Genomic DNA, 124,350 nt, shown 5'->3' on the forward strand with positions numbered 1-124,350 from the left:
TAAGGATGGAGTGACAGGGGAAAATCTTTTGCTTTGTTCATTGATTATTATTTATAGAAGTAGCATATGTAAAAAATAGACCTTACTCAGGCTTTTCTGTGAGATTTGGAAAAGGTTAACTGTTTTTTTTCTAAGGTTTTTGTGTCCAGACCTGGGTGTGCTTGTGAGTTAAGTGTATTTTGTGTGTTATTGCTATTTTAACATAAGTGAGAATTATCCTGCTGCTCCTAAAGGATTATTATCCTGCTGTTCCCGAGCTCTCTATTCATTGCATCTGGGCTGGTGTAATAGCTGGCATTGCAGCTCTGCATAACCCTCATAGCAGCCACATGCCTGTGGACTGTGGAATGCGTGTGTCGGCACATCCACCTGCTTGCCCCGTCCCCCACTCGCCTATTCTCATTTCAAGTATGGGTATGAACACAAATTGTTGCACCAAACAAAATGTGACATGATGCAGAGTTTTGCACTTACTTTCAGCTTGTCCTTCCTCAAAAAGTTAGCAATGACTCTCCGTGAACAAAGAGCCCACACTGTAGTCAACACTAGCTACAAAAAAGCTTACTCTTGTTTGCTGGGGGTTTAATTTTAATTGTTACTTTAATTCTGTTAATTTATCTTCAGTGTGCAATAGTTAATAATGGGACTTGTTTGCTTTGGTGCACAAATATTTGGCCCAGTAGTTCAAAGTGAATTTTTATTAGAATCAGTTAACTATAAAAAGCTAAAACTTCAGTGGTGACTGCCAGACAAGACCCTGCAGGAATACTAGTAGAGCACTTGGAGTATTTTCAAAGGATGTAATCTTCATATCTTGCAGAGAGTGGAATGGTATTCTGTGGCAATGGGTGAGATGAAATCGGTTAGGGGTTTTGGTTTGGTTTTTTTCCCTTTATTTTCTAGTGTATTTGTTGGTGTTACTAATTATTACAAGGCTACTTTTGTTGAAAGAATATTTCCTCTTTTAAAATTATGTATAAATTGTAAGAATTACTGTTTACTCATCTATAGAGGTTAAGGTGCTATGTTTTGTTTTTCTTTCAGGAACAAAATACAGTGTTTACATCCTTTTAGGCACGTATACTCCAATTGCAAATGCTAGTGTAGGTATCATTTATGTTACTTTTCTGCTGCTGGGCATAAGAACAAAATGTTATTGGCGGATTGGCTTTACTTCTTTTTCTCTGTAGTTACTTATATAAAGGTATAAAATAATTGTTAAATTTAACAGTTTGAACTCTGGATATGCAGCTACAGACAGTCTGTACCACCGATAAGCAGTAAGTGTTATTAGTAGATATTGGTAGAAAATAGTAAGCCATACGCTTAGCTGGAATACTAGACATAGATTAGTATTAGTAAAGTCTGTAACAATTGCCGTTGACTGACATTCAGGACAAGGAACTAGAGATTAACAAAATTGCAGGCTCCTGCTCAAAAGTCAGGAATGGGAGCTGGGAGATTGTGCATTTTTGATTGGACATTAGCATACTTTAAATATGCGTGTCATACACACAGTAGTATTAGGACCCAGTATTAAGATCCCTGTGTGTTCAAATCCTGCTTTACTTAATTAGGCAGTCTTATTTTCGTTTTTTCTTGAGTACATGTCTTTAGCTCAGGTTGCTTATATACATTAGCTGAAATGAGATGTCAGAGTGAAATTGTTTTAAAGGCCTGGGACAATGATTTCTTCCTGTTCCTCCTCCACCCTCAACCACTACTACACATCCTTTGCTGACATCCAGCCTCAAAAGGATTCTGTCTTACTTGAAGTAAACAAACAGATGATTTCAATATCTTTTTTAAAGGTTTTAAAAAATACTGTTCTTTAGCTTGCCAAGAAATAAACAGAGGTAAGCTAAGCAATTGAGTCCAATACAGCCTTCCCTAATTCAATTTCCACATTATTTTGAGTGTTTGTTGGTTTTTTTTAGTCAGTCACCAATCTGTTGTTTGTACATATCTTCCCTTCTAAACTGTGAATGAACCCTCTGCTGTCTTCTAGAGTGGTTACAGCTCTGTGTGCAAAGATATTCTCCTTTCTATTATTTTCTTTGTCTCCTAAAAGTACCACCCCATATATCCCTTAAGCTCTGTAATCTTATTGTTTTTTTTAAAAAGGGTAATAACCCATTTATTTATTCTTCTGTTTGAGTACTTATTCACTCTCATACTTTCATTTTCCCCAGAATGTAAATACAGGAAAAAAATAGCTTCTTGCTTTTTATCCTTTCCCCGCCCAGAGCTGCCAAATAGCTGAGGTCCTCCATCATTCCATGTCCTAAACACAACTACTTTAATCCATCTGTTGGACACAGGCTACGTCCCAACATTATCACTGGCTAAACCACTTAAACTCTCTTTCAGTTTTTTCGCATGGACAATGAGGTATGAATTCTTACTACTACTTACTAAAGCATTTGAAAAACTTTAGATTTCAAAAAAAGAACATAAAGTGCAGTGTACTTACCAGCACATATTTGCTCTTTTGGTTTATAATATACATCGAAGTGATTTATGCAACTTAGAAGTATATAAAAATAATTGAACTGGTCAGTCATAGCTTATTCTAGTTAAAACTATTGTATCATAGATCAACAGACCTGAAATTTAATTATAAATTAAGGTAAGATTTCTAGCTGCATTTCTATCTGCTCTGAGTTATATTACTTCCCATTTGGAAATAAGGCTGCAGGGCTGTAGCAACTCTTACTATATCAAGGCCTTGAATAGCAATCCAAGTGTTAGTTCCGCGGATTTTTGCACTCTTAGCTTTCAATCTTTTATCACCAGGAACCTGTAAACAATCATAATCTGTGCTCATTTGTGAACCAAATGTCCGAAATGAGGAAATTCAGGCCAAGTGCAGCATGGGACTGCTTTTCTTGGCTATAAGCTGGCTAACAGCAAAGAGCTATGTTTGCTTACCTAAGACTTTTAACAATTCTAGATGGCGATATTCTGTATGCCTTTTAATAAAAGTCTGCTGAAGGAGAGGAGTTTGCTGGCAGTTCCTGAGCTCTGATCCATACCTTCAGTTCACCCAGACATGGAAGTCTAGGAGCAGCAGTCTGCGATGAAAAACAACACAGACAGGTTATAAGTTATTCTAAAGTATTTTTGCCACATTTTTTAGCAGCTGTGGTAGAAACTCATTCAAATGAGTTAAAAAAAATTGACATGTTATGTTTCACTCTAGAAGCAGGTAAGCCGTCCAGCTCTAAATTTGGTGGGATTTGCTCAAAGGCGTACAAAAAAAGAGCACCTTCTGAGTTTTGGATGGCTGAGCAAGTTGAACAGAATTTCTGCAGATTGCACTTGAAAACCGATGCCTGTATCTCCCCTGTCATCACTGTAGGTAGAAGCACACTTAACCCAGCTAGCTTACGGAACTTAAACCTGCAACAGTGTAGGAGACCTGAGCTGGCCCGCTGTAACTACGAGTAAAACACTTGCCCACTAGAACTGCTTCCTGCTTGTATTGCTGTGGCTGGTGCCCACACTGAAGTGCAAGGTGGGTGAGCGATAATCTAAGTTGTGGATTAAGTGCCCCTGTACTTTGGCACTTCCCTTACCTATATTAGAGTGGTTTGATCATCAGGTGATGCCTTCAAAAGTTTAACAACTACATGCTGGTCAGCACCTCTCTAAAGTCAGATAGAACAGACTCAATTTTACAGGTCTAAAACATACCTGTCATTCATAGCTTTTGTGCAGATACCACCACTTCTAACAAGGGCGCTGGGGGGAAATCTCACTCATTTTTTCTATTGCTTTGCTTTGTAGGTTCTGCACAGGTAAGTAAGTGTCTTTGGTTGAGATTTGGTTGAACACCATGTTGAGAGGAACTCCACCTAGCCTGATGAAATGAAGAAGATAGAAACATTTACCTCAGCCTCTACTCTTCTGCCAGCTCATGGTGGAACAGAAAATCTGCCGCCTTAACCTAAGGAAGTTTTAATGACTTTTTATTAAACGACAGATTCAGGAGACAATAAGTAGGAATATGAAGCTTTTGAGTAAAAAAATTTAAGCACAGCCATCTTATATTGTCATCTATGCAAGCTTCCTCCAGAAATGCAACACTTTACTATACACTGCATTAAAACTGTAAGTATTAAATAAACAAACACTTAAACACTGAGTAATTGTTAAGAACTGTATGTAATGACTTTCTCCCTGGGTTAGCATTTAATTAACACACAGCTAAGCCATCTCTGGAAGCCTAGTCTAGATGAGCTTTGTTATTTCCATATTACAGCACAAGAGTTCTGAATAAATGTAGTAATATTTTATTGATCTCAAACATAAACATAATACTTCTTTCAGCAATTAAAATGTGTAATGATCCATATGAACAAAGTGAAAATAAAGCACAACCAAAAAATAACTTCACATTTTTTCCATTTCATTCTTAGTGTAAGCAATAAATACAATGCTATAGCTTCTATTTATCTTATTTACATAGTACAATACTTAAACGTTGCCTGGTTTCCAGCCCAAATGTTTCATGACATGAAAAGAAGTAAGTGTTGCAACATTTCTACAGCCAAATACTCTAGTAGATCACCACAATGAAAAAATATATTGCATAAATGCTAGTTAACATTAAACAAACAAATAAAAAACTGAGGGGACCCTGCAATGGAGCGTTTTATTAATTGAAGACAGTAGCATTAAAAATAGACATTCCCTCTCATAGAATACTAACATGCTGTTATTACAGATACCAAATACAAGACAAGCATTTCTGTAGCCCCTGTAGATTGATACAATAAATCTTCACTAAATAACAAAAAAATAAAGAAGAAATAATAACACGTAACTGTTTGCATGTTCAAAGAAATTTCACAGCCCCACTACCCCACCAAAACAGAGTTTACTTCCATCCCAGAGAATACAGATCAGGACTACAACATTCTGTAAGGTAGAAAATAAGCCATGAGAAATCAGCATAAGGACTTAATTTTAATTTATGGTGGCAGAAAAACATTTTAAGAAGCAGACCCTTCTCTTGGTTGTGTAGGAACTGAAAAAGGTGAGGTAGGAAGACAAAAGAGGGAATTTATATTTTCCAAGGCAAAACGAAATAGGCTAGTTAACCTCAGGGGGTGGGGGGGTGGAGATGTAGTTCTCCTGTGCCGTGTAACCCTCCACAGCCACAAGCATTTTCTTGCACATCCAGCTGGATGTGTGTTTCTTTTCCAAAGTGAAGACAGACATGTGCCTAGATGCATGCTGTAATAGTCCACCTAGAAGTAGAATGTTTTCTGTAGAGAAACGATTTTCCCTCCTAAATAACCATCACAAGTTCCTCTATCAGAGGAGGAGAAATTAGCAACTAGTACTTTGCATTAAATGATAAAAATTTCGAGGCTATTAAATTTGAACTGCCTAGCTGAGAAGGAAGCTTAATTCAAAATCTAATATTCTATCACACTCTAAACAGTCACGTATCTTTCAATTACAAAACCCCACTAGGTACCATTGAAAGAACTATCTGATACGTGCCATAAAGGACTTCAAAGCACTTTTTAAATGGACAGGTATCGGCCTGGGCTTTGATTCTCAGCTGGTACCCATTGATTCTCTAAATGGAACTCAAGACAAAATTGTAAGCAGTCGATAATCTGGTCCCCCAAGTGTAAAGCTGCTATACCAGAGCAGGGATTTTTCTGAACTGCTAATATTTTCAGAACATCACACAGATTTTAAGTAACACTACATAGATCAGCAAGCAGAGTTGTAAGTAACCTCTAATCATGTTGTAGCAGATACCGTTACTGTATTCTAACAATTTAAGAGATTGTGACATCTGATTGCCAGATATCACACTATTCCAAAGTACAGAATCCGACTGATTTCCAAATCATTCCCATCAACCAACCAGACAGCCTTGCAGAAGAACGGAAATCTTGATTTGTGCATCCTAGCTAAGTTTCCATCTCATGAAACTGAATCATTAATAAAACACTTTCTAAATTCAAACTCCAGACATAGGAACTGTAAAAAAAACTATGGAAAGGTGCAAATGGCGTGAACTTACCACATCCTCCTATTGTTTTTCTCCTAAACACAAAGCATTTAAAGTCTTATGAAGTCACAAACTAATAAACGCTGTGACAGCAAGTTAACTAGATGCTAATGAAGCTTATAGAAAGGCTACAGACAAAAATGTTTAAATATGAAAATCAAGTTGTTCATATACAAAATTAAGTATTTAAAACTGAAGTGGTCTCAGAAAGAACTTTTTTTTTTTGACTGGCTTACAAGCCCCAGATATACATTAGCATAGTAGCCTGTCAACTCCAGCATCTATTTTTCTTCTACTTCATTGTGGATTTTCCCCAGCTGAAGTAGACGACTTTGCAAAATAAACCAATAAAACATCTTTCTATTTTGTGATTTTCAGCAAGACTTTTCTAAACTCACCTCAGACTTGTCCTCATTCTTGAGCATTTTTGTCATTTGAATTAAGAAAAATACTATTTCTTTAAAGAATAAAGATTTACAAAACCAGATTGCTGTAAAGACATTTTCCCAAGACCTTCCAAGACAATGTCCTCATTTTCATATTCACCAGTAGAACCAAAGAAACAACTTATAAAATACTGTTCTAAGTAACTGAGAGAGACATTCAGAATCAAGCACTCCAAAAAAATATTTTAAAAGGTTCTAAGCATTATGGATTGAGAATAAGACAGACTTTATATTGGATTTTCCAAATAGTGATAATGACTAACATTAGCTTGCTTGATTAGTCTGAATCTCATACCCTAGCTTTAAAGGTGGTGTGTCATTTGCACTGTGTTCAGTCTTGCCTGCTTCCCTTGGACAAGAAAAAGCCACAAAATTAATCAAGACTCTGCCCCAAGAATGAAGGAATAAATTATCAAGCATATGGCCAGGGAAATACTTCAAAATAAAACAACATGACTACAAGAAAATAATGTACATGATCTTTTCCAGTGGGGTAAATTCCTTAAGCACACAGTGAAGTTCCATCAGCTTCAATTGCGTATTAGTGTCTGGAAGGGGTTACAGTTGTACAAGTTCCTGCTTTTCTTTCTGGCAGTAAGGTCTTATTGATCTCGTCTGTGTTAAAGCCAATAAGAAACTTTGAGGAGGAGGAGACACTCTTGCATATGCAAAAATAGTTTAAATAACATTGTTCAAAGCTTGTTGTAAAATATTACATTGCAGTAGAGAAGTAAGTAGAGTCTCAAGCTTGCACTGGTGTCTCTATGCTTGACTTAAAATAGTGGAAAAAACAAACTGGCCAAACCAAACCATCAATATCTTTAAATCTGTTACCTCAGACTTACCCGATGGGCTTTTCTGGCAGTTAAATGTTGGACACAAAATTAGCGGGGACAATGCATTGCTGTTATTGCACCTGCTTTAACAGTTTTCCTCTGTTTGGTTTTAGGTTGAATTAAGACAATACAGTATGGTATTTACAATCTAAGATTCTATAGGCAAATGAAGTGGCTTCAACACAACACAGTCTTATACAAGCTTCCAACAAAATAAGAAATCCTTCATTGATTCCCTTTGTACAAAAAATTGCCAACTTTGTCTACACAGTAGAAACTGAAAAGGCAAAGTTTGTATCCTTATATAAATGCACATACATATATAGCTATATATATGTACAGATGTCCATACTATATAGATACACAGAAACACAAACATATGTATATATGCATATATATACATACGTACGAAAAATGTGTTGTCTTAGTTTGCATCATTCAGGAAAATAACATATCCCAAGTTAGGTAAAATATTCTGGCCGTGAAGTCATTCCATCAGACTTGGAGTCCACAAGGGTAACCACCCTGGCATATGCTGAGCCTTTGGCAGTCAACCGTACAGCTTTTCAGTTTTTAAAACAACACTCTCCATGTCGTGGTAGCCCTTCCCATTTAAATGTTCGCTGGTGCAGTCGTGATTGTAGCTATAGCCTTGAACATCACTGATCGATGACACGGTGTAGGAAGCAGTGCGTGTAGCATCTGAGTGGCTGAAGCTGTGCTCAAATTGGATTTTGTATTGATTCCAGTGTCTTCTTAAAACAGCTTGGACCTATGACAGAAAACAAAAAAGAAATGCGTATAAAACACTTGGAAAGATGCCGTTGGACTTCATTCTTTGATGCGTGAGTTCCCATAACACGTGTCTAAGCAAATGGGGTAGTAAGGCTCAGTAAACCTGGAAAATGGGCATAGCAACATCTGATCTGTCACATGAGATGTTCCAAAAGATTTACAATTGAAGCAGGCACTATTCTTCAGCAAATTTGGTGTGAAACAATTACATTTTACAATCGTAGTGTACTAGTCGCTCAGGAAAAGTACAAATTGCAGTAGAAAGAGCAGCAACACAATTTTCTGCTTTCTCCCCTGCAGACTGAACCCCAGTATGGACAGATCAGATTTACAGGTGAAAAAGGTCATTTCTATTCACACTCATATTCAAAAGGCCACATCCTCAGCAGCTGTAAATTCTTATGGCCTCAACACTCCATAATTTACATTTGCTATGGTTCTGGCACAAGAAAGCTTTTCTTAATTTCTGACCATACCATATTCAAATTTATAGAAGAACATTTCCTGAAATCCGTATTTCTATCAGGGTGTAAAAAAAAAGCTGATGAAACAGCTGAAGGCCCCAGCTGGTTTACATGTCTCCACTGAAAGGATGTCATGTTTATCGTAGCCTTCCTCTCCTACAATATGGTTAAACACCTGTACGTATTTGATTGATGAAGTGTCACATTCATGAAATGCACACGGAGTTAGTCTTTCAGTGAAGGTGCCAAGTGGGGAATGCTAAGAACGGGAATAGCTTTTGTTGTTGCTTTTTCAAGAGATTTTTTTTCCTGTTTAAAAAAAAAAGTACCCACAGATCCTGAATATTTTATTTCTGCCAAACTTCGTACACAAAGTATTCCTGCCTTGATTAGGAAGGCACAGGCCTTCAGGAAATGCTGGTGGGACAACGACACTCACACACACTCAGCAGCGCACCCCAAGTCACAGGCCTCACTCACAAGGCATGACCTTCATTTCACTTAGTTACACAAAAAAGAACTCAACAGTGGACCGTGATTCCCCCAGTTAAGTGTTGATATTGTGGGTAAATATTTTTAGTATTTTCCATGGGTCTTCAGGATTTCTTTTGTGTTTGCTTTACATTTCCCTAACACAATGGCTTCTTTTGTCTAATTTTACTCTGGCTTTAATTACAAAAAATAAAAATAAATAGAAGAAAAGGGATGTAATTTTTAGACTTCCTGCAGTCTGATATCAGAATCCTCTGTTTAAAGGAGAACTTCATATTTCTCAAAATCCTTCCAAAGGAAATGTAAAAGGGTAAGGGAAGAAATATCAACTGAGTAACAGAAGAAGTTAGTATTCTAGGACAGAGGAGATGCTCTTTTACCACTCAAAGCCATTCCCATCCACTCAAAGCACCTCAACACCAGTCTACAAATGCTGAGTAATCAGATCTTACAGCTCTTCATATCAAAAATCTGTATTTCTTCTGATTCTAAACAAAGCATTCTTGTTTCATCACAGGAAGTTTTTGATTAATTAATTTGTATTGCGTAGCGATATATAGAGCCCTAAATCTTCATACAAGTTGCATCCATTTCCTGTAATCCCTCATAAAGCCAAAAGAAAAGGCAGATTCAAAATTCCAGCTTCTCCAAGAAGGAAGCTTGGAATTTACTTTCAAATATTATCAATCAATCCATGCACATCACTAAACTATGTTCCATTTGTTCTCCTTTCCATAGTCAATTACCTAAATGAGATTAATGTTCTATTACACACAAACACACACACAAAATTACATATTGAGCAATTTTCACTTTAGACCAAGACCAGATGGGGAAAACATCAGCAACTGCACCTAAATAGCTTAACCAAGGTCAAAGAAGTCTATTGGCAGAGCTGGTAAATAAACCAGGACTTGCCAATCTGCAAAAAAGCCTTACACTCAGGTCCTCTCCCACACTTCCTCCTGGTTGCTTCAGTAATGCTTGTTTGTTTGTCTTATTTTCAATTGTTAATAACATTTGTAAACCAGTCCTAAAGGATACCAGTCCCCTTAGCTCAAGCCAGCCATCAGTATCCCTGCAAGACAAGTGCCTGTGGGCTACTTATGGGGTGAAAACAGGCTGTTTAGCTCATGGCCTGGCCGGTGACAGATGGCTATAAATAGTGCTTCCTGCATGGGCAAACAGTGTTTCCTCTACGCCCGCCCCAGTGCCCATCAAGCTCGCTCCGTGCCTTTCTAACTAAGCCATGTATTTCTGGCATGTTTCCCAAAGCCTTTCTGTTACTGCTGAATCAGTAATTCACCTCTGTCCTGCTACATATCTATTCTTGTAGTGTTACATCCTTTCCTTTATTATTAGTCTTTCAGTCATCTCAAAACAGTCCGAGCAATCATGTATAGAAGAAGATGGGGAAAATCTACGAGGCAACTAATTTTTCCCAATAAGTGCAAACAGAATGTTTTTCCCTCTTTCCTCAGCTTTGAGCAGTTGCACAGAGATGTAAATTCAGCTCAAGAGGGGTAGCACTTTCTTATGTTGTTATAAGAAAGGATATTAAGCAGTGCATTTAATGAAAGAAAATAATGTAATAAATATAATTTTATTCCTTAGTCATTTAATAGAGATGCTAGTTCCAGCTGGAACATTCTTGCTTGCTCACCTTATTAGTTAGTAATGGCTCTTTTTGATGAGTTTTCATGAAGGGCTCCTTCCAATCAGCCCTTTAACATACTAGTAGCTTGATGTTCAGTATAACACAGATTAACAGTTCAGTAGCCAAGGAGCGGGGGGAAACCCAAAAAAACACACAGCACACCCTCACCGGTTAATAAACATTGTATAATCCTGCAGATCTTCACTGCAACATTTCTATAGACCAGTGGAAAGAAAGAAAAAAAGCCAAACCCCACGAAGCTTACAAGTATCATGTAGGTCACTAATATCACAATATCACAATATTATCACTTACAAGTATCATGTAGGTTATTAATAGCTCAGTAGGAATCTTTCTACTGATTTATCAGAGATCTGGGACAAGCATCTCCTCTGCCTGTACCACCCCAAAGGCCACTCTAGACCAGCTCAAACCAGAAAATATGGTTAGGTAGTTGAGAAGCATCTTACTGTGTGGGCCATAAGCAGAATCTAAGTGTCCTTAGGGAAGCCCTGCCACAGAAGGTAAAGATGAAGGGTTTGCATCTATGCCCTTGTCTGTAGGAGACTTGTGAGAAACTGCTGCAGTGCATGGTAAAACTGGATTTGACAGACCATCCCTGGTGTGCTGCTCAAGAAGTCTGGAGATCTTAAAGATCTCTTCCAACCTAAATGATTCTGTGATTCTATGAATCTATGTTCCTTGTCTACAATCAGCAGGACATACATACCAGCTATTTTTCATACATTTCTTAGTTTCTCATCACTAGAGCTCTCCACTAGCAGGCCACTTTCTTTCATCTTTTGGCCAGAGTTGGCCTGCAAACCACCACTTGACAGGGTTTGACTCCTGATATTTGATACAGAAAACATTAGAACGTACAGTAGCAGTTGGGAAATGTAAAGATATAGAAAGAAAGAAATTAGTGCTCTTGGCACCTTTAATTGCTAATACGCCATTGGAAGATCTTTGCCCCACTGTCACTCCAAATGTTTATTTCAGTATCAACGTTCACCTTTAAGCCGCAGACTTGCTGCAGACAAGCATTACCACCACTCTCATGCCTCCCATTTTGTACAGCCTCCAACGAGGTGTTGCTCTGACAGGTGGTGATAAAGCAGCATCTGGTACACACAGCTAAGCCACAGATACAGGCTTTGTTCAGGCAAGAGGCTGTCTGACAGCAAGAGACTATAAAGGCAGCAGAACACACATGTGCCTGCAGGCTCACATGCAGCAGCAGAATCCTTTAGAAGACAAAGGAAACACTTTTTTTCCTGTGCAGACTTTTTTCCTAACTACATTGTCGTTCTCCCCATGGATTTCCTTACTAATACAGTTGTTTATAAAGCAGTAAGTCCCTTCTTGAAGAAGGTGTAATTAATAATAATAAAAAAATAATAAGTGAATAGTAGTAATTGAAGCACTGAACCCAAAACTGCTTTAAAAAGCATAAATTTTGACTATATAGAGAGCAAATACAGACATGTATGTTTAACTGACAAAGGGTCTAAAAGTTAAATGCCTAAATTAATAAATGTTAAAATGGCTAAATCCTCCTCCTTCTAACATTATCATGCTGGCAGACGTTCAAGAAGTGATTCATCTGTTACCACTTCTAGGAGTTGTGATCAAGTTTATCACTGAATTTAGGATACTGAACTAGTGCAGTGACTCAGGTTTGCTTTTCTTACACAGCAGAAGAGACCATGTAAAAATATGAGTTTGTAACAATGGAATATTAACAGCTGAAATTCTTACTGATTATATCATAAATTTAAATTAAGGTTTCAACTTGTTTAAGTAATAAAGTAGCCTCACAAGATTCACAAGGGTTAAAAGACAGAACTGAGCAGTGGACAATGTTGTTTCATACAAACTGCAGAGATTTCAAGGTTCCCCCCACCCCCACCCCAATTTTTTACTGGAGCATAACCAATTCTTTGTTAAAGTTTTTCCAAATATCTGTTTTTAGAAGGCATTCTAAACTATAAAATTTGGAAGGAAAGGAGTATGTGAAATTTCAATACTGAATATGGGCAAGTGATCAAATCAGATCCAGAATGCTTAATGGCGTGTTCTGCTTTGAATCAAATATATAAACAGAGACTTGAACCTGGATCTACTTTACATTAAAATCAGATCAAAAACACTGCCCCATGCCCACAGAACTATGAGAAAGCCCATTTTCATCTTTTCTGCCTTCTTGACAAAAAAAAAAATAAAAAAATCAAGACTCATGCAATTCAGGGGGTGGAGGGGTGTGTGTGGTATGGGGAAAACCTTGAAACCCCATAGCAGTTTCATTGTGATTCAGTCAGCTTTGGACTTAGGAAGAGAAGGAAGAGTGATCTGCATGAATCAATTCTAGTATTAGACAAATACTTACCTATAAGTAAATATTACTGTTCAATAACCTTATATAAGCACACTGAATTTTATAATATCCCATAAAAGAAACTAGGGGTTCAGGCACATGAAAACATCTGGTTACTCCCACACATCTGTTTACAGCCATACACTGCAACTGCACTAAATGCAGAACAGACAGACGTGTAGGAATAAGTGTAGGATTGTAATTGTTCCTCTGCCAAATGTGTTGGAAAACTACCAGTTAATTTTTGAAGTTGTTGGTTCTTTTGCAAGCAACAGCCATGTTCATGAATTTGTGTGTATATATATATAGTTTTAGGCCTTTCTACTACTTTGATCTCTGACACTGTAAGGCCCTCTAAGTGTACTCTCTACAGCTTGGGGGCAAGAGTTTCACATAACAATAAAGTTTGTTCTTGGAATTGATTCATGATGGTTTCTTAAAAGTGTACTTCTTATTCAACACAAATTTCTGACCCAAACACAATGAGCTATTAAGTTCTGATTTTTTTGAATGATATTTTTCAGCTGTGCTAAAAAACAGTTTTCCAAACTTCAGCCTAAAATTTTCCGAAAGAGCTGTCATAACACAGCAGTCCCCCAGCACAGCAACATGTATGCAATATGCTCTATTCCTGCTGCAGAAAGACCAATACAGTGACTCTCCAGGATAACAGATGCTACACAGATTCTAAAATAGATGAATATACCTTTAGGATATTGAACTACATTTTACTTTGTATGATATTTGTTGAGAATTTATATCAAAGTGACAAGTGTCTTCAATTCCTTAATCAAGAGACATGTATATTGCTCAGCACAAAAGTCAGTCCTAAAGTACTGAATGATGCCACAGTCCTTTCCAAGCTCTGCTCTTGGCAGACAGATATTTAATTTTTACCTGACAAATTTAGATTTAGAAAATGAATAGGAAAAAAAAATTGAAAGTTACCATCTCCTTAATTACTGAAACAACACAAAAATATATTAAAAAGAAAAATATTATAAACATGTTAAAAGTTGTCACTGTACCTCTCCATTAAAGAAGCAGAAAATTGTAGCCACCAGTAGACCCTGTAAAATAAAAGTGTTCTGCTTTATTTCACTTACATATGGATTTTTCTTTCAGGTTGCAGATAATTAGAGGTTTCCAATAAAATTTGGATACAAACAGCAAAGAAAATGCAGTACAAATCTAAACTTGGGGATTTATTTATAAAAATACATTAATAAAAAGTATTGGGCCAGCTATCTACAATGATGTTTCTTTCCTTTAGGAAATGAAAATTCAGATAATGAGGAAGTCAATTTATAAAAATATTGCATGAAGGTCTTTAAAAATGAGAATAACACTATAATTTCTTTTTTATTTGCTTCACATGCCAGTTGCTATCTAGCTGAAGTGAGCAGAAACTGTTTAATGCTTCCTACCTGGTAGTGCATAAGGATGTGCATCACATAGTCATACACCTCCTCAGCAATCCGGCCTTCTGGTCGCCATGGGAACAGGACAAATTCAATGCCAAGCAGTGGAACGAGAATCAGGGTAGCTCTCACTGCTTTCATGTACAGGTTGGATTCTGCCTTGTGGGTGTCTTTTAGCTTGGTTATGAGAACACGAACGATATTTAGCAGGAAGAAAAGATTCACCTGTTGGAAAAGGAAATGACACTGAAGGTAGTTTGAAAAATAATCACACACACACGCTGTTTTGTGATATTACAAACCAGACAACTCAAGAGAACTCATACTACATGGATAGCATCATGATTGTACAATAAACATGAGTTAAAACTCTTTGAAAACACCTTTAAGTAACAGAGCTGTGGCTCTAACACCCAATATCCACATCCATTCCTCTAACTTATTAAGCAAATGCCCACCCAGATAACCATTCGTCTTCCAGTGTTTACAATCCACGCACCTTTCATTCTGCTACCGCAATAATGGTACACAGGTCAATGATTAGGTTTTTTAAATGGTTATGTCATTCTGTGTTCATCAAGAAAGAGGATTATACTCTTCCCTCTTTGTGTTTAAATGTGTTTCCTCAAAAAGCTACTTTTTTATTTTTCAAATACGATTTTGACAAGTTTATAGAGAAGAAATAAATCAGTTTTTTAAAAAATAAAATCACAGCAAAATGCTGCTACAAGGAACTGTATGCTCTTGTAGACAAACAGCAGATTTAACATTCTCACAGTGGCAAATGGTTGGGTTTATGAATCATCCAGTGAGATTGCAAATGGGGCAAGCGCTGAGACGATGCTCTACATCGTTCTCATGTGCTACTGAATTTATTTCCATAGCTCTTAAGGCTTTCCTTGTTAAGTGGTGCATATCTGTTCGTTCAGTTTGACACACACACAAAAAAAAATCCCAAACAGAAATGACAGCTACGCAGACTAGATCTTTCAATATGTGAGCACTTGTTGTAGGTAACCACAAAACTAATACATACACACACAAACGCGTATGTGTATATACATACACACACAGCCTAAGGATGCCAGTAACCAGAGCAACAGCAACGTTAGAGGTGATTATAGTGTTTTCATCTATCATGTAATAATGGCAGCCCCTTATAGAAACTACAGCTAGAAGAGACTGAGAGCTCAGCCAGTCCCATCACCTTGCCCAAGGGCACAGTGGCAAGCCAGTGCTGCTCAGGGGACCCGCTATGGAAGGGAGAGACCTAGAGTCTGGTCCTAACTTCTTCCAGATAGCTGTCTGTCTGCGTCAATAACTATCTAGAGACGAAAGGGAGGGTGGGGGAAGAAGTCTGTCCGTCTGCTGGCAACTCCCTTCTAAAAAAACTAGTCTAAAAAGACTAGGAATTCCTGATCTAGGAGGTCTTGCTGTAGGACAAGTGCAGACAGGGAAGCCATTTCAGACCCTGTGTGTCACCATGTCCTCCACAACCCTGGCAGAATTTTTTCATGTCAGTTAAGGTTTTCACAATAAACAGCTGTGTATTGTTATAGCAACCTGACCCTTGACAGATATGTGATGTTATTTATATTCTACTTACATGCTATTTAAATCATTTCAACAGGAAATGGTTTTACATAGGAAACTACTGCATGAATTTCTCCTGGAAGTCTCCAGCAACCTTTAAGCTTTGTTTAAGCAACCAAGGTCTTCTGATTCTTTCTCAAGGGATTTATTTAGATTTTATGCAGCCCACAATCTTCATCCAACTTCCTATAGCACACACAGACAATAAGTCCTTCCTCCATTTCTAAATTTAATCCTTCTCAAATCTACTAGCGAAGCATCATGTCTCAGACACCGAGTTTTCAGCCCTCTCATGGTCTGGTAGCATGACCAATTCCTATAATACTGTCCTTGAATGTTAACTGAAGGTGAAAGTTGCAGCAGCCAGGGAGTAAAGCACCACCCAACAAACTATTTTGTTTACAACACGCTGAAACGCACAGATTTTTTCTAATTGTTCCACTTACCCACCAAAACCAAGAAGCACAAAAATAAGCACACAAAGAGTCTGCAAATAGCTATTAGGGTAAACGGAAAAAATGAATGAGGCAAAGCAGAGGACACAGTATGAGTGTCAGTGAAAGTGTGCAGCACCAAGTTTTGATTAATACCTCTTCTGTCACAAAAATCTAGTGAGATCAGGATGAACTGAATTCTTAACTGAAATGATGAAAACAGGCCTTGACTTTAGCAAGGGAGTGAGTAGATTTTTACATTTAGGCAAAAGCAGGCCAGTGGAACTATTCACATATATATTATCAAATTGACTGTGATTGTTTGGAAAGCTGCAGAGGAGTCCTGTTGTGCTAGCTGCAGTATGAACACAGAGTAGAATACCGACAGCTCCACAGGGACCTGAAAATTGAACCAGGCAAATGAGCAAAAATGGAAACGAAGGCAGAGAAGGCAATCATAAATAAAAAGAAATGGTGTGCCTCTACTGGGAACTTGGTAGATTTTAGATTCTGCCTTAAAAGTGTCTGCAAACTTAGCCAAACTTACAAGGCAACAGGTGCTGCAGTTCTGGAATTAAACTCTCCTCTGATATTTCTACTTCTCTCCATGCTGAGTTTGTGTTAAGCAGTACAGTAATCCTTATTAGCATGTTGGTTTAAATTCTGCTTTAACTCTTCCTTGGGAAGATATAAACAGACTGTTCTCAGCGCAGGAAACTGAAATATTCTTAGATACTTGCTGATAGCCATACCTTAGCTTTTAATACACTTATGCAGCTCAGCAGAGCTTAGCCTGCTTAAGCCTGGCTTCCTTGGGCACAACACCTGTATGTGCTCATGAAGGCATGTTATATACCTGACCTGTGAACATTTCCAAGGCTGGGTATACGAATGCTAAGCATTCAACTTCTAAACTCCTAAGTCTTGTACTGAGTCCAGCTTAAAGTTAATAAATAGGTCAGTGACAAATCTTGGAGCTCCTGAACTTCCTTCTAGTACACATTCACCGGGTACACTTCTTCTGCTAAAAGAATTTGCACCTACAAAAGGCTGTCAAAGAAACTGATACATAACAGTATTATAAAGCAAAATGAACATCCCTGTAGTATTATTCATATAAATAATAGCACAACTAAACCAAAATCTACTCCTTCAGTGGACCAATGCCAACTAAATCACCAGTGCACTGGTGCATCTGAAACCTACGCTGAAATCACCACTGCTTTCACTGAAGTTCAAACACATTGCTTTTCCACACACACACCATTTTGATCTTGTCTAGCATAAAAACTAACATCACCCTCTACTGTTTCATTCCCGCACTATCTCTTTAATTGTGGTTGGTTATGCAGACAGTTGTAATTAAATGGTCAACTGAAGACAATTCCAATCAAAATGCAACCTATGTCTGCTCCCATTTCTAGTATCTCTGGCAGTGATCGGAGGACAGTTATGTAAGAGCAGGGATCATAAAAGCAGTGTTATTGTTAACTTTATGTAATGTTAAAATTTTCAGTGATGTTCAAGAGTTAAATTCCTGTTGGCTTCTGCCAGTTCACCCAGTCACCCACTTGACAGTCGTCTTCATGTTCTTTGAGATTTTGCTCCTGCAAACAGAAACAGCATCTTCTCCTTTGTTACCTAATTTGCAGTTTAATAATGTTGCTTAAGCAGCATCTACTAAAGCAGGTCATGCTTAGTAAAGTGTGGAAATTGTATCTGGCAAGCAAGCCAATTAAGCAAACGAGTCCTGTTCACAAAGCCTAAACATGCATTTTGTCTAATGTCTTTATCCCTGACTTTTCTCTTCTGAATTGACATATTACATCTCTTTGTCGCCAGAAAGGATAGAGATTCCTTTAAGGTACTTTCACATCACAGGTAAGATGTGTAGTTGTGTTTAATCTTTGCTATTCCTACATTGTTTTCAAACAAATCTACCAATTGTACTGAGGCAAAAAAAATGCAAGAGAAACACCTTCAGTCAGCTGATGGAACCTATAGGAATACCAAAGGCATACGTATTTGTAAATTGCAAAGAGAATGGCAAAGTTTCTGCCCAAACCAACCCCAAAGAGATGATTATTATGGCTCCAGTAAAAATCAAAGCACATTTAAAGTGTTGCCTTGAATGGAAAGAAGACTTGGCAGTTTGGGACTGATCCAATACATCTGAAACCAGCAGAAATCTGGCCACTGTTTTCAGTGAGACTTTGTGGAGGCCACTGCTTGGAAGGAGAAAATGTTCTAACATTATGGAATCATAGGATGGTCTGGGTTGGAAGAGTCCTTAAAGATCATCTAGTTACAAACTCCCTTCTGCTAGACACCTTCTGTTACACCAGGTTGCTCAAAGCCCCATTCAGCCTGGCCATGAAGACTTCCAGGGATGGGGTATCCACAGCTTCTCTGGGCAACCTGCCCCAGTGCCTCACCACACTCATAGCAAAGAATTTCTTGCTAATATCTGATATAAATCTACCCTCAGTTACATCCTAAAATGAGGTCACTTCATGGAAGATGGAGTAGTCATAACTTACACAAATTTTTCTGTTGTTATTTCAGCAAGCTCTGACTAATACACATTATTTTTCAGCTTTAAAGAGCTTCACTGTAATATATCTGTGAAGAGACACCTGGACAAAGGAAGTAATAACATATAAGGCAATGCAGAAAGGCATTAAATTTTTGGGTGAAATACAGCACCACTGAAGTGAGAAAAAAAACCTTATCCCTTTCTGTGAGAACAGGATTTCACCTTCCATGTCAATGAGAGAGAAGAAAAATTGAAAGGATTTAGAATTCTGTTTCAGTTTACAGATTAGAGCACTAGTTAAAGTGTCTTTCCATGAACGTAAATGGCAGACCTGACTAACGGGACAAGAGATTACCAGCAATAATTCACACCCCAAGGCCTATGGATCTCAATAATTTCATGGTGACTGCTTCTGGGTTCCCATGCAGAGGATCTCAGGCATGTCACGGTATTGAGACCATCTTCAAAATATAATTTCACCAGCTAAATTTCACTGTGAATGAAAGTGGGAGTCACAAGAACCACAGGATTTATTCAGTGGTCTTCCAAGAGAATTCTTTATGTGCAGAACACCCTCCACAAATATTCATTAACAATTTAACAGAAGAGGAAGTTCATATAGATCAGAAACGGAAATTATTTCCAAAAAGTTACTTAATGTTTTCATTCTTAATTAATTTCCTTGCATGAACTGAAAAGCCCTAAGAAAAGTCAGCAGACATCTATACAATATTTTTGACAGATCAGCTTGAAGTTTCTGTTACAATAAAAGAGATGACTGTAATACGTAATCATCAGCTAATTCCAGTCCCATATGGAATGCCTCTACACTGCAGCGTTCTCTGCAGTATGCATTCATAAGTATTAATTACGTAGACAGTTGTGTAAGGAGGTACATATTAGTACCTTTTTTATTATTATTATGCATCTATTTGTATTTAGCAATAATCTATTGCCTGAGTTTCATAGGTTAAATTCAGTCCTAGTATAACTGAAGTACACCGTTGATTTTTATGCAGTGGTATCTTCAGTTACCTAGAACTTAATATCTTCGGTAGCAAATATTAGTGTAACAGAGCTGCCATTAACTTGGAATGTAAAGCAGAACACCGTGATCTAAGTGTTCAGGCGGACTAACAAAGAGAGAAGTCGCCATACCCCAGCAGCCAAAGCACACATTGCTAGGCTAGCACCAGAACAGGGGCAATCACAGATACTTGCAGAACTACTTCTACAGGTTCTTTCCTAAGGGCCTGCTCTAGTTTCTCTCCATCCTGTATTCCCACCCACAGTCAGCCCTGATGTTCAAGACCCCTCTTTCTGAACCTCAGTGAGGTTCAGCCTGGTAGCTGTTTGGCCACATTAGCTCCATGGGACAATGATGCTGGTTGTAGAGTCAACCTGGCAAATGACCTGGGCAGTGAGAAAGCATTCTCAGCTAAAGGAAGGATTTGAATGTGGCCCTCCAGTACTCCAGGAAATATTTAGTCCTTCCTTTTTACTAGCATTTAAGTGGAGTGACAACCATCATTGCAGAACCTGAGTTCCCCAAAGGACCAGGGGTGCAGCTCCTTAATAAGACCAAGAATTATCTACCTTGTGTTTAAGGAACCTACTGGGTTAAGTAAGATTCCTGTGAATGACAGTGACCTCTAAATGTTAGCTTAAGTCTCTTGCCAACTTTATAAGCCCATGAAGAACAGCCAGAAAACAAATAAGAAAAACAAATTATCTGTAAAATGCCTACCAACAAAGCAGCACAAATAGGGCCATGGATGATGTACAGCAGATGAGTATCAGAGCTGATCCAACAACTAGAGAAAACAAACAGGAAAAGAAAAAACATTTGGCATTTTATTATCTTTTGTATTCCTTTCCCCCCCCCCCCCCGCCCCCCTTAAAAAAAATACAGAAGATTTTGCAAAGCAAGTTGAGATGCTACTTACTTATCATTATAATATAAACTTCTAGCAACGGCATGTATGCAAGCAGGGATCAGAGGAAAACCTGTGAAATAAAAACAACATTTTCTTCTCATGTAAACCTAGTTAATAACTAAGGAAACTTGCATCTCTTGCAGGAATCTTCTATATTTTCACTTTGTCCATACTATATAACTACAGAGCAAATTAATTAACAGGGACCAATTCCATTTCTATCTTCTCAGATTTCTTTCTAAGGGTGTATGAAACCTTACTCCCACTGCCTTGCCAAACACACAGAAAGAAAAGGCAAATCAAATTATAACTTTTTAGAATGCAACAATCAGTCTTCATTAACACAGATGTTTTTCGACTGCCATCTGCAATAACGCTAAATAGGTAGGTAATATTAAAAAGGTAATTGTATACACAACCACAGCTTTACCAGTACGATTAACTTGATCATGTCCTCACTGATACTTGCTGAGTAGCCAGAAAACAAGGTCACCTCCAAAATAAATATGAAATCAGACTCTGAAAATCAGGTTGAATCCAAAATCTAAAAAGAATAATCAGATTAGTTGTCTGGGGTCCTTGACACTCTGGTGGTACCTAATTTTCAGAAACTGCTGAGCACCTATGGTCTTTTAACCACATCTCAGCTGTGTCTGTAGTGGGAGAGGCGGTGACCCAGGTACCGGGTCATATTGTAGCTGAAAGTGCCAGCACACAGGCTGAGGAGAAAGTCGGCACTTGCACTTTGTGAATATGCTGTTGTACATTATCTGAAATGACCAGATTCGGCTTGTTAGTTTTGATACTGATATTACTTGGGATCTTCAGCCACAGCTATTCTGTATTTGCTTAGTGAACAATACAGGTCAAATGGAACTGCTGGAAAAATAAATTCTTGGCCATCTCTAACTCAGTTCTGACCCTCCACCCTAGGCATGGCAAGACTTCTTTGAAAACAAACATTCATTCCTGAATAAACATCTTCGAGATGAGGAACAATGAATAATTACTTCTTAATGTCTTTTTTTATAATAGGAGACTATTTTCTCTATACAAAGGAGGAGTCGCTTCCTGACTCCAGAAATGCATGATCTCTCTTTCAGCAAAGATAGAGGTACATACAACTTCCTACATTAATATTTCTGAGCCTGTTAAAACACTACAGACAAAGAAGAGGGGTGTGTCATCGTTGTTCAAAGCTACCAGCTCAGAGAAGCAGAGGTACAGCTGTTTGAATTCTCATGAAAAGGAGGAAGAGATTGCATTGGCCTGAAAATACAGAATGTGAAATTTCATACCCCAGCCAAGAAGGTAATACCACATCAAGTGTTGTTTCTCAGCAAAAACAGCCACCACAATGAGAGTATGTAGGTAAATGCCTTCACACAGCATCCAAAAGTAGTTGCAACCCATTAGATACAGGTAGATGAACTGTGACACTTTGCAACTAACCTGCAGAAATAAACAGAGTACAATATAAATTTTTAAGCTTCAAAAATCTCAGAGCTTTATTTGCAACATGAAAAAAAATACTGCTATTCAAATGCTAATTTTTACTCTGTTTCCACTATTATTTTTTTTAATAGAATTTTCACAGAATTGCAATTCCATACTTTCTGGTGACACAAAAAGTTGGTAATTTATGTATTTTCCTTATTCAAGCATAAGGAACTCGAGATCCTCAAGCATGATGGCAGAAAGCTCTAATGATATTTTCCCTTATTGCAAACACTACCACATTTGACCATTCCTATCAACAGGGGATCCTTAAATTATCTGATGGTAATCACATAAGAAAATGTACTTTAATGAGGGTAATCCCCTTTCAGTTTTGACAATCAGAAGATATAAACTACTCCACAGAACATTTTCTGTTTTTAAAATGCTTACAATACTTCCAATTTTAACCTAATCCTAAGCGTACCTAGGGCTAGTCGACAACTTTCATAGTAGGTTCTGGAAGGAAGCTCATGTTGGCATATATTTCTGTATAGCTTCATTCAAAAGCTATTCTTCAACTAAAATGGTTAAATATAACTTATTGTGGAGACAAAATGTGAGGTTGTGAAAAAGGGGCAATAGTTAACTTGCAGATTTAAACAGAATAGATTATTTTTTTTTCCTTCTGAAATTGCTGTGTTTTATTGATTTATTTCTGGCACTTAGCTTAAAACAAACTAAAAATCAGTCTTATTTTACCATGTTCTGCTACCTTACTCACTTGATGATGATTATTAGCAGCTATCTCAAGCCTGTTTTCCAGCACTTTGATGAGCTTTTACAGTACAACATCTTTTTACTTGATTCAGCTTCTGGAGTTTTGCCCTAACTTTCACAGAATTTAGATTTATCTTCCAGGTCTAAATAAAAATAAAGCCACAGATAGGGATTTGTTTGTTTATGTATTTCATTTTCAGGCTCTTCTGTTGCTATAACTCCTAGCCTTTTGGGAGAGGCTACTGATTCACACTTACCCCAGTATTATCAGGAAATGAGAGAGAAAAATCAGACCCAAATGGACAGCTTTTTTATTTTGCTTTTTATTCCAGGAATATAAGGGTCAGCTTTATGTTCATTCACCAAAAAAAAAATAATTAATTCTTCTCATTTCAACTGAAGATGGCAAAGTTAAAGCCATAGGAAAGTATCTGATCGATCCAAAATATGTTGCAAAACTTCTTTTACTCTCCTTCCTTGGTGAATTCAACTCCCATAACCTCACTGACATGATTTAGAATAAGCTACTTTCTTGCAGTTGCTTCTCTGAAAAAGTGATTTGTAGAAATTCAGATGAGCAGTTCGGCATGCTCTGTCTCTTAGAGTGTTTTTACTACTTCAAAACCTCAAATGAAATGCCCAAATCATTGTTAGACATCTGTTGTACTATGTAACAGATGCATCGTTACTGAACATTTTAACCTCACTGCATACATTTAATCAACTATTCATGTCTCATCTGTTCTGCGTTGCTGAAGTTTTTCACATACAAATCAACAAGGCTGCCAAATATACTTTCACTTACTGGATTAGTTGCAACTAACTCCTGATTGTTGGCAACTGCAGTCAGTGAAATTATTGTTACAACAGAGTTGCAAACAAAAGAGAAAAATAGATTTTTATGCAGGGTAATCCTTTGGCAACTCAAGCTCCTAGAAAAGAGAAACAAGAACAAATGAATACACTGGGGAACAGCTGTGTGTACTTGGGGACAGCTCTGAAATTTTGAAATACTAGAGCTCTTTATTTTATTAAGAAGTCTTACATCAATGCTTTCTTCAGCTCCAGTCCAAATTTAATAGAACGATGTGAAAGGTAACACCTTCCCATAAATGCCAACAGGAGGCAAAGCAAGTACATTCAGTTCCAATATGTTTACAGTGAAGAACCTGCTTTGCAGTGGCTCTCTAAAAAGAGGTTTGAATAGAAATAATACATGTTTCAGAAGATTTATACATTTTTTTTGTTGTTAGTACCTGAATAATTTCCCCATTAACTATCATACCTGACCTTGAAGAAGCTGTCTTACCCTACATTTCTATTCACCCAAACCTCTGAAAAATTTTTGAGGATAGTTTTTTAGTCACATTCTTGTCACTTTTATTCCTTAATCCTATAGTTAGAGAAATCACCAAATAAGTAAAATAACGCAAGTATTGAATTTTATATATAACTATTATAAACAGTAAATAAGATATAATTATAAAATGTGATATATAACTGCATTTAATTGTATTCATTTTCAAGGTTTGCTTTTAATCTTGCAATAAAATTTAAAAAAATATCTTTGGAAGGGCTTGCTTTTTTTTTTTTAAACAGAAGTTTGATAATATTAAACAATACTAGAAGCTGAACATAATCACAGCAAATTTCTGTTTATCTACCATTCTAGAGAAAGTGGGTCTAACTCAGTGCCATTCCAAGAGGCAGGAGTGCTTCTCATTCAATTTTTCCAAAGAAATTCGGTTTTACAGACAAACACAAAACAAGATAGAAAGTCTATATGGATATATAAATAATTCAGACCATTGGGTTATTAAACCCTAATGCTCAAAATTCCTAGAAGTGCAAGTAACATCCATTTCGTTAGGAAAGCAGATGATCAGTTTACAAAGCTGGGTAAAAATAATCCCTTTAGATTTAAGATAGGGGGTGCACAGCACACACACGCAGACTGACAGCTCGTGCAGCGTGTCAGTACGGGCAGTCAGGAGCAGAGCCTGGGTTTGTAGTGTGAGCAGTGCTCAGGGAAACCTCTCCCACATGCACAGAGAAGTGATAAAGGTTGTGGTAGTGTGGTCACCTCTCAGGAAACGCTCTTTGGTTATTTCGGAGAAAGCAGCTACTGAAGCCTCTGTTGTACAGTCTGTGCTTTATAACCACACGTCCCTCCCTCCATTTAGTAGCCAGCAATATGGAGTGCAGCTGACTGACAACATGAAATGACTAACTGGAGGATGAAAATCTACTGCTTACATATGTAACTGCTCTTCACTGTTAGAGAAGTCAGAAATACATTGACAAGATCAGCAGGGGACAAGTCTAAATTGTCACAGAGGAGAAAAAATAAATCAAGTTTTCTAGCCTTTTCAAACAGCATGCCTGGAAGAAAAGATAAAGTACGGACATTGATGAGTCGTTTTCAGTTTGGGAGGGCAGGAGGGAGAAGAACTTTATATTTAACAGAGAAACACAGATAAGGAATAGTCACAAAAGCTGGAATAGTATATTGAAAACTGCCGAGAACACAACAAGTGAAACAAGAAACAAAATGACCCTGCTGAACAAAAGAGACAGCAAAAACTGGCTGTAGAGGAGACTGCGCTTCTTGTATTCTTTGCAACTTTCACAAGAAGAGGGTATGAAGCACCCCACAGATACATGGAGTAAGCTAAGAGGTTCACATATGCGCAGTGCAATACCATGAATAAGGCAGAGGTTCTGCAAATCAGGCCTCAGAGCACTGAGACATATTAAGCCTCAAGTCCCTAAATATGAGGGAAGGAAACCACTCTAGATACCAGAGCTGCCATGCAGCACAAGGACCTACCCTACATAAAACCTTTGCTTGCCAAGTGTTATTTCCCTGAAGAAAATAGAAAAGTAAGTGTCCAAAATACAGAACACAGGTTTTGACACTAATTAAGTGGTGAAGTATATTCCATTAGACTTTTTTAGATTTTATTTTGTTTTTCATTTTAATGCCTAAAATGCATAAAGCTTTGATTATTATAATTGCAGGGGGTTTATGTTCTTTCAAAATGTATTTTTATATGGTGCTTTTTTCCTGTATAGCTTGTATACAAACAGAGGGGCAACACTAGATTCCAGCTAAAGGCTTTGTGTAAACAAGTCATGAAGGACTCTGGAATTCTGTCTGCTTATTGTTAAGATTCAATGCACAGGCAAGGAAAAGCACGTACAGCTAATGGGGCCATCTCTCAGGGTCATCCAGCAGCTGTTCCTGTTGAATATTCAAACACACCCATCCACACCCACCTCCACCCATGCATAAAAGGATTGAAAGGATCACCAGACGAGAAACAAGAAAGCAAGACTGATGACATTTAAAAATGAAGACAGCTTTCAGTAATAAAAAGATTTTTCCTAAGCCTCCCCACCCTCCATCTTCTGTTACCCTTCCTATATTCCTTTTTCTGACTGTTTTTCTTAATGACATAATATCCTTTAATCACTTCTCATAATTATGATCTAAGAACAACTGAATGACCTACCCCTGGATTAAACCATGTGCAACAAAACAACAACAGACCTGCTAAATTACCTATTTCCCTTCCTATTTTGACTCCTGCATGTCTTGGACATTAGGGAAAAATTCATTTCTCCAATATTTCTCCAAAAGAAAAAGGGTAACATTGTCAAAAGCTCCTAGCTGCGTTTGAGATCTGAATTTTACCAGTAAAGTCCACACATGCACATAAGGGGATTTACCTGTTTAGTTGAAATTAACTTAAAGTATCTTAGGAACATCCTATCTATCAATCTGTCATTCAAGAGTTTTCCCACTCTAAGTGAAGTGTTGCTATCCTCTGTGAGCGCTGTCATGTGATTTGACATGACGTTTGATCAACAACAATGCCTTTACTTCGGGGGCGGGGCATTGTTCATTTGGCTTGGTTTTTGTTTGGGTTGGGAGGGAGATTCTTTCAAATAACAGCTCCCCTTTCTCTGAATTCACATTTTTTTTATAGTTTTCTCTTGCCTTGTTTTTCTTTCTTTATGAAAACCACACCACTATTTTAACAGAAGATTTATAATAAACATATGTATGATTTAGAATATATAAGAGAATGAGAAAGCAGAGCCACTGCAAGAAGTTACTTTTATGTGTCATAGATTAATTTTCAGAGAGGAAGATCAGAGTTCTAAGTTTATTATTCAGTTTACACTGTTAAACCAAGACCTCCAATCCACTTGGGGAACACAAGTCACACACTGGATAAGTATTTCCAATGAGACCATTTTTCTGAAGAAAAAACAGAATTTCAAATTAAAAAATAAAATGCACCAAAACATTTTAATCTAGAAAAAAAATCATTCAAAACCCAGGTAGCTGATATTTGAAAAGCTAAAGATATTTTAAGTGTTTTTCCTATGGAGAAAAGTACCGTCTTTCTAGCCAAACCTAAAGATATTCTTCTAATGGTCAGCAATCCAGCAAATGTTGTCTGGAAACTATCAATCAACTAACAGAATAATTTTTTTGGAAACATGACAAGTTCAGAGGCACCCCCACACAATAGCAAAAAAAAAAAAAAAAGTCCACCTGTTAAAGCTATGAATAATTATACAAGCTTCAGCCGATACATAATACATCCTGGTATTAATCTAGATCCTTAAATACCCTTCTGGTACTAAAAATACTTTAGAGGAACTGTACATCCCAAGAGAACATCTTGTAGAGGACTTTCTTTAGCTCCCTTTAAATTTTGTAATTTCCTTTTATATCTCAACATAACCACAGTCTAGAAAATGTGGTTTGTGGGTCTGGATTAATTCCATGTGGTTCTTTGAGGAGAGATGATCCTTCTACCGGAGGGAGAAAAAAAATCCCTGGGGAGTTAGACAAACGTGTCAGTTATAATGGTAACAAAGCACATCACCTACTTTTGCAGTAAATGCCACAAGCCAAGATGAAATTGGCTTGGTTTTCATATTATAGTACAGAAAAATCATGCTTTACTGTCTCTGAACTTTTAAAATCCTATCATATTCCAAATCTTTTTGTTTTCTCCTGAGAGATATATGTCAAAGCACTTTCCCTATTCACATTAGATATTTAGTCTGTTAAACTTATTGTAACATTTATAGCAACAGTATAACCCTTTTTTATACAAAATCAAGCTTCTTATAAGGACTCAGACCCATTTCATCTGTTGATTTTTTGGAGGGAAAGTGACTCTGGAAATGGTAAGCATTGTTTTTACAGGTCATATAAAAAAAGTGTTTAAAAAACAGAAATGTTTTGGTTTGCCCTCATGAAAAGTCAGAAAAAGCTGAAAAGTCATCTTGAACATTGGATTTCATAAAGAGAGGCTACAAAGTTGAAGCACTCTGGTTTGTTGAGTTTTTGTGGAAATGTTGCCCCAGAACCTGGGGAAATTATACATACCTAAATTAGAAACACTATATTCAGCCAGATGTGACTAAAAAGGATAATTTTTTATCAGTTATCTGGTACCCCTACCTAATCAAAGTCCAGAGGCATGAGAAAAGCAAAATCTCAGCTGACCCAACAGTTGCTGGTGCATGTGCTACTCATATTTAAATGTCAGAAAAAAATAAGAGATGGAGTGAGACAGTAGGGTATAGTGGTAAGAAATATGTTAGACCATAGAGCAGATCTACATTATCTGGTGCAAAACGATGCAGAAATTATTAACCTCGTGCCAGTTAACAAGGAAAGCCTACAGTGTGCAGTGTAGAATTTGGCAGAGATGATAACTTGTCTCTCTCAGCTCTGCTCATGTGGCAACGCTCCTGGTAAGCATCATCAACTTCTTCAAAAAAAAAAAAAAAAGTCTCTTTCATGGGAAAGAAAAGTAAGTTCACAAAATGTGAAGTACTAAGACTAATTTTAAAAGACCTGGGCATTATATTGCAATTTGTTGTGACAGTGGCGATACACTGCTCAAACTTTCTTTCAAGAAGGTAATATAGTAACTGTCATTCAGTGGATATGACATAACTGTCATAGACATAACACAGTGAATAAAGAAACAGGATTATTATTCCCATTCCTACTGTAGCTCTTAGCCTTACTTTCTTCACAGTTTATCAGATTTTGTGACTACCTACTTTGGAATGTTAGCATACCTACCATGTGTCATCAGTATTTTGGTTTCCATTTAATTTTGTTGATGCTTGGCATATCCACAATGTAGCTTATTATTAAAAAAAACGCACCACAAACCAAAAACAAACAAACAAACAGAAAATTTCCCGGTCCTAATTTCCTATTGTCAATATATTCTACAATTTTTTGGTTTCAGAGCTGGGATTTTAGGTTTCTGAGACAAGAAACCTAAAATTTTATTACAGTATGATATTCAATGCCAAACCAATATACTGACTTCCTTAACCTTCTTGCTCCACCTAACTTCATTGGGATGGGTGGTGTTTCAAAGTATTGAAACTAGGATTGTTGCAACCACTGATATTTGGTAATGGATTTAAAATATATTTTAAACATACTTACTTAAAATAAAAGAATATGCCAAGAGAAATCAGAAGTGATGCAATTGAAAGGCCATGTCCGATGATGGCCAAGTAATACAAGTTCAGAGCAGTCTGCAATACAAGAACAAAACCAAGGACCTGTGATGCATACAGAACTCTTGTTGATAAAGCACATACTTATATAGCTCTTCTGCATATAAAATGACTATAATATGACTAAGAAAATAAAAATATTACAGGTAATCATGAGTCGAATCTAGAATCCTGCAAATCAACATCTCTACTAAGATCTCTTTCTGTAGGACACACAACAGGTTCATTGAAATCATCACTAGAACTTACCTCTCATCAGTTAAAACATTAGGTTTCTAATATATACCACTATGTTTTTTCTGCATATTTACATAAATCAGGCTATTTAGGCTACTGCCCTGGGTGCATTCCTGTCTGAGGCTTGATTCATCTATTAACACAACTCTTCAGTAAAACATGTGCTTCCCAAATGCATTCACGTATATTTTCCTCATAGAAGATTTCCTTCTTACCATTTGAAGATAATTCCTTGGAAGCAAGCTGTGATTATGATATCAGAAATTTAGTTTTGATTCAGCATTTAAGGAAGAGCATGAAAAGTATTAACAATGACTCAAAAATAGGGAAGACTAAATGGTCTTATTAAAACAAGCCTAGACCAAAACTACAGAATTATGAAAAGCTGGGTAGATACAAAAGGTAAAAATGAGGAACTAGTAAATTAATATTTGGAATATGTACAATATGCTATCATTAATTCTTTAAATTAATAAATATATTAAATTCCACTAGTAAAAAACACTCGCTCTCAGTCATGGAATCTGTCTCACAACATTTCTTGTTGCATTAAAAGTAAGATTATAATTTTGCATATAAGAAAATGAAGATTTTCAGGTTAAACCTTATAGTATCACAATAAAGCATGACTATCTAGATTCTATAGGAAGAATTAGAGCACACATATAAATACTCATGTACTCCAAACTGTATGTATCCTCTGAATTTATTATTCCAATTTAAGACAGACTAACCACAGCTTGCTACATATATTGACTTTTGAAATAGCATAAAAAGATTCCAGGTAAAGCATTAAGAAGGTTGTAAGATGAGACAAGGGTACCTCTTTCTACATGCTAGAGTAAAATGGGATAATGTAAAAATGAGAATAATTAAAAAAAAAAGGCAGCAATGCAACACATTTAAGTGAAACTTTCCCATGAGTTTGGAAGTAAGAAAAAACTATGGTTACCCTCGTAATGCTAAACCCTGGCTACTTATACATAATGACAGCCTTTCTATGACTGGCCATATCCTGTATCACCACCTCATTCAGTGACCAATTTAGAAAAAAGTACTTTAAGGATTTAGAATATTCCCGTGCAATTTAGAACCAGCACAAAACAGTGATACAACAGGGACTGCTGATGGGAGCAATAACAATAAGAACTGAACAATGGACAACCATTACATATATTGTGCATTATCTAACCAGCCTTCCAAGTGAAGTGAAAAGATAGCATTTAATGTGACACACAGAACTGTAGCAAGCAGTAAGGCTTTCTTCAGAGCTATTATTTCATTTTAACAATAGCTTCTGATGCATGACAGAATTGAAATACACTGGCAAAACAGCCTGAGGGAAACTAGCTCATTATTCATAAAGAAGGACCTGTATGCACCTGCTCCTTTCTGAATAATATTCTTCTAGCCAAGTATTAGCAAGAATCAATGAATTATAGCATCTCTTCTAGAAGAATTAAACTGCCGTTACTGTATTCAGTGTCTCATGATTTGAGAAAAAGCAATACAAAAATGCCTTGTTATCATCTATTACCACCTTCTCTCAATATGGTTTCTAGGTAAATACCCTAAAGCACACTTGACAGCAGCAACGTGGCCAGTTAGGATCTCTACTAGATGCCAGTATTCTTGACACAATCTGCTAAATAATTTTAGCTCTTTTCCATGAGATCCAAATTAATTAACAGTCTATCTTTACCTGCATTTTATACTATTAGTACTTGGGCATTTACTGTTTCAATTTACTGCTTCTTCCCACAACTGAATTTTTCATACACATAAAGAATATAAGTGGACATATGGAGTGAGAGGGTGGCAAAATATACAATTTTGCCCACTATATCCTCACATATTACGAAGTATCTCAGCATGAGGGCATTTGGAGGCTTCCCTCTTTTTTTATTATTATTTTTTATTTTTTAAATCTGTCAGTGGTTAGGAATCTTCAAGATAACGTGAGGTCTATAAAAGTACCATCAATACATACACATAGGCATGTGTGTGCAGAGAGTCTACCTTTAATAAACAGAAAACAACACTCAAAGTATTTTGCTGCCTGGCCTGTGATAATTTTGGATGCTTGCAAAATTTCACTTAAATGAACTCAAAATATAGGTTTTTCATTCATGTGCACGGCTTAATATTGCAGAAACTGAAAAAATGGCACTTGGGAGGCAGGGCAAAAGGTATACAAAGGAAAAGGATCACAAGGAAAAACAAACCCTATCTAACACTTCTTATCATTTACTTTCCTTTGGCCTTCAAAGATCCTGTGGTGAATCCACTCAACTATAGCTTGCCTGCACTTCTGTAAAGAAGAAAAAAGTTTAGCTCTGCTTTTCACATGGCGGGTGGAAAAAGAAAAAAAAAAAATCAAACATCTGAACTCTACTAAAAGCTGCCTTGAAGATGTATTCATCCCAAATAAAACTTCGGTTATGCCCCAGCTGAAAATCTCTCACTATGATTTAATTGGATAAACCCATGCACTCAGCACGTCTTCCAGAGATGTGCAAACCTCCTGCAGTTCTGCTCAACTTGGACCCTACTTCAAAACTAGAGCAAAATGTAAAGATCTGTTCTTATAAATCTTACCAGTAGATGACTGTGGATGACCTAGACAATACCAGCAGCTATAAATTTAAAATACCCATGAACAAAAATATGATCGTATTATTTAATCAGTTGAAATCGGCTGTAAAAGATAAAAGCAGGTGGGTTGGGGTTTATTGAGTCTGTTTTGCACGATTCATCCTTTTTATTCAAGATGCCTTCTTCATTTACCATGTTGATGTTGCATCAGCTCTTCTGCCATTCAACTTTTGAAAATTGTGAAATTTTTCAGATCAGTTTCTTGACACTGGTAACATGCATTCATTCCTTTCCTACCTTCACTTTTTCATGTGTATAGATATTACACTGGGTATAGTTTGTCCATGTCCTGTTGCTTTCTGGGTGTCTAAACCAATTCCCACTTGGATCACAGATCTTCGTAACTTTTTCTACAAAATAGATGGAAAGAAAAACAAAAGAAAAACACAAGAGTCAGCACTGACATTCTGCTTCCTGATCCCTAGTATCTAATGAGGAAAGACTGGCAAACAAATGACAGCTTTATTAATATGACTAGAGAGACATTGCTTGTTACTATGAATTCTGAGAAACCAGAGGCCTCTTGCTTGGCAAGGGCAACTGATGTGTTTTTCTTAAGAAAACAAATAGATGTCCCTCCTCCAATCCAGTAAGTAAAAAAATACATCAAACTAACTGTTTGAGAACTACCAGATGAAGTGACAAGAATATTTAAATGGCCTGTTGTAACATCCAAGATCTAAACTGAAGTCTAACATCCTACCACTGGAAATCGGAATTGGACAGGCAGGAGATCAACAAAATCATAGAATCATTTAGGTTGGAAAAGATTTTTAAGATCAAGTCCAACCGTTAACCCAGGACTGCCAAGTCTACCACTAAACCATGTCCGTAAGCACCACATCCATGTGGTTTTTAAACACTTCCAGGGTCAGTGGATTCCACCACCTCCCTGGGCAACCTGTTGCAATGCTTGAGCATCGTTTCAGTGAAGACATTTTTCATAGTATTTAATCTAAACCTCCCCTGCTGTGACTCAAGGCTATTTCCTCTTTCCCTGTCACTTATTATTATATGGGAGAAGAGACCGACCCCTACCTGCCTACAGCCTCCTGTCAGGTAGTTGGAGAGAGCAAGAAGGTTCCCCCCGAGCCTCCTTTTCTCCAGAGTGAACAACCCCAGTTCCCTCAACTGCTCCTCATAGGACTTGTGCTCCAGACCCTTCCCCACCTCCATTGCCCTTCTCTGGACACGCTCAGCACCCCTACATCCCTCTTGTGGTGAGGGGCCCAAAACTGAACACGGCATTTGAGGTGCGGCCTCACCAGTGCCAAGTGCAGGGGGACAATCACTGCCCTGGCCCTGCTGGCCACACTGTTTCAGATACAAGCCAGGATGCCGCTGGGCTTCTCGGCCACCTGGGCACACGGCTGGCTCATGTTCAGCAGACCGTCACCCAGCACCCCCAGGCCCTTTCCCACCAGGCAGCTTCCCAGCCGCTCTGCCCCAGGCCTGCAGCGCTGCGTGGGGCTGGTGTGAGCCCAGCGCAAAACCTGGCAGCTCTCCCTGTTGAGCCTCATGCAACTGGCCTTGGCCCATCGGTCCGGCCTGTCCAGATCCCCCTGCAGAGCCTTCCTGCCCTCCAGCAGATCAATACTCCCCTCCCAACCTGGTGCAAAACAGAGAAACTCCTCAAGAACCAAAATGTAAAATATATCAGAACACAATGATTTCTATCATCAAATAGCAAGAGGCATGAAAGGACCTTGGGAAATACCAAATGCAACAGGTGACAAGAGTGGAAGTCTATGACAATTTTCCACATGCTCACAGATACAAAGTTTAGCCTACAGAAACAGAAAAAGATTCACCTGTGGGAGAAACCCTTGTCAACTTCAACTGCTAAATTCAGGTAAAAGAATAAGTCATATTTCTGATTGTCTCTCAGAGAGAAAAGGTCATCTCTAAGAGGAAAAAACAGTGATCTAACTTCAGTTCCTACTTCCTAATCTACAGAATCCCTCAAGGACATATTTCAGAAAAGAAAATAAGTAACTTGTTAATTTTCTGTGTGATAAAGGAAAAATACAAATAATGAGTTTGGAATTAGTGACATTCTGGAACATTAGTGACTTGAGTGGGGCAAACAGGAGGCATCAAGCACCCAAAACCTCAATTTATTAATAAATATACTGATGTAGAAGCCCACACACACTTACCTGAAGGGTTGAAATCCTGAAAGTAGTCAGGACAGCGCTGTACTGACACAGTTCCAGCAGCAACATCACTCCAGCACAACCAGCCATCCCATGTCCTGTTACAGTAAGGACCTGCAAACAAGTAGAGACCTGGTAATAAAATAACAACCCTTCTTTCATAATAGTCTGTCAAAAGTAAGATATAAGACTGCCTAAGGTAAGTTTCTCACTTGTAGCAATATAAGAAATAGGAAACAGAAACATAAGATTTAGCAGTAGCTGATTAAAACTCCACTTAATAGAAATAATTCCTTACATGTACATTTCTTTGAACACATTTTAAAATCCATCATCATTCACCTTGAAAAAAAATCTGCATCCACAATTTACAAACCTCAGATCTAGAGCACAGCAGACAAAAAAACCCCCTAAATCAATTATTAAGCTTGCAAAGATCATTTTACTGAATGTATTTATATTTTGGATGCATACCAAGCCTGTACATATGTTTACTAGTTCATTGAAAACACAGTGGTATCCTAGAAGCCATCAGAAAGCCTGGCTGGGAGGCAGCCACAGCTCCTCTGCCTCAGGCAGAGCTGAGCCTGCAGCACTCATTGTGGACAGACACTTCTCCAAGTGCCCAAGGGACAGGGAATCCCAAAGTCCATCAAGAGCCTGTTTCAGTGCCTCATTGCACTCAGACAAATGTTAACATCTAAAATAAACCTCCCTGGAGAATGAGCTGGGATTTTATAAACAAATCCTTTCCCAAAAAGAACACAGAATGACTGAATACAAATTTGCAGATGTTTTTAGTATCTTCCTTCATTTTCCTTTTTAAGACTTAATAACGCCCATCTCAAAGGCTGCATTTTTCAAACACCATGTAATTCCTCCTCATCTAAAGTTTTTCCTATTTGTTCAGATCCTTCTGAAGCTGTGATGCCCCAGGTTGGACATAAGCTTACACTGTCATATTCATATCCATTTCTGACCCCCAGACATTCAGTTCCTCCAAAGAATTATTTCAGAAGAGAAAAAAAGTCATTGTTAAAGAATGCAATTGCCTCAAAAGCCATTCAATGTTTCTATAAGTTGTAAAGTCAGAAACAGTGAATGCAGCAACAGGTAGAGTTACTGAGGCTAGCTCTGAATGAATTACCAGAAAAAGCATTAATGACACTAACACAACCCTCAGAGCAGGGAAATTATGTATATCAAGTTATTTTCAATTTTTACAGGCAGGTATGACAAGGGATACAGAGATATTATAAGAGTATGAAATGCAGTAAAGTGGCAAGATTAATCTGTCACCATTTTTTAATCTGGACATCTATTTAAATTAAGATTTTCTTCACTCATCAGAAATAAAAGCTTTGTGTTGTATAAGAACTGGTTCTATGGGAAGGTAATAAAACATATCACTTATCTTCCTGAATCCCAAAGTGACATTTCTAAAAAATTCTACAAATACTGTTACAGCCTGAAGAATCATTGCTACCATGACAAAAAAAGAAAATAACTAAAGGATCCTCAATCAGTGTAATTATACCTGTTGACCATTGGCCTTTGTAAAACCTTGTAAGAAAATAATCCCTACCTTCTTTCCTATGAATAGGATCTTGCATAATTTTCTGGTAACATTCATACTGTGCTGTCATAATTTTATTCCGTGTAACACTCAGTTGAGTGAAGTCCTCCGTCGTATTCTGATGCCCTTCGGATGGTATAGCAGTGGCAAAAAACTGAGAGGAAAAAGACTTTTTTTTTTAGCAAGTCATGACAAACTCCAATACAAACTTCTGAAAGTTCCATCTATTGAAATACTGTATCTTAAATACTGTTTTACTGAAGGAAAGTGATCTTCAAATTTATTACTGACAATATGATTTCATGTTTTTCTGGTTAATTCAGCAGTTCTCCTTACTACTGAATCTTGACAAATATCTCCTGAATGAGCATAGGGGAGTAACAATATGCAAGATTTGTAAAACATAATGGAAAAATGCATAGAAAGCACTGAGAAGTCAGAAGCATATAAAAAGCTTTGGCAAAATCCAGTAAAATATATTGAAGTTACATTAGCCTAAAAGGCATTTGAATCCAGCCCAAAATGACCTTCTTTGAAAAAAGACTTTCCATATACTGCATGCACTGAAGCTTTTGGCTTGTTTAGAGCTATTTGGTTTCTTTATATTCTGGCAAAACATAAAAGCAACCCTCAGAATACCAAAAGGTCGTCCATTTTTATGGTTATTACAAATAATTAAAAAAAAATATTTAAGAAAGTGGATCTTGATCAAAACCTGAACCTCTTAAGTGCATTGTTTAAAGTAGTTAACATTTTATGGGAAGCTACTAAACATGGAAAAACAAAGCTGCAGATTGAAATACTGTAGCACTGCCATACAAGGGGTGAAATTAAGATTCCAAGGATGTCCTCTGAACCTGAGTTGGCTGTCTCCTCCACTCTTCCTGGGGTCTGCATAGTACTGCTTATGTGTCAGTTGTCAACTTACTGTAAAGTCCTCTGCTAACGGAGGATATGCTAGGTTCAGCAGAAGTAAATACTATTTCTGTTCCTTTACCACAGGAATTAAAAGGAGAACAGAAGGTAGATAAGGATCCTGCTGTGCAGAAACTACATTTGAACACAATGTTAGTTGTTTCTGCATTTCCATATTAATAATTTCTCTACACACGTTTGAAACTGGAAGTGATCTAAAAAATTCATAAGACTCACCATAGTAACCGATAAGAAGAACAGCAAAAATGTGATCCAATTTTCTGTCATCTTTATATCTGGTGCAGTGAATTTTATATTGTAGTTGAATGAGCTCAAACTGCAATGGGAAAAAAAAGTAGGAAGGAATTTAGTAATTCATGAAAGTCAAAACTGATAAGACTTCATATTTTCTTTCTGAATTAAAACAAATCAATGGAAGTCCTCAGTTTTTATTCACACATAGTGATGCCATGTGAAATACATGGAGATGTACAATACGAAGTGGAAAAAATGTACTGAATTCACTGACAGTGAATTCCAACAGCAGGGCTTTTCCTGCACTCATGCCTCCATTATCTCAACTAACACCAATTCTCCAGGGGGTTTGTCTCAGTCGGGTAGCTGATATCAACTCTAACAGATACGTAGCAATTAGCCCTGAGATACAAGCTAACTCCTTGCCATCTCTGCCTTTGGGCAACCATTGCAAACTGCAGTTCAGTTTCCTCCAAAGTAGACTTAAACTTTCACAAACACATACATCCACACAATTATTTCCTGTTATCTTCCTACCTGCTGATTGTTGATTTTGTCATTTCTGGAAGAACTGATCTAGTAGGTAGCCACTTTATCTTGAAGTTACAACTTTGCATGGATGACAATGACAATGCAAGAATTAATTGTGGGCTGTAAAATAGTTTCTGTATCTGCAGTAGCTGTTAAGCTAGTTACTGTATCTGTAGCTGGAAGAAAACAGAGCCACCCAAAACAGTTACAATTGTCTTACACTGCAGACAACTCTTGGAATTGATTCTCAAATTGTAAAACACACCTAAACCATAAAATAAACAAAAATATTTTTTAAACACCTAGACCATCTATTTAGCAGACCTAACCCTGCTGTGACAACTCCCTCAAAAGGAAGGGAAATGCGTAATATCTCATGCAATATTTCACTGTATCCTGAAATATCCCAAGAAAGTCACAAAGCTGAGCCTGGAATTAAGATAAGAGCTTCTCTTCTGTTTGCATGGTAGCAAAAGACTTCTCCACATTTAGATTAAGTTATTACAACTAAACCACCTTTCAAAATCTAAATATCACTGTACTAGCATTAACGAACTTATTACCAGCCAAAATGAAGGGGACCACATCTGAGTGAGTTTAGCTCCCTTGTACAGATGAATTCACTACAAATAATGCGCTGCTACTTAAGATACAAAGCCCATGTACCTCAAGGATCCCTTATATCCCTAGCTCAAAGATTCCACTGCTATCAAATCAAGATGGCTGTCAGGACCTACACACAAACCTGCCTCCTGACTCAAGCCACGTTCTCCCTCTAAAACTGCATCAGTAATCCTCCCTTTGTTTTTATCACTGGCGTGCAACCCTCTAACGCTGGTTGCTGGAAATTGCACAGAATTCAACAAGGCACTGAAATTCAAATATGCTGTTCTGAAGGCTCTTAAAACACTAACAGGAAGACATATTAGCATACATAAATATATTTTCTATTTGAGCTAATACTTCTCTGGAAAAATCTATGTGCGATGAGAACTACAGTGAATACATAATAGTAAGAACCACTGCCTGCTAACTAAAGAAAAAAACTAAATATCTATGTGTAGCGGCTGAAGACTGACAAATACAAATGGAGATATCTAAATGAGCAAAGAGGCAATATGATTTCAATTCTGCACAATAACTGGGGTCAAGGGAGATTATTTCAAACCTACCACAAGTTTCATTCATTTATACTTGCGTCTGTTTACCTAATAAGGAGGGGGGGGGGGGGGGTGTGGGGGTGTAGGCATGGGGGTGACCTGGCCTTTAAGGAAATTGGATTTAACTACTTGGTTATAAAATAGTTTAGTAACCTTCTTTTTCCAAAGTATGCCAAAACACACATGCACAGGGTTACAACTCATAAAGTATGTATGCAAGACAAGCAAAGAGACAAGTCAAGTAGAACATAGGAACCATAAATATACCATTTAGTGTATATTTTTCTACATATGTGTAAAAGAGTTCAAAATAATTTTCTCTATAATAGTTCTAAAAATCCTTATGCTAAACGAACATCAGAAGGCAAATTTAAAATGCATATTCAAACAGTGCCCTCTCTTTGTCTTGTTTATTTTTATTTATCTATAAGATACAATATCATATAAACAAAAGCAGAGTTTATCTGCTTTGATTCACATTCCATAATTATTTTTGTTTCACAATATCAAAACTCACCCCCTAGCTGTGTTACTTTGATGGTCCAAAACTTTTCATACCTAGTGGCTTTGTAGGTATTTCCAATCAACCATTCCAGTATCCACTCCTAAATTATTAGTTCTTCCCAGGAGATAAAAGATTAAGTCAGGTCTATAATTTGCTGTATGCTTTCCACCTCATTTCTCACAGTTGCTAACTGCAAAAAACTTACTGCTTTTGGACTTAATCACCAAATGCAGGATGAAGGTCATTCAGATGCCTATTTGGACATCAGGAAAGCATTTCTTGCATCACTACATTAATTCATTCACTCAACATTTATTCCAGTTAGTTTGGACAAGAACTTTCACAGGAAGATTAAAAGCTTTCTTAAGAATGGATGGCAATGTAGTCCATTGATTGAGGTAGCAAGCCAGTACTGCTGAGAAAGTCAGGCTGTTTTTATTAATCAGCTGTTCTGATAAGATGTAAAACAAATACAATTCTCAGAAAATGTTCTCCCTCTCAGATCTGGGATGTATTAGATGCACAAGGAAAATAATAATAAAAGAGACTCATTCTTAGGTTTCTTTAAATAATAACTCTTCCCAAGTTGATGTTTTGCAATTAAACATCTTTGACAATTCTACTGTGGGGAAGAGAAGACAACTGTGTTGGATTGAGATTAATTTCAGTGTACTGAATGTTAGCTTGAGGGAAAGATAGTGGAAGCTTAGACTCTGTAACAGTAGGGATTTGAACAAAAGCCAGCAGGACCGTGATTTACAATGATAGGTATTGAATGAAACTGTAAGTCAGCAGACACAACAGTACAACTCCTAGCAGTTCTCTTGCTTAAGTATTTTCCCAGTAAAAGGGAACATCAATAGGAAGAGAATAGGGAATTGCAATAGTAAATCAGATCTTCAAAATCTCATTTTTTATTTTAGTTTATGTTGTATTGAAGACTGGGGTAACTTAAAAAGAACTGGAACTGCCTGTTTTTCCTCTTTATTACATTCTCTGTTAACAAAATTAATGATACTCCAAAGGCCTATATCATGTTTGTCACTGACAGCAGTGACATCTACTGAAGAAGGAATTCAGAAGGAACTGCAAACTGAACTTAGCCAAAATAGTCACTGGTATGGCTTTAACAGATGTTCACATTTCTCTTCCTCCTGCTTTCTCTATAGAGCCATCCTGCCTCATCAGCTGTTTCTACTTTTAACCTCTTCCCATCCTCCCAAGAACAAATGTCATCCATGCTGAGCTCCAGACACTTCCCATTTCAATAATACAGCAAAAGAGTTAAAAAAAAAAGTAGTCAGCAAGAAAAAAAATAGATTTTTGACCTTCAATCACCTGACCACATTTAGGCAAAAAAAACCCAACAACACACACAACAAAAAAAAAAAAAAAAAACAAACCACACAACCCAAACTGGCAGCTTCTGCCTTAAGCAGTTGCCCTTAAGTCTGACTGTAAGCAGACTGCAGCTCTGTAGGAGTGGAATAGGAGGGACAGTCTACTTATGTCATTGTATGTACACTCATACACATGCATAAACTTTTTTTACTAATTGGTAATCTTTGATTTGCGCAGGAAAAGAAAAAAAAGCCAAACAAACAAAACCAAAACCCAAAATATTTTCACTATAAATTACATATCTTGCAGAGTGCTATAATCTTGCAACACTGAAGTTGAACATGTGCAAATATAGATGTATAGCCTTCATCTCTGACTGAAAACGGGAGTCAGAATAGGTATTTTCTTGACCAACCCTCCCCCCACTCCACGCTGTTGTTCTAGCACTACCTGATTTTGTTTTGTTGCAATCTCTCTCAGAAACAGCTATACATGCTATTTTGTTAATCCTGGTTCTTTTTAGAGAGGCACACACAACTCAAAAGTATTTAAAACCCCAGGCAATGCTTGCTTGTTTCAGCCCAAGACACAGGCAAAAAACCCAAGCTGGAAAGTGTCCAACCTTTTTCAAGTGTCCCTGTTTTGAATTGCTGTAGTACACTGTTAGAAAAAAACAGTAGTCTCAAATGGAATTACAAATAGAGCCTTCACTTACATCTCCACTCACATAAACTTTATGGGAAATACTCAGAGGGGCAGATTCTCTTCTAACTAAAAGAACTTTGCAAATGGGCAGTACCAGCCCCACATTTATGCACACCAGATTCATTTAGTCCTGAAAGCAGACTATAAAATCTCCACATTTACCTTGGAGAACAATGCAGGGCAATTTGGAAATCTTCCTAGTCTGGTAAAATGTCCTAATTTCTGAGGGAACCACATCTGCCAGGATTTGGACCAAACTGCTCTGACGGTATCACATAACAGCTCACAGCTGTACGTGTGGGAATTACTCCATCCTCCTCATAATCACAGAGTTCAGAAGGCTCAAAAATAATAGTATTGTGACAAATTTAAGGAACTCTGGGTAGCACAGTTTCACGACACCTGAATTCCCTACTCACCAACACTCTGAATTAAGACCCAGGCATCAGCAGTTACAGACTTCTAAAACAGGCAAGAGAGGAGATCAAAAGAGTTTGATCCTCCCTGAGACAGTATTTGCAGCACAGAAGCATAAGCTCTTCACACCTTCCAACAGACTTCATTGCACTGTTCTCTTCATTCAGTTAGTGGCAGGCCTTGGTTTTTTCCCCCCAATGTATTCACCTTCACTTGAAAGAACTGTTATATTACCCAAAAATGTCAAATCCATATGTTGCTGGATCTTAAAACAAACAGAATTTAACTTACTATATTGGTTTAAAACACTGGTACAACCCCATTGTGATGTCAATGGAACTGCTATAAGAACACATCTCTATCCTTACTGCAGTTATTCTTTCAAACCCCCAGTGTGACTTCCTCTTTTCAAATCAGACAGGGCACACGTCAGGAAAAATGGAACAATAAAAATTAAAAGAAATGCTCCTAATACATTTCTTTAGACATCTAATTCTCCCAACCCACAGCATTGCTCACATGCATGGATACGTTAGAAAAAAATGCTATACTGAAGCATTCCTCCTTCTACTTTTCCAGGAGTTTTTCCTAGGGAGTAGTTGTGGCACAATGGCATTTACTCTCTTCTTGAGGATTAAAATAAATAAAGACGAAACAGAGTGGCATACCTCAGTTTCACTGTTCTATTATTTTGTAACAACTTAAATCATGCTTTAGGTGGTCATTCAGCTCAGTATGAGAAAGTAGTCTCTTTTTCTCGAGCCTCATGCTATGTGCACATCTCAAGGTCTCGGGCTTATTGCAAACAGAAAATTAGGTCTAGTCACAAAGACATTTCACATCTTTTATTCTTTCTATTAGCATGCAGATTTTTTTGATTTTGTTTTTGCATCACTCTAGCTGCTTGCCAGAGGCCTTGCAGAGATTGCAGAACCATCTGTAGGTAAGATTACGCAGATTAAATTACTCCTGCCTGTGTACTTTTTCCTGTTAATAGTTTTTGGCTACCGTTCAGCTATGTTTTGTCTCCTGCACCCAACAGACATTATTAGCAGTAACTGGCAACACTCTAGTTCTAATAACACTTGAAATCATAAGAACCTATCATAGAGTGACAGCGGTGCTAGTTTTTTCCCAGGGAGGACGGAACCCTCAATCTTTTGTAACACTTTCCTTCTCTTCAATTCACAGGTTTGGATGACATTGTAAATTATCCTGAGAAGAAACATAGGCTATGGAGGTCCAATTAGAAACCAAACTGACCAGCCAACCAAAAACCAGAAAAAAAACACCACAACAAAACCCTCCAAATGAGGGTTTGGAGGAGGAAACATCCACAGGGTTCTTCCCCTGGAATAATCTGCAATTTCTGTTCTTGGGCCACGTCAAGCCTCTCCACAAACAGGCTGCAGAACGGTGGTTTTGTGTCTTTGTCCATCACACCAATTTTGGCTCTTAAAAACAGGATTTCTACTGGTTTAAAAAAGGCATTTCTTCTTTGCTTTTACATAGACGGGTCTTCTCTTGGCCTCCGTGCTTTCAATGCCTTTCCTATAAATTATGAAGGCTCTACTCCTCCTTCTCAAATATGGTGACCTCTCTGTTAACTTAAGAGCATATGAAGCCAGCAGTAGCAGATGGTGCAATTGCATACAGAAGATAGGCAAGGACTCAGGGCTGTAGTTACAATTCAGCAGGATATCTAACTGTACCAGATAAATGCATCATATGAATGTTAAAAATATCAAAGCAAAGCAAAATTATTTAGGATAAGTAAAAACCACAATACTACACTTCCAAAATAATTTCACAGTGTTTTCTTGATTATAGTATTTTCTGCCTAAAGTACTGATTATTTTTTCTAAACAGAAACCTCTCTCAGAGCCCGACAGTGCACTACAGTGTAGTTTGCTTCTTTCTAACTTGAAATGAGAAAGCAAGAGCTGGAAGCTAACGTAAAACAACTTTTACTGCAGAAATCAGTTCCTCAGTAACACGTGCCTTTACATACTTTATCAAAACACAAAAACCTCAGGATATTTCCCTCATTACTTACATTTTTTAAATTATAGTATTTTTTATACTCTCTCATACAGTGATACTAACATCCAAAATGTTTCCCTCTTGAGGAACTAGTTGTTAAATAATGGCCACAGAGATCCTGGCAAAGCAAATCTTTAGCACAAGACTGACATGGCTTATTCTCAGAGATGCAATTGTGATTTCCAACAATTTATAGTTATCAATGCCTCCAGATTTTTCAGTGACTGCTATTTGACTGTCATTCTGTAAGTACTTGTTATGCTTATTTTACAAGCTTTACCTTTTTCACCCCATAGCCTTAACCTAAAGTGTACCTTGATGTCTAAAATCCATCAACATAGGTTATTAGGCATAACCCTCACCAAATTCAGTCCAATGTTCTGTAAACCATGGCATTTAAATTCTGTAGCACTCATTCAAGCACAAAGAAGTTTAGAAGGAAGGCTGCTCTGATGAAAAAAGTTATGGGTAAAAAGTTAGAGTGGCCACTATCAAACACTCTAGAAAAGTTGATTAATAGAAATGAAGATGAAAGCAGAATAATGAATTATTAAATTTCAATAACTGATTGATCAAGATGATTTAGTGTTGGTACTTCTCTTTTTTCTACCGTATTGATTTCCTGCTATAGTAATTAAAAAATGTAATTAAAAACTTATTTAGTAAACTTTCCTGAAATTTCTCTTCCTCCAAAGCAACTGCTATGCTGTGACAAGCACATTCCAATTAACATGTTATTTTAAATACAAGGGGATTGCTCATGACGTTCTCTCTTTTCCATGGATATCATGCTATGAAAAGGTTGGAGAGCTCCCACGTTCTTATTAGGTATATTTTAATGCCTCATTACCCTTTGCCGATCTGTATTCCTCACATGTTCAACAAAAAGAACTCTGTAATTGAAACTGGAGCAAAAATACCCACAGACATAAACAGCAAAACTTCAAGGGCCAAACCCCAAAATTCATAGGGATGCATTACTGATGTGACTTCAAAGTGTTACTGATGTGACCTCAAAGCCATTTACTTAATATAGCAAAGCATTGCAAGTACACCACTGGAGCTACTGGATCTTCCTGCCTAAGCCCAAATTCTATTGTTTCATTCCAGAATGCATATTGAAAACAAGGAATGTCTTAAAACAAGGAATGTCTTAAAGATTTTAGGAGAAACCTTCAGGAAATCATGAAGGACGTTGGGTGCAGCCCTGAACTGAGAGCAAACAGTTCTGTTGACTTCTTTGCTATGACTCTAAGGGAGAGAACAGAGGACCCTATCCCACACGCCTCAGTTTAGAGAAAATAAAAATGTTTTCCGTCTTGTTTACTTAGCATGCACCTGCTGATACTAATAATAGAAGTGTAGGAAAAAAAAAAAAAAAAAAGGAGTATAGTTCTCTAGATACAATTATATATGGACAATGCTTATTTATTTATAATTTAGTTTTAGGTAGTCCTGTAAGGAGCAGGGAGTTGAACTCAATCCTTATGGGTCCTTTTCAACTTGAGATACTCTACGATGTATTTGAAATATATGGTATATACCTCAAAAAAAGATTTCTCCACCTCCAAGCAAAATTATTAGTGTTTACTGTTCTGAATTAAAAAACAATGGCAGTATGAATTTATGAATTCATCAAGACGACCTTAATCCTAGTATAAAAATCCTTGCTCAGATATCTGATTCCCTCCCCCTCCCCACCCCCTCCAGAAACTGATGCTTGAAGGCTGCAGAGAGTGAACTGCTTTTCTCTGTGTCCCTTTTGGTCAGTGTTTTTATTTGAATGACTCTGGTGCTGTTTACCAAGTAATGACCCGAAAGAGATCCAAAGGTTTCTTTGTGAAAATGTTTAGAGCATGAAGTCATTTTCTGAACTGGCTGAGTTTTGAAAGATTTTTGTTATTTCTTCATTGACACATGCTAAATTTACAAGAGTATTTCCAAAGTTCAAAGACTTTTCTCAAGGTCAGAACAAGGCAATGGGAATGGGAGAATGGGTTAACCAAAATGCATCAGGACTTCTGGTTTTTTCAGCTTACCACTCAAGCTTTTTCTCACTGGCCCCAACCCCAGTTCAGCAGTCCAGTATATGCTATGAAAAATTCACAGGTTTTACACCAGTTTCTTCTAGATTCATATTTAGAAATGTAAGTATTTACACATAAATATACACAAACATGCTTTCATTCCATTATAAATAATATTTATGATGTTTTACAATAAAATTTTAATGGAATTATTAATATTTCGGTGGACCATGCCACACCAGCAACTCAGAGCAGGATGGGGAGGGAGCAGGTGGCCAGGAAAGGGAACTGCTTACGCCAGCATAAACACAGTGCTGCTGCAGCCACTGCATCGGAACCAGTGTCCTAACTTTGGGTTCACCATTGGTCAATGACTTGAACAGAACTGATGAACCAAATATAGGTGCACTCTCCATGGAAATGCCAGAAGCACTATGGTCTTCTGATTTTGTGTTGGAATTCTTTCTTTTACTGTTTTGTTCTTGTTGTTTTTTTAAAAAACATAATTCAAAGAACTAAAATATTCCCAAAGCAGTTTTCTTTTCACTGGCAATAATTTTGGTCTGGCTGAGAATGAAATTTCAGATGGGAAGTTCATGCCAAATATCAGCATTTTCTCTCATGGGATATTTCTGATGTATTTACTATTCAAAAAAAGTTCAGGTAAATTTAAGCAGCTTTAGAAAAATTCAGCTTGGTATACTTATTCTAAAGAAAATAAACCACCAGCTACTTCAAAGCCTTTACCAGGTCAAGCTAAGTCACCACAGTTCAGAACATTTCCTCTTAAATTTAAAATTTTACATGCCAGAAGTCAAAAGTGCAAGATCTGGAATATTTCACCCTTTGAATATTAGACAATACATGTTATTAAAACTACTAATCCGACCTGTAGCAAAAGCCAACAACAAGCAGCAGCCAAAACCAATCTTTTGAATTCTCATGGTCTGAAGTTTGTCTCCTTTGCTTTTAATTAGCTACAGATATTTCCCATCTTTCCTATGTTTTTTCATCTGTTATATCCCTAAAATGGCATTTTAGCAGCAAATGTTTTAAATTGGGTTCACACAGAGTATGCTAGCTATAAAGGAATTTGTGAGACTGAAGAAAGTAAAAAACAGAAATAGTTAAAGCTAATCTCAACAGTGTGGAGAGAAATTACCTTCTACATATGTCTCAAAGTCTCTAGCTGCATACCAGTACATGTTCATCTTCTTGAGACCCACACAGACATAGGTCTTGACTGCCAAGGGGCTATACTCAGTACAGTGAAGAAGAGCAAAGGCTTGCAAATGACTTATAATGACAGAAAAGAATGGATGCATATAGTCAAAGGACAGATTAAGAACACAACACTGTCAAAGCTTTTGTCTTTACATTTATAACCAGAGCTTTTATTTGTATACATAACTCTCCTCCCCACAGACTAGCTGCAGAATTCATCTTAAGGTAGCCATAAATTAGGCAGTGGTAAAAGGTTTTTCTGTCCTCTGCCTACATCTCCTTCAAGTAAATACACGTCAAGACACCACTACAGCCAATGATATTTTATATTAACATCATTTTTTCGTCCATCTGAGCTAGCATTAGTGTTGTCAAATTGAGGAAAATACCATACATCAATGTTTCAAAGTGTTCTAAATGGGAAGCTTCATCCACACCCTACCACACCCACAGAAATATTGACATAAGTGTAACTCTGACACAGACTGAACCGTACAGGAGTGAAGAAACACTTGTTTTGCTACAGTTGCTGTCAGTTTAGGAGTTAATTACAGGATCATAGCAGTTAACTCACCTGCATAGCAAAATGAGAAGCAAGACCCTTTGAACAGAAAGCAAACTGTTACCAAGTGAGTACATTAACATCTCTTACAGTATTTGCCCTATGCATTCCTCATTCTGATTTGAAAGTGTACATGGAGAATACAAAACAGCTGGCACCAGTATAAACATGAAAGTCTCAAATTTTTATTGTGTTACACGCAATCCCCCAAAAGGCACTGATGACTGTTTGGACATGTAAAGCCATATTCAACTGACTAGAACACATTTATATGGTGATCTTATCAATTAACTTTGACAGTGCACTTACTTTTAAAACCATAATTTCTCTTTTACATGAGGACAGTCTTTAGTCTTGAGCATGGAGAGTACCCAAGTAGAAATCTTTAGCACTAACGGAAATAATACATTTTTATATCTTTTATGAAATACCACTTAGGTAAAAATTCTTCCACCTGAAATTGTATACATCAGTCCATACCTGAAAGTAAGAAACTAAATTTTTCTAGTTTCCAGATTTGTCCATCACTTGTCTCATGCAAAGGCTTAATTCTTTTTTTGTAATACCAGAGATAAACAACAGCTGAAAACTGGACAGGCCCAGGTCTAACAGCCTTATATTTCAGTTGACATCCCATTATATTTTCATGCTGTTAACAGAAAAATTATTCTGTGCCATTGAAAAAAAAAAAATCTACTTGCAGACTTTATGCTGCTGGAAAAGATGTTAAAAGTTAGAAATATGAAAAACAGTTGGTGGGTCATCTAACAATTTAGCTGGCATTCAATCTGTAAGCCACACACATATCTGATGGTCAAGCACTGCACTATTTCACATCCTCTGAACAAGAATACAAGGACGATCATTACTAGGATTTCAGTATTATTGCATAATTGCATTTCATATTACAGTCTTCTTACAATACATTCCATCTGTTTCACATAGCTGTGTAGTAACACCGCAGCAGAATGAAATGTATCATTGCACATTATCACATAAAATCCTCTGCTCTTTGTGAAGCAGAGATTTTACAGACAGTGCCAGCTGCAATCTGTAGGAAGCAGTGTGAATGTTTCCATGAATTCAGTTAAAGATCATATGCTCAGGGTGTGGCCGTGGGAAAGACTAGTGTATCTTACACACAGTCCCTAAAGTCCAATTAGTGTTCCTTTAATTACAAACAGACTTTTCCATATCCTTTTGCAGTATTCCACCCCAACTTACCTGAATGCAAACCAAAATAAAATATTAACCATGAACATTAAAAATATTACATAAACTGGACACAAAAATCACTGCCTTGATAAACTCTGGTCTCACTTGGACAAGGTACTTCATGAACATGAAATATTACATACCAAATGTAATAAAACATTACAAGCACTATAGCTACAGCAGAGCAATGAGTGTCAAGAACAGCTATTCCAGTTGTATATAACATTTAAATGTTATTCATACGTCATTTACACATTTAAGCACACTGTCTCCCCTCCAAATGTAAAAATAATAACAACATAAAGGCAGAAACTTGTAATGGAAAATCTCGGTTAAAGTTTGTCAAAATTGCAAGCAACCAAAATTTCCACTGCAAGCATGGAAAATATTAGGTGGCTTTAATATAGGTGTCCATATTGTCTGCACACACATCCTGCATTTATCTTCCTGGAGGGGAAAAAAAAAAAAAAAACCACAAAAAAACCCATACCAGAATTCTCATACTGAATTTGTACTCCATTAAAAAAATCTCTGGCTGAAACAAAAGGCATGGAATTTGATGTGAAGCTTTGATGAGGGATGAGGTCTATCAAAATTAAGTTCAAACATATTCAATTGAGTTTATAATTCTACAGACCTGTTCCTGCCATTGGTCTGCTGGTGTCTTGGGTGCAACTGCAGTCACTAGTTTTGTTAGCTGACTTCAATAGCAAAGCCTGGACGTCAAACTTTCAGGCATCACTTTACCTCAGACTGAGGCACCAAAATTCACTATGAAAAAATAACCTTCACATGTATTTTTTTTTTATATTTTCCTGCACCTTTTAACTGAATAAGACACCTTAAAAGGCTCAATCTTTCCACACACATGCATTTTATTCAGAGAGTCTGGACTTGCACCCCTCAACTGTTACCCTCTCAAAGCTGTATTTGCGTATCCTGTTCCACCGAGCATGCAAAACTTCAAATTCATCTTACTGAGAAGTTTTGTTCACAGCTGCTTGCTTGGCAGGGATTTTGTTGGGGGGGGGGGGGGGGGGGGGGGGGGGGCGGGGGGAGCTGCAGAGGGGAGGAGAGAGAATTTTCCAAGCAATGGGGAAAAACAGTACAAAACTTTCATCATCAATGGCCTTGACATTGCTGGAGCCAACGGAAACAACATCACTAAACTGATTCCATGCAAGGGAACCATTCAGAAACAAACAAACAAAACCCCTTCTGCATTTATTTCTATCAAGGTAGCTTATGCCAAGCTTCCTTTGGTGAAATCCAGATTTTGCCTGCATTGGCTTCCTCCTGCTGTTGATAGAGCAGGATATTTGCCAAAACACAGCAGGTAATGAATGTGATGTTTTGAATTAATCAGCATATATGGTGGAGAGAGAAGTCTGTTCCCTTCTGAAGCTACAAGAACAGCTATCTTTCCCCTCCCCACCCCTCACCCCCCCCCAAAAAAAAAAGGAATTATCAAGTGCTTTATTGGTGAGGTACATAACTGGACCAAGAGCAATCATAACATTTCTGTACTACTTCTTAACTGCATAGAAGCCTTGGTGGCAAATTAATTCCATAACAGGTATGTCTTACTGACCATGGGAATAATTTTACAGAAATAAAAATGCTTGGCTATTGCTACAGGTCTACACCACACATAGAATAGGTGACATTTCATGAGCTAACTTCTTATTGCGCTAACATCTCCAGGTTTCTCAAAAGAAATAAAAATTTGCAAGAATAAAGCCTGGTTGGTTTTCTCCCCACCCAGTCAATAAATATATTTCCCTTTCTCAGGAGAGCATCAGAAAACAACTACTGCACTAGCATATTTTATAACTGCTCAATGATGAGGACAGTGTACAAAAATCACAAAATCCTCTTTATTTTTCACTTCTTTTGCAGCATCCCAAATTTTTACTGACTGTGCACTGCAAAACAGTTGTTGCACATCATTCCAAAACTAGTGGCATTTTAATGACAGCATTATTATTCTAGATATCATATAAGCATTTTATGGACTAGGAAGCAAAGTACTTTTTGCTTTGTCTAAGCATAGCATAAAATTGATCAGATACAGATCCTGGTCAAGAGGGACAATGACAACTTTTGCTATATTTGGTTTGTCCTATTCTAAAAGATATGAATTAAGATGCTGAGATACCAGCAAGCATTATTTACAACGACCAGACTAATTAATTCCCATGTCGTTGCTATCAGACAACTTCTGATTTTGATGTCATTATCAGCCCTCAGGCTGCCTCGTTACACCACTTTACAAGGCTATGGAAAAGCTAAAAAAACCTTTGAGGAGTGTTTTTAAGACCAGACCACTTTAAATCTGAAGTGGCCATCACCCAGAGATCTGAACTCTGAACCCCACTTGGCTGGTCATCTCTGAGGGTCAGACATTACAAGAAGGATGACCCTAAAACATCTGTTGAAAATCAGACAACCAAATTGATGGGAAATTCAGACTAATCCAAACGTGGGAGCCAAATCAGCTACTGAAACTATATAGTGCTACCGAATGTAGAATGATTACACTACGAAGAAAATTGGTTCAGTTCTAAAATCAAGAAACAACACAAAAAACCCTTCATTGTAGTTTTTCCCTTGAGGTCACAGAGAAACACCAAGAAAGAACATAGCGGGAAGATTAAAGTAAGATAATTAAGAATACTGATCCTGAATCAGAGAGTTGAGTCAGTTGTTCTCTTCTGTAAGGGTTTTGTGAAAAAATTCTTAACCAATACCTGGCTCTTAGAGCGATGCCTATTGTGAGAAGTGTTTAAACCAGCTTAATGTCTGATGGACAGTCCTGAGAATCTAAATGTCTTTCAATTGCTAATACAGATATGATTTTCATTCTCTGTAGGAGTGAATATCAGTGAGAAGTGTAGTGTTTAGACTCAGTCTACTTTGATTTATGTTTTTTGAGAGGCCTACAAAAAACTGCAGATAAATGTTGAAGAATATAAGGAATAAACCCCCTGATGTGTCTGGGGAAAAAAAAATAGAATTTATGTGGTTTGCCCATCACATCACATGTAGTGTCACATCTGAAGTTTAACTATCCACTCAGCAATTAGCAAGGGATTTACCATCCATTTCTGTAGAGATTGTCATCAAAGGAACTGCAAAGAAAGTAAAAGCCCATTGGCTAAGTTACAGAAAACCCAGACAAACAAAAAGTTAGGAAAACATCACCCAATATTTCTGCTAATAAATTCTCAGTCACTTATTTTCTACATCAGTCTTTCATCTGTAACTGCATGTATCTGTCTGTAAGATGGTCTTAGACCAAAAATCTGTTCTCAAGCTATCATTTTGACATTAATGTCTGTGGTATCACTGGGGACACTTCAGATGCTGAGTTTAAAGGAACATCTCCGACAAGAAATTCCCAGTGTTAGCAGTTATTTCAGGGAGACAACCTACCTTAACGTTCTCTTTGCACCTAAGAAACACGAAGTAGGCTCCTCCTGTACAGTGAAGTGAAGGTAAGATGGTTACCTCAAGTGACCTCCTGCACCCAGCTCTACCTCTTTTATTTAGATTTTGAAGAACTTTCTCAAACTAACAGTGGTTTTGAACTACTCTGCAGTCCTTTTAGTTGGGGAAATTTATTCATAATGGTCACGATACACCAAGGATTTCTCAAATCTCTGCCTCAAAGCAAAACAATAGAACTGAAAGGGTGTTAACTTCAGAAGCTAATTATAGCTTTTTAAGTACCAGCACCACTAACAATTTTACTGTCCAAAAAATACCCTGGGGACATTCACAACACGTGCTGGTGCAGTGAAAATAGACCTGCCTAACATAATAATGATTCTCCTTTCATTTTTAATTGATCTTTTACAACAGCAAAAGGTGAACAACACATATGAATATTGCAGAAAGTGCAAAAACATTAGAAACAAACCCACTGCCTCTCATTTTTATTTTTATACAAACTGCTAGTAGCATGGTCAGTCCCTAGTACCAACTCCACTTACATCACGGTTGCAATCTGCAGACACACAGATGTAACTACATACATCCTGCATCTTGCCAATGCAACTGCTCACATGTGTAAGTAATGAGAGAGATCAAGACCAAAGGCTAAGTTCACCTGCCCACAGGTAGGCTCCTAGTGCCCTTTGAGATGCCCCGAGGGTATAAGAGACATTTGCCAAACCTGGCCCCAAAGTCTCCAGGACATCCTGGAGGGAGGCAGCCAGACCTGGTGGGCTTCCCAGGCAGTAGCAGATGCCTGTGTACTGGGTAAACACATCCCACCCCAAACATGTAACACTAAATCCTTCCCCTAATAATGGCTTTCCTATAAACAGCTTAGCTGAAGGAGCAGGAAGAAAAAAGAAAGGAAAAAAAAAAAACACAACAAAAAACAAAATGAAAATTTGATGAAGAATAAAAAAACACACACAGCATGTTTATGTTTTGGGTTTCCTAGCAGTTTCAGTAAAGTCACTAAGTCATTACATGCCCAGAGCAGAATCAAACAATTCAAAACCAAAGGTCATGTGAAAAGGGGGTCACACTTAAAGAGTGGGCCACCTCCAAAGACTTCAAAGTAAGGGCAAATTGGTAAGTAAAATTTTCAGAGAAACCCTAACAAAAACCAGAAGAGCACTATGAAAGTTTTGGGTGAGATTGCAACAAAGAGCTGAAACATCATTGCCAGAGTCCAGGAGACAGCTGGAAGAACACTGCAAATGCAACTTGTACAGTTTTCCAGCAACTGTAATCTATTACAGTCACTAGGGCAGATGAGTACTGTAGGCTGTTTTTAATTTGTCCTGTTTGCACAGGCTTTTTTTATAAACAATGTATACCAGAAACATGGATAAATGCAGAAATATGGAGTAATTTTTACAGGAAACAGCTCCTCCCAGAGTTTAAGTGACCAAAAGGTTCAAATGATCTTGAAAGTAGAGAAAGGAGGTAGAGGAAAGGATGGTATGCTTTCACTACAAAGATTTTTTTTTATTTAAGTATCATCTGTTGAGGTTAGACACTTGCTTCTGAATATAATTGACACTGCTGGGCTTTGCTAACAGTCCTAAAAATGGCAGCTCTGAAGGTATAATCTTATAAAAGCGGTACACCAGCGTCCTCATCTACTTCCCAAAAGAGCTCGAAATAAATGTATGTTTGTAGAGACAATATTTGACAAAGAAATACATACTTAAGAAATGCCATATTTTGCTCAAATAAGATCAGGCTGTAAATCTAGATAGTGCCTTGAATAATTTATAAATTCTCTCAAATAAAATATTTTTATCACAAAAGTAAGAGCTGAAAAAACCAATCAGATCAAGCATTAAAAAAAAAAAAATTAAAAAAATGCATCCGCATTGTTGTATTAGGTCTAAGTTTTGTTCAAGGTCTCTTCCATGGACCTTTGGTGCCTGTTCAGCTGGAAATTAAAGGCCCAAGAGATTTTTTTTGAAAGCAGTAAGGGATATCCTGAGTCCCAGCCAGCAGCCTAACAATGCAGCTTTGAACAGCCAAAACTGTGTGAATTGTGTTATGAACATCACTCATTACCACACCGTGTGCTTGTGGAGCCTTCATATAATTCTATTTTAACTATTAAAAGTATTTTATTTATGAAAGATGCTGTACTTTAAGTTATAGATTCCTACTCTATAAAAATCAAATTATGATTTTGAATTACTTTTTATTTCTTGATATATTCAGGTAGTCAGCTTTGAAAACTGCACTGTGTAAATGTGATGTCTGTCTTGGGAACAAAAAGGTAGGCTGTGAAAAGTCTATTCCATACTTCACTTTCATATTATTTGCATTTCACATCTGACCAGTATAATATGCAGTGTTCTTTATGGTAACCTGATCTAGGCTTCAAGGCAAAAAAAAAAAAAAAATCCACAAGAAAACCAGAATTTAAAAACCCACCTGGTTTATATTAAATTCTCACTGAAAACCCATGTATCCCCACTCTATCAGAAAATAGCTCAAGTGCATTTCTCTAAGCAACATCCTTTCTCTCCTACAGGACTGTGACATAGGTGGAGCTGATCACTGTGGGATTGGATCAGTTTCTTGGCAAAAGTTGTTATGACGTACTTGCTGCTACGTCCTAAGGTTTGTTAGCATTCCTCATCCTAGCCGTATCTACAGTATCTACCATATCTCACAGGGCTAACTAAGGAATAATTGCAGAAAGCTATTATCTGAGCTAAGGATTTCAGAATTTTGTTCTTCAGAGCATATTTTTGTGGCATTAGCTGAATTTATGTCCAAGGGATGCAGCACTTCAGTAACTTAGTGTTATTTGCATATTATTTCTTGTTTGTACTAAAAAAACACGGAAATAAGAAAGCAGAACTGCTTAAATTATAAAAATCTACAATTTCTAAATGCAAGCCTTAGCACAATTTATCTCCCATGCAACTGGTAAAAGTGCTATGAGCTGCTGAAAACAGTGAACATTTGTTTATAACTCCTGTCATTTTTTGGTACATCCAACATTAATTTGGATTGGATTTTTTTGACTTAACTGCAGAGACAGACTTGCTGAGACAACTGCAAATGCAAGTCTTCACACATTTATCACTCTCCCTGTGCTACTTCTCGCAGCTTGGTTAGACATTGGGAATTGACTTCTCAATGTCATTTCTTAAGTGTTACTCCCCTTAAGTCCTTCTGTGGCTTGTCAGCTCTCTCGGCCAAGGAGAAGCCTAGGTGATCATGACTCTTCCCTGAAAAGTTTCTTCACTACAGGAAATGTGATTACATTTATTTTACTCTTTTCCACACTCCATTGGCCTTTAGGCCACCATGAGAGAAAATTCACTGAAATGTAACTAACATCTTGAGGGCATCAGAAATTATTAAAATACAGAATGCTTCATGCTTACATTATTAATACAATTCTCTTCTCATGCTGATGTAGGAAGGAGCAAGATCAGAGTAGCTGGTAAGTACTGATCCTGTCCTCAATAATGCTAGATGCTCTAACGGTCTTTGTACGCACATTGCATTAGCATTCTTGGAGAACTGAAGTTGTAGTTTTAACAAGAGTGCTGCCTAGCTGGCAAACATTAATTTTGTCACTGTGACAGATAACGTTTATGAGCAGGTAAAGTTTAGAAAAGTAAAAAAGAAAGGTAGGGAGCTGTTTTTGATCAAGGCTTTAAACAAAACACAAGCATGCCTTCCTTTCTGTGCTAATTCAAGGAGGAGGAGGAAGTCAACACAATTAATGGCTGATAATTATAAAAATACTGTGTTACTTTATATAGCCCAGCATATAGCTCACATAAACACTAAAGATCTTTCATTCAACTGCTTTCAGTCACTGGCTTTTTTAAAAGCCTAGATAATATTATACTATCTTTGTTAGCTAAATTTGTAGTTAGATAAAGATATGTGGGTTTCAGAGTAGTAAGTAGTTTCCAAGACCACCAAGGAGAATTTATTTTTTCTTCATGCAAAGCATTGCAAAAACAAATTCAGTTTCTTAAGGTAACACATACACTTTTTCATTTCAGGAAGCACCATGCACAGGGTTCAGACAGAAGTCAAATGAAGGATGCTAAAGCACTGACCTAGATCTGTTTCAAGATGGGAAATCCTCCATTTTGAGTGTAAGGTTCCAGTTCAATTATACCTGTGAAACAGGATTAAGTATTCTAAAATAAATGAAAAGCATGAGTTGTGCAGCAAAAATATCCCTGTGATATTCTGATCCCTGAAACATGTCACTGCTAACAAATCAAAAACAGCTGTTTCCACAACATTAATTGGTCTTATGAACAATTTGTTGTGGAGACAAAGTTTTAAAAACTGAAGAAAAAAACCCATCAGGATTGGAGAGAAGGTGATGGTGGGAAAAAGAGAGCTCAGCCCCGGTATGTGTAAACAAACTTGTGTGTTTTCATTAGTTTAATGGCGACTTGGCACATTTATCAGTTTTACAACATTTCTCAAGCTACAGTTGCAAAGTACAAATATGTATAGAATATGGTATGAATATATGGTATGGTTTATAGAGACCATCAGCGCCTTGAAACTGCTTAAGCCAACAAATTTCTGGTCTTAGCGTTATAAAATTTGTCCAATAGCCACTTAAAATTTGTAAAAGCTAGGCTACTTAGGTGCAAAAGCTAGGAGGCAATTCACAAATTAAGAGCAAAGGAAAACAAAACCAAGTTTATCAACAAATATAAGCACATGCTTAAACCACCTCAGACCCGAGAACTGACTATTAGTAGCAAGTCCTCTCTGACATGACTGATTTTGGAGGCACGTGGTTTCCATTATCCTTTTTTTATTGCAGCCGATCTGCAAATTAAATGGACAGGAAAATTCTGTTCAAGTTTATACTGGGCGGGGTGGGAGGGTACTGGGGCTGAAGCCCAAGCATCAAGAATTGACAAAGAAATTCAGTTCATCAAATATGTAGCAGCATAGTTGGATAAGCCATGTAGCTTTCTATACACTTAACATTCTTCCAAACACAAGCAACTTCCTCCATATTATTGATTGCACACAGGCACAATAATTAACCTAGTAAGTTCAGTTTTGTACTCATCGTTGTTTGCTGAATTGAGGGTGACACAAAGGTGCTAGCGCAGGTCTGCTCAGTGCAGAAAAAACACTAAGTTTGCCAAGAGCTGGATTTTCTCTTTCTTATTCACAGTGAATATATTGTCATCAGTCTCTCACCTAATAGAGGAATCTTATGAACATTATTCCTATATGCAAATATTTCCTCAGAACAGCTGCAACAGTGCATAGGTGCTAGAGAAGTAAATTTTGCCCAGGAAAATACATGTAACTACATAATGATAAATTCTAAGAGCACCCTAATTAATACATTCTGTAGTCACAAGCTGTGCTGACCAATGTTTTTTCCCTCCCATTCATCACATAGATAAAAGAGTTTTTCTTTCTAAAAGGCAAATTAATTTAATCTTATGTGATCATCAGGCTGTATTTTAGGAGAATATGGATGCTAATGTCATAAATAAAGTTTAAATCACACATCTTACTAGTTTACCTGTTATAGAATCAAAGAACCATGAAGGAGTCACCACTGCATCATAGGTATTTGTCCATACAGGTAATGTATGTCAAATGTGTTTTTCTTTTAATGGTTATGTTCACCAATTTATATCAGTGAAAGATGAGAAACAATCCCAGTGAGCTCAATCCTACTTCCCTGAGAAAAAAAACAAAAACAAGAAACAGCACCAGCTGCTTGGCAGGACTCTGCTAGAATGATAACATGGTCTCTGAGCGCTCTTCTTCAACCCATGGAATTAATTACTGATGAACACTAACACAGCAATAGCACTGACAACTTCATCACCTATACTGTCTAGCAAACAAGCTGTTTTCTCATGGTAGCCACTGTTTTAATACAGAGCTTTGCCAGAGTTATTTTTGCATTTATTTTACTTCTAGAGTAATATTTGAACAAAGTAGTCAACTGTGTCTAAAACTATGAAACATTTATATCTAGCAAAGATTTGTTAGTAAGGAGAATTTGATATAGAAATAGCATGTAAACTCATTATTACATCTACCTGAAACTAAACACAGAAAAAAACATTTTCTTAAATAATATCCACACACTAAATTCAGGTAATTTTCAGTAGTGCTAGTCGTAATTACAAAATTAGTATAAACAGGTTCTATAGTTCATTCTCCAAAATTCTCATCACTCTCCACTTTAACAGACTGTTGTTCATAAAAAAATGACACAGCTCTAAGAGAATGGAGAATGATCTATCTGAATAAAAAATCATTAGCAAGGGAAGGAGATAAAGCCATTTCTTACACAGCTCAGAAGAGTGAAAGAATAGAAAGGAGATAAAATTGTGCAAATATCTTTATATAAAAAATGACAAGCGAAGAACTGCAACCTAAAAAAAGCTCAACCCCAAAACAAACAAACAATGTCCCTCAAAAAAAAACAAAACCAAAACCCACCATACCAAAACCTTAAGTTCTGCTGTAGTTCTGTATTTGTGCAAGTATCCACACTTTTCTGGCTAATGTTCCAGATTTGTTGGTCTGGAAATTTGAAAGGGAATCCCATGTGAACAGGCTTTCTGATGTTTTAGATACTCCCAGGTTATAAGCCTACAAGAAATAATGCAAGAGCAGCCTTTTTCCATACTATTTTGGTACATTCATTCCAACTCCAGCAAAAGAGTAGGAACTGCAGAGGCATGTGAACTTTAAAGAGAGAATGATCAGTAATAAAACTCTTTCACTCCTCCTCACCAATGTGCCATAATGGTACAGCCTGAATTTTGGGGAACATGCAAGAGGACTCTGATTTCATTTGGTTCACTTCACCCTTTTCTAGTTTGAAAAAAGTATTAAGTGGTGCTATTTAAAACAAATGCCTGACAGGAGTCACAGCTTTTTCTAATAATAATAACAGGGTTTTCTAATAAAGATCAAGGATTTCTGTCTTTCTGGAGCACTGTGTTGTAACTTCACCCACAGGATTTTCGTGCTTACAGATATAGCTGGTAAATAAAACAGGATGTTACAAAGATTACCTTCCTTACACAAAACAAGGGAAATTGTTAATTCATTGAAAGACTGGGAGAAGGGTTCTTCTATCAGGAACAATAACATGCTTGTTACATTTTGGAAGAAAGAAAAACAAACCACCAACTCTAATTTTGTGTTAGTTACCCTTAACACTGGCTACAAAAACAGAAGTAGTTACATTCCTGCAAATGATCAGATAACTGCAATTTCCACATGTATGTCTTGCACTTCTTTGAAAGAGATGCAACCTAGAAACAGGTCTGATAACCACGCTCTCATGCAATCAGGATAAAGTCAGTCAAAAGGTCTACTGCAGGAAGAAGGTTTCTGGCTCATCCGCCCTTTGTATTATCCATATAGGTTTGCTGAGCAAGGATTATTCTGTGCTGTCTTTTATTACAACATACACTCTCAGGTTATATGTGGAGAACACAGTAAGTTATTCCAGAGGATTGCAGAGAAGTAGGAATCCTTCTTCTAAAGATCTGGGGATACAGACAGCTTTGGAAAGGCAGCAGTCCCAGATTCTCAGAGCACAGAAAAAGAAATGAAGATATATTTCATTGCCCCACAGAGATTATGCTAGATGAAGAGTCAATAGGATCAGGCAGAACATAAAGGAAATGAGAATAAAAGAATTACACTTCAATTTTTTTCCTTCTGTTTTTAGCTAGAAAACAAGGTCTAGATACTGGCAAAGTCACAGGAGCAGCACTGTTTTCTCTTTGAAAGCTGAGGTTCTCCAACAGCGAGGCAGGAAAGTCAGCTGAATCTCTTCAAACAGACAGCAGTTGCTTGATAACTTGGTGACCTTCCTGTTAAGCCCAAAGGGCCACAAGCACTAAATCCATATAACCCGTGACATCTTCAAACACTGGAAGTTGTTAGCCAAGTGCCCAATGTCAGGAAACAACTGTCTGTCTGTGACAAGCTGAGTTCATCCCCCTCTATGGGACTGGAACTAATTTATTTTTTACTAGAGACTCAAAAGAAAGATTTGCAGCCATCAGTTGCAGGTTACCCCATTGGAAACCCAACAGAAATAATTTCCAACCACATTTGTGGTCTGTTTCATGACATGATGTACACCCAGGAAAACTAATGCTCTTTCAAATGGTCACCCTCTAAGAAAACGCAGCTGATTTAAAAAATCATCACATGTAATTCTTTTGACATCTTCAATGCTCTAAGCATTTAAGTGTTTGCTTTAAAAGGTTACAAATGGATTCTGGAAATCCACATGTATTTGTTGGAGCTTTTTCAGTTCAGAAAACTGCTTACATACATGCACATGATATCACGTGGTAGTTTAGGAGGAACATATTAACTATTGTGCTGCAGTTAATGACAGAAATGTTGTTGATTGGCATTAATTAGTTGCCTTATTTTTACATTAGGCAGTGCACACTCCCCTTCCTATACCAAGCAATATATTAATATTTTTTGTTAAATTTGTAAATAATATTAGGCAAGGTAAATGTTTTCTGAGAACCCTTTACATCTCAGCTTTCAAAAGGAATAATGGTGTGGACCCAGTGGACAAGAGACATTTTCTCCAACACACACTTTCTCTTCAATATTTTCTTGCCAGTCACTAGCTTTACCCCCCCCTTTATAACTCCTTTTAAATTGTTACTGGATTTGCACATCTTTGGCCTTGTCTTGTGCTCTGTGTATCATCCATATCGTTTCACTAAGTGGAACTATGCAAGCATACTACCTGTGACTTCAAGGATTTTTTAGAATTGAAGACTCAAAAGCCAAATGAAGTCAGAGAGCTGAAGAAAAACAGTTGGTCTCTAACACTTCCAATAAGCCATTTGTCAAACTGGACAAAAGCTGCACAGTCTCAAAAAGCTTTTCATGAGTAGCATGAATTCAAATCCCATCCACTGACATTTCATGTCAGTTAATATGTTTCTCACTGCAAAAAACAGACTCACATGTCTACTCCTGTAGTGGCAGATTCCCTCACCCCCCTTTGTCCTTGCATGCAAAAGAAGGCAGCACTGAGACATGCTGTAGGATATACAGCTGCCAGACTTCCCCCTCACAGTTCTGCTAACCTCATACTGACCTACAGTACCCTTTAGTTTTCCATTTGTTAGACCCTATTACATAAATATAGCCTGTATTCCAAATTAGGCTGTGTTTATTCCAACAGAAAAAAGATGAGTCTTGATTAAAGATTGAGACATTTTCATACAATGCTGAAAACATATGCAGTTTTCATCAGCATCCCAAATCCCTGTGGATTGGTTTCTAGTCTATTCTACTAATCCCTGGATCCCAATCCCAAATTTGCGTCTTCTCAAATTTGACTGAATCCTTTTGCTTGAACTCCTTATTTCACATTAGCTGGAAACCTTCTTAAATGTTTGCAATTGTGCCCATTAGTGGGTGTTCTTCAGCTAGAAAATTGTTAATTTAATCACACATAACAGAAACACTCCACAGTTGTTTCAAAGGCCCACTAGGTACAATTTCTTATCTTCCTCTTTTAATTCAAACTGACTTTCTGGATTACAAATGCTGGAAATTATGGAAAAAATACCCTGTCTGACAAAAAGTAGCACTCAAGTTGTTTGCTTTACAAACATCAAAAGCAAAGTATTTTTCTTTTAAATTATCTGTCTAGACTTTCAAATTCAACAGCCTATCATAAAATCCTGTGATTTCGTTTTGTTAAGTACACTAGACCTATGTACAAATGTGGAAATGCGCTCTGATAGTGAAATATTTCCTGGGTTTTTTTCTCATTACCAGTGATGACAAATAGGTATTGAATACTTACAAAATATATAGATTTATTATAAATATTGAAAAGCAGCTTTCCACAGAGCTATTCAATAAAATTCGTATTTCATTAAATTGAACTTTCTTGGAAAAAGGGTAGTTTGTAGCCTTACAACACCAATAACAGGGTGCTGAAAAATGAAACAAGCTGGTAAATATTAAGCTTGTTCATAACAAGATTGCACAAGAAAATATACTGTAATGACCCTGTCTTGAACATCCTGTAATAGCCCATTGTTCCTCTGTATTACTCTCATTCAGCAATTTTTTTTAATAGCTGATACTTGGCAGCAAAGGAACCCATGTAATGTGGGATCGCACGTGTGCAAATCATGCCACATCACAGAGGTGAGAAAAAGACCCTGGTACACTGGGAGGAGTTTTGAATGGACTGTTAACTGGATGTGGAGCCTTACAAAACAACCCCACACCTTCACATAACTTGAATAAGACAAAAATATTTACCTACAAATGTCTGAAGGATTTTTAAACACTGAGAAGATAGGAGAAGCATTTTACATATGAAGGGCAACAAATGACAGGAAGAATGGGAATGAAAAAGGAAAATCATAGGTTTAAAATTTGAGAGACCATGGAGTCTTATTATTCATCTATTTAAAGCTAGCATGGTAGCAGAAATGGGAAGAAGCCTTCCCTGACATAGATGAAGAAGAGCTGTGGTAATAGCCATCTTCCATGCGTGACAACTGGATGTTTCACCTTCACTCTGTACGAGAAATTATGAGCTAACTCAGCACCACGGTTACTGGCATCTAACTAGATCATGTACTGAAACCCCGCATCTGCTCTTGTTGCTAAAGTAAAATACTGAATAGAGAGTTAATATCACATCTGTACTGTAAATTCATATCATACACATAACTCCAAACACAGATTTCTCACCATCTAAAGGAATCTTTCAGTTTATCCAAGTGGCTCTGTGTGTAAAAGAATGGCTTTTGACTGACCACAGGATACCTGACTCAGCTTTGTCTCTGCAATTAGAAGGTCATGCTAAAGGCAACATCATCCCATTTACTGATTTGTTCGCAGTTTACTTTCCTATGGGAACTACATTTTGAGGTTCAGATTTTTTATTCTCTGTGCATTTGTCATTCCTTCCATCATTTAATCTTCCTTGCTTCCTTGCTACCAGACTTCATCTTTTTACTGTTATTTCATGCTCAAAGAAAGAGGATTTGGACAACTGTTCTGTTTAAAAGCTGTAAATGTTTAAAAATATAAAAGCTTGGAAATCTGGGAAACACAAGGGCTAAAGAAACAGCAAAAAATAAAACAAACCTCCAACTTAAGAAGTCCCACATTCCTGCATGGTATAATGCTATTTTCAAACACTTTGGTTTGAGAAATGTGCATTCCCTGAGGAAGCCGAGTTATCACAGATAACTATCATGCCAGTCCGTCTTCATTGAACAAAATGTATTTCACCAGTCTTTTTCCTCCCCTTACCTAACCTGACTTAGAAAACTTATTGTGATTGGTCCCTACAATCTGCTTTGAATCTGGGTTCTTTTGGTGCTGACTTCACCCTAACTGTATACACTGAATATTACAGATGACAGTACACATTTACATGCTCTGGTGCCCCAGTGCCCCCACAGAGACAGCATAAGTATTTTGCCATCCTTCCAACAAACACTGAATTACTGCCATGTCCTTCACTGGGCTGTAATGTGACTCTAGGAAAAGCTTAGCATGTCAGCAGACTATTTTATCTCTGCAGCTCTAAATAAAATGTGTCCAGTTGAATTACGTTGGCTGAATTCTACCCTTGGATTGCATGCATAGTTTTTAGAAGAGGGATCTTCTCTAGAGAAGAAAATCTACTTGTACAATCTCTTCTGAAATAATTGGGAAAGACATTTAAAAAAAAAAAAAAAAGTGCTTAGGCCCAGCAGCTACCTCATGGGTTCATGCTAAAAGGTTAAAAACATCTGAATTATATGTTTCTATCTAATTTCCTAGGAACTCTGAAAATGCTGAGGTAGAGCATCCAGCATGCAGGGTGGGGGGACATAAACACTCTTGTAAGACCATGCTGTGACTTCCGTAATCAATCTAAGAATGACATAGTCAAGATCTGAAAACTGCTCAAATCACCTCTTTTAGCCAGAAATTAAGCATTTCCAGTATGGGAAACTAAACATAAATATAAATTAATATAAATGAATACCCAAGGATTATACTCCAGACAGAACTGCTTGATCTTCAGACTACAACAATTACTCTACTTTATACAAAACCTACATTGTAATAGCAAATAGAAGTGAACACTTTTTCTACTTCTACTTTGCTCACTGGTGTAATTTCTGCTAATGTTAATTACACTTAAGACATAACTACACATAAGACTTAAGACTTAATTACACATAAGACACAGAAAATGATAAAAGGGATATAACCTTTCAGATCTCCCTTGGTGAAAACTGATGGAGTATGAGATTCCCCAGCAACATGGGGTAAGGAGAACATTTCAATAGCAGAGTTTAACTTGCTGGGAGTTCTTACCTTCATTTGCATATCATTTTCCAAAGTTGTTATTTAGGACTATAATTTTCCTTGTTTGTTTTCAGTGGAGAGGCTTTTATTTCCTGATGCGTGTACACAATTAACAGATTTGAAACATTTTGTTAAAAATCTTTCTTCACCCACTCCTCCTAAAACAGGAAAAAAATAACAAAAACCAAAAAAACCCCACACTACACTGGCATGCACATAACCACAAGAAAGGCTACAATTTAGTTCAGTGTTTAAGTGCCCACTTAGTGTTAAGCATGCGCTTTTTTCGAGTCCTGTTAGTTACATGGAAAAAAAGAACAGTTCTGGTAGCCTTCAATGTATTATGGTGCAATAAACAACACATTTAATAAAAGATTAAGAATGCAGACTGGTGGCCATGCAAAGAGTATTTGAATAGCACTCAGGAAAAGGCCTGAATCTGGCTTTCCTGAGCTTGTTTAAACTAACTTTTCCCCAACTAAATATTAAATCAATTTTAAAAAGGTTACCAATCTTGATACTGTGTTACGGCACACACATCTGTTGTTCCTCTTCAAGGAAGATGGTTATGAATTTCAATACATAGTCATTTATGGAAAGGGTTCTCACCCCCACCTCTCCCTTCCAAGAAACTAGACACGTGAAGACAGACATTTCTCTTTGAGAGGAAGGATAAGGCAGAGGTTAATTTCATCTGCATGAGCCAGTATAGGATAAGTTTTTGGAAATACTGTCAAACCACATTCTTAATGCCTGGCAAAGTGACTCATCCAGAGTCATCACAGGAAAGGAAGTTGAATAGAATAAAAAACGGAACAGGATGGGGGCTTAAACAGGAGAAAGAAGTGAGAGAAAGGAAACTGGATTGTTTAAAGTGGCCTGAGGTTACAAGTTCTATAATGAGATTATTAAAAAAAAAAATGTATAAGATATCTAAATATCTTATATTAATATATTTTATATATATTCTTATATTATATATATTATATATCTTATATATTAAATATGTAAATATATATATGCATGAATGTCTGTGTATATATAAAATTACATGCATATATGCATGTATTTATAGAAAACAACTACTTTCTACGTGAAAAGAGACTTGTATTTGTGGATTGTCTCCCAAAGCTGCCTGCTGAGGTATTTGTTTCAGTACAAGGTGGCATTAACACAGCATGGGAAATAAACAAGTATCCCCTCTAGAAACTCATGATTTTTTAAGAACCATGCTCTTATTCCACACAAAATTGAATCCACAGAATATGAAGTTACACACTCGTAAAAATCCACCACAGTGCAACAAACACATTGTTATACCGTTCCCCAAACAAACACTCTGTGCAACAAGGCTTTTTCTTTTTTTCCCCAAAAAAGCACAGCATTGACTTTTTTGTGCTAGCAACTCAGCGCAATGTGAAAAAGTTTCTCTTCTCCAAATTTTTTTACTGTGAAGCTTTGGATAATTAACCACCTATCATGTCAATTTTAGCTAATTCAAACAGAAAACAGTATGTAGACCATTTCAATAGATATGCTCACTTGCAGCAGCCTACTGCAGAGCACCTCCTTGGATTCATCATAACCAAAAACATATTACTTGCACAACTAGAATTTCCACCGACAAAAAGAATAATTTTGATTCCCAGAGGAGATGATAAAAGCATTTTTTAATACCATAAAGGCAATATTCAACCAATTCCCACCTCTTTAAGTTTCAAAAGCGACACCTGTGAGTAAACCTCCTCATTGTATAGTCCGACACTAACTACTATGTAATTTTTTATATTCAAAGGGATACACAGGAAGATGAATACACCCATTAAATCACGTAATTAAAAAAGAAACTTAAAAATTAAAAAGTCAGGCATGGTCAAAAAATTGTTCTGGAAAAATATATTAGAATAAATACTTCTAAATTCTACATTTCATCTCCCAAAGAAATTTATCTCTGTTTGTGAAATATTCCTTATTTAATCCCCAGAGTGACACCTGCTGGATTTCACTAACAGAAACAAAAGGGCAGATATCCCCATTCTAGAGAATATTTCAAGATAATAATTGCAAAAATGTGCCATTTTACTAATAAAAGGTTGCATGGTATCATATTTTTTGCTCCATTTAGGGCAGTAAATTAACACATAGATGCAACCATAGAGAAAAGCAGTGTGATGTCTAAAGCTTACTCATTTCTGAAATACGTATTTTTAAATTTCTACCTAGGAAGGATTACAGAGCACAACTTTGGGAGACAGACTATATTAATTTCTGATATCATTAATATGAAAAATATTTTTAAGGCCTAAAACAAGAATTTTGTTACAACAAATATGTTTTCAGTACATCTTTTGCTTCACTTTAATGAAACTCTACCAGCATTGCCAGTAGTAAAGTAACCAAAAAAATTATTAAAATTAATTTCCAAGATCTTACCACTGTAACAGGGGAGAAAAAACTGAGGGGGAAATCTAAATGGTAATACAAAGAATGACACTTTATGCCCACACAAGCATCAAGTTGTGCAGTTTTTAAACTCAGAATTATCAAATAATATATGGAAAAGATGATAGCATTTTTAGGAACTAAAAAGATATTCAGCCTAAATAAAGCTGATGGCATACCACAGTATATAAGGTAGATGCTTTGATCATAATAATTTTTTTAAAAGCACTAATCACTGTGTTTCACTCCTTGTACTTGTTATTATAGGGGAAGTCAGACTGGTACGGACTTCATTAAACAAAACTCTGGTTAATTGTGTTTCAAGTACTTTTTAAATAAGGCCTGCATGATCCAGGCATAAATTCAGAAATACAGCATTGTTTTATTTTTCTAAAATGCAGTTAGTATCTTAACGGTCAGCTACAGCTCAGATAGTGGCCAAAAACTGTCAGAAAAGTCTTGGGTGACATCTACTCTATATTAAAAGGCAACAGCTTCAGAGACACATGTAAATTTACACCGGTTGAGAATCTGTTGTATTTTCTTGGAGTACGTTGTTTCTCTCATGGAAAGTCTTATTTTAATGCATTACATTCAGTCAAGTGCATTTCAAATGCATCTTTCCGAGGAAAAGCCACTCCAAATAAATCACTTCTGTTCTTTTCGACAGCATATACTGTAGCAATGATTGAAAGTGTTTGCACAGTACTAGGGCAGAAGAACGACTTTGCTGGGAAAATGTAAACAGTATAAACAAGCTTGGAAGACTAAGGCAGATATGCATGAAAGATAACTGTGGAAACAAAACTTTGAAAATGCAAAAGTTTAACCTTCCAGTTTTGCCCAGATTCTAAACCAGGACAAAAAGTATTGCTAAAAGCAAATGCTCTAATGAAAAGAAATTTAATTAAGAAGACCTTATATTGTACCATACCAGCTATGGGATTCTTCATAAAGATAACAGGTAAGTAATAGGCTAATCTGCTGCTCTTCGTGCAAGCACATTACACTGAAAACATCAGAACTGGGTGAGTACAAAAAAGAAAAAAAATGGTTTGTGAACAGCCATGGAAAGCTTTCTCCTATTTCTTTTAAATATTAGAAGGAAACAGCATTCAAATGTATTCAATTTAAAATACTAACACTCATGACTCATGATTTTCTAAACAAAGGATGAGGTTTAGGACTATAATTTACTTTGAAAGGCTCTTTAAAAATGTGCTCTTTTTAGTTGATACATCAGAAATAATACAATTCAGCATGATATAGACCCACGTATATAGTACATATGAACATAGAAATAATGTATTAGACATTTTTATCACATATAGAAACTCACTTAGAGTTTTATTTTACTGCTTCAAAGCTATTTGTTTTGTCAACTCACATCTGTTTTGGTAATAGAAGTATTCATTCCTTCCTTGACACAGTATTATCAGGGATATAGCTAATTCCAGAGCTCTGACAATTTGCTACACCAAAGACTTAAAATATATCCCAGTAACAGGACAGTTACATGAGCAACCAAGAGACTGTTTTCAATAAGTGTAAAGCTTAACTGAAGAAACTACTACACATGAAACCCAGTGACATAGCTACACATGCTTTTAGAACAGAGGTGACCGTTAACACTGAGGTAATGCCTACAGTGTGTGTACACTCTATAGGAATGACAGCTCATCAGAAGCACAGAAGGAATTCTGCTAGCAGATCAACACTATAAACACACTGGGAACAGATGGGAACAACTTCTTAATGAAAAGTTCTGTTTTGTTTTCCTAACTGTAGACTTGAACTTCTCACTGGAGAAATTCCTTCAATTGCTTTCGTAAATAGCTTATGTTATGTTCAGTATTTACTACAGAAGTGACTAGATATATACCTTTAAAATATCACTGTGTGCATGTTACTATTAAAAACATATTGATAGAAGCAGTTTCTTCCAAATGACTGTGAACTGGTTTGAATCTTTGTATCATTTCAGGACTCTTGTGGGCCCAATGCTACCCAGCTCTTGCACATGCTAGGAATGCTGTTGGAAGCAGCTGATTAACTTGAATGCATAGAATATAGAACTAAGTTAGTAATTATATTGGTGACAAAGCAAATGTATGACTGTGCTTTCTTCCCTCTGTTACATTCTCAATTGTATCCTAGTCTAAATCTGGATTGCAGTACACAGACAGCCCCCAGAACAACACTGCATTTCTGGAATAGGCCCTTTTATTTAGCCAGGTAAGACATTAGTCACCCAGAATGAGACGTACAGATTTCTGTTTTTCAACCTGAGCATTCAAAAATTATAAATGTTATCAAAAAACAGCTGTCAACAGACTGCAGAACGCAAGTGACTGAATGGGTGATGCATGCATAATTCCTCCAACAGAAAAATACCCACATTTAGGAATATCTTGCCCTTTGACAGTCAGTGGAAAAATTCCCACTGGCTCTCAGCAAGCCAGGATTTCAACAGTTGTGTTGTATCAGAAAAAAGCCTATTCAAAGGGACAAATACTACATTTCTTAATGCAGGGCAAGGCTCCAGCTGACCACGAATTCAGAGTACAGTAACATTTGAAGTTGACAGGAGATACATCATGCAATTCTTAAACTTGTAAGGCATGTTATATGTTCAGGTACTTGGTTTTGTCCACTGGAAAGTGCGGTCACACTGTTCTACATCACTATCTTGCTACTGCCTTTACTTAATGTGCAAATAACAGACTCCTGCATCAAAGCTGCAAAAACATACAAGCCTGACACATCCTATGTGGGCAGTCCCACCACAACCTAAACCAGTTACATAAAGAACATAAAATAAGAATCTGAATCATTTAGCTGAAATACTTCTGAAGACGGTTTTTCCTACCATATTGATCATTAAAACAACATGAACACTTTTATCTGAAGTGTCATCTTGTTTGATTTAATATCACCACATGCCTTTTGTGCTGAAGATTTTCAAAGTCAGACAAAGACTTTGGGATTGCTCCTACATGCAATGAAGTCAATGGGAGTTTAAGCAGACTACAAAAGTAAACACTGTGAAAATACAGATTATTTTTAATTGAGACTTTCAGACAGTATTGCAGCTTGTGTACTTTGAAAGAAAACACACAGATTCAAATCTGGTCTTATTCATATTTATCCAAATCTAGTGTGTCTCCTTTCAACCCACTCAAAGGACCTTGGATTCAGAGCACAACAGTCAGGCTTTTAACACATCATTGATCTGAACAGGTTTAAACAGTTATATGCATTATTACTGCAAATGAATGAAAAGGTCCCCAGTATGCACAATATGACTAGAAAGACTCTGCATTGGCGCAACTGTAAGCACAGAAAAGTCTGGCCCCAAAGTATCTGGCCAAAGTTTATTAAGGTAGAGAGCAAAAAACTTCAGCTATTTATTATTATTAATTCAATCTCAGCCCCTATAAAATGCATGGATGACTAAAGGAGTCATTCTAGATCAAATCCAAGTGTGATTTATAGCCTATGCTATTTCTTAATTATCCTTCAGAAACAAGGTTTCTTTTCCCCATTCTACAGATCCATTGCTTACACACACACAAGCAAATGACTAGATGTAGTAATCTCAGTAATGCAACCGTATTTGTAAAAACAGAGGACATCGCGTCAGTTTTGGAAAGCTGAAGCGGCAAGACTCTTAACAGTCTCCCAGCTGATACTGGAAGGCACAGAATCACACACTTGCCACTGTTCAATAATTTCTCCAGGAAATGAAATAGTGGACAATTACCTTTCGATAAATCAGTTCGATCTTTGTGGCAAAAAAATTCAGTGATACCCCAGCACACTTAGAAGCTTCAAACTCAAGCTAACTTTTTCTGAAGCAAACAAAGTCCAAACAAAACAGAAGCTTTAACTTTTTAGTTATGTAATTACAGCGTAAAACCTAATTATGAAGTAACTCAAGCATGAGCTCTTTCCGTTGCAATAACGTCATAAGATTAAAGGAATAATCAATAAGAAAATCTACACCACTTTGTCACCTCATTCAGCCTCTCTTGAATGAGCTCCAGTTGTACCGAATTAGTCTTAAGAACCCTTCTCAAACCAATGAGCCTCTAATTCTCTCCAGATGCAAAGACAGAAATTTGGTTAGCTAATATTAGAGGTTCTAGACAGAATCCTTTAAGTGCTGATTAGGGTATTTTTACCTCCCTTTCTACCTATTTATCGTTGATTACTTCCTCAAGGATATATTATAGCAACACCAGTTATAAAATCAGCTCAACATTTCGCTCACTAAAAATAAACGAAGCTTTTCCTCATACCCCTTTCTCCCTGCAGATTTCATATCACATGCTGAGGTTAATGTAAAAGCACGCACACAGACGTAACTATAACTGCATTCAGATGACACAAAAATATTGTTCTTGGGTAAAACAATGAAACCGTTTTGATCAGTACTCACCACAGGGAGTTTTTTACGATAATGGTTTCAGATAAATCAGTTTGATTTCCCTTTCCCGCGAGGGAGAAAGGAGATGTATCGTTCCCTCCCACCCCGGCCGAATAAGAGACCTAAGAGAGCCTGATCCTCCCGCCGGGTATAATCCAGTTGCCGAGCCCGGTGGCTGCAGGGGGAGAAGCGCCGGTGCCCCGCTGCTCTGCGCGGAGGAGCGCGGCTGCGGGCAGCGCCGGGAGCGTGTCAGATTGTAAGCGAGGAGCGGCGGCAGCAGCGAAACATCAGAGCTTCCTGTTACATCACCCTGACCCCGCCCGCAGCCAGCGTGAAGTTACTTTTCTTTCTCAAATGGCATGTCCCAAGGAAAGCGGGCTGCGCTGGTACTCTCGGCAGGACGGGCAGCTGCCCGGGGCCCGGCGGTGCCCGCTGCGCCCTGACCGCGCCGCTCCCGCCGGGGGCAGCCGGGCTGCCCGCACCTTGCCCCAGCCCGGCGGCAGCTGGCCCGCCCCGAGCGGGGGCTAGCGCCCTGCCACGGGTCGGGAAACACTCACCCGCTCAGCTGGGAAGGAGACCACGGGACTAGTCCTTTCGCGTATCGAGCCAGTGAGAATCGTCCTCCTCCTCCTCGAGCTAGACCCAGAGAAATAAATCAGTTTGGACCTTTATTCAGAGACAAGTAATAATATACAATAGCTGCATTCCTTCTTAGCATGACTGAGCTGACCTACCTCTGCCAGAAACTGCAGGGGCTGCACTATGTCCTGTACTGTAAGTGCTAAAAAGCTCCACAGAGAAATGCTTGTATTCCTCAATCATAAAACCAGATTAGTCAGAATCAAATTTTCAAATTCAAGCAAGTGCATAATTTAAAGTGCCACTTCATTTTATAACCAAGGCGGGGGTCACACACCCAACTGTATTTAAGTAAATAAGTCTTTGAAATACCAAGGGTAGAAAGAGGCAGCAAGAATATTACTATCGCCGCAAAGATCCCTCGGCCGCATTTTCTTAAATGCCAGTGATTTGGAAGCATGAGTATGAGCTGCCCAGTTTGAAAACTGCCATATCTGAACATAAAACAATATCAATGGTAGTCCTTCTACTAGCTTCAAATAATTTTGTATCAGGACCTAAAAGTGTTTCTTTGGGAGCATTTAGCACTTGTCCTTTGTACAGTTGATGCCTGGGCTATAGACAGAATCTGTGCTCTCCAAATCAATAGGCAGTTGCTGCATGCATGTGACAATACTATGCTGAATAAACGGGGAGTTCATGGAGAATTAAGCTCAAATAATATTAAGACCTGCAACACCAGTGTTCCTTATGGAAGGCCATAAGGACCTCCCAAAGGTTGCGTTTCCATAAATGCTCATCAAAACAATAATCATTTAATTTGCTAATGGGACGAGATAAAGTATTATCTTTGCTTCTCCCTACCTGACACTCATTCACTGTTTTTACTAGCAGAAACATTGATGGAACATGTGAACTGGATGAGGGAGTTCATCTAGCCATTGAAAATCTGTTCCTCAAATATGAAAACAGCAAGAAACTAAAAAATTAGCAAAAAACCAAACCAAACCAACCAAACAAACAAAAAAAACAAACAAAAAACAAAAACACAGCAACCACCAAAAAATCCAAGCCAGGGTCAGGAAAAATCTGAAAAGGGGAAACAGGGGCAGGAATACTTTAAATCCATATGGCCACTGGTAAGATGAATTGTGAAATCACACTGTAGGATTACTAAAAGAGCAGGCATATGACTTTAATACTAATTTGGCACATGTGAGTGCTGGTGCTTCTAGGATCTTACATCAACAGGAGAATGTTTGAATTTTATAATCAGCAAAGAACTGGCACTCTAAACTTCTAGGCAATGTAAACAGATACAAGCCAGGGATTAACTTTGATTCTGAACAGTGCTGGAAATTAAGTTATCTGAAATAAACGGTGCCACCTCAGGTAGTGGAATTCCATCAGAAGTGAGCCTAGTTGCATTATTTTAGACCAGCTATGTCTAGGCTATAGACTACAACAGGGTACATTACACATTGTAACCTGGAAAATAATTCATGTATTCTAGCCAAGCACACATGTTCAAAACAGCCATCTGAATTAGTTGGAGAGATTTATTACGTAGGCGGTGTTTGATATGGCATGTCAAATTTTGTGGAGTTGTGTGGGTTTGGTTGTTGTTTTTTTTTATTTTCATTCAGAGGTCTTATATTCTACTTATTTAGCGATCATTACAACTTTCTTACTCCTACTCCACCGGTATTTGAGACATCTCAGCTGGTGTAATTTGCACTTCAAAGACGCAGAAGGCTCCCACACTACTTCACCAACCCTTCTGGCTGAAAGGCACGTAAATTACACCAACACAGGCTGCCTCGGTTATCAACAGTGTGGGCGTGTTCTACAGCAGTGTAGAAGGGATCTAAATGAGCACAACTTACTGTGCTTTAACCAAAGGAGACTTAAAACCATGCGAAGAAAAAAGTCAGTCCCACCACTTACCACAAATTTTCATCTGATCAGAAACGTTCAAGGATAAATATGGTTTTGCAAAAAAATGAGGCTAGTCACCATCAGCTATGAGAATCTCCCTCTAGCCTTGCCGTGGTGACAAACGCCTCTCCCCTGGCGACAAAGGGACTGTCGGGGCAGGCTGTTTTCCCCCAGATTTCCCTTCCGGGCGGACAGTACCGCACCGCAGTGCCCGCACTCGGTCATGCCAGGGCAGCGGAGGCGCTAACCGCTGTTTGCGGCAGCGGCCTGATTCCCTGCAAAGCTCCAGCCGGCGGCGCCCCGCAGCGGCAGGCGCGGTGCCGCGGCCCCGGGGCAGCCCGGCCCGTTCCCCCCCCCTGCAGCGCCCCCGCGCGGCGGGTCCGGAACGGCGCGGGGTCCGCGGCGCGGCGCCGCGCTGCCACCTGGCGGGCAGTGGTCGCCCTGCGCCCCTCGCGCCCCGCTCCCGCCTGCGCCTGCACCTCATCCCAATCCGCCGGCACGAGAATTCGGGAATGCCGAGAGCATCCCGTCCGTACGTCACATCCCCCTCGAGAGGGGATGCTTCAATCGCGCACGGCCAGTGGCAAAAGAGTAACCTGAAGAAAAAAAAACCTTGACAAGTGACATGTAACGTGGCCTTGCTACAGGTTCTAAAGAGATGATGGGATAAGCAAAACCAAGGAAACTCCTCACATACATTGCCTATGACTCAAATAGTAAGAGTTCATGTGCAAACACTTAACAAGCATAAATGCATGTTCCACTTCACTTGAACCTGGCTCTTCCTCAAGATAAGACACCGCCAAAAGCAAGCAGTGAGGAAACATAATCCTTATGTCCACTTTAATATGTTTGCAAGATGGAATCTAGAAAGATTAAGACTATCTCAAAATGTAATTAAATCTGTCAGCTTTAAAATAGTAGATGGATTAGAGATGCACAGAGAAAGGCAGCTCAAATGAACTGGAAAGAAACGATAAGCAGGGGAGAGAAAGTAAAAAGGCAAAAAAGGAGGGCATACTAGTAAAAACATGAAGAAAAAAGGATGAATAAAAAGACTTCAAATTATTTCTCAAAGGCATTTTGCTTCATCAATGTATGGACTAAAGGCACATACCAAGTTATTGCAGATCGGACGATAGGTGAAAACACATAACACCTCTGTAAAATTCTTTTGGCTTGTTGGCTCCTATCACACAAAGTGGGAGAAACTTCATGGCACTCTGCCTATTTCCTCTGAAGCAGCCAGGCCAGATTCTGGAATGAAACAACTGGATGAATGGACTGGAGTTAACACTGGAAATATACAGCCACTGGAACACCTTTAGCATAGCTTGATTTTCTGACCTCTTCATTCTGCCATCTCAGTCACTATCTTTTCCCTGCATTGTGTCTGTTATCCCCCCTTCTACGTTCAACCTTTAATTACCTTTAAGAAAGACACAGATCTTTTTTCTTATTCTTGCATTTGGGTGTTCTACAGATATTGGGGATACAGGGATGAAAAAAAGTGAATGAAGGAGAAGGGCACACAAAAAAATTCTTGTGGATGTGATGCAGATCAAATCAGATCAGATCACACTGCAGTTTGGACTTTCTATGGGAAAAACAAATTCAATGCACTGCAGAGCTGTACAAAAACCAGATAGGAAGGCAGCTGGAGCACTGGTACATTGGCCAAACCTAGTACACCCACCAGGAAGAGCATGTACTCTCAGATCAAATTATAATATTATTGATTATAATCAGATCAGTTTTTATACAGTCTAGTCTACCACATTCCAGTCTTCCTTCTCACTGCACTAAGTAATAACTCTAAAAGATGAATCATTTTGTAATGTTTTCTTAGTCAATTGAAATAGAGGTACTGTTGAGATGCTATAACTAATCTTTTTCTGTCTCAGCAATGACATAAGAGATCCCTCAGTGGATCACTTATTTAATCACTGTTATGACAAAATGAATGCACAAGTAGTTTCTTCAGTGTAATGTAAGTAGGGGTTGGGAGAGTATGGGGGAGTACCTGTTAGTCCTGTCCTAGCTACAGCAGTTCTGGGAGAAGAGAAGCCTGCACGGTCCAGGGGAGCAAATGAGCACTCTCAGTGAGCAGACCCTGTTAGTTTGCAGGACAGCTCAGCAAGCAGGAGAATTAGCTGCACTGCCAGGTTTCTGTAGAGACAGAAAGCACACCAGAGTGGATTTTGCAGGTGTTGAATCCAGGCAGCCAGGGACAAGTCGCTGGACCAAGAGGAAGCCTGAAGGAGAGATACTGACATGGAATGACACAGGGAATCACAAGGCAATCTGTGTACAAATGTATCTATTCTTTCCTGTCTATCTTTAATGTCTATTGTCTCATTCAGAATATTCTGTTTTAGAAAGTTCATCATTCTAGTTTATGATCTAATAAAACTTAGGGAGTTTAAAAATCTTTGTTAGGATTCTCGGTGGGACTGCTTAAATAAGCCCCATGGGCAAACCCCCTCCCCTTCCTCCCAGCCCCTGCAAGGATCCCATCAGAGTCCCACCACAACTGAGAACGAGCCATGACCAGGTCTAGAGCTACAGTCACAGCTGGGCAGAGGACACTGTCTCAGAAACAGCTTTGGCCCCATCACCTTTATTTGGCCTTGATGCTGAGGAAAAACTCTCCTTAAAGGAACACTACCACCAATAACAGTTTCATATAAACACTGGAGTTATCTGAATGTTGCATTCCTGCTGTTGCTAAAGAATGAGTTTCATTCTCTTTTACAAGAAAGCTCTAGAAGATGTTTTGGTTTAATGTGAATCACAGTCAAATACTTAAAGAATCATGCTAGGAAATAGCGTGTTTCTTTGCAAAAGGATTTTAACGTGATGTATAGGATAGTACTGCATATATGTCAGACATCAGTGACAGAAGGCAGCTGTTGCAAATGTGTTACTTACCCAGCACTTAACATTCTTTCTTTTCCCTTTAATCTGAAACCATTGATTCAGAATGTCCCTACTGAGTCACTGAGCTACGTAGAAACCAAGTTACACACACCTCCATGCTGTGTCCACCCCCAGGTACACACACAATCTAGAAATTACCTTTTAATTCTGGCAGCCCATGGGAAATAATCATGACTAAGAATGGAAGATTAGGTATTTTTTCTGCCTTCCTCATAAAATTTATAGAAAAGGTGCAGATGTTTGCGCACTTGCCTGCACTCCTAGGCAGGCAGACACAAGTCAGTGTAGAAGCAGGGTAAATTTGGCATTAGTGTTCAGCCCACCGGCAAGTCCTAACTCTCCCACACCTAGCGTGCTGAAAGCAACTGCTGAATTCTGGAGGCCATGACAATACTGTGCTAAGGCAGCTGCTATGCCACAAGTGGAAAGGCCAGGGAGCAGTTTAAACCACTGCTCTCCACTTGTCTGCAATGACAAACTTCCACTTGTATTTAACCTACTGCTCTGCATCTGTGCAGCGCAACCCGCACCTACAGCCTCAACTCCTAGTGCATGGAGTACAAATGATACCTGGAGAGTAAGGTCAATAAAAATGATGGAGTAGAATGGGAACATATCAAACTGGCACTGAAACTGGCAGGTAACCAATGCACCAAATGAATTCTGTGTAAAGAACAGACATTACTAGTTTTCAGCAGTCTATGGAGTTTATAGGTTTCCTGTCGGAACTGCACTTGCCCGATTTACAGATACTGCATTGTAAGTCTGTGGTGCTCATCACTTTATCTGACCGGACTCTACATAAATCTTTTCTGGTGTACATTTCAGTTCTGTGAGCACTTTACAAATCAGACTTAATAAAATCTAGATTGAAAAAGTCATGAAAGGATTTAGGCACCAGAAAAGAGATTTGGATAGAATTTCTGTACAAAAATCTGTGACTTTTACTTACTCTCCCACTCAGATATTTCGAATGCATAAATGCTTTCATTCTGAGCAGTGAAGCTTAGCTTCTTTGTGGACTTAGTCCAAAGTTCATCAGGCATATAAAACATAGGTTTTCAGAAAACACACACGTAAATAATAGCACTCAGGCAAAGAGGCAGCTTAGTCCAGTTCCTTCATTGATGTTTCTTGCTCCTTGCTGCAATGTTTGAGCCCCTCACATCTACTTCAGCTACTTATTTCCACACTACCTCTCACAAACTAACTATCTTCAGTAGTTTTAAGCATAAAGAGAAAACATCATACATAAACAACTTACAACATCAAAGGAGACAGGGAAGTTTCAAAGATATCCTGCTATCTTCTGTTTCATAGGCAGCAAGGTGCTTCTAAAAACCTTAAGAGGAAACCAACTATGTCATCTTTTTTTTTTTCTTTCCTTTCTTCTAAAAAAATGTAATTATAAAAGATTTACCCAAGACCAGAGAGGTGCCTTGAAGAAGGGTAGGAACTACCACTGTTTCATGTCAGTCTTTAAAAAAAGCCATGAAAGCACAGCCAAAATAATCCTCAAAGTCAACTGGAGAGTAAGCATAGTGTTATCTCTAAAGCAACTGTATTTAATTCTATGAAAGGAATTTGTTTTGGTTTCTGTAAAACTTTGATATGTATCTCTGGAAAACTTGCTAGCCATGAGCCTAGTTCAGGAACAAGGATAAAAATCTATGATCCCAGCAAATACATTTTTAAATATTTGCAAATATATCACATTACATTCACAACTTTAACGCTCTCTTCATGGGTTTTGGTGGGTTAATTCTGATCTCACATTTCACAATAGTGTACTTATATGTGCTTTGGTGGAGTTAAATTTAGCTTGCATAACCTAAAATAAATCTTATTAAAACAAATCTAGTGCCTATTTCCTCTTTATAGCAATAGACCTATCTTTTAATCTGATTGAAATAATCATGCTTGACAAGTGATTACTCTTTGACAAGCATTATGCTTTCTTTAGTACAAAAATAGATTTCAAAAAAGAATAATGGTGTAATAAATTAAATTTGAATCTTGGCTACTTTTTAATCATTGTGAGTTATACGCCCACACCATCTGTTCTGTCCTGTTTCAGTTATGACAATTATATACAATCAAACTAGAATTTAAGAACCTTTATCAAAGTAAAAAGTAATGTTTATTAACATGAATGAGAAATACATAATAAAAATATAAGCAGCTTAACAACATATATTCAAAATAATCAGTACAGTAAATATATTTTAATGGTGTACACTAAAGTTTTCATTCACAGGTGAATAGTGGTTTACTTCACGTTGCCATAAAAATCAAAGTTGTATTCCTTCAGGGATGATTTCCTTGCCTAGAGCCTTTACGGACTGTTTCTTTCTTTTCTTCTTGATTTTTATTAATCTTCTTTCACCTTTTGTTTTATTGAATCCTAAAGGTAAAATAAGGACAGTAAGATTATATGCTGTATGACCAACACATCCAAGATTATCAGAAATAAGAGACAAGTCTTGTTTTCAAGAAATATTCTTAAAAAAAGAAAAAAAGAACATTTTCTTACCTAAAGCCTTCACATGCCTGACCAATGCCAAGTTGTCTTATTTCTGTTCTTGTACATTGTATTTTACTGTCCATCTTTCTCTCGCTAGCTCTGTCTCTTCTGATTTCCATTTTCACTTTTCTAAGACTTTCAGCTATTACATTTTATCAGGCCAGTACTTACTACTAAAAGTTGCAAGAATATTTCAGCTCGCATAATATTTACCTCTTATGATAGTCTGTGGTAGTATCACTTCTCATACCTTTCTTGCAGATCCTCAAACATGACTTTCTGGAGGTGAAATTATTTTCATTCCCACCACAACCACTATAACTAAATGGGCGACATCTTCCAGTTGAGTAGTGGTAGAAAAATCTTAACTCTTTGGCTCTACAAAGTCCTCTGTCCATAGGGGTCATACACAAAGAAGGGATAGGTGGTGGCTCTAGAAATACCAAGAGAAAAAAAAAGGTTAGAGACAACACTGCGATTTACCAGTTTTCTGTTATGTTGATATTACATAGGCGATTTGAAGCTGACAGAACTTTGAAATTCACATGAAATCTACAGGCAAATTTAATTCTGCTTTCCTGAAAATCCAGGATACTTTACATAAGTATCTTTTTCTTTATGATTACAAAAATACCACTGCAAATGTTATTTGCTTTTTTAATTCCAAACGCCAGCAAAGGCTTACCTGAAAGCAAGATTTGTTTCCTATGTATTTAGTGATAAAATTGCCATTTCTGTAATAGGAGATAGTGTTCAAATTCAATTAGAGAAGCTTCAAGTAAAGTATTTGGCGAAAGTGAAGTGAAAAAAAATTAAACTTTGACAGCCTTAAAAATATGGTAAATATTTATGATCATAAATGAAGTGAATTTTCCCAAATACTGTTATACATTCTAAAATCAAGTAGAAGGTAAAAGTAACCAGCATTTTCAATGTAAGATTCAATACCTTAATATTGGGTTTGTTGCATGAATACAGAAAGCTTGACCTAAGTAATAGAAGTCACTCCATTGGAAAGCACTGAGCCATTATCAAGAAATAGCTTGTAACTCGCAGGATAACAACGGCTTGAATGTGAAAAGGAAGTGCACAAAGTGACTGAGATGCTGGTGCTTTAGTGCTGCTGTTAGGTTTTTACCATTCCAAGGAGCAGGCTGATGGTTTGTTTCTTCGGTGTCGCTGCAAGTGAGAGTGTGAGAACTGAAACACTGGAAGATGAACCTGAGGTATCCGAAGTACTTGGGCACTCGAACAAGTTCAAGAAGTAAATCCGTGCCAGAATTCCCAAGCCTGAAGAAACTCCATCATCTAACACCCTAGAGTGACTCATACACAAAATTAAAACTGATACAATTGCTGCAGAGGATGCAAGAAAGTGAATGGGAGCCATTACATCACCAGTTAATAAGGGACCTAAACAGGTGCCATTTTCCTTCAAGAGGCTGCAGAATTGAGACAGCTGAGATGTAAATGTGAAGCTAGTCAAGATGGCCTTCTTGAAGTTACAAAGCCAGGTAGAAGTGGTTCAGAAATAAAAAACAAATAAAATTTTAGGGAATAATTTGGGTTACAACAAAGCTGAAGGCATCATGTTGTCACAAACCTGGGAAACACATGAGATGCTGAAATCAAGAAGTTATGAATTAACTTGGGAAATTCAAGAGACTGGCAAAAAAACATCCAGAAAGAACATGACGTGTTTTACACATATTGCACCTGCTGAAAAAAGGTTTATCTGCCAAGTAAAACAGCTGAACTGGCATGGTGAAAAAGTATGAAAAGTAGCTGTGAAAGAAATAGAATGGTGTTTTATGCAAAGTTAAGACAGCAAAATGAAATTAGTAATATATCTGAAGCTGTGTTAGCAACATCATACTATTCAGAAAGAATCCTGAAACACAAAAACTAAGTCATGAGTTGTTCTTTTAAGATAAAGTTAGTTTCAGGTTATAAAATGAGCACTACTTAATTTATTTTTATAACTGTGACAGTATTGCTCACTCTGGAGATGATATTAGCTTTCAAAACATATGTTCAGCAACATTAAAAAAACACGCTTACCTATTTTAACCTGCTAATTTCTGAACTTAAAAAGCAGAAAGGCTTGCCAGTGATAAAAGAGCCAAACAGCATAGGTTTGTTAACTATATAACAGAATTTAAATATATACTTTGTAATGTAAATTACTTATCTGGTATGTAGAATTTTCCAGAGAGACTCCACAGTCCCCTTGTGAAAGAGTTCTCGCAACCACTGTAAGCTTTAGGGGAGCCATGGAGCCAGGGCTATGGTTACTGGTGAATAAGAACTACCTGTGTATGCATAATGCAACTGGCAGAGTTGTGTCCGAATGCTCTTCAGAATCCCTCTTGTATTCTCGCTAAAAATTTTGTTCTTCTTTGTGTATATCATTGGTAGATAAATGCCCCAAATACCAAACACTATTCATGTTTATCTTCAAAATATCTGCATATTCTTTACACTCACAGAAACAACCAGCCCATGAAGAAAACCTCTAATTTTGCCATATAGCAGTCATTTTTATACAACAAAAAAGTATATTAAAATAAAACAAAATTACTTATCATAATTTCCTGTCTGCTGAGGATCATACAAATTATGAATTAATTTTCCAATACTGATCACTAAAAGGCCTGTTAACTTTAAGTAACTGTGAACATAAAACATGTACTGTGTCATGTCCAGCCCAACATCTCTATTGGCAGGACAATCTATAACCTCTGAGCCAGCATGTTAACCCAGTCACAGCGAGAATTAGATCCAAGTAAGTTCTTTCTGTTCAGTCTGAGCTGCTAACACTGCACTTATGTATATGATGCTACAGTAAGTTTAGATATTATGCCTGTTCTTGAGTGTCTCTCTAAAGTGTTTTGGTTTTACAACCTCATTTTTCTAAGAGTTGTTAAAACGTTTTATCTCCCACTTTTTCTATGAAGGAAAAAAGAAAAAGAAAGCAACAAATCCCACAGCCACAAAACTGCACAGAAGGGAAGGGGTACACACTGAAAACAGTAAAAAAAAAAAAAAAAAGAAAAAGCAATACATGTCCTACTATCAGAATTGTTTTCCCCAATCTAGTCATTACAGGTCTATGAATTACAGATATCAACTTTACTGAGAGGTTACTTGAGATAGAAGTACTGGTTTAAACTTTTTTTTTTTCCTTAATTTAGATTACAATTTAGCAATATTTTTTCCACAGTGCAAGCAGCATTACTCATTATGTTCCATAACTCATTACATGTTAACTTCAAGAGGATCATACGAACCTAAAAATTAATAAATGTCATTACATGGTCCATTCTATGGCCTTTGATGCAACTTCTACAGAAATCAACTGGTTATTGACGTTGACAACAATAAGCATTAAGATTCTGGCTTTACTCTTGTGTTCATACTATTCAGTTTATCCAAAATTTCTGACTGAAATAGGTTTTAAAATCCAATAGCAAGCTCATAAAATTGGATTTGCTATGTATATTATTTGCCAAAAATATGCTACATAAGTCAGCTCATGAACAGGCACAGGAAAAAAGAATTTACAAAGGACAAATGAAAGCTTTTAAGCTGATTTAGTCAAACATTTCCAGGTGTAAAGTTTTCCTCTGGAAAATGCCGATACAATGAAATAAAATGTGTTTCTCAGAAACATGCCAACTCCATCAAAAACTTTTGAAGGAAATTAGACCTTGGAACCCATCTCAAGTGGAGCTTGGGAACTGGAACTCATGCCAGTGGCTCTGCAAGAGCTTCTCAAATGGATTTCAGGCTTTGCAACAGCAAAATAGATCTTTCTGTTACGTCACAGTGGTAGACCAGCTACTTTGCCTGTGCTTGAGAAGATGGACATCAGCCACTCCATCCCAAACAGTTCATCCTGACCTCATATTGTGCAAGGCCAGATTCTTGTCTCTCACTGAGGGCCATTGGGAGTCACAGTGCATGTTTGTGAGAAATGGCTCTACCTTGCAACTTCACTTTACACCTCTACTTCTAGTAACAGCAGGAATGGAGGCTACATTTCCCACATCTCTGTGGAGAAATCAACTGTCAGTTTTGGCCCTACCCTTTCCTCCCCCTGCAGTAGGATTGCACAAAAGCATAGGATTTTAGCCCATCCCAGCAGCCTGAAAGGTACAGGCAGATAAACAGAATAGCAGCAGGTGACTGCACAGGGCAGGTTAGTGCAACACAAAGGTTATACAGTGGCGAAGAACCTACGGAGTCTTCAGACTTTGCCCTGAAATGCACTGGCCCTTCCAAGGTCACGTTTCATATCCAACCCAACCAGCTACACTGACTCCACCCACCCTTTTTCCCCAAACCTTTCTTCCACCAATCTTCAAGTCTTCTCTTTCTCATCCTCGCCTCTCCCTCCAAAAATGTGCTTTACCAGAGAATTCGCTATTGCTGACACAATCAAGAACCCTTCTATTTCCTCTGAGAAAACAGTGAATCACGTCCCTTTGCTGGTATAAATCAGTTGTTTTGGGGATTTGGGGATTCATACTGTGAGTAAAAACCTTCAGGGAACACGTATGCTCTGATGTCCCTAGACTTCATATCAGGCCTTAAATCATTCAAATATTTTTCAGTAAAATAAGTTGCCAAAAGCTTTACTGTTTTATATTCAGACATTTTAATAACAGTGCACTGATGCTTTGTATGTGATACACAAACAACCCAACTATCGCAGAAACTTACCTCAGCCCAACAATACACGTGGATCACAGTGCAGGCAAAAAAATAACATACAACACACATTTAAGCTTTACTAGACATACCATTCTAAGCAAAGAGCACAGGAATGTTAGTTATCCTAGATGCCCATTAACTTACAGATCATATAAACCACAGAAACCTTCATGAATCTCTAAGCCATCACTCAATCCTCAAAAGTACAAGTAAGTGTAAATGCAGAAAACCAGCAGAAATACTTGGTAAGAATGCTCAGGCTTTTTCCAACTGTTTCTTGTTTCTTCTTGCATAACTGTGGATCATAAAAATAACATCCCTCAAATTCAATTACCCTTTACAGTGTGAGCAAGTACCAGCAATCTATAGTGGACAGCATCCAGCTGCAGAAACTGTTAAAACCCAGCCCTCTACAGTAAAGGTCCAGATTTTCATTTGCATTATAATACATAGTGCAAAAATACCTTGAAGCAGACACAAAATGAATTCATGGTCACTTTGTTATATTCAAACCAAGAACTGAGTTTAATATGTCCTTAGTGAAAATAAAAATGTATTATAAATCTTGTTCCGAGCCATGTTCCAAAATCCAAATATGGTCCTTTTTTAATGGGAAAAAGGAGCTTTAAATCAGTTGCCAATTAGATACCCACAAAAATATTAATTTTTACTAGAAGAACTCTGCATAACAGCTTTTGCTCTTTTTGTATTTATCAGACCTTCAGGAAGCGCACATTTTCAGAAAAGGACAAGATGTGGTCAGTCTTCCACTTCGATATATATGGAAGACCTGTAAGTAGCAATATTTCTTTGCTTTGACTTTCTCTGCCTATCAAAACATCTGACATAGAAGCCCATTCTCTAGTTTTAGATATGTTGCAAAATGAGTGGAAATGGAAAAGCAATCCAGAGTGCATATAAAAGACGAAGAGTTAAGATCTGCAAAAGTGAATTCTTACCAAAAAAAATGGGAAACTGGTTGCGCTCCTCCTTTGGGGAACTATTGTTCATAGAGTTGGACTTCTCATTTGCAGCAGTTGGCAACAAATTTACTAAAAGAAAAAAAAAAAAAAGGGTGAAACAGTGACATATTATCTAGACACAAGAAAGCTCTGAGAATAAGCTATGATTGGTACCCATTTGCTTAGCTCCATGTCAGTATTAATACTACTAGAAGGCAATATTTCTTTAGGTCCCAAAAGCATAGGAAACTGATGTGTTGAGGCAGCTTAGGGATGGATTCCTTTTTCTTCTTTAATTTTACTGATGTAAGATTTAATTCAAACATGGTTTTGTAAGGTTCTTTTTTATTAGTAGCAGATATTCTGCTAGTTATTCTAGCCTCTGCGATTGTAAACTTTTTTCAAAATATGTCTTATAACAAGAAAATAGTTATGAAGCTAGTTTTAACATTACTGACTTCACTGTGCTTATGTATTTCAACCAACATACATATCTTCAAATAAACAGGAAAATGAGTGGAGCCAAGGAGTGTCTGCATTAAAAAGGTAATTATGAAGAGCAAATGCAAATGCTTACCAAAAATCCCAGGGAATTGGTTGGTGTCTTCCACTAGGGAACTACTGTTCACAGTGTTAGGATGCTCTTCAGCTGGAACAATTGGCAATAAATTTACTGAAGCATAAACAATAGGAGAACAATAACGAAAAAACACACAAAAAAAATTAGTATCAATGGTTCAATATCACTAAGGTAAAAACTTTGACCTACTTAAACTATGGCAGTGGCCACTAATTCTCTCTTTGGGGATTTATACAAATTTACCTGGAGGTGTTATTTCAGATTAAAGTCAGAAAAAAAAAAAGCATTCTACAACTTTTAGTCCAGAAGGTAAAAGTGGAATCAGAGGCCAGGAAGAAATGATTCAGCAAAGGTAGGGGGAAAGCACATGGAACTATACGTATATCTTTTTTAAAAATCTTTTAAAAAGACCCATAGTGGGTCTTTCCTATTCTAAATGTGAATAAGCTCAAGTTCCCCTCGCCAAAATAACAGATTAAGAAACAGTCCTGGAAAAAAGCCCACTAGAGACAAGCAAGACAAAAGGGTCTGGAGGCTCTGGGTGGGAAAACATATTTGCCCTATGAGTAAAATTAAGTACTTTGTGAAGGGGAGAGGAGTTCTAAAGGTCACTGTCTTCTCATATAGAACAATTCATAGCAACCAGTAGGACAAGGGACTGGATGAATGATCTAGGGCCAGTCTGAATGGCTGTTTGTAGCCAAAGCAGCACAGCCAAATAATTCAGAAGTATGGGACAGGTTTCCCAGGATTCTTTGGTGGGAAGCTAGTAATGCACAACAAGGAAACAGTAAAAACAAATTCTTCCTATATTGGCACCTCTTTTCATTACAAGACTTGGTTTGAAAGGAATATATTCAGAGGTATGGGTTAAAAAAATACATATTAGCATTTTATGATATTATAAAGCCAAGCAGCTGACAGATTTTAGACTGTCATGCAAAAAGTAAAAAAGTGGCGGTACTGTAATACTCATTAAAGTTAATAGTATGTACAAACTTTTTTAGTTTATATTTTTCATTTTTGTATTTTTATTTTATAAATATATAATTAACATTAATTTCAGATAAAAATTATTGCCACCTCAGGATACCCTAGGTTGCTTTTTTTTCCATGCGAGATACTTTTCAAAACACAGTGTTGTTTATACAACAATAAGACTAGGAATAATGAGGACAACAACTTACAGCTGCCTTGGCAGGTAGTCTGGCATTCTTCCAAATTCTTGAAGTTGTTCTGGTTTCCTAGGCACCCACCATACTTGAATACTTCACATAACTTTGTCTCTTTGTTATAGAAATACCTGGAAAAATAGCCTCTGCAGATTCCAGGGTCTTTCTCATCAAAGCAGAAATTTGGCTTTTCTACGAACAATGGTAAATGATGAGCGGGGGCGGGGAGTGGGGGGAAAGATTAAAAAAAAGATAAATACATATTCCAAAACAAAATAGAACTGGAGGAAGTTTATGAAATAAATCTGTAACTTCAGGCTAAAGACCAACTGTAAAATAACTGCTGCTTTATTGTACTGCTTTTGTTCTATATATAATACTGCAATATTATGCTGAAGCATTATAGGGACATTTTTATTTCTTTTTTTTTCCTCTTTTCAAGTAGTCAGTAAATTATATCTTAGAAAATGAGGACTAATGATTCTTTTAAGTGTCCTCCCTCATTGAAGCTCTAAGATGAAAATTAGTTTTTACTCTGAATCAAAACAAGACTTAAATCTCAGCTGGATCATTTGAATCTAAGTATGCATTCTTGTCATTTATGTAGTCTTTTCAGTTAATATTAGCATAAATTATGCAGAAAGCAATGTTAAAGTAGAAGAAAAAAGGAAATAGCTTTTTAAAAAACAGAAAAAATCTAACAATGCATTTTGTCTGGAACTATCTACTGTTATAAAAGGATACAGGAAACTGGGAGACGGAGTAACTATTCTAATTATCATTTTTCAGCTCATAGTCTGCAATAAGTAACTACAATATCAACCAAGAATAAATTTAACAAATCAATACTGCATAATTTGACTGAATATTAAGGCATGGTATCATGGCTTCTGGCAGAGAAGAAAAATACATAGCCATACAGTAATACCCAAATATCAAGTTCTCACCATATTCTATTTTTTCTCAGAATTATTTCCTTAAAAGAAAATCAGGGAAACAATAATGCAATATATGTGGTGGTATTCTCAAATTCTTGCTAGTAGATGCTTTGAAATATGATTCTTAGCTAACTTGCAGAGAAAAGTATATATAGCTATCATATAAGACAATCAGATCAGAGCAACATATAAAGGCCCTCCTTACCTGTAAAACAATAGAATATTGAGACTAGAACAGTGTGTAGAGTGCTTCCATTTTAATAAAAATTACTATAGAATAATTACTTTGAAGTCCTTAACATTTCTGGAGTAGATTATGGAGTTGCAAAGAAGTCAATCCTATTACATGTATTTTAGCTAAGTATCTATTAAAAACATTGCCAGGACAACAATATCATTAAATTCAATTGATGCACATGATATATAAACATTACAATAGCTCATGATTACTGTTTTCCAAGAAATAATTGTCAATATCTTGTATTTCAATTGTTGTAAAGCTTCAGCAACAGGAAAATGTCATTTTCAGAGATTGCATGTAAAATTGAACCATTAAAATGTTCTTGCATGAAGTACACAAAATTAACTCTTTTAAGCACTCCTGGATAGCTTAATTTTGATTTTTTATTACAAATTTTGTTCTTTGCCCATAAGTATATGTATTCTACATTCAGGTATTTCATGTTTCTTACTATTCAAATGCAGCACCTATTATGTTCACAGATTTACAAATCTAAGTTCACATAGACCAACAACCGGCAAGTGGTGCATGATCCAGCAGTGTGCCCTGTGGCCAAGAAGGCCGATGGCACCCTGGGGGGCATGAGGAGGAGCGAGGCCAGCAGGGCGAGGGAGGTGATCTCCCCCTCTGCTCTGCCCTGGTGAGGCTCATCTGGAGCGCTGTGCCCAGAGATGATGAGGGGAGTGGGGCATCTCCCTGGTGAGGAAAGGCTGAGGGAGCTGGGCCTGTTTAGCTTGGAGAAGACAAATATCTTAAGAGTGCCAAGAGGATGGGGCCAGGCCCTTTTCAGCAGTGCCCAGCAGCAGGACAAGGGGCAACAGGCACAAACCACAACACAAGAAGTTTCACCTGAATATGGGGAAAAACTTCTTTACCCTGAGGGTGACAGAGCGCTGGGACAGGCTGCCCAGAGAGGCTGTGGGGTCTCCTCCTCTGCTCTAAGTGAACTTTGCTTTAGCAGGGGGTTAGACTGGATGATCTCCAGAGGTCCCTTCCAACCCTGACCATTCTGTGATTCCATGAAATATAAAAGGTATGGGCAAGGCATACTATATGCTTTCAGGTGAGAAGGGAAATAAGACAGGTTATGTAGACAGGTAGCGTGCAAGAGTCTACCACAGTGGTGTCTATCCCATATATCATCTATTAGAAGCCAACAGACAATAGAGGACACAGAAACAACTCTTTCATCAAACATTGCATAATATTGTGATTTCAGAATAAGATTATGATATTAACTGAGAAAGGAAGGTGGGTAATAATAAGGGTATGAAAGTAGACTACAGGATTATGACTGATTCTTAAAAACAGCTGTTCTTCATTTAGAAAATCCTTATATTAAAATGGTTCTTGCAGAAAAAGGAAATTAAGTCCAAATAAGTTGAGCTCACAGCTAACTTTTATAGCCACTTCTGGAGAGGTCATGAAGGCAATATAATCATAACTACAAACTAGTATTATACTTCTAAATGCCATGTCTTCCTCCAGAGACTCAGTATTCAAGACTACATTACTGGAAGCAATAGTAAATATGTAATGATGTTGATGACAGCCACAAGCTGTATTTAACAGGGTATGTTCTGTTTTGTCATTAAAAGCAGGGAACTAGGGTCAGACCTTAAAGGAAGTAGTGCCAAATGTCTGCAACATCTGTAGAAAATCAACTTTAGTAACTTCCACAGCATAGATTCACAATTTTTTTTTCTTTTTTTATGCATTAAAAATGGAAAAGACAGTAGAAAATTGGAAAATAAAACAAACATCTCAGTATGAAAATATTCTGTATACCATTCTGCAAAGACAAATAATTTAATTATTCTATTTCAAAATGTACCTGGAAATATGGGTATTTCTGCGAGGAGTTAAATGCACACCAATTCAAGAGGAAGCAAGTGGAAGGAGGGATGAAGGAGGGTAAGCAGAGAAAGAATTGCTGAGTTGTGAAATTTACTCAAGCTTGTATTCAGGGAACTCTGGCTACCAGCATTGGGCCCAATTCAGTTAAGTCTCTAATGTGCAAAGGGGAAGGGTGGAAGTCTTCAAAAGCTGAAGGTGAAGTCTTCAGAAGCTCTATTGTAAGTATCAAACAAATATCCTTGTTAGGAACACAGGTTACCTCAGCAGACCAGCAGTGTTTCAGACAAGCGATTCTCAGTGCTCAAGCACTGGCTATTTAGGAAGTCTGGGTATCAGGCATTTACTTTAACAGAAGTTTTCTCCTATTTTTGCTAACAGTGAAGAAAGCATTTAGTTTATTCTCAAAACATACAATGAGTCCCACACCATGGCTAATAATACAATGCTTGAATCTCTGCAGAGTCCTTCCTTTCCCTTTACCAAAGAAAGAGGAAAAAAAGTGTCATGATGTATTTATTCTGGGGAGAAGACATAACAGCTACCATCTTCAGTGACCACAGCTGTCTTCAAAGTCTTTGACAAATTACAGAAGTAGTAGTTTAGGAGTAAGAACTCACTTTAGTCTGACATTGTTTGTTTTTTTTTTTTTTTAGGAGAGAACTTGGAACAATACATAAAGAATTTAACAAAAGGAGCTAAATCCCTTATCATGTAAGAGTCTTAGATTATTAGGTAAACATAATTACCTTTCTTAATTTTTGCTAACATCATCTTCTGAGGCAATTCTGCAATATAAATAAATAAAAGTATTTAGCAAAAGCAGACATGTTAAGTCTCACCTGTGATACCAGGGTGCTTAGCAGTGAGCAATGAGCACTGAGGAGGAAGAATACAGCATCTCTTCCCCTTCTTTCTTTTCTTCATTATAGAAGTAGCACAAAAGTTTGTTCTGAAGAACTAAAGTGTCATTTCTTTTGTATGAGAAGACCTGCTATATTGGTAACTTGAGGATATGGGAAGTATTGGAGTCAAATTATGACAATATTAAACAGAGAAATTCCTTTTATGTTACTGGAACCAGAATACTGTATTATATAATCTCACTCTTCAAAAGAAAAGTAATTAGCAGACTAATTTAACCCAACTCCTGTAGCTACTTACTGACACTGCTAATAGCTTTGGAGCTGATCTAGTTAGCAATAAAGACCTCTCGCATGCTGTCCAATTCCCTTTGCTATGCTAATGTAGTGTCTGAATAGTTTTCATTATGCTGTTTGTGATATTAAAGCCCACTCGGCCAAGCATATCCAACTATTTTTAGGGTAGTATAGATGATAAACTTGTTTGCATAGTTCTTTCAGTGTATGATCAGTGATGATGAAGTTGTTATTGTCATTTTTAATGGAGAAGCCTGGGTTTTATTGTACTTGCTGGAGAAGCTGGATATCTGAATTCAACCCCACACTCCTTTTTGGCAATTAAAAACAAACTTTCTTCCCCTTCTAGAAGACTGCCTAATCATAAAACTACAAAGGAGTCCAAGGGGAGACCAGCTCAGCCAATGTGTAATAAAGGCTGAAAATTTTTTGGCAGCTGAGAGAAAGAAAGTGGCCAAGGATAGCTTATACATTTTCTATTACAGAACTATTTTGCAAGCCATACAAAATAGCAGCTTCTGAACTTCACCTGAGTCATCTTAAAGGGATCGCTTCATAGTTCGTGTCTTGTACTTGTGCTTTTCTTAACTGCATTATGAAATGCTAGTTTCTCTAAAACTCTTCGTTACCTATTGACCTCTTGCATATGACAGAACAGATAGAACACAATTTTACCAGCTTTTTTATTTTTCTTCTGGAAACATGCCTGTATTATATTTTCAAAACAAATCTATCTGGTAGTAATTCTGTCATGATACATTTTCCTTCCATCTCTGGGACTATGCAGCTGGCATCCTTAAAAAATATTATTCATGACATGCACTTTAGGGTGACATATCATTTGTTTGAACATATTTCCAGTGCTTCCTACTAGTAGGAGGCTGTGCCTTCAGCACTTAAACCCATGACCTAAACCATGGCCACTCACATCAGGCCATTTCACTAATTTCACTCAGCTGTTCCCTTCAGGCCAAAATCAGCAATCATACTTTAGCAAATGATCTCTACTCTTCTGGCACAGAACAGGAAGAACTTATTGTGAGTTTATACAGGCCTAGAATATTCTAATCTTACTTTCATGTCAACCATGTCTTTTTGCTTCTGGTTTCAGCCAAAAACCCAAATCCACAGCTGAGTTAATTTTTTCTATGTAAGCAAACATTTTCTGAGTTTTTTTCTGAGTATTCTGAGTATTTTCTGAGTAGATCTGTTGTATAAATTATAGACCTTAGAATTGCTGTCATGTCCCATATTAGAAGCTTAAGTAGCCTAGGACATATATCTCCTGCCTTGAAAATTAGGCCTTTTGTGCTAGTGATGACATTTGTGATTCTACTCACATCCAGTAAACAACAGAGCATATAGGCAAGCTCCTCTTATTTTCTTCCTTGAAGTGGTGAATATTGGGCACAAAAAAAACCACAATGCAGCTAATTTCTAGGAGACTTGAGTCAGAACTAGGCATCTTGAATCTAAACACTGTCTTAGAGAGTCTTAGAGTGACCAACCTGTATGTAGTTGGGCTCCCTGAAATCTTGTACTGACTTCAGTCAGTTCTGGGAATTAGCCAATTCTGTCTTTGATGGCTTATTCATTCAAAACTTTTAAAAGTTGTTCTGATTTAAGGAGCTTGGCAGTTCACTCATGTTGGCTCATTTATTATTGTGCTTAATATTGGAAAATCAGACACTTAACTATTCACGTTATTTCTTCTGAATTTGTATATATGTCACATAACTTCCCTTTAGCTTATTTTTAGCAGTCTTGACCTTAACATTCTTCACAGTGATAAATGCCTGAGTAGCAATTTGATTTTTCTTTGGTTTTAAGTGTTTTCCTGTCACTTATATTCTCTTTTCAGTCTGATTTCTGCAGTTACTAAATTGTGGTCTTCCTGCAGTAATAAATACTGGAAACATTAAGTAAGACAAATATAACCATATACAAGAAGACTGCACAGACTGAGCCAGATTTAACAAAAAGAACTTAATGAATTATATGGGGGTTTACTGAATTTTACTGGCAAAAGCAGGTTAACTTCTTAGTTTCCTTTATGGCTGATGGTCAACAGCATACTGTGTGCGCCACCAAAACATTCTATCTGCTGTTATTCATTCAGAGAATACAGAAATAACAAGCCTTTATTGCTCCAGTTCCTCACAGCAGATTCAATACTTAGAGTCTTGGATCACTATTATGCATACACCAAACACTGTGCTTGGGCTGAGTACCAAGATGTAGACACTAAACCAGTTCTCATTTTATATAACTTTCAGTTGGAGTTATGCCAATTATATGCCAGTACAGAATGTGGTCCAGGAAATCTGTTCCAGATTTTGGACCTGCTCCAACATATATGGCAGAGTAAAAATAACAATATTAGTCAAAATACTAGCATTAGATTGAAGAAATAATTGACGATCTTCACTCATCGCACCTGATCATGACTTTTTGACACCTTTCATTCCAAATTCTGTATCTATCAACCCCACCTTTTTCAGTTTACCTTCTGTCTTAGCCTTTAAACTGGAATTTAGGACAAACACTCCAAATTACCAGGAAGTTGCATGTTTTGGAAGAGATACTGGCAGCTGCAGTCCTGCAGACAACGCTGCTCCAAACACGGCAAAAATGCTGTGGGTCCAGCTGAAACCCAAAGCCAGATACCAGATGTAAAGCACCAAAAGCCAACCTGGTGACAGAATAAGACACACTAGCTTCACATCCTAGATCCCAGGTCTTTCTGACACTGAATGCTAATCAAGAAAAATAACTTTCCACTTTTCATCTTGAAAAAGATTAATCATAATTTTCTAAACAAAACACTGTAGAAGTGAAGAAAATGTATTTTAAGGAAGGTTGTTCTCTTAGAATGACATTCCCAACATTCATTCTTTAAACTTATATGTATGTATTAACTGTTGGATTCAGCAGCAAGTGTCATCAACTTCTGGGTTGAAAATTTAATAAATATAGAAAGTAACTTTTAAGCTGGTTAACCATAGGGGGGAAAAAATCATTAGTTAAATCCATTATACAAACTTATGACTCATGGAAGTCATATGACAAAGGAAGAATTTTAAGTCTAGAAAGACCATTTGTCAGACAAACATGATTACTATGCAAAATATTAATGCCACAATTTGAATAATTTTTAACTCCTTAAAATTATGTTAATATGTTTTGAACACTCACAAAAATGTCGTCTTTCAATTCTGATAGATATATCTTCCAGATAACCATATAGAAAAAAGTAGTATTAATTAATACTCAAAAATCTTCCCAGTCTGGGTCAAGTAGAGGAAGGACATCAGCTTCTTTAGCCATAAACCTTTACAGGAGTGATGATTACCAAACAACAAATGTAAGTCTTCTACACCCAGTTTGGTGGGTGGCAACCTTTGGCCCAAATTGGAAGCAACACCAACTCATGCCTTTTAAGCTTCAGGCACCACAACCCTACCCTCTATACTGACAAACACCAAAAGTGGCATTTTCTGGTTGGAGAAAATGACCCAGATATAGAGATACCAGAATTATCACTTAGGCCTTGATACAAGAAATCTGAAATCTGTAACTGATTTTATAAGCTGTGCTATAATCAGCACAAAGCTATTTGCTCTCCTTAAATATTGTAGGGTTCAGTTCCCAAACATAATGAACAGCTAGAACTTTTGATAAGACAATTTGTAGAAATGTAAGAACAAAACAACAGGTAGAAAAGGAGCAAAACATTTTTGTGTTAGTTTTGTATACTGGTTAAGCACAACCCTGAACTTCCATTACCTGTGTAATGAATTTCTTTGTATGATTTTCTGCCAAGAACTGTCATCTGCTCCTATCCAGTAGTTTCTTATGATTATTTAAAAACTTAGTACTTTAATTCTATCTTACTGCTGTATGTATTCTCTTTAATCAGGTGTGAAGAATCTAAGACAAAAACAGTATAGTCTGGAAAAAGAAAAATATTGGAAATAGCTTTTATCCTAACTGAATTTTAGAGAAACAAATACCAGTATATGAGCACCAAATTAGTAATCTGCACTTCTAGTAGTATCTGAGACTTCAACATGAAAAGAAACTGAATTGCTTGTATGAATGTTCTTTCCCTTCTCGGTCAGTTCATTAAGAGTTGGCTGGAGTCCCATTTCAGATTCAAGTAGGACAGAATTTCACTGACTTTGTGTGTGCTTGCATTTAGGGCAAGATATTTCTATTCAGGAAGATGTTTTTCTCTATGCCATGTTTTTTTCTTTTTCTTTTTACTTGAAATGCTAGATTATGTTTTTTAGTAACTAAGGAGTTATGATTTCCATATAATTTTTCCTCAATGGGATGTCATTTCAAGATATACCTGATTTTAATATCATTAGCACTGCTTTTACTTATATGTGACTCCTGAAAACAGAGCAAGACTGTGACTGACTCTTGTCACTTCTTCCTTGGAGCACATCTGATCTCTGAGGCTCATTAGTGAATCTTGCTGGAAGCTGTCAATGGCAGAATGGGAGAGAGGTTACCTACTTGGATGTCTAGAATAAATTTAGTGACACAAACCATAGTAATTTTTATCAGGAAATACAGATGTGTTGTGAAACAGACAATGTAACAGATTTAAGGCCTGATCTAAATACTACATAGATGTGAATTCTGGAAGGGAAGGGAGATGGGAATAGAGACATTTACATTTATTACAAACAAAGCACAATGCTATAAATGAGGTTGTCTTATACATATAGTCTGTTTGGGTCAGAAAATCCAAAAAGGAGCTTCTGGAATCAATTTTCTGAACTGAAATTTCTCAAAGTATTTTTTGTAACATATATAAACTTGCTGTGCTTGAAAGCAACCTATACTAATCCTAGAAGGTACAAATTTATATCCTGCAAAGCAACTCAGTACCTATAGCACATCAGCATTACCAGCATCTCAGTACCTATAACATACCAGCAGTTTCCAGTTTTATGGAAAGGCCCAGGGCTGGAATAAATTATGAAAATAGGGCAAACAAAGTGACACCTACAGAGATCTGCACAGTTGTAGGGTGCTACCAGGGCACATATCTAACAGGCAGGAAAGATTAACAATCTGATTGTGTCACATATTCTCAGAATAACCTGTAAACTGTTCTCTACTGCAGGATTGCTCAGTATCACTGTCTTGAGCTCAGTAACACTTAATGACGTATTTTGCTTCTGGGCATGTGTGTCGTGTATGTCAGGCATACGTGACTGAAAAGTATTTTCTATTGAGAATTAATCCTTCTGTCTTACCTCAAAGTCTAAATAAATGAACATCCAACATAAGAATTCACTTGGGGAAAAAACCACATAGTTGGTATACTATCTGAGGGTTACCACACACCTCCGATGAGCTTTTTATTCTGGAAATTTTTTTTGTATTTCTGTTACCCCCCCCCCCCCCCCCTCAGTAGCTCCTTCACTCTCGCTTCCTGTTTACACAGCCAGACACATTCCATCTAATTCCCATGAGTGCAAGATCCATATTAGGTATCCAGAAGAAATTCTCAATAAGACTTTAATTCCCTCAGTCTCTAAAAATATGAACTTTTCAAATTTCTAGCTCCACTGGCATTAACTTCCAATTTAAGAATCTTCTTTCATACGCTCCTGTGAGGAACAGGAGTTAGTTACTTTCACAAGCCTGAATGCCTTAGTTAATGACAAGGATCACTTTTAATAGCAAAAACAGCATTCACAAGGCACTTCTGCATATTCTACTGTGTATCATATTTTGCATCTCCTTTTCCGCTCTCTAACGATTAATTGATGAGGTTTCAATAAAACAGATCTTTTATGACAAATAGCTATAATTCACATTTTTAGTTAGAATTATTTACTACTGTAGTTCTAATTACATTGAATCATAGCAAATGTCCAAGATTCTGGACAGCTCCTATCAGCTTCTCAAGTGAAGGAGAAACCTGGGATCAAAAATTATGTTAGATACTCTGAAAGCAATAAACAACATCTGTACTGCTCACCAGCTTAGCCCAGCCTCAACATCAATTTCCCTTTAAGAACTCATTTAAAATGGGGCTCTAGCTAGAAAATAAACTTTCTTGCACTGGTGTCTCTATTCCACAGGTCCACTAAAAAAATTCACACTTTCCATATCCTGAACTTTTTATTTTGCACAATTTATTTTAATTAATGCACAATAATTCAGATGACTACAGCCTAGTGTAATATTTGGGAATATAATTAGAGGCACCACATTACTGTGTTAATAGGCACTGAAGAGGGTTTCTACTTCCAAAATTCATACAGTTCGTTGATGAGAAATAACAGATGCAAATGAAGAACTGATAGAAGGATAAGAGAATGGGTACTGGCCTGTTACCACACACTTCCTCTGACATTCTTCCAGCGTTAGAAAGTTGTTCTCATTCCCGTGGCATCCACCATATTCAAATATTTCACACTCACGGCTTTGAATATTGAAATAATAGCGCATGTGGATTGCTTTACATGGACCTTCATCTGCTTTCATGGCACAGACTGAATGCCCCACTTTCAGTGGTGGCAAAGCAGCACCTGTAATATAGAGAAGGAGAATATCTGTTATTAAGCTATTTAGCTTCACTACACAGTGTAACTTCAAAATGAGATTGCTCGTGTCTTCTGCTAGAGAGGCACTGCATAACATCTGTCTGTAACACTCTGAACACATAACCATAGACGTAAAAAGAAAATCATCATCTGCATTGGAACACAAAATCCATTCAATCAAACCAAATGTGTGGTTTCAATTTTCAATCAAAATAGCTCACATTAAAAATTTCAACTCCTCATCATAAACCTCTAAATAGCTATGAAAAGTGGCTTAGTCACAGGAGCTACTGAGAAATTCTGAACAACGAATACATCGAGAAAATCCTAGTAGCTCCTAAAACCACAATGACTATTCCTGCATGAAAAAAAGCAGAAAGAGGGTTCTTTGTGCTCAGGTCCATGCATTTCTAACAGTGATCATAGCTCATGAAAACATCTCGTAGTGAACAGTGCAGGAAGAACTAAGTAAGGCAGCCCTGCAGAGGGCACCATTCCCCTATCAGATTACACTTTACTGGTACAATCATAAGGTCATCATATTGTCTTATTTTATTTGATGTCACTGTTCTTACATTAGAGCTTTCAAGAGCTAAGTACCCAACTAGAAAGTTAAGGCAAAAAGAAACTGTATCTTTTCAAACCGTGTCATTTCTATGTATTCCAATATACATTACTAGGTCAGGGAATGTTTTCTAGAAACTATCAGATATATACCGTGAAGAACAACACTAGCAAACTTTTATACTGTCAACATCTATAAGGAAATTCTGACTGATGATGCAGTTTGTGATACTGTTCCCTTATCAATATATGGTTGAATATATTTTCCTGGTTTGCTTTTTCAAGGAACTATTTCACCCTAGAGGATTTTGAAAGACTTACAGAGCTTGTATGCTTGCAATAGCAGCCAAAAGAACAGACCTGAAATTTTCTATTCATTCATTCTCCCAGAGCTTACCAGAGCAATGATGTCTCTTAACATGTATATGAAAAGTATCTATCCATGCTTTTTGCAGTCATCCAGCAAACAGGATTTTTTTAAAAAAAAATGAATGAGAAGAGTTTACATGATCTGTTTACACAGCTTCCTACTAGTAACTAGATTAAGTTTCCATTTTTAATTACAAGAATCCACAAAAATCAGGCTTTATGACATGGAAAAAAGAAAATCTGTATAGCTACTACCTACCTGCTCAGTGGATACCTAATTTTAACATATAAAATTGCCCTTATTATATTATTTTTAAATTAAATGCACAGCTGATATAATCCTCATAAATACTGAGGTCAATGGAAGTTTAGCAATTTTATTCCATTTCAGCCACTTATAACTATTAAACCTACAGGAAAGAAACAATTTTCAGCACTAAAATAGTTTATCTCATAGCATTTAAATCCTTGAAAAATTAACAAACTTTATTACACAATTACCATCAACACAAAAATTGTGGCACACAATTAGGTCTTCCAAAAATGGACAATGTGATGTTAAAATACAGATTAGGATGGCTAATTCCAAAATTCTCGTTCAATATTCAGTCTCTAAAACAGATTTCTGAATTTTGTTTCTTGCCAGTTTCCTTATCTGAGTCTTTCTGAGTCCCTGAAGAATTAGGATTTAGAAGTCAGAAGAAATTGCAAGTTGGACCTCAAAGGTCTAAATTTCTCCAACAGATCTGGGAATCCTTTGGAAGGGATTTAAAAAGGCTCAACTTGAAAAGTTGAGAGGATACTGCATCACAAAATGAAATTTTGGAATTCCCCCACACAGTAATAGGGGAAAAAATGCCTTCAAAACATTAAAGTTCTCAGTAACTTTTGGAAGAACTCCTGAAATGGTAAAATTAAACATTCAGAGTTCCACAGAAACTGATCCAACTCAGATGCAGTTGGGGTGAGCACTGGCAGCTAGTTTATAAAACATGTTATTTTCTTGGCAGACAAGAAATGAGATCTACTTGACCTGTGTCAGTGACCCAGTTCAGTCTACAAGAGTTTTTGAAAACTTACTAGGTTTCCTAACTACTGGAATTTCAGACATAAGGTTATGTCAGCTTGTTTTTTGCTTGCTACATTATGCCACATGAATGTTGTGGGCTATGAAAACAGAAATAGTGTGCAAGCGTAGTTGCAAAACTACACAAGGATGATGAGCAAATGGCTCAGTAGAGTTTATCTTGGGAACTTTCTGGTCTCAACTCCTTGATTATTTCCCATCAAACCCACAGAACATTGTTTTGCTTACCTCCTAAGGCCTTTCCTCTGCAGTCACAGTGACACTGTTACGAGTCAAATGTACTGACATCTGCTGCAAACAGACTATCTGTGTCACGCTTTTTGGCAATCAGACATTTATTTTCTTAGGAGTGTTAGAAAGTTACCATTCTTTGACTAAAATCTGTACCCTGTGAAACCCCCAGGGGCCAAACCCTCCAACTCTGAACAATAACCAAGTGACTCGAAAAAAGAAGTCTCAAAGGGATTCATGGGAACTGAATCATTCTTGTGTCTGGGAACAGTGAAAGAACTCTTCCCCATTATTTTACACCTGGGAACACTTAACCCACACAGCTGATATAAAATTAGCTCTCCTTCTCAGGTTAGAGCAGTAGACGAGAAGGCAAGCACGTTTGGCCCGTAGATCTGCATGCATACAAATCTGCCTGTACTCATGTTGCACATGGAATATACCCTGAGAAAATCAATTCTCTAGTATAAGACCTTCTCCTCTGCTCTTGAACAGTAGAAGAAATTGTTCCTACTACATTTTGGGTCCCGTGTGAAGAACACAGGCTATAACATTTAGAGACAGTATCTGTCTGGAAGGTCAGTGAATATTCTTCAATAGAAATGTGGAAAGGAAGTTGGAACAAACTTTCATGGAGTTTCTTATTCAAATTTTGGCATATTTCTATGGGATAAATACCTTGAGACCTTTTCTGACAGCTGTCCAAATTGTTCTTAAAAAAACTCCAGTGAAGTAAAATTCCCAGCAGTCAGTCAGTTCCTAGCAACCTGAAGCAGTCAGTTCCAGGATTTCACTGCCCTTCTTGCAAGACAAGCCTTTTTTATAATATACAGCCTAAATATTCTTTATTACATATTATTTATTTTGTACTTCCTTCAGTGCACAGACAGAATAATTTAAAACCATATATATAGCAAATTTGTTTTGATTTTCTAATCTAACGTTCGTGTCTTGCAATTCAACACTGATGCAGGACAGAAAGTGGCTTCCTGCACTCTCAACCTTTACTTTGGGGTCTGCAGGTTCAGCTCCTTCCTAGGCTGCTTGAAGCCTTTGTAGTGCAGTAGTCCCCTAGCACTTACTGCATCATTTCAGTAGGCCACTTCTGCTCTACTTTCTTTCTGATAGCTTTAGTCTCCTTTTAATTATTTCTATACTAAATAAACTCCTTTCTTCCAATCTTTTTATTATCCTTGCTTTCTAACCCTTTTTCAACTCTCATTTGGATCTCTTCATATTGATCTGAATTACTGTAAAGGTACGCTGCTCAGAGCTGAACAGAATCCTTTACCTGAGGCATTACTGGTGCCAAATAGAGTGGAATAATTATCCTTTTTTTTTTTTGCGTTTTTTTTTTTTTTTTTGCTTAATACAACACAGAATTACTTGCCTTTTTTTAGAATATTGCATTATTTTTGTAATGCTCTGCAACTTGCTTTTACTTCCTAGTAACTATAACCCTGTTATACTGGTGCTTCAACAGTTATTTTCTACCTCATATTTATAAATGCATCAGTTCTCCTTCTTATGTATAGCATGTTGCATTTGTCATTTTAAAAAGCAAATGAGTTTAATCTTCCACATTGGACCTGACCAAGTTGGATATTTATTACTCATTGAATTTAGGCATCTGGTCCAAAGAAATTTAGTCTACAGAATTACAGGACTGTACTACCCTAGACCAATAACACTGAGTTTGTTTTGACAGAAATACATCAAGTAATGGTTAGAGCTGATGCTCCCTGTCACACAAAAGTTATTACTCACCATACTAAAACCAAAATAAAGCAAAACAAAACCTCCTCTCCTCCCTCTCCTCACGCTCTTCAACTTTTTAATACAATGACTCCATTACATCAGCTACATATGTTTTCATAACAGAAGGCGCTAATTGTCCGCTGCTCTGTCTTAACAATCTTTCCACCCCATAGTCTTGTGGTAAGTCCAAAGTAATGCTGATGAAATGGCTCACAATGAGCATGAGTTTAGTGCAGATATTTTATGTCACTACTTTCTTCCTCCATTCCTTCTGTTTTCCTACTTTTGGCAGCTGTCAGAAACAGGATACTAGCCAAGACTGTTTCTACACAGCACAGACATTCTCACATTTGCTGTCATTTACATGGCAACTTCCGCAACTCAAGGCACTGTATTTAACACATGAAGAGCTACTATTAACTAACGCAGAAATTTCATTGAGACTTCTAATAACCTCCAGTTAGTCATGCTGTAGCCCTGAGCACTTGGACCTTACATGATCAGTGCACAGCACTGTTACCGCTTTACCAGTAAGCAGTCTAATATTACAAAACCAGAAGTGGTGAATAATGTGTCTAATCCTCTTACGCTAATACAAGTAAAACCAATACTTTTTTCCCCAGGCTGTAAGCATAATATGACTTTCAGACTTTTAGGAATAATCTGCAGGGCTGGTTGTTAAAAATACATCCTTTTAATTAGAAAGTGAACTAGTTTCTGTATTATAGCTACAGCACACTAAATATGAAAGACAACAGTATTATTGTAGAGCTGCTTTTCAGAACAGAACTATATAAATTAAATGGGAAGAAGTAAAACTGTAATATTTCTGACTTTTTGTATAAAATACTTTCTGGTTTTGTTAGCTTAGGTTATGGATTCTCAACCTTATAAGAGTTTCTGTGGTTATCCTCAATTATAAAGATATGCTGTCATTTTTGCAGGCTTTCTTGTAAGTGTCTCTCTTTGATAAGTGATATCAATACTAAGCACCTTGTCACTAATGAATAGCTGTTTCTTCTCTCTCCGTCTTTGTCAGTTTGACAGCTTCCCACCCACACGCTGTTCAGTGCTCTTCCTACCCATGTGTTTCCTACCCTTTCTTTAAGCAGTCACATTTATTCTTGATAAATTTTCACAGTCAAGTAAGAAGCATATTGAACTTGTGAGTCATTTTCTTCAGGCTTTGGAACATCAACTAAAGTGCTCCCAACCACATATGGTATTATTGAACAATATACAAACTAGTGATTTTACATCTTTTATTTTTGTTATTAACCTTACTTATTGGTGGAAAGAATTACAGGTTTTGCCAGAAGAGAACAAATTGAGAATCCTTTTTTATTCCACTGGACTTGACTTGCAACCTTAATTATTGCTGTAATTTAAATACTAATAGACAAAAAAACCCTCAAATTCACAAAGCGTTTGTACCCAATGTGATCAAAAAGTATGATATTATAAATAATGGATGCATACAACCTATTTTATCCTTTAATATGTGAAACTAATTGAATTCTAAGTTGAAGTATGTCAATATTTTATAACCATCTAACTCAGAAAATAAATGCTATTAGTGAAATCACAGCCTACAGAATTTCTACTGTTATTCACTGTAATTCAACAGAGATCAGAATTTCACTCTTAAGAAACCACAAATATGATTTTAATTACCAACTACCTAATCGTTTTATAGAAAAAGAGTACTGCAACAACAATTTTTTTGTAAACACTCCAAGCAAGTCTTCAGTTGTCACAAAAACAGAGTCCTAGTTTAATTTCTAAGCATCACTTTTGGTTGTTTTTTACTTTGGCATACAAGCCCAAAAGTTCAGAACTGTTCCTCATCCTAAATCAGTTACTGGTTGCACAATCTTAAATAACTGGTTATAAAATAACCAGAGATAAAATAATGCCGATTAATTTCCTTAGGATTATCTTCTTATTGTCTTTTACAAACAAAGTAAATAGAGGAAAAATATGAATCCAGTAGATTCCTTGTTCTGGTGGTGAAGTGTTATTTTAACAAGCAAGACAATTTGGTCTTCATGAACTTCAAGCAGACTAAGGATTTTTATAAAACTAATAGTTGCAGGGCAGAGTGAAGATAAACATGACTTTGCCCTCAAACAAGAAGGGCATTTATATACTTCAGAGAGAAGTACATAAATGAAGTATGTAATTTCATTGAAATATTAAAGAGAAACAAATTTATTCTGTATGAAGCAGTCTCGACTACATAACTATGTTCAGCATACACTTAATGTGGAACAGTGTGCATCTTAAATTGTAGTGACTAATTGTGACAGTCCTAGAGCACTAGTTTCATTTGTAGTATAGCCATGATTATGCACAATTAATATTTTTGTCTCAAGGAACAGTGATGCAAAAGTCTGATATAAAGAAATAATCTGGATGAAAAATCAGACAAGACATAGACAGATCAAGTAGAGTGCCAACATCACTAAAAGTTTTCTCTTAGCTGCATTCCCAGCTAGGCTTCAAAATCAGACTTTTCAAATGGGAAAAGTATCCACTGTGTAGTTCTCTGTAGCTTAAGACAGACATCACAATTTTAAATAATTGTTCAGAGGAGAGAATAATATTTTAGTACAGCACAAAAAGTGTACTTTTCCCTCATCTGTTGCCTCAGAATTTTCTGGGAGGAAATTAAAAGATCTTTCACAACAATATCCAGTATAGAAGTTTGATCCACCTCACTTAATTTCAATGAAGTTAAAGTAAGCAATGATCTTACAATGGTAAGAATCCGAGAACCTCCCCAGTTCTAACAGTCACACTTCTGACATTATTTTTATTAACAAAAATCTCTAACTGATGAGGTTTTACTTATCCAGCACTCTCAAGTCACTTAGGGCTATACAAAGAGCTTCTTCAAGGCCCAGAAAAACAACTAGGGTAGTAGTTGCATCATCATTAGACCAAACTTTGTAAATTAAATGTGACTTGAGCTGTGCACAGGAGAGTTAACATGAGTCTACAATGTTATTAATCATGTTTCTGCTCCATTTGCATGGGGAGATAAAACCTGAGTTTACCAGCTGCATGTTCTTTTTGCAAACATTGAACTTTTCCACAGGTCGTAAAGAGCTTTAAGGGAATAATCTTGATATCTAACATAATGTTTGGTTAGGATTATAAGGTCCAAAAATCATGGGAAACAAAAGCCATTAGAGAAGGCAAAATTCTAAGCATTGCCCTGTTAGTTAGGAACCAGTGCTTAGTAACCTTGTAGCTTAGTTCCAGTTTCAGAAGTTTCCCAGAAAAATCTCAACTATGGAATTGCATCTACAGTGCATTTTAACATAGCAGTTCTTGTTGTTTGAGATAGTTTTGTGTCGTTTTGTAACCTCTTACCCAGAACATCCTCTTCGCCATCATCTAAGTCAGGAGTTGCATGCCCAGTGATACAGACGAAGAGCAAGATAAAGGTTAAAGGTAAGGAACATCCCTTCTTTCTTCCTTTCATCTTTCCTGTATAACATATAAATGACAATATACACTTTAATCAAATTCTTTGAATGCTCTTCAAAAGTCATTAGCAGGGTAGCTCATGGTCACATGTAGGTAGCTATACAAACTGGAAGCTTTGGAAATAATGTGAGCTATGTTAATATAATTATATTGTTAGCACAACGAAAAACAAGACAGGATTTATAGTTATGCTCAGCTGATTTCAAGTCTCCTATCCCATCTTCAGTACAGATCAGAGGCATTGCTTTACTTTCAAGCCACAATCGAAATCACCTCCCAGAACACATAAATGATTAAAATCTAACACTTCATACTCTTAATGTCCTGATCAGTTTGACACATTGTATAATTGGCTGGCATGTCCAATCCTTCCAAATAAGTTTCACTCTGTCTGCAGATCCTAGATTCATTTCCACAAGCATAGGCTTCTATTTTTAACAAATATTTCATCAATTTATAGTTACCAAGTTCCCAGACTTCTGTGTAAGTTGCATTTCACCAGAGTCTGGATTTTTTGCAGCATGGGCTTCGATGCTTTAAGAAATATTTTGTATCTTGTAGATCCCTTTAATATTAAATACCTCACTGAAGTGCAGAGCTATTATTTTTCGCATAGAACCAGTACAACCATAGTCATTCCACAAAGAAAACTTTTATTCCATGGCAGCCGGCACATTCAAGTTGCCAAAGATGAGGTTATGCATGCACATATGAGATTACCTCTAGAAAAGTTTTGTTTTAACTTTTTTAGAAATACATATTTTCCAACTAACTACAAGTTCCGTAAGGGTTTTAATTAGACAACAGACTCAGTATCTCCTTTAGCTACCAACAGATAGATTCCCAATAGATACCCTCTTTTCTTAAAGTACAATACTAAGCTTTGGCTAAGTTAATTAATATTAATTTAATGGAAATTAAAGATCTAAGGACTAGGACGTTCCTAGCCTTCAGACACTGTTTTGTCTTTAGTGGTTTTGTTAACATGCCTGTGAAGATAGTATGTCTGCATCACCTAAAACAGTGAGGGCAGGACAGGCTATGGGAGTAGATGACATGTCACTGTGCTTAGGATACAGCTTTATAGCAGAAAGGCTAAAGACATGATGCTGAAGTAGCAGGTGACATTAATAGAAGTCATCTTTAACAGATTAAACTTTTCTCTGTCAATGAAGTTAGAATAAATCATTACTATGGTACATCAGAAAACACTAGCAAGCAAAGATGTCTCAAAAAGGGGAAATATGCATTGTTTTCCTTAGAAGTTTTAATTTGTAATCATTGGTATAGTTGTGACCCTTCATAAAGGAACTTGCAAATTATCCACAACCTCAGATGCTCATGGATTAATTCCAAGTTTGCTCCTGGGTTCTTCTTTTCCATATTCGAGTTTTTCCAAACATGACAGCAAAACTTTTACTAGTTCAGGAAAACTCTACTTAAATTTGCTTTTGGATGACCCCAAGCTGAGGCCTCAATTCCATCTTCCAGGAATCTACAGAGTATAGATTTAGACTGCAAAATGTAGTAATCCATTTTTACTCAGTCATCAAATAGTTCCAAAACCTTGTTCCCAAGTAGAATAAAAATATAGGGAACAATCAGCCGGAAATGGAAAACTTCAGTAAGTTTCTCTTTTTCGTATGAAAATAGAATTTTGTATATCATGAGCTACCATATGTAATTGCCACTGTGACATTATGAGGATAAATTAGTGCATTTGTACAGAGAACAAAAATCTACAGTATTTCTGTTCTTCCACTGAACACCTACATTTCCCTCAAAAGAGTACCTTGTCAAAAGTAGGGCTTCTTGATGCTTGGGCAATTTCCTAAGAGGAAAAATTTAGGCTGTATAACTGCCTATCTGCCTTACTGCAAATTCTACTGACCAAACACTATCTCCTTTATCTTCTTGCTAACCTTTCCCTAAGGTCACACATTCCTAGAACATTGTGTCAGGTATGGGTGGAGGTGGGATGAGGGGGGTGAAGGTTTTAGTACTGAAATGCTTAAATCCTTCTGTAGTTTATTTCTTATAATTCCTAAAGGAAGAGTGAAATCTACGATCAAAGTGAAATTTGCACTGTTTTTTCAATTAAAAAAACGAAACCCTCTAGAAAAGTCCAAGTTTTCCAATTCAATGTTCAGCTGCTCAGTAACAAAAACTTAAAGCTGTAAGCCTCTTCTGACATTGATTTTATTTCTTTTTTTTTTTAATATATTCTGTTTATTTTTACTGTATTTATATTGAAAGCACAATTCAAGATACTTCATCTATGATGTTTGGCTCAGTAAGAGATCAAATTGTGTACGTTTGTGAAGGAGACTCTGTCATGGGAAAGATAGGAAATATTTTGAGTTTAAATAAGTCATGTTAAACAGTCTGATTTATTTAGGTCAAATTCTGAAAACCTCTGGGAGGAAATATAGCCCCTTACTCCACAAAGGTCCTAATTTAGGACAGCCAGGAATCAGTCCAGCATTAATATTGGCTTTTCTTTACGTCAAAGTGTCATTAATGCAAATTTCATAACTTCCTAAGACATTTCCTTATGAACTGGAACTCTACTGCTCCCAAACTACCTACCTTTTGAACAACACATTTTTATATCTATAACAGACAACATCTGAATTACTTGACAAAGGACATCAAAGGTCTATGGGTAATAATTGGCACTGATTTATTTACAGGTTTAATTAAATACTGTCATTTGTGAATAATGCTATTAGGTTCCCTCAAGCTGGAATATAGATAGGCAAGGCAGACCACAAGCTATCAAAGAAGTTCCCAATAACAAATCCTTATTACCTGCTCTTATAACTTGGGCCTTTTCTATCCTGCCACCTAAACACAGAAATACAAGAAACCTCTCAAGATCATTTTTTTTTTGCTACAGATAGACATGTATAAAACTCAGTGTGTTCTCCATGCAGTTTGCAGCCCAGTCTCTGGAGCCAGATCTTTTATGTGTGTGTGTATATATATAAATATTTAACTTTTTTGTTTGGTGGTTTTGGGGGTTTTTTGTACTTACCAGTCCCTTCAACACCAATTTCTATAGTTACCAGAATGTTTAGAAGAAAGCATTTCTTTATCATGTTATTTATCTCTAACTAGCTAACTGGAAAAAGCAACATAAAAGCCAGCATTTCCGGTAGTAGCCAAAACAGACAGCTTTAGAAAATGGCATAAAGTGACTTTGTACAAGTGACACTGTACAAGTGACTCATTCACACTGACAGCCCAGGAAATGGAAGTGCACACACATGCACACAAGAAAGACAAAGGATATAAGTTAACAGAGGAATGAACAGCAGGAGATAGGATGTGCACACTCAGAGGCTGAGTTTAACACAGCCTAAAATTAAAGATAAAAAGGTCTAATTAGACGGATTACAGCACCTCTGATATAAAAGCAGACCTTTTTCAGTTCACTATACTTCAGAAACATTATATTTGCCCTATGATATCTTGTACTACTTACTAGGATACTTGTATGACACAAATTTACTGAAACGTACCTGTAGCATTGTCTCCCAGCTGGCAAAGTCAGTGAGTTCCCTTAAAAAGTATTTCATTACATGTGTTATTTTACAGCTGTTTGAAGTATCATGCCTTCTCATTTACTCCAGAGTCAGTATGAAGAATGAAATAAGTATGATTTCTATCACCTCGGCTCTGATGTAAACTGAACAAAGAATGATGCTACATGCCTTAGCTTTTTAAGGCCCAGAGTCAGTGCTGGTCTGTCATTTAAACTGGCTTCTGCCAGAGCAAAACCTTGCAGGGTCACAGTAACACCATAAGAAGGAAGGCGGCCCACTGTGGATCCTCAGCACACAAACATCACTGATTTAAAGCACGAGCTATCGAAATCCCGCTCCCACCCCCAACTTCTCTTCTTCCTGTCCCCTACAGTAGCAGCCCTAATAGTCTGTATCAGTCCTGAGACCAGAGAGTCCATCAGATTCCTCCAAGAACTTCAACATCCCTTCTTGTTATAAAAGAGAGTTTTAGTTGGTTACTTACCTCTCACCATTTAACATAAATGTTGGCTTGCTGCTGCACTATTCCAGTCTCTTAAATTCCCAAGTGAAAACTGGGAAGTGAAGTGAAAATTGGACAGTAAAGTAAAAATTTAGAAAAACAAAGGTCTTCATTAGCTGTAATGCTAAAAAGTTTTATGACCTGATGTCACTGTTTCAGATTTTAACTCCTGCATCGGTTCTGGTTTTATTAAGGTTGTAAATGCTGCTTTACAAACACAACTGATACATTAATTGAAAAAAACACCATGCTGTGTTTTGAAAGTGAAACACAAAAAAAACCCCCAAATTAGTAAGCCTATCACAAGAACACCTTTCTTTTTTCACATAACTATAGACTTTTCTTGCCTTTTCACTTTCCTTTATCAACTTCTTTCACTTGTGCTTTAAAACTGTTTTTCATTTTCCCAGCTTAGCTCCAGGACCTATTTATTCCCTTCTCCTAGTCAGCTCACACCTGGGATCAGGTACTTTTGCCATCCTACCTCCACTCAACTTCTCTTGTGACACAGCTCCAGATCCTAATTTCCGCCACCATTGAGTTCTTCTTACCTAGCTCAGTCAGGGCCTCACATCCATGATACCCATCACGCAAGAGCTGGAAACTGGATATATTCTGGGATGCAGAGAGATGGTGAGAGTATGCCTTGGCAATAGTGGCCTGCAAGTAATTTTTGTAGCTCCCTGGTCATGCAGTGCAGTACACCTGATGCAACAGTCTAAGTGAAACATCATCTTGAAATTAAGAGTAATTTTTTAAAATAGCTGTACTTTTTGCAGGAACGCTGGATTTACCTTCATCAAATCATATAACTACTAGTGATACCTTTATAATGAATGACTGATGATTTTGTTGCTACTTCTACTAGTCACAGGGAAAAAAAAAACCAAAAGAAAACACATGGCACAGGATCCAACATTATGAGCTTATCATAAAGGACATATTGAGAACATCATTTAAATTTCAGGTTTCACCTCACAGAAGATCGATTCAAACAGAAATAAGGAAATAAGCCAGTTATTTATTTAAACATGGCAACTGCATCTATCCAACGTGACAATCTGAGGTAAATCTCCACTCCACATATACAGCCTAATAGGGAAAGGAAATACTCTTTTGCTCCTAACAAAATATTTTTAAATGTAGACTAAACTAAATCACTAGTTTCCATAATTTCATAAATCTTAAAAAACAAACCACCAAACCTAGCACACTCAAACCTGTACTACTTGGAAAGAAACTACATCTTTGTAACAAAAATATTGGTCATTTAGTCCTACTCCTAAATAGGGAATGCCTTCAGCATCCTAATAATAGGTACTCTCAGAGCACAAAAGCTACTAGCAAAACAGATAAGCAGCGATATTAGTTAGGGTTTTAGGGACACAGTGTATCAGTCCCAACATCAGCATTCTAAAGCCTTTAGCCTGTTTTTTTCCTAGCAACTTGGACTGGAAAAGTATAGAGCATGTTTTCAAATCACAACTGTGCTTATTGATAAATAATCATGTATTTAGAGGTCAGCTAACTTACCACAACCTTCTTTTCTAATGGAGAGAGTAATTTCAGTGCTGTATATTCATTAACAACTCATTTATGTGTAATTTTACATTGTACATGCTACAGAAACACAACTACTTGATTTCACTAAAGTGAAGCTGTCAATTGCTGAAAATACAACAGGCAAGCACAGGAGGGAACTACCTGCCACACTGATGTCTCTCGTGACTGATTCTGAGCATACCTGTTAACCTTTGGAACGTCATCATGACATTGATCACATTTTGCACACATACCAAGGGTCAAAATACAAGTTGCCTTGCCTTGTCAGGCAAGTTTAGATCACCCTGTCTATCTTTCAGCTGGAGACACCACATACATTTTTACTGCAATAGATGTTTGAGCCTTGGATCATCACGCCGGTTAGAAATGCTGTAATTGCCATCAGTGGGAATACCCCCAGATTCAGACTGCTTCAGATTATCACCCTGCAATTGCTTAAAACCAACATAAAATAACACAGCCATAGAAAAGAAAGGGCTGTATTCCCTTCATCTCCCACCATAGATCATGCTGCTTACTCTGGTGGCAGTGCCAGCTTCCATGGACCTAGAGCATTCATCAGATGAGTCTCAGAGCACAGAAAACTTCAGCCTCATCTTTCTGCACTACCTTTTCTCTGACCTATGAAAGCATAAATCATTGTGCAGAACCTCATTATGTTAGAGACTGTACAAATACAGAGGAAAAAGTCAAGGAGGAAAATGTTTACAGAAAATGCTAATTTCTGTGAAGTTCATAAAAACTGTACCAACTAAGTATTTCCTTCATATAATACTTGTATTTCTGATTTACTTGCTGCAATAGCTATTTTCATTATAATTGTTTTAAAACCAGTTCTTTTGGAACATTCAGTTTTCTGGAGGAAGGTTGAACTATCTTGCGCCCAGATCATATCCTGGGTCAGCATGTTCAAAAGCTTAGTTTCGGTTTTTCACTAAGCAGTAAATCAAATCATCCAGCTAATTTCAGAGGTATATTCAGTTGTGAACAGCACACATCAGGGAAGACGGAAACAATACTAAGGATGGAAAATGAACAGCTGTATTAACGGCAACCAGAAATAATTAAGGAAACCAAACAAAGGAGTTGTGAGAGAAAATTAAAAGGACTAAAAATAAGTCTATTTTGCTGTGAAATAACTATGAGAGGAAAGGAATTATACAATTCTCCATATGGTTTTGTTTCATTCTTTCCATTGGGGTACTCTGTCCCTACTGCAATGTAAAAAGAGTTTCCTAAAAGAAACACACAGAAGTAGGTAATTTGTCTCTTTTTTTTAAGACAGTCCTCCCTGGTTTCAGTGTGAAGAGGAGCTTTAGATATGAAGACTCCCATCAGCTTGTAGTTTTTGGAGAGAAAATATAACTGTTTGCAATGTAGCCCAAACAAAGAGCAACAGAAAGTACTGGAACTAGATTTTGAACAGTTTGCTCTGAAATTGTGGGATATAAGTTCTTGAGGCTCCTAAGCTTTACTGTTGTTTTACTAGTTTTTTACTTTAAAATTTATTTTCTTGTTCCTGTACACATGCTCTGACTGCCTCTGGCAGACATTCTCAGAACATACTGAATGCATACCAACAAAACCACAATAGTTACAAAGCATTTCAAGCAGCTGCTACCTAATTTTAAAATGCAGAAGAGAGTTACTGCCAGAATCACCTTTTTGAAGTAAATGTAGATGCTAGGCAGCTTCCAAGAATGTGCAAGACAGTGTCAATGTCTCCTTTTTCCCAGAGGAGATTTAATATTCATGCTTCCAGAAACAATCCTAATCCCATTGATATACCTGAGAGAGCAATCTGTGTTCTCTGCCTTAAAAGTAATTCAAATCCACAAAGTCAGAAGAATAGCATGAAGGCTATTGGTACCCCTGTACTGGAGAACAGACAATCTGAGTGCTGGTATCTGCTCCTGCTCATGCACTTTACTTGGAAAGGTTATTGGAGAAACATATAAACAGTCCTGGAAGCTAGGTCTGGAATCCAGTAACTCTCCTTCTCTAACTGTGGGTTTGGTCTAGCCAGAGGTGAGAATTCAAATTAACTAAAGGCTCTGGACACATTCTCCGAAAGCCTGGTAGGAAGCTTGTTCTTTTACACCTTTGTTTTGTCCTAGGCTCACTATATCTTGGACCACTTTTCCCCCCAATCTCTTAACATTTCCTCTCTGACAGAAAATCTGCTTCCTTTTGTACTCTCTCCCTGATTGTCCTTTAGATTTGTCACTGAACCCTAAAACAGATACCGATAATTTAGAAGTTTTTACCATTTGACTTTCAAAATTAACTCTCTGATGAGATTAAGGATAGATAAATTCAATGCCATTAATTGCTCTATCTGGCTTGAGTCAAGATAATTATGAAACTTCAACTTACAGTTATTCTGCATTTAGAATATTAGATAGATGAGTAACAAATGAGTTTCATTAGCAGTATTATTAAATGCAGGCACTCCACTAAAAGGCTAAATGCACTTTAAAGGTCATATAACTACACCGGACAGCTGAAACACATTAAATCTACAGATTACAAACTATGCAATGCACAACATAAGCATAAACACACAGGTTACTGAACGTTAGTTTGAAGCACACTGGAAATTCTCCAGCATAAAAGTTACAAAAATTTCAAGAAATAGATTTATCAAGTTATTGCCCATATAACTACTTTTTAATGAACCCTTTCATGTGAGACACACTGACAGGTGAAAAGGCCACAGTAGAATGTGTTTTAATCATCATAACCTCCTCAACATTGCTCTGTGTGCATTACACACAAAGTAAACTTGATTACAATTCTCAAATTCACCTTAAAAAATAAATTTACTGTGGATATGGATACTTGCTGTCTTCAGAGACAATCACAAACTCTCTCCTAACAGAATTAAATAATGAGCAGAAGATTACAAAGGGAAAAGGCTGACAATTTTTCCCAAGTAAGTGCCTAGCAATTCCTACAGCATGCCTTTGCCGTTCCTATCTATACTGTCAGCTGGACTTCCTGTCTTTGCATCTGTCCATAAGACATTCAGGAAGGAAGGTTTATATCTTTACATGTTTTCCATGAAGTACTTTGATGACTAATTTATAGAGTACTGAGTCACATTGACCTTCTACATACTGCCTCCATCCAAATTGTTATTGTTCTCCCTACTCCGCTTTTCCCATTGTTATGCTCCTTTTCCTCATTTAAGTTGTATTTAGGTTTTCTAAAACAGTTATTTACCTTTTAGCAAACTTTTTTAAAAGAATACAGGCTTGTATCACTGTTTTTCATTACATAGTTACTAAAAATGAAGTTTATGTCAATCCTTCCAAGTAAAATATTACCAAAACACCAATAATATTCTGGGGTTTCAGAGTGGGTGGGGGTGGTGTGTTTGTTACATTGGCAGCGCTGTAAGCCTCATTCACAACCCTCCTCATTGTTCTAGGGGTTTTTGTTTCTTGAGAATTTCAATATAGATTGTGAGTACAATTCACTTATAGTAGCCTTAGCTTAATTTGATTTTCCTAAAATGTTCTGTATTTCTCAAAATATTAATTGCCTCAAATGTTACATACTTTAGCAGGATTTGAAATAGCCTGGCAGACCACTGTGCCTGAATCAAGCCTCCCTTGGAGTTACTGTAATGGAGAAATTGTTTTTTTTTAAAAAGAGCTTGTTTTCAAACTCCAGCTATTGTTCAAAATTAACATATTCACCTTTAGGATGGCTTTTTTTCAAGGGACTGTCTTGGAGCTCTAAATACCTTAGTCTGAGATTCTGACAACCAATTAGTTGTATTAGGTGTTATTCCTAATCATTAAAGTATATTCACTGTCCTACTGTTTCAGATTTACAGAGAAAAAGTGTCTCCCTTTTTGCAGCACTCATTGCTGGACTTTGAATCTAAACATCTGACTACTCCATCTACCCATTCTAAAGAAAACATAGCAGTAGATAACTCCTTTCTGACAGCCAAAGAAAAAAAAGATATCTCTCATGTAAAACTGAAAGTCTGTTACAAAGTACTTACCAAACTCCTAGCAACAGTTCTTGAAGAAAGAAGGAATTCCTGAATCAGTGCTGAATATGATCCTCCCCTAGTAATTCACGTTGCAGGGGTGTGGTGTAAAGCTTCAAAGGCAGGACTGCAACCCGATCTTCCCAGAGCAGGCTCTTCTTGCCTGTGGATTAATCGGCTAGCTGTTCCTGCTTCTTGTAGAGCACATGGGTTCACTCTGGGTAGAAGTCAGACATCTGAAGCAGCGTCAGGGACGCTTCCTGTTTAGTTTTCTGATCTCCCTGCAGTTAGAGCAACTGTTTTCTAAACAGCACTAGCTAAAATGAAATGTGTTTTTTAAAAAAATGAGACACAGTCTATATGATATTCTGTTCCTTGTATCTTGCAGGCTTTAATACGGTTCATGAGGATGCCACATTCATTGCCTACTCAAGAGATACACATTGTGGCTTAGTGTTGGGTTTTGTCTGTTTGTTTTTAAATAAAGCCATGCTATTCACTCTAGATCCAGGCTCCATTCATCACAGTATCTGGAGCTGTACTACAAAGGCTATTCTGCCTTCTATTAGAACATACCAACTATTTACAAATCACACTAGTATGTGCTACAAGTAAGTTAAGTGTCATTAAGTGTACCATGGCTGAAGACAGGGATGGGGACTCTAGTTGTAAGACTGAGACCTTGTAGCTTGTAGATGTAGAGACAGACAACCAGCATCTCAGTCCTGGACACATGGGATGAGAATTTCCCAGATAATGAATTAAACAGCAACAAAGACAGAAATAACAGCTGAAGAACAGTAACTTACACGGTTAGTAGCTGTAACTAATTGCAATTATTTGTGGGCAAAGACAAGCAGGTGGGTTAAGTCACTTTCTTTGGAGAGTTTATTCATCTGCTTGTCACCATGCTGAAACAGATTAGAAGTTTCTCATAGTTAACAGATTAATTCTCTCTGACACAAGCTGAAGCACTCCTGGCAGCTTCTTAGGTATCCTGTCTGTTGTTCCTGACTGTAGGAATGTTTGCAATACTTCAGGGCAAAGTCAGTAGTGAAGTGGAGTCTACTGACTATTAACTGGGTCAATAATCAAATGGATTAACTGCCCTGAAATGGACTGGAAGCAGTCACAAAGTAAAGAGACAGTTTAAATGCTGAGAATGGGGTTCTACCATGCAGTTACTAATTACCAACTCATAGCTCAGATAAAGCAAGGAGCAGTGCAGGTCAGGAGAAGTCAGTTAAATAGAAATGGTTAGTCTGTCATTTGTGTGACACCAAGCCTCTGATAAACGTATTTTGGGGGCCTGTGTATTAAGACTTAGCATCTATCAATGCTATCCATAAATCTCTTTGAGGGTCACAAGTAAGACAGCCCAAAACAGAAGTACTAAAATGACACCAAAATTTAAAGAAATCTCAGTCTGTGATTCTATTACAATAGAAATAAAACCAACTAGATTTCAAAAAAAATACATACTTCATTTTGCTTTTCTTAGGATGCATCTATGTGGGTAAAAAGAGATGGTTTCAAATTGGCTCCACTCCACAAGTCATTTACAGATAAGCTGCTTTATTTTTAGTCATATCGGATGCTGAAAGGTCTGAATTTACCAGTCCATGCAAATATATACTGAATCCAAGTGCCTTACCTGGTCAAAACTTCAAGTGCAAGATCTCACTCAAGTCACTCAGATTTGGGGTGCAAAATAATAAAGTAATTCTGGAAGAACAGGGCACAGATGAAAAAAAAAAAAAAGAAAATGCTACAGTTTTAAAACACATTTGTCTTCTTATGGTCAAACAAGTTGAGAATCACATACAAAGAAAAGTACTTTGGGGAACATATAAGAGAATGAAACCCCGTAGTTGGATTAAAGGTTAGATTAAGATAGCTTTAGTAAATGATGAAACAGGATAAGAGTAAATATACCACCACATGCATGAAGAACACATATTCAAAAGAAAAATTCAAAGGAAACAGTATTTCATATTAAGATTAATATTTTTGCTTTCTATTCTGTTACTGTCTCTCCAGTTTCCATGTACTGTCCATTTTGTTGTCAGGAGAGCCTCTGGACTCCTTTGCATTATAACTATAACATAAAAGGCTTCAGCTAAAACTGGAATCAGAATTTGAAGATGGGAAAAAAACTGTTTTGAACTTTTAGTGGGATCAAAGAATTCCATTCAGCTATGACCTGGCCTAGGCCATCACAGTAACCTCTGGCTCGCCCTGAAACCTGCTGATAGCTTAAGACAGTTGTCAATAGTTAAAGATCCACAGTGGAAAAAGTCCCTACAACTCTAAAAAACATTTTTTGTTCCTTTTTAGAAGGGGCTCTCAAGATGAGCAAAATTAAATCTGTGAGCTCTAAAACACTGAAAAACACTTTTCTAAGGTCCCATGGGACTTTAGAAACCTCTCAAAAAGTAAAACTTGCGAATCATGAAACTCACCAACCTAGCTTCTCCTTAAGAGATCACTGAACTGGTTATTTTTATTAAGCTTTGTTGCTGTTCTGAAGAACCCAAGAATCCATACTTAGGAATTTTCTAACCTTTGAGTATGTGCCATTATCATTATATTCTCTCTTCATGTTTATTTATAGCATGTGCTATGTGAATCAATTGCCAATACAAAGATTACCATTAGGAAGATCACCATTTTGCATGTCTTGTGAGGTCAACCCACAGAGTCAAGCTCTGGCCAGTTATGCAACAGTAGGAACTGTACACATTATTGAATCAGTGTGAGAAAAGACCATTTACAGTACATACATCAGAGGCCAGCTACCAAATTCTGCTTGTTTTTCAAAGATTCCACTGGCAGACAGCAGGGTCAGTACAAGCATAATATTCCAGAACCCTTTACAAGATGCTCTATGCTGTCTTATTTTGAAATTACTTGGGTTTGACAGTCAAAAGAAAATCCAAGGAGCATTCATATGATTCTTATTCTACAGTCAAAATAGCTTTACTCAGGGATTACAACCCCAGAACATCACAGATTAGAGAAGGACACAAAAGGCCCAGCTGGAAGGTCTGAAGTACAGCAGAGAAGACCAGTGCCACTGAATGCATTCCAGATCATTCTTATCACTGAGAACTTCCATAAATAAATTTGACACAAGCACAGTTTATACTGCATTTCTGTAAAAATAAAAATAATAAAATTTACTTACACTCCATTTTTCATGGCCTCTATACCTCACTATAACTTATCTCATCAGTAAACAGATGTATGTAAGAGCACAACTAAAGTTAACTGAAACAGAGATGTCATTAAAAAAAAAAAAAGCGCCTTGGACAAGGCTCTGCAGAGTTTCAAGCTAAGAATATTGGATTTTAGCCTTCTGACAGTGCATAGAATTGCTACTGAGAAATTAGGATAACAGGGAATAAATAAATAAATAGATAGATAGATAAATAAATAACTAAATGGAGAAAGCTTTATACAAGATGTCAGCATCATTACAAGCAGACACTGCTTGAAAAGGCACACTGGCTACCATCTGATCACAGGAAGAATCCTTTAGCTCCATGTTCTTAACTGGTAGTTCTCACTGCGGAGCTTTCTGTTAATAGCTCCACTTTTTCCAACAGCAAAAACAGGAGAGAATGTGCCATCCCAGTACAACCCCTAGTTTGGAGCTGTCTTAGCTCCTGGTCTGCAGATTAAGGCTAACTAACAATCCTGATGGTAAAATTCTTAGGATTTGAAAAATGCTTAAAACCCACAGGTGAAACTCTTTCTTGACTCACACCAGTGACTTCAGGTCAGATACTCCACCCTCCTCTCTCCCTTATCAGCCATAGTACTACCACAGCCTACATTTCCACTGCAGTGTGGCAAGCTACTACTAGTTTTATGCTGGGAGCATTGTTAGTGCCAGCAACACATCAGGAAAATGGAAGACAAGGGTTCATAACTAACCTAATAGCTTCAGAGGACTGGGGCAGTATCATTGTCTTCTGGAATGTCTGTCATCATTCTGGGTTGGAGGTCATGCCAAGACCAAAAAGAGGGAAAGACAGTGAATTTCAAATTCTCCTATACTGTGCCTCTTTATTTGTATAAAGTGGATATTCTTTAGCAGAACATGTCGTACTTAACCTAAGTGCTAAATACAGGGTGTTCAGATATGAAAATTATACACAAATGCCCAATTTTGTTATTGTTTTACTGTACCTGAAAAGAGATAAAGCAACACAAAGCTATATGAAAAGTTTTGTGTATGCATATATAACGTATGTATCATTACTTGGAACTCTATCATCCCTGAAGTGAGATTTACTACATAACACAGTTGGAAAAATACAAAAGCATTTGCTTACACAAGCTGTTCTTCCAGTCATAACACAAATGCCTCTCTCAGTGGGGGTGTGACATTGCTTGATATTTAACATAGATGTTTGTGATGTTTTGTTGCCCCCTAGTGATATAACTTCATTTTTCCACTGCTTAGGTCTTTAAAAATTTTCATAGTGGTAATAAGACCTTCTGGTCTGCTGCCTTCAATACACTGAATCATAACTTTACACTTCTACTTGGTGCTTGAATTAGATGAAAAGACACAGGTATTCCTGAATCCTTATAAGGAGCAAGATAGCAAGTTTGCATAACCACCAGCATAGTTGGCTTGTCCCATTTTGCTTAAAGTCAGAGCTAAGATATAGCAGTCACTGCCACCACAGAGCAAAAGCACCCAAGGGCCTTTTCCTCAGCACAGAAACTAATCATCTTACAAAGTGCAATGCAAATGTGACTAAGGCTTAAATTTTTGTTCTTTTCCTTGTATCACTAGTCAAACTTGCCTTTTGTCAGAGGACAGACGTGACAAACTTTCACTTTTCCTTATTTTCAGTTGGGTAGTTGTTTCCTTTCCAATTCTTTTAATCAGTTTTCTCTGTACATTTCTTTTTGCTTATGAGCTTACGTAACTCACACACTTGTTTCATCATTCATTGATTTCTTAACAGTAAAAAGGTAGGCAACCTGGACCATGCTTTAAAGTTCAAATCCTAAAGAATTAGTTCCTATTACTACATTTTCGAAAAGCCCAGAAATAAGCTACTTCTGTACTTTCTGATTATTGTAATTGTACTACAGAACATATAATGTAAAGTTTTGAATAATGTGAAGATTTCAAGCCTCGGTTCTAACCAAAAACCTTCTGGATATCTGAGGAAGCAGGGAGTCAGGTCATTACCAGATATCACTCATTTTCAGAGCCAGAAGCTATGTGAGGTTTCAATTTCATTCTAAAACTCACACTGACTTCAAGCAGAATAAGGGACTTCTTACATAAAATGGCAGTAAGTATTTTTGTCACCTTAACACAAGGAAGGTTTCTTAATTCTTTTTTGGTCTTTATATCAATAATTTATTAAAAATTGAAAGAACTTGCCATCTTAAAGTTGATTTAGATCAAAGTTTGATCATATCTGAATCAAGATATAATAGAAGTATTACCTACTGAATTCTATTGTTGTTGGTAACTAATAAAAAAAAAGGATATGAAATGCTGCATAGTCTTGTTAAACAAATTGCCTCCCTGGACAAAGCACTTGTTTTGAAATAATTTATTCCCCACTTGGCTCAGCTAATGTCTAATTCTGAAACAGATATGGGTAAATTAAACATTTATATAATTTTTCTAGATTAGATATTTATCATGTTTTGCATCCTCAAGCAGTGTCTGTTTATCCTCCCAATCTAAGCCTTCCTTTTCAATCCATGTCCTTTAGCATTCATTCCAAATGCGAATAGAGTCTAGAACTGACTAGTTTAGTCACTGGATGTCACTGCTGCAGCTCTAAAAGCTTAGTATTTTATGTGAAAACAGAAGGCAAGTATATTTGTATGTATTTTATTCCTTCACCATTATTAAAGGATTGTATTCCTGCTGAGGTTGAAGTCAGAATGAGTTTTATTACAGGTTGAGTATTTAGAATTTTTCAGGCCTGAGGATAATTCATGCTTTTACAGGAGACTATTCTACTATTGGCTTTTTATTTCTGTTTTTAAAATCTGTTTCTATTTTAATTTTAAGATGTGCTCTTTCTTAGTTCTTTGTTTCTACTGCTTTGATAATAGTTTTATTTATGAATTTATTTTTATATATACACCATACACAATTCTGGTACTACGTATATACATATATATACACACCAGTACCAGAATTATATACATATCTGTGCATATGTATGGACATATAACATAAACATACAATCTCTAAAAACATTCCAAAATAATTTTCATGGTAAGTTCATATAAGCAATAAATGTAAATGATTAATTGTTATAGAAATAAAACACCTACTCTTTGCCTTAACAAGCCTGAGGCAAAGCTAGACAGTAAGAGAAATGCCAACCTACATGTTCATAATTTTGAAAATTCAGTAACTTAATCATGTGCATCAGTAGTTTACAAAGTTAGTCTTACTTCTTACAGGGGCTTTTCCAAAACCCCTTGAAGTGTACTACGTCAGCAGCAAAGTTATCAATAGAAATACACTATCACAGTATTCTTTAACTGTTTCCACCTCTCACTCACATGAAACAAAATGAAATTAAATGGAATCAGGTTTTGGACAGACAACCGCCAAACAAGCAGAATTTCCTATTCATTGGACTTTCTGCTGATTTCTCAGAGAGCTGTGAGCATGCCTGTGCTTCCTTTGACTTGACAAATGAATAGAAGTGAACGTTATTTTCTCTATGGTGAATTTTACTAGGAGACACTAGTTGTAAATGCCTCTATGAACAGAACCCAGGTCACCTTCTGTGCCATTATGTTTTTTAATATGCCAGTTTCTCACAGGTTGAATCCTCCTATATTGTATGACTGGGGAATAAATAAAGAAGGTACAGGAAGTGTTCAAACCATGACATAAGGAACAACAATAGGATTTTCACAATATGCTTTCAGAAAAGTATTTTGAGGGTATAAGTGAGCAAAGGAGATGGCAACTAAGGCACCATCCGCTGCCAGTTCTGGGATGTCTGAGAAGCTAATAATGAAGCATTTACCAGCAAACATGCCAAACCTGTATCCACCCCTCAAGCCTCTGCTGCTGCAGTGTCAGACCTGCTTCCTTCTGTCCACCCCACCTCCACGCTGTGCGGTACCCTCTTGCCAAGAGTGGCTCCCAGCATCCTTGCTCCAGATGTCGTTTTTTTCTATCACCTGCTGACTCCTAATGTCTGAATCAGACATACAAAGGCAATCCAAGCACAAAAGCAGGAAACCTACTTCCAAACCCTTCTGGACTGCTAAAAAAGACAACAAAGCATCACCAACAACTACTATGATAAAGATCCACACTTCCTGGGGTGGCTGCTTCCTCACTAACTCACTGGCTTCCAGGCTTCCAGCCTGCCAGATGTTTATTTGGAGAGGAAAACACTTCTCTAGGAGATACAGAGGAGGGCAAAAGTTGTTCGGGAAACACTGCATAAGCTTTGGCTGTCTTCAGCTGCTATCCAGTATCTAAGACACATCTCTAAGCTCAACAAGCTCTTCAAGTGTTCTCATGAGAAGTCATTAGATGATTAAAAACAGTCTGTTGTTCCTGTGTGATAGCTATTGCAGTGGACATGCTTACCAGAGAATGGAGAACAATTACCTACACAGTGTTCATAACTCCTAGAAAACACCAAACAATTGTCTCCCCTTTGCCATGTTCCTGCTCTGCAGGAAGCTGGGAACAACTTGTGTTTCTTTCCCAGGTGATGGAACATTAATCCATCTTCAGCAAAGCTCATGCTACCTAGCAGTGATTTTAAAAAAAAATAAAGATTTTTTAAAAATCTTATTTCTTTCAGTATTCTTACTACTTTTTCCAGTAATAGAGAATAAATAGTAAATAGTGAGCAAATTAGATACAAATTGGATTCCTTCAGGAAATAAAGTATCATTTTTTCACTTGAGTTACATCACTTACCACCTTGAGTTCTAGTCTTTGTTTACCTGGCTTACTCATTTAAATCACACAGTTTGTTATACTGGATTTTTCTGGGTGAAAGGAGGAACAAATTACTAGTGTGTGGAAGCCTCATGACTTTTTCTGTGTAAAAAGCAATTCCCATAGGTGAATGCCATTTCACATTAAGCTTTTTTAGTAGCAAACTTAAAAATCAGAAAAGCTTAATTTCCTTTGATGATCATTGTAATATTGAGTTTAAAAATGCAATATTAAAAAGAGAAGAGAAATTAATTTATCTTTTCACTTTCTTGCTTGAGAAGCGCCATTCTTGATCAAAACTAGAACAATTTTTACAGACTATATAAGAAAATCTTGCCAAGACATGTTAAACAGGCAAGGAATAACAGAGTATGTGGAAAGACTGCAAAAGATCAAATAAATTATTCTTGATTGAATCATTTGGTGCCACAGCTATAATTTGTAATGTTTTTGAAGTGAAGTACTATAAGTTTTATTTTATTGCTCATGTGGAAATTGGAGCAGAAGCATGCTCCTGGATCATGGAAATAATATAACATGTTAGTAAGAAGAAAAAAGGAAAAAAAAAAAACCCAACCAAAAAAACCCCAAAACCACAGCCAACTTTGGCTAGGAAATGCATGAAACAGTATTGGGAAGTATAAGCTTTGCAACATGAACCAAAGTCAAGTCAAATCTACCTAGCTGTATTTTTTAGAGACTCGGAGCAATTAAGCCTCATCTGCTGCAGCTCATACCTTCTGTAAAGGTTAGGACAACCTGCCTTTTCAACCTCTCCAGTCCTAGACCACAACAGCAACTGAAAAGCCAAGAGCACAGCCTTTAAAAAGCCAAAAGATGAGGTGCATCAATTTGCAGCGATCACTTAGCAACAAGACAAGATTACGTTACAAAGGAATTAATATTCCCATTGCTTTCCTGTCCCTTCACCCAACCACTGCTGTGTTCTGCTTTGTAGTTTGGGATTGAGCATATACATTTTTTAAACAGTCATAAATACATGTATGCCATTAC

The 124,350-nt window shown here is 37.1% G+C and overlaps 2 protein-coding genes across 11 annotated transcripts; both read right to left on the reverse strand.

Moving 5' to 3' along the window:
• Positions 1 to 4,279: 4,279 nt before the first annotated feature.
• On the reverse strand, positions 4,280 to 72,701 carry CALCRL (calcitonin receptor like receptor). Of its 5 annotated transcripts, none has more exons than XM_056348060.1 (13): positions 72,623 to 72,701; positions 37,592 to 37,691; positions 36,449 to 36,593; positions 34,867 to 34,977; positions 32,945 to 33,057; positions 29,742 to 29,833; positions 24,048 to 24,174; positions 22,324 to 22,477; positions 21,035 to 21,095; positions 20,836 to 20,902; positions 14,532 to 14,750; positions 14,133 to 14,174; positions 4,280 to 8,091 (listed from the first exon to the last, which is right to left on the reverse strand). In XM_056348060.1, exons 2-13 carry the CDS (start codon positions 37,640 to 37,642, stop codon positions 7,870 to 7,872), a joined length of 1,404 nt encoding a protein of 467 aa, XP_056204035.1. In that variant the 5' UTR covers positions 37,643 to 37,691; positions 72,623 to 72,701; the 3' UTR covers positions 4,280 to 7,869. The 5 variants fall into 5 exon arrangements, with proteins under 5 accessions (XP_056204035.1, XP_056204034.1, XP_056204033.1 ...); XM_056348059.1 differs by lacking the exon at positions 72,623 to 72,701 and adding an exon at positions 72,188 to 72,379; XM_056348058.1 differs by lacking the exon at positions 72,623 to 72,701 and adding an exon at positions 72,078 to 72,378.
• Positions 72,702 to 79,639: 6,938 nt separating this feature from the next.
• On the reverse strand, positions 79,640 to 115,579 carry TFPI (tissue factor pathway inhibitor). Of its 6 annotated transcripts, XM_056348065.1 has the most exons (11): positions 115,377 to 115,576; positions 111,877 to 111,979; positions 109,778 to 109,847; positions 105,629 to 105,745; positions 98,026 to 98,226; positions 91,259 to 91,297; positions 87,492 to 87,668; positions 86,302 to 86,397; positions 85,722 to 85,814; positions 80,297 to 80,479; positions 79,728 to 79,926 (listed from the first exon to the last, which is right to left on the reverse strand). In XM_056348065.1, exons 3-11 carry the CDS (start codon positions 109,785 to 109,787, stop codon positions 79,814 to 79,816), a joined length of 1,029 nt encoding a protein of 342 aa, XP_056204040.1. In that variant the 5' UTR covers positions 109,788 to 109,847; positions 111,877 to 111,979; positions 115,377 to 115,576; the 3' UTR covers positions 79,728 to 79,813. The 6 variants fall into 6 exon arrangements, with proteins under 6 accessions (XP_056204043.1, XP_056204040.1, XP_056204039.1 ...); XM_056348068.1 differs by lacking the exon at positions 111,877 to 111,979 and having other exon boundaries at positions 79,640 to 79,926; positions 86,302 to 86,373; positions 115,377 to 115,577; XM_056348064.1 differs by lacking the exon at positions 111,877 to 111,979.
• Positions 115,580 to 124,350: the final 8,771 nt, after the last annotated feature.

Source organism: Falco biarmicus, chromosome 8 (assembly GCF_023638135.1).
Source record: "Falco biarmicus isolate bFalBia1 chromosome 8, bFalBia1.pri, whole genome shotgun sequence".
Classification (NCBI taxonomy): Eukaryota; Metazoa; Chordata; class Aves; order Falconiformes; family Falconidae; genus Falco; species Falco biarmicus.

What these genes read in the sequence shown, in the direction of transcription:
- TFPI (XM_056348064.1), bottom strand. An exon ending in TGGCGAAGAGGATGTTCTGG is followed by an intron (nt 98,227 to 105,628) that starts GTAAGAGGTTAC and finishes TCTATATTACAG; the next exon opens with GTGCTGCTTTGCCACCACTG. An exon ending in CCAGTTTCCCATTTTTTTTG is followed by an intron (nt 80,480 to 85,721) that starts GTAAGAATTCAC and finishes TGGTATTTCTAG; the next exon opens with AGCCACCACCTATCCCTTCT.
- CALCRL (XM_056348060.1), bottom strand. Translation starts at nt 37,642, where the DNA reads ATGACAGAAAATTGGATCACATTTTTGCTGTTCTTCTTATCGGTTACT. An exon ending in TCCTATTCATAGGAAAGAAG is followed by an intron (nt 34,978 to 36,448) that starts GTAGGGATTATT and finishes ACTTGTTTGCAG; the next exon opens with GTCCTTACTGTAACAGGACA. An exon ending in GTATTACCTTCTTGGCTGGG is followed by an intron (nt 21,096 to 22,323) that starts GTATGAAATTTC and finishes TTTATTTCACAG; the next exon opens with GTTTTCCTCTGATCCCTGCT.